General features: G+C 39.2%; 1 protein-coding gene and 1 pseudogene across 3 annotated transcripts; one reads left to right on the forward strand and one right to left on the reverse strand.

Annotated features, from left to right (window-relative positions):
• Positions 1–23911: 23911 nt before the first annotated feature.
• Positions 23912–114742, reverse strand: ACOX3 (acyl-CoA oxidase 3, pristanoyl). Of its 3 annotated transcripts, XM_036762767.1 has the most exons (18): positions 114501–114742; positions 107577–107751; positions 105840–106073; positions 104335–104409; positions 103237–103326; positions 102499–102642; positions 97637–97725; positions 75665–75761; positions 71372–71554; positions 69285–69407; positions 67773–67893; positions 56452–56574; positions 54251–54364; positions 45614–45729; positions 33699–33873; positions 32256–32323; positions 29352–29438; positions 23912–27017 (listed from the first exon to the last, which is right to left on the reverse strand). In XM_036762767.1, exons 2-18 carry the CDS (start codon positions 107736–107738, stop codon positions 26898–26900), a joined length of 2121 nt encoding a protein of 706 aa, XP_036618662.1. In that variant the 5' UTR covers positions 107739–107751; positions 114501–114742; the 3' UTR covers positions 23912–26897. The 3 variants fall into 3 exon arrangements, 2 of the variants coding, with proteins under 2 accessions (XP_036618662.1, XP_036618663.1); XR_005010646.1 differs by lacking the exon at positions 32256–32323 and having other exon boundaries at positions 114501–114626; XM_036762768.1 differs by lacking the exon at positions 54251–54364 and having other exon boundaries at positions 114501–114626.
• LOC118852988 lies at positions 70207–70932 on the forward strand (annotated as a pseudogene).
• Positions 114743–124178: the final 9436 nt, after the last annotated feature.

The following is a 124178-nucleotide window of genomic DNA, read 5'->3' on the forward strand; positions in this document are numbered from 1 at the left end:
TCTGTTTATAGTAGGGCTTTGCAAGGAGGAAGCTGAGGCTCTCCGTAGAAGACAAAACTGTTATGGCTTCCAGATGTGTTTGACCTTTATCTTGGATGAGAAACACATTTCCATAGAGACTCCTGTTTTATGGACACAGAGTTCAGGCATCTACTTTCTTAAAAAATTGTTTTTTAAAAGGAAGGCAATGGGGGTGGGAAGGTTGATAGATGTTTTCATCTAACAGCTGTATAGTAGTCTTTGACTTCTTAACATGCAGCATTTATACGGACAATCCCTTCGTATCCACAAACTTGTGTCAACCAGTCAGTCAATAAGCATTTGTTAGATGCCTACTGGGTACCAGGCACTGTGCTAAGCACTGGGGAGATGATCTTGGGACCTTGAGGATGACGCAGTGGATTCTTAAGCTTGGATAGGTCCTAACAATGTGCGTCGTCCAAGAACCAATCTCACTAAGTTTGGAGAAGCCCGTCTATCACCAGACACTCAGCTAGAAGAGAATAACTTTTTGGACCTGAGCTGCTCAGTAAGATGGCTTCTAAAGTGTGGGAGGTCTTCAGTGGCATCTTCGTACCATTGACATCCCAGATCTTTTAAAGTGCTGAGATGATGGTCGCAACAGTTGAGTTGTTTCCTCAGGATATACCTTTAAAGATTCCATTGCAGAAGGAGGCATGGTGGACGATGAGTTGAAGGGAGAATCGACTCAAAATCCTGTCTGCTGTTGAGAGATCATCAAAAGGAAAATGAACCTGGATAGCTGAATGAATGTGTGTATAGTAGCATTTTAAGGTATGCAAAGGGATTGGCATACAGTATTACTTCATTTGATCCTCACAGCAACCCTAGGAGGTAAATTCTATTTCTATTCCTATTTTACAGATGAGGAAACCGAGGCCTAGAGAGGTTAAATGACTTGTCCAGGTTCACACAGCGAGTAAGTAGCTGTGGCAGGATTCCAACTAAGGTCTCCCTGACACCAAGTCTCTACCCACTATGCCAAGATGCCTTAGAAAAGTCTAAGGGAGACTACTGGGACATTTATGTTGGCTATTCAAGAAAGTTGAATCCTAACTTGGAATGACATGCAAAGGTCATTAGAAATCTGATTGCAAGAAAAGGTGGACAGCTCTGGAACACAGTGTGTAGTATTTATTATATAGGTTTTCTTGACACGGAAATGTATGGCTGTACATTTTGAAACCTCTCTTACGTTCTGCTGTGCACACGGCAATGCTTTTTTTTTCCTTTTCTTATTTCGTATTTAAGTTTTAATTTTTAAGTTTATAAAGTTTCTTTTTCTTTTCTTATTGTGTATTTAAGTTTTAGTATTTAATTTTATAAAGCTTCTTTTTCTTTTCTTATTGTATATTTAAGGTTTAGTATTTAAGTTTATAAAGTTTCTTTCTCTTTTCTTGTAGTGTAAGTTTTAGTATTTAAGTTAAAATAAATTAATAGAAAAAGAAATCTGACTGAAGGACTATTTTTTTCCTCTGGCTCAGGACTCATAGGCTATCGTAGTTGGAAGATTCCTCAGATATCAGTGACTCCCACAACTGCGTACTGCTGGGATTCTTTTTATAGCAATCCTGGCATATGCTGGCTCAAACTCTGCTTGCAGACCTCCAGGAAGGCCCTCTCATCCCACATCTAGTATTAGCTAGGGTATGTCCTTAACTTCCTTAGGCCTGGCTCTGTCAGTTTCTCTCTTTGAGGCCTCCTTGGCCAAATCCTTGTTCTTCCTGCTCTATCATGATGCAACCATTGTGCTTTCTGCTATGAATGCAGGCGCTTACTGCTTTAATAAGCACCAATTCAATCCACCCTCCTCGCTAGGAACATTTTAAGGAGTCAATTCTTCAGTGGCCTAGCTAATAAGTCATTCTTCTGCAGTCTCCCATAGAAACCAATGGTGAACAAAGTTACGTCTGTGCAGCATCTCTGTAACAGAATCTCCTAATGGGCAACACGTGATTTGCAAAAGATCCAGTTCCATCCCGTCCAATCTAGTCCAACAAACATTCATCAAGCACTTAATACGTGTAAGCCATTGTACTAAATATCGGGGATACAAAGACAAAACAAGAAATAGTCTTTTCCTTAAGGAGCCTACATAACACTGGAGATAAACAACAACTAAGGGGATGTCTATTCTATACTTGATGGTTTGAGTGGGAAAAGAAGAGAGCAGTAACAACTAAAGGGAAGTAGAAAGACACTGGGTCATTTTTATTAGGACATATTTTTCCAAATCTTAGACTCATAGAATAATGGCAGCTCAGTGGCAGAGTAGATACAGAGCTGGGTCTGGAGGCAAGAAGATATGAGTTCAGATCCCACCTCAGACACTTTAGCTGTATGACCCTGGGCAAGTCACTTGGCTTTCTGCTTCAGTTTCCTCGTGTGTAAAATGGGAATGATCATAACATTCACACCCCACATTTGCTGTGAAGATGCAATGAGGTAGTATTTAGAAAGCACTTTGGAAACCACAAAGCACTCTGTAAGGGCTAGCCGCCGTTGTTGTGGCTATTCTGAAAAGGACCTGAGAGCGTGGACTCTCAAAACTGGAAAAGATCTTAAAAATTACCTCATCCAAAGCCCCACTTGCAGCGAGGGAAACTGAGACTCTTTCAGGCTCAGTGACTTATCATAGGCCACACAGCCAGGGTCAGGATTCAAACCCAGCTCTGCTTACTCTGAATCTGGGGTTTCTTTTTTTCTGCTATACCAGATGCCATGAAGATATCATCTATCCAGATGGGTTTTTAGGCCTCCAAGCAATAAAAAAAATACACTTGGCAGGGACTGACTCCAGCTCCTACAGGAAGTCGGCTTCCTTTTAATTGTCACTTCTCTCTTCCTCTCTTTTCCACTCAAACAATCGAATATAGACTTATCTCCTCACTTGCTTGCCTCCATTATTATGCAGACTCCTTAAGGAAAAGACTGTTTTTTGTTTTGTCTTTGTATCCCTGGTACTTAACATTGCTTAGCAAAATTGAGAATCTGGAAGAGTGTAAGGTACATGGCCCAAAAGCTGGCTGGAGACCCTGTGTTATTGGCACACACATAGCACAGGAGAACAGCAGCACCACCATTTAGAAGGGGAATGGGATTGGGAGTGTCACAGGTCACTCACAGAGGGTTAGTGACAAAGTAGGACTACAAGGCAGGTCCCTTGATTCCCAGGACAGTGCCCTTCCACTCTACTGTGCTGAGTAGTAAAAAAAAAAAATTACATATGGTGTGTGTGTGTATATATATATATATATATATATATATATATATATATATATATATATATGTACATATATAATATGTATGTGTATATACATATATACATATATATAGTGCTGAATTAGATTGCTTTATTATATTATATGTTATATGTGGAGTCTAATAATGTTTTCCATTTTGTAATATAATATGCCATTATCCCAATTACAGTATAGTATAGTAGGATACTGTGAGACATATATACATACACATACAAATATATAATTATACCATTACATGTGCACATATATAATCTATTTATACTTCCTTTTTTAAAGATGGATCACCTCATAATGGAAACAAAGCTAATTCCTTAAATGTCCTTTTGCATGTACTTCTATTCTAAAAGAATATTATCTTTTAATTCAGATCTTCTTTGACTGGGAGTATTGGCAGGTGATGGGTCATAGTCCTCCCCATGGAATAGAGTACCCGCATTGAAGACATCCTGATGTCAAAAGGTAAGTTAGCCTATAATCATTAAATGTGTTTCCTGAGACAAATTTAAGCACTATGATAATCAAAGATGTATGAAATATAAAGAAATTTCCTTTATTAAAGGTATACATGTGATCAAACTATTAGCTTCTTTAAACAAACAAGCATGAAATGGATGTGTAAATTGAAAGACAATTATCAAATTTTGTTCTTAAAGCATCAGACAACATTAGAGCTGAAAGGGACCCACAACGTTCTCTAGGTCAAACCTTAACCCCTCCTCCATCCATTTTACAGATGAAGAAACTGAGCCTTAGCCAAGGGAAATGATTTCCCCGAGATCCCACAGCATCTAAGTAGAAGATACGAGATTCATATTCAGGTGTCCTGATGCCCAATTCAGTTTTATTTCTGGCTTCTCTTGTTCTTCTATTCTATGTATGTAATAGAGGTGACTCCCCCCCCCCCCCACACACACACATTCTTCTGTCATCTCAGTGTACAGTAATATGTATGTTTGGCTCTCTTATCCTACTCAGACAATGGTACAAAGCAGCCCCTAAGTAATATGACTAGTCCCCCACCCAGTTGTTCCCAGGAGTCTGAGACACAATTGGAGAGAAATTATAGTGATTTTATGCTCATGGGAAAGATTGACAGAAATGAGAATGGGGGAAAGAATATATTAGACTATGAAGTCAGCCTCTTCCCACCTGGTATCAACCCAAGAAAAGCAGCTTAGAGATGAGAAGAACAAGATGTGTTCCTGATTCCTGTCTCCTGGATGAATTTTTGCATGAGAGTTAAAATCAGGAAAGTGTGATATAAGGGAAGGCTTCAGAGTGAATGCAACCTGCCCTGGCATCCCTGTTTTGAACTGTAATATATAGTATCCTGCCATGGAAAGAAACTCTTACGTGCTCCCTCTTAACAACACCATCCTAGGAGTAAGAATGGAGAACCCCAGACAAGAAAGGCTGTTCTCAGGAAAAGGAGGTTAGTAGCAACATCTGGGGAGAGCTAATGACAGGAGAGGTGATAATGAGGATAAACGGCCAAATGCAAGGGGCTATGGCGAGAAGTGGCAGTAGGATGTAAGCAACTAGGAGAAGCAATATCATGCTACCCAGTGCATGACTCTTGTTTTGTGTATGACTTTGTTTTGTTTTCATTGACCTACAAATAAATGTTTTGTTCCTTGAGTTTGTGAACTGTTTGCTTGTAAGGGGAGAGAGATGATGACAACATCCACACCGGGTGGGGTCAGATTGTAAAGTTCCCATATTTTGTGAATGGAGATGGGTTGGAAAAGTAAGACAAAGAGGTGGGAGACAACCAAAGGGACTCAGGTCATTCATGTTGGGTAGGTAGGGGTTCACTGGCTCTGAGAGCTGATTGTCCAAATTTCACTGTGAACATCTACATCTCAGAAATCAGCAAATACTGAATATCAGGACTTGATAAATTATCTTGTTTTGTAGAAAAGAAAGAGATGGAGAAAATATTAACAATGGTGACTTAACTTCAAAGTGTATCATGCCTACATTTGCCCCCAGAGTCAGTTGTTAAGCATTTACTAACACACTAAATAGCCAAAAGCTTAGACTCAAGAAGGCCTAAGTTCAAATCCCACTTCAGGCATTCACTAGTTATGTCACCCTGGACAAACCACTTTACACCTTCTGGAGGAGGAAGGGGAAGGGAAAGAGGGAGAAATGTAGGTATATCAAAAGAAAAGATGTCAAAAGTTCTTTTTTCTAAAATAACCTTAAAGATACATGCGATATCTCCTCAGTAGAGAAGTGGGGGACTGTGAGTATGGAATGTTGTTTGTGCTGGCAGACACAGTCAATCTGTATGCTGGTCTCACTTAACTGCTTTTCTTTGTTATGAGGAGGGTTCAGTGGGAATGGGAGAGCATATCAGAATATGATTTGTGTTTTTAAAGGCACTATAAACATTACTAAGGCAAAAAACCGTAAAAATGTGAGATCTTTGTCCAATGACCAGTGAGTTGATTTAGTAATAAAAAAATTAAATCACATCTCTGTTAAGCTTCTCCCCACATGGGAAACCACAAGTAGTCATAAAGACGTTGTAGCCAAACAGGAATACAGCTCACAGTTTCTTCTTGGAGAAGCAAATAAAAGAGTCGGTTTCACCATTAACCCAAAAGGGAATAAGACATCATCTCAGTTTCCTCGTCTGGAAAGTGGGGATAACAGTCCTCACATTTGCTTCCTCAGAAGGTCTTTGTGAGGAGTAGCCTTTGGAAACTAAATTGCGTTAGGAATAGGAGCTATCCATGAGGCAAGTTTCTAACCTTGACCCTAGGAAACAGACTAAAAACCCGACCAAAAATCCCACCCCAGCAACAACTTCAGAGTGCCAGGGGTAATGGAGGATAAAGCCAGGCTTTGAAAGAAGTGTTGAGATACTTTGCGGCTCAGAGAGCCTTCCAGTTAATTAAAACCAGGCCAGCTCCAGCTGATGGCCCACTGACATCATGAGCATTTCTGCGGGGTGACCTAGCTGGCTTCTTTTTTTTTGTCAACCATACACACTGTGGAACACAGATAAACTCTTCCTGATGCCCAGACTCAAACTTGATGGATCTGCGTGTCTCTGCTCCGGAGTCTGCCTTTCCTGCCATATCCTGCCATACCGGTCCTGTTCAACGCATTCTGTGCCCCAGCCAAACCCAAAAGATACACCTTACATTCTCCCACTTCATGCTCTGGCTGGTGGTGTTCCCGCCTCCACCCCTATCTTGTGTTGCCCAATTCCAACTGTGTTTACCCTTATTATACAATATTAGGGAAGGAAGCCCTGTGTCCGTCTATCTTATCTTCCTATTACTGGAATTACTGGAGTTCTCAACCTGGGGCCAGAACTTTAGATGGATAGATAGATAGATATAGAGAAACAGACATATACATATATATTCGTGTATACACACATATATATGTAAATATATATACATACATACACACACACACATATATATATATATATACATATACATATACACGTGTGTGTGTGTACTTTTTTTTCAGAGGATGAAACTGAGGCCCAGAAAGGCTAAGTGATTTGCCTAGGGTCACAGAGCTAGAAATTTTGTCTGAGGCAGGATTCACAAGCAGATCTTCATGACTCTAACACTCTATTCGTTATACCACCTAGCTGCTCTGATTCATAGATTTGTCTCAGTAAAAATCCTTTACATGTGGAGAGCGCATAATAAATTACAGCATTTCCATGTAAATTCAGTTTATTTTGAAAAACATTATTAAACACCGCCTGTGTACAAGATACTATACTCTGTGCTGGGGCTACAGGACAAAAATGACTATGGCCCTCAAGTAGATTTTGTTCTACTGGCGGGGTGGGGCGGGGAGGAAGGAGAAAGGAATAAGTATTTATATAGCGCTTATTTTGTGCCTGGTGTTGTGCTAAGCATTTTACAATGAATATCTCATTTGATTGTCGCAACAACTCTGAGAGGTAGGAAGTGTTATGATGCCCATTTTACAGATGAGGAAACTGAGGCACGGAGAGGCTAAATAAGTGACTCGCCTAGGGTCACACAGCTGGTAAGTGTCGGATTTGAACTTTGATGTTCCTGATGCCCAGCGCTCTGTTGCCACCTGGCTGCCTACTGGAGGAGGCTTTTATACGTATTATTTCATTTGATACAACATCAGAGTCAAGCTGCTGTAGTGGATAGAGAACTGGATTTAGAGTCAGGAAGATCTGGGTTTGAGTCTCACCTCTGGGACATATTGACTACGTGACCCTGGGCGGGTCATTTCATCACTAAGTATCATAGGAGACTCTCCGAGATTATATATTGCAGGGCAGTGTATTAGCGAGGCAATAAACACAACATAGATGATAATTGTCAATATGCCTATGTAATTCTGTATCACAAAATATAAGAGACTCTCCATATAGAAGGTAGAAGTAAACCATTTACTCAGACACCAGAGAACCAGATCCCAAAACCAATAAGCCCAATCTACCAGAGCAGCAAAGAATTCAATACACAATATCACAGCAGAGAACCACTCCATCCCATAACCTTCCCGACCCCTCCTGGGACCTTGCCACAGACACACTCACAGCACACAACACGTCTGCTCTTTCCCTCAGCTCTAACTGCTCTCTCTCTGAGCATTCCCTGTGACACACTTTCCTTTTCCTCTCAGCAAGCTCTTCCTACCACATGTGACTTAGGCTTCCTGTGATGTAAGCAGGTCACATGGCCTATTAATGGGTGGGAAAGATCTTCAAATCTAAATTGTAATTACAGGCAGGTGGTGACCCACATGGGTAGAGGAAGTTTTTCCTTACCTACGAGTTCTCTCCACCAATGAAATCACAGGCTAGATAAAACTAAATAAATAAAACACGCAAATTAGGAAATGTATGATAATTGGAGAAGGGAGAGAGTACTAAACACGAGACAGAAGAAAGGCTTCATGCAAGGGGTGATACCTGAGCTGAGCCTTGGAGGTAGGGGAGGAGGGAGTATGTGCATTTTAGGCAGGGAGGATGGCCTGGATTAAGGCATAGAACATGAGATCATGTGTCAAGTTTATTGAAAAGTAGTCCAGTTTTACTAGCATGTAGAGTATATAAAGAAGAATAATATGAAAGAAAGAAAGAAAAGATAAATTAGAGCCAGATTGAAGAAAGATAAAATCTGGATCAATACCAGAAATTTGAAATTTATCTTAAAGGTGATAGGGAGTCAGTGAAGGCTCTTAAGCAGGACAGTGATGTGATTGGGTCAGTGAATTAGGAAGGTTATTGTGGCAGCAGCAAGGAGGGTGAGGTTGGAAAAGTATGAACATGGAATTGGACAAACCACTTAGGAGACAGTTGCCATCATTCAGAAGAGAGGTGATGAGGACTTGAAGCTAGGTTGGTGGCTCTGTGAGTGGAGAGAATGGGCTAGTTATGAGACATGTCATAAAGGAAACAACGACCTACTGGACCTGGAAAATGGTAAGAATGACTACAAAGTGATGAACCTGGATAAGTGGGAAGACAGCAGCACCTTCAATAGAAAGAGGAAGTTTGGAGGTGAGACAAGTTGAAGGGCAGAAACGATGAGTTCATTTTGGTCCAGAGCTTGAGATGCTGACAAACCTTCCAGATAGAGATGCTCAACAAAGCAACTAATGATATGAGACGTCCAAGAGACAGACTAGAACTCAATATATCAATTTAGGAGTAACCTATTTATTGACCCCACAGGAGTCGATGAAATCAGTCAATCAACAAGGATTTCTTAAAGTTCCCATAAGTGTCAGATACTGTGCTAGTTGGGGTGGGGAAAAAATGGGGGCCTTGGGATGATGGATGAAGAGTCAACAAATGAGGCAAGTCAAAGCAAGCAATGCCTAGAAGACAAGAAAGGCCAGAACATCCAGAAGGCCAACAGTGCCAGGAGTTACAAAGAGACCAAGGAGGATGAGCACTAAGCAGGAGAGGGGCTATTGGATCTGGCAGTTAGGAGATTGTTGCTATCTTTGAGTGAACAATTTCAGTAGAGTGGCAGAGACAGGTTATAGGTGGGTAAGTGCATCAGGAGGAAATAGAGGTAGGAAATATTGGATAATTTTCTAAGAGCCTGGTACTGAAAAGGAGAAAAGATGGAGGGTAAAATCTTTTTTTTTTGGAGGGGAGGGGGCCAGGCAATTGGGGTTAAGTGACTTGCTCAAGGTCACACAGCTAGTACATGTCAAGTGTCTGAGGCCGTATTTGAACTCAGGTCCTCCTGACTTCAGGGCCGGTACTCTACTTACTGCATCACCTAGCTGCTCCCAGAGGGCAAAATCTTGAGGGACTGTAGGTGAGAAAATGAGGTCCTAACTCACATAGCAAGTGACAGAACCAAGCAACCTTGAACTCTGAAGCTCTTGACTTCAAATCCAGCACTTTCTGCTCTGTGATGGAGCCTTTTTCATGGCATGGGATGAAGACTTGGAGTTTATTTGCACATCAGTGGGCCAAAAGCTGTTCAGGCTATGAATAGAAAGGACCTGATTTCTGACTTCTAAAATACCTAGCACAAATGTAAAAATATCCTGGCAAAAATGCGCAAATATCTAGTCATAGACAAATATAGAATGGGAGGTTTGGTGGTGGTGGCAAAAGTTTATTTTATTTCATTGTTAAGTAATCATAAAACGTTAGAGCACAAAAGAATCTCTGAGGTCATGCTGTCTACCCTCACCCCTCATTTTACAGAAGAGGAAACAAGCAGTGAGAGGGAAAATGACTCACAGACATTTCAGGGTCTCAGTACTTTGATGGTGAGCCAAGAATTGAACCCAGGGCCCTTTGGTCCCACATTCAGCATCTTTTCCATTGTACCATATTTCAGGAGTATATCTAAGATCAATGATTTCATCCTTCACACACGATACCCTATCTACGACTTGAGAAATACGTTGTAGAAAGTTGTCCAAGGCTCAGAGAGGTTAAGAAGATTTTCCATGGCCATACAGCTAGTAAATGCCAGAAGAGGGATGTGAAACCTGGGTTTTCCTGACTCTGAATCCAGCCTTTTCTTCACTATACCAACTGTCTCTTAGATCAAGCCCATGCCAGTAGAATAATCCAACCACTCGGGGGCTGTGTTTGGAGAGTGCTCTGTGTACTAAATCCTACATGAAGAAAAAAACATGAAAGACCGTTGTGGGCTGAGGAGTGTTTCTTCTGAAGGTTTGAAATCTAAAGATTTCAAGATGATCCAAAAAGGGGGAAATGAAGTGAGCTTCTTATGTGTTTAACCGGAGATGTGCAAATGGGAGTCATCCTTTCCTTGTCCCCACCCTTCCTCTGTAACCCATAGTCATTTCTTTAGCTTTTGACTCTGAGACAATTCCATTGTCAGCTTGGCGCTCTCCAAAAAGCCAGATATTTTGAGGTTCTTTTAAGTTCCCTCCCCTCATAGGATCTTGGGCTCATGTAATCTAAAAATTGCAGCATCTCAGAGTTGAAAGGAACATTAGAGGTAACTGCTCACTTTTTCCACAGCTTCAGGATTTTTTTTAAAAAAGAATTACATATGGGGGTTACAGGCAACATGATAAGAGTAGGAAAACATCCACTCCCTACACACATACTGGATTTGGATTCAGTAGATATGGGTTTAAATCCTAGGTCTCCTCCTTCCTATATATGTAACCTTGGGCAAATTATTTAACTTCTCTGGGGCTCAGTTTCTCTTCAATAAAATGAAATAGTTGGCCAAGATGAGTTCTAAGGTACAGTGGGGAAAGTGCTGGTTTGGGGTTAGGGGAGCTAGATATAGTGTGGTTATACTGGGTAAGTCACCTTTCCTAGCCTTCCATCGTCTCATCTGTAAAATGTAGAGATTGGACTAGATGATCACTGAGATCCCTGCCAGCTCTAAATGTGTGTTCCCATGTACTCTTGTGGCTCTGAAACTATGTAGATATGAGGTCAATGACCTTAGGATGGAAGGAAGGTGATGAAGTGACTGGCCTGTGGAGTCTGTGATCCTGAAAGGAGCTGGGAAGAGACAGCCTTGGACCTGAGTTCTAGTCTCAGCTTGCCACTAACCAGTCCTGGCAACTTAGGCAAGTCACTTCACCTTTTTGTGACCCAGAGAACCGGAGACTTCAACGAAGGTGCCAATCTGCATAGGGAGAGGGAGTTTCCACTTCTGGGAGTTCCCTGTACCGTTGAAATCACAGGTACCAGCCTTCTGCTATCATTCTCTGCCCTTCTCTCTATGGTCACGGACTTCATCATTTTCCACAGATCTCGGGTCCTAGGTTAGTGTTGTTCCCATGACAACAAATAACCTCTTTATATCAGCCTCTTCATTCTAGAATGTGTATTTCTCTTCTTTCTGCTTTTCCCAATTCTTCTGTCTTCTACGGCTCAGCTCAAATCCCTGCCTCCTCCGTGAACGCCTTTCCCACTGATCAAATCTCATAATACAGTAGGTACTTAATAAGTGCTTGTCAACTGATTGACTCACTGACTGTTGAGATGTGCGTTTGTGTGTGTGTGTGTGTGTGTGTGTGTGTACATATGCGTGCGCACGCACACACCCCCACACATCCCTCTTCCCTTAGCTCATCCCAAATACACTAGCACGTGATTCTTTCCCAGCCTATCTTGATGCAGCATGAACTAAAGGAAAGGGCAGTGAACTTGGGGTCAGAAGATGTGAGCTCAAGTCCCAGGCATTTGGGAGACACATGGCCTGAGAACTCTCGAATCAACACTTCCCTGTCTGCAGCATGAAGGCTCTGCTAGGCGGGCAGCTAGCTGGTACAGTGGATAGAATGCTGGACCTAGAGTCAGGAAGACTTATTTTTTTTAAATCCAGCCTCAGATACTTGCTGTGTGACCCTGGTCAAGTCACCTCTACTTGTCTCAGTTTCCTCAGCTGTAAAATGGGGAATATAACAGCACCTACCTCCCAGGATTGTTGTGTAGATCAAATGAGGTAATGTTTTTAAAGCACTCAGTAAGTGCTAGGCACATAGTAGGTGCCATATGAATACTTATTCCCTCCTTCTCTCCTTCCTCTCCCTACTACTGAAACCATTTACTGAACAGCGTATGTGAAAGGATCACCTGAGATGAGGAGCAATAAAGTGAAGAATGCAGTAGATTTAGAGTCAGGAGGCCTGAGTTCAAATCCTACCCCTTATTCTTATTAGTTGAGTGATCTCTAAAATTTACTTCTCTCCTCTGGGCCTCAGTTTCCCCAATTTCCCCTCAATTTCATGCCAGTGAATACATGACTAGTTGTCTAGTTGATTACATAACTTTGTAATGAAAGGGTTAGACTTGATAATCTCTAAGCTCTCTTCCAGCTCTATATACCGTGATCCCATTATAATATAGTTTTAAATACCATTATATTATAAAATTTCAGTACCATGAATCCTAAAAGATTAATGCATAAACACAAATATTTATAAATGTGAGTCCTTTTTCACTGTTTTGTATGTCTCACTCGGAACTCAAAAGGCACATAAGAAATATTCACCATATTGTGTTGTCTCCCCACAAGTTGGTTTGTTGTGGGAGGACAGGGATTACCTCTTCTTCTTTGGTGTCTTCCCGAGGTAGTGGCGTAGTTCTAGGCACACGGCAGGTGCTCAGTTAACATCAGTTGACTAGGTTTGGACAAGTCCAGTTTTTCACTTGGGTTTTTGCTCACCGAATGATATGCCTAGATAGAAGCAGGTTCCTCCTTTCTGATGACCATTCCCATAACAGTCTTCACATGGACCAGAGGAATTTGAACGCTGGTCAGTTCACCTGCTTCTACCCATTATCCCTGTGATTAAAACTCACCCAGAATAAACAGGGCGCCAGATGTTATTTTTATTCAATGTCAACAAAATCTGGCTTTTATTCCATACAATTATTCACTTCTGCCAAAACTAAAAGTGCAGATGCTACAAGTTAACAACACAAGAGAACCATCTGTAGACTGCTGGAAAGGCCTTTCACAGACCAGGCAATTTTGGGAACCAGAAATGTGAGCCACATCTCATATGTAAACATATGGCCATTAAGATATTCCCAGGGCTCCTATTTCTCCTATAGAAGTTATCGTTCACAAAACATTTCCTGAGAACAATCCTGCAAGGTGGGGAATGTAAATATCACCCCATTTTACAAACAAAGAAACTAAGTTCTAGATACTTGCCCAGTGTCATGTAGTTAGTCAAGACTGGAGCCAGAATTCAAACCCAAGCCTCCTAATTTCAGGTAGAATGTTTTCTCTACTATGCCATGCCAGTGAATACATGACTAGGTGTCTAGTTGATTACATAACTTTGTAACAAGTAACTCATGACCACCTTCTAGCTCTGTTACTCACTGGGTTACCTTGGACAAGTCACTAAACCTCTCTTGGCTTCTTTTTCATCATCTGTAAAATGAAGGTGTTGGGTTTGATGATCTCTCTGTAAGACCCCTCCCCTGTAACTCAACTGCCTCCTCCCCTTGCCACTCCCTTCTCCAACTGGTAAGCTCTTCCTGGAACCTCCAATTTGGGGAGTCTCTTGACTTTACCCCCATCTTTCTTTTTGCCTGTATTTGTATCCACAGTGTTAGCGCTTTACCTGGCACAAAGAAAGTGCATTATAAATACTTATTGACTGACTGACTGGTCCTATGATCCTGTGTGGTACTGTCAACAGAAGCAGAAAAGCTAGGGGCAGCTTTGGAGAGTCTAAGAGATTTGTGCAATCCTTAATGCTGAAAAGCAAGTGATTAGAACTGTTAAAGATGGGTATTGTGGTATAATGAAAAGAGCTGAAAATCAGCAGCCTTGAGTTGGTGTTTGGAACCAATAATGAATTCAACTGAGGCAGTTAATGTGTGATCAGGCAGGTAACTGCCTCAGTTTCTTTATCTGTAGAATGAGGGCACCCAATTAGACCGAGAGCTTTGCAGGTCCTAAAAGTCTCTGATGCTATCATTCTACTTCTCTACCTGAGAAAGTAGTGAGTTTTCCAGCACTGGAGATGTTTGAGCAAAGGGTGCTCGTCAGGGATCTCAGCCTTATTGTAAGTAGAAACGCCATGTAGATAACCACTTTTCAGGGACATTGTACAGTAGATTCATGCTTCAAGTAGGGATTGGATTTGTTACTACCATTTAAGTGGCGTGTTGTTATTTTGCAAAGTGCCAACTATAAACATATGACCTGGGGTAAGTCATTTCCTCTAGATGTATCCTAGGATTTAGAGCTGGAAGGTACCTTCAAGAATACATAGTCCAACCGGTTCATCTTACAGATGAGAAAACAGAGGCCTACAGAAGGGGAGTGACTTGCTTAAAGTTGGACAGGTAACGAGTTCGAGAGCCATGATTAATATTAGCGTCTAAAAATCCAAAATGAGTTCTTCCCCTCCCCCCTCCTCCAATTCATGCTATATTCTGTCTTTCCAAACCTTTAAAAGGAGAACATTAGACTAGATGGTCCTTTAATGTTCTCTGCATCACTAACGTTCTATGATTCATTATCCTAGAAATTTGTCTTTTTCTGGGTTTTAGAGTCACATACTCCTTGAAGAAATCTAAAGTTTACAAGGTCACTTGAGGAAACCACTGGAAATTATTCTAACCAAACCCCTGGGTCTGGGCCTGCTATTTTCTTTAAAGCCTTTATTTGGAAAGCTGCAGTGGAAAAAATCCCCCACACTTGAGTTTGATTGTACAGCATTTTGCCAGAGTCACGCTGTGGGAAGACATTGAATAAACACGAACCAGACTGCAAATGAGATGCAAACAATTTGGGCAAAAAGTCACTGGGCCATCCGTGGAGAAGTGGCTTCCCACTGAAAAACACACGGCTCTTTTTTCTGCCCCATAAAGAGCCTTTGTTAAGACGCCCTCCTCCCCCTTCCCCGCCACACTCCCAAACAAGTCAGTGGTTTCACAGCTTTGAAAGCTAAGTCTCTTACCTGTTGCAAGGCCTGTCTAAATTTGGTGCCAAGTATGTTTCAGCCACAGTATATCACTTTCTGGTCTTGTTAGAATGGTCTGGTTTGCTTTTCAGCAAAAAAAAAAAAAAAAAAGTGTATCGATCCCCTTAGGCTCCCCAAATCTTTCCTTCCCTCCTGGTTCTCCACTTCTATTGACATCATAGGAGCATAGGAACACAGATTTAGAGTTGGAAGGTACCTTAGAGATCATCTAATCCAATATCTTTATTTTATAGGTGACGAAGCTGAGACCCTGAGAGCAAATGACTTACCTAAGATCATACAGTTAATAAGGAATAAAGATGGGACTTGAATTCAATCCAGAATCTGTCCACTGGGGCCTCTCAAGTTTATACATTATCATGGTATTTGAAGAGACCTTCAAGTTCATCTAAGCCTAGCCCCCTGATTTTCCCAAAGAGGAAACCAAGGCCCAGGATGTATCTTGTAATGAAAAAGGTCAGATGACCTCTTGAAGTTGGACACGCCCATTCCTTTCTGGCCTCCGTTTCCTCATCTGCAGAATGAGGGCCATAGTGAGAGAATTGCTTTCTTTCATCTCTAAAGCTGCATTCCTATCATCGACCTACCTAAGCCAACAAGCGACAAAAATCAGGACCTGAACCCCAGGCTCATCGATTCCCAGGGCATTTCAGCTGCCACTCGGTTTGCAGGCAGAATGGATGGAAGTCCATGCAGTTATCTGCTAAATGGATTTAGAGTCATCTACACATATCTGCTGGCTTAAGTTACATAGTGAATTACATTCAAGAACCCACAAAATAGAGAGGAGCCAACTGTTTGTTATAGGGGCCAGCTAAATTTTGTATACACCTTTATATGTATAGATATATACACATATAGCCACATGCATATATTGTTATATTCTGCTGCTTTTCAGTTGTGTCTGACTCTTCATGACCCCATTTGGGGTTTTCTTGGCAGAGATACTGGAGTGGTTTGCCATGGCCTTCTCTAGCTCATTTTACAGATGAGGAAACGGAGGCAAACAGGGTTAAGTGACTTGCCCAGGGTCACATAGCTAGGAAGTGTCTGAGGCCAGATTTGGACTCAGTGAGATGAATCTTCCTAACTCCAGGCTTGGCATTCCACTGGGCCACTGGGGCTAGCTGCCCCATTGTACTTGTGTGTGTGTGTGTGTGTGTGTGTGTGTGTGTGTGTGTGTGTGTGATGCATATTGTTGCCTTCATTAAAATATAGTGTGGAAACTGTTTTCCTTTTGTCTTAGAGTCTCTAGTGCCTTGCACGGTGCCAGACTGCGTAATCAATGTTTGTAGATGGATTGATCCTTTGTATCTGGTTTGTGGTTTCTATGGCCTCTTCAGGATTTATAGAAGGACATGTTTGCTTCTTATAGTTTGTGTAATCAAGGAATGCGAGTGAGTTGATATTGTTTGCTAAGGGATGCATATACACACATTTCTATTTCTGCATAGCTATATGAGTATAAATGGAGTCTTTCCCACCCCCTCTCCCACCAACACCCTTGGGATCTCTGCGTTGGATGCTTATTTCCCCTCCGTTATAGGAGGAGTTAGTAGTCCTATGTAGAATCCCAAGGGGAAAGCTATAAGCCCTTCCAAAGGAACTTTGAGCTCTCCATTGAAAATATCCCAACGCCACCTCCCCGGCAATGGTCTGGAAATTTAGAGACAGACGTTCATGGAAACAGTGATGCTCATATTAATTGGCTACTGTCCCATTTGCTATGTATTCTTATTGTTTCTACTCTCTTTTTCCTTCAGTCCTTTCTCGTCCCTCTAATTACAACATTCACAGAGAAAATTTCCGCTGGACCTAAATGTCCCATGACACATGGAGTCATGGATAAGATCTTTTCACTTCCTCGTAGTTGGCTGCCCTCAAGCAGATTGGAAAAAGGCTGGGATGGAAGGGGTGGGCTCCAGATCCCATTCTACGCTACTCCCTCAATCAGTGACAATGCTCACAAATCCCAAAGCATGTAACAGATTTAACAGATAACTCCTGGCTTCCCCTACCAATCAATTGCTTAGAACTCCCCCAAACAAGAAAGCATTCCCAGCACATGTCAGAGGTAAGACTTGTTTTGTACAGAAGAAGAGAGAGCTTGGAAAGCATCTTGGAAGCTGCCGCACCGCTCCAAGCTGGACCCAGCCTTGGGCACCTACAGCATCCCCATCCCCAGGCTCCGCTAGCTGTCCAGAATGGCCTTAAATAAATTTTGGGGAGTCTTGTCTATGGCTCACCTCCCTTCCCCTTGCTTAGCACAGTGGCAGATTTGTATAATCTGCCATTTTGGAGAGTTTATATGTTTGCATAATCTCAAGTTTATATGTTTGGAGAATTTATATGTTTGCATAATCATGCATTTGGAGAGATCTTTCCTGGCAAATGTAGGAACCGAAATAGGTGGCAGAAACTGATTATCTCCTCCTTCTTTTAGAACCAGAACTCACATCTAATCAACTAGAGGATCAGGCCACTGAACTAAAGAACTCCCCCTGCATCTTTTCATGTATTCTGGGTATCAGGAGATCACCTGGGCAGTGCATCTATTGTTATTCCTTGCCTACTTTTCATACATTTCCTAAGTAATTTTTTGAACATCAATTCTTGCATCGAAATCTAGTGCTTTAGTGAAGTAAGTCAGAAGACATGGATTGTGTCTTGGCTCTGACGCTTATTATCTGTATAATCATGGACACATCACCTCTCTTCTGTGGGTCTCAGTTTCCTCATCTGTAAAACGGGCACAATCACACTGGCAGGAAGAGATTGTTAATCCAGTGAAGTGCATTAAAATGTACCTATCGATGGAGCTCTTGGGCAGAAAGCCTTTGGAAAGTCAGAAAGGCTCACCACCCCCCTTTTGTCTTGTCTCCTATTATTTCCCTTCACATGCTTTACATTCCAGGCCAAAGGGGATCAAATGAGATCCTATACATAAAGAGCTTTGTGAACCTCAAGGAACAATAGAAACGTCAGCTATCATCACCATCCTGATCAAAATATGAGCTTACTGATCTTATTGACAGGCTGGTTGTTGTCCTTCATTCTCAAAGAGGACCAAAATAACATCACTGTGCTAGAGTCAAGTTTCACTGTGTCCGACTGTGGCTGATCAGACCGATATGAGCTTGGAATGTTCTACCACAGGTCAAGCACAAATAGCACATGTTTTTGGACATCCTGAGTTTCCTTTGAAGTGTTTCAATTCTGCTTTTCTCATAGAACACAGCACCTGCTCTGATGTGGGAACACCATGCTGAGTGGTCCTGTGCCAGTGTCTCCCACATTACACAATTAATTCCAAAGTTCTGAAGAGAGACCTTGAGAGTGTCCTTGTATCGCTTCTTCTGACCACCATGTGAATGCTTACCCTGTGTGAGTTCTCCATAAAATAGTCTTTTTGGCAAGCATAGGTTTTACATTCAAACAACATGGCCAGCCTTGACTTCTCAAGTCAAAGAGATGATAGATTTTTCATTCACTCATTTGTTTATTTGAGAAACATTTGCTGAGTATTCATTACACACTCTGCAATACAGGGAATACAAAATGTGGGGGAAATGGGGTTAGCTATGTGGCACAGATGATAAAGCTTTGCACTTGGAATGAGGAAGACCTGGGCTTGAAACCTAAGTCAGTCGCCGTGGAATCATGGACAATTTCTTAATCCTATCTGGGCCTGCTTCCCTATTCGAAAAGGGAGGTGGTCAGTCTAGATGACTTCTCAGACCACTTCTAGGTACAAGCCTAAAATAGGTCACACAACCTACCTCATAGGGTTCTGTGAGAAAAAGAAAATGAGGTAAAGCATGTCAATGTTTTAAAATTGTAAAGCCTTTTGTAAATAAATATGAATTATCATGATTTGGTCACATGGGCTTCCTCTCAACTCTTTTTTTCTTTTTAAATAGTATTTTATTTTTCCAATTATATGTAAAGACAGTTAATATTCATTCTTGCAAAATTTTGAGTTCCAAATTTTTCTCCCTCCCTCTCCTCCCTTCTTTCTAAAATGGTAGGCAATTTGATATAGGTCATATATATGCAATCATACAAAACATATTTCCATATTAGTCATATTCTGAGAGAAGAAACAGGCCAAAAGGAAAATACACACACACACACACACACACACACAAAAGAAAGAAAGTGAAGATAGCATGCTTCAATCTGAATTCAGACTCCATAGTTCTTTCTCTGGCTGTGGATAGCATTTTCCATCATGAGTCCTTTGTAATTGTCTTGGATCACTGTACTGCTGAGAACAAAGTCACTCATAGTTGATCATCACACGGTATTGCTGTTGCTATGCACAATGTTCTGGTTCTGCTCACTTCACTCAGCATCAGTTCCTGTAAGTCTTTCCAGGTTTTTCTGAAATCATCCTGCTCGTCATTTCTTACAGCACAATAGTATCCTGTTACATTCATATACCACAACTTGTTCAGCCATTCCCCCATTGACCGGAATCTCCCTCAATTTCTAATTCTTTGCCACCACAAAAAGAACTGCTATAAATCTTTTTTGTGAACTCTTCTTTTCCTGTTGACAGTACCACCATCTTTATCACTTCCCAGGCACCAGACATCCACAAGATCAAGTGACTTGAACCACTTTGAGCTTCAGTTTCCTCATCTATAAAGTGGGGATAATCATTATAGAGCAACCTCGGCGGGATGTTGTAAGGATCAAATAGGACAATATCTTCTATCATTATTATTAGCAGATTGCACTTATAAAGAGGTGGTTTCTTGAGATGATTCCTTCCTTGAGACAGTCAGTCTCCAACATACAAATTTGCCTCAATCGAGGTGCTCTTCCTATATCTTTCTAGATGAAATATCACTCCTTCCTCCAGCCCTAGTCTTAAGCTGGCTTTATGGCCTCTGTTCACAGACATAGCTCATGTCCTCCTGGCTTCTTTTGCAGCTTTCCCTCGAGTTGTTGCTTTATTGACTTCTGCCTTTGATCTCCATTAGATTAGGGGCTCCTTGAGGACAGGGACTATTTTTTCCCTTTTTAAATAAACCCACTTCTTAGCACAGTGCCTGGCACGTGGTTGGTGTTTAAATGTTTATCGATTTATTGATTGGTTGGTTGATCTCAGAATAACTTACCAGTTATTCCCTTAAATCTCAGACTCATTTACCAAAAATTGCTAATGCTTTCCAGAACTGGTAATCATACATAAATCCTTGGACTTCCTGTTTCTGTTGTTGTTCAGTCATTTAAGTTGTGTCTGACTCTTTGTGATTCCATCTGGGGTTTGCTTGGCAGAGATACTGGAGTGGTTTGTCACTTCCTTCTCCAGCTCATTTTATAGATGAGGAACTGAGGCAATCAGGGTTAAGTGACTTGCCCAGGGTCACACAGCTAATAAGTGTGTAAGACTAGATTTGAACTCAGATCTTCCTGATTCCAAGCCTAGCACTCTACGTACTGTACTTCTTAGCTGCTACTCCCTGCTTCTACACACACAATTTATCTACATACATCTCCAGGTATATTATAAACTCTACAAAGACAAGAAATGGTGTCATGCATTTTATATCTTTGTATTTAAAGTGCCAAACATAGGGGCTCCTTCCTATCCAGGAGTTTCATAAATGTTTGTTGAATTAATTCCAACTTCATTCATCTGGCCCAGCTCACTTGGTCCATCTGTGGTTAATGTGTTTTTGAAAAATCCAAACCCACAAGCTTCCCCTCAGGATTATAATAAAGGACTACATTTCTAAGCATTCATTTTGTTTGTGTAAGCTTGTTAATGAGGAGATATGAAATTTAGAGAGATCTTAAAGAACTGACAAGATTCTAGCAAAATGATTGAACAGAACTTCAAACAAAAACACACAAGGAATAAATTGAATAGTAATTCCCAAGTACTATTTTTATCCCTTAAGAATCTTGCCCTTATAAGACTATACTAGTGCTTAATTTTTTTTCTCAAAGAGGAGAAAAAAACAAAACAAAACCTAGAATGTGGATGTTTTTGAGAGAGCAGTAAGGAGTGGGATGTGTGAATACAAACCACTGTTTCAATGGTATTACCATAATCAGGAAGGCAGTAGCTACAGCCAATCCTCCTGATGAGGGCACCGATCTCTATTTTCCCTCTGAGGCTGCCTATAGTCAGCTTATACAAGCTTAATACCACCAGGTGGCTAGGAGGGTGTTACTAAGTTGGTCCTGAGGCTACAGAGCTGAGCCATCAGGGAGGACACCGAGAAGAAGGCTAGAGTGACACCCTATTGTGGGTGAAACATTATGGTCTGGTATAACCTTGGTGGTCTCTCTGTATGATTATGTTGCATTTCCCTGGGTTGTGTGTGTCCCTAGGAAAAGTCTCATGCAGTAGACTATACTATAAACTTTTCAGGAACTACCTGTCCCAAAGGTCTTAGGCAGTGATAAGTATGTCACAGGATCTCTAATAACTGCATCCTTAACACCTTCTAAGCTCCTTGTGTGTGTGTGTGTGTCTGTGTCTGTGTCTCTATCTATCTATCTATCTATCTATCTATCTATCTATCTATATATATACACACATATATATATGTACATACATACATACACACACATCACACACATACTTGCTACATGACCAGTCTTCTCTTTCCTTATGTATATTGGATGGTGTCCTTTAGGTCAGGGCTTCTTAAACTTTTTACACTCATGACTCCTTTTTGAGTTTCTGCAGCATTCATTGGTGTCGCATGGTCTGAGGGCATGTGCAATGCAAAGTGCTCATGCTTTGTGTTCAGAACCAAGGCTGCAGTGAAGTTGGGCAAGCACTGCCAAAAACACCTCAAATTCATTATGAGTTTAATTTTGAATTAATTTTTGGTTGTTGTGCATTCAGAAACCTTTTACTGTTGCCAAATTTTTCATGACCCCATGGGGTCACAACCCACAGTTTAAGAAGCGCTGCTTTATGTTGCTCCTTACATGTAGGTCATTTTGGGTAATACATGCAGCCAAATGCCCACCATGCATCTTTCCACTGCCCTTTGGTCACCTGAAATTGGGACTCTTCTGAGGTCCTAAGGTTTCGTGACTGACAACCAAATAGCAGTACCAGGAGAATAACAATGTTTAGGGCACTGTGATCAGTCTTCAGTGTCAATTCAACAAATTAAAATTTTGAAATATCAAGGGTTAATGTGCAGCGTTCCAGGTATGGGGAACAAACAGTGTAAATGCACAGTCCTTTTTGAAGAAGAGCAGAGAGGCCAGGATCACTTAATCATAGAGTACATGGGGAAGTGTAAAGAAGAAGACTGGAAAGGAGGAAAGGACCAGGTAATGAAGGGCTTTAAAAGCCATACAGGATTTTATGTTTGATCCTGGAGGTAATAGGGAGCCACGAGAGTTGAGAGTGTAGCTCTCTGAGTGCAGAGAAACTTGAGGCAGGGATAGCAAGCGGGAGTCCAGATGTGCAGGGATGAGGACCTGCCACAGGATAGGTGGCAGTGTCAGAGGAGAGAAGGCGGTCTAAAAGAGAGATGTTATGAAACCAGATAGGAGCTGATGACTAATATGGGGGGAAGGGTGGGAGGCGGAGGATTCAAGCTGACACCTGGGATGTGAGCCGGTATGGCTGTGAGGATAGTGCTTGCCCCCTCCACTTCATGACCATAATGAAGTATGTTACCTGCTCATTTTAAAATATTGACCAAAGTGAGAAAATTGACTTAATATATTATGTTTAGAAAACACAGTAATCTGGTTTGGCTGAAGCATTGGGCATTAAAAGGGAAGTAGCATAATGCCACAAAGTGAGATTAGAGCTAGATCGTGAAGGATCTCAAATGTAGTAAAATAATAATAAAAACAACAATCTGGCATTTTTATAGTGCTTTAAGGTTTGCAGTGCACTTTTAAATATTATCTAATTTTAACCTCACAATAATCCTGGGAGGTAGGTAGTAAAATTCCCATTTTACAAATGAGAAACTGAGTCAGATATTAGTGACATAAGATATTAAGCTCAGGGCCACACAGCTAGTGTCTGAGGCCAGAAACAGAATGACATTTTCTAATTACATTTTAGATAGCTTATCTGCTAAAATTCTCCTCTGATGCATCATCATGGCATCAAGTAACTCTGGATACTTTAATGGAACCTCAGCAATTTGAAAGCTCAGGCTAGACCTGCAGAGTTTGCAAGAAAATACAGCCCAATAACTGAATTATAAATCTGAGAGGCTTATCACCAGGAGGTGGGCCATTTTGCTAGTAACTCATAAAGACCATCTGCTATGGTGTAAAGGAGACTCAAATGGAAGAAGCCTCCACACTGATGAAATGATAGATCTTTGGAAATAATTAATGTAGGGAATCATACAATAGTCATTAAGAATGTCAACTGGATTTGTGTTGTTTTCTGTTTGTTTGTTTTAACTACTGCTTCTGGAATTAGATGGAAATCATTTAGATCTTAGTATAGTAGGTACAATATTGAGCTGATGAAGCCCAACCCACCACTGAACTCTGTAGGCTCTGCAATACCCTAGGAGAGGGAGAAAAATGAATGGAAATCTATGTTGAAAGCTCATCAGTGCCTGTGGGGTTACGCAAAATAGCTTTAGCCATGACGTCACAGCTAAATCCCAATGAAGATACCACTTACAAAAGTATAGGAAACCCCCGTGTTCTCTTGAATCAGAGAAGTCTTCTACAATGGAGGAATTTATTCATTTAAAATTACCATCGTTGATTTCGTTTTTGTGTGAGCATATACAATAGTGAATCTACATAAGGTGCAAAACAATGCTTTCTTGGTTTCCCATTTTAGCTGAAAGCAAGAAAATTTAAAGGAAAAACATGTCTTAAAAATCGCTAAATAATCATTAAATCTTAGAGTTGGAAGGGATTTGAGAAGGCATCAAGTCCAACCCCTACCTGAAACATTAAGAGCCTCTATAAAATCCCTGCCATGACAATCATGTTCAGTGAAGGAGAATTCACTTCTTTCAGAGGCAGTCTACTGATCCATCAAATCCCAGAAAAAGAAAGAACTTCAGAAGTCATCAGATGCACCCCACACAGAAGCAGGCGTCTCCTCCATTCCGTTTCTGATAAGTCGCCATCCAGACTGTTTGAAGAGTACCACTAGTAGAGAAATTCACCACCTAGTGAGGTAATCCCTCCCATTTTTGGACAAATGAGAAAGCTCTTCCTGGTATTGGTGTCTTAGCCATTTCTTCATGGGGAGTGGAATAGAACATGTCTAAAGAAACCAGGAGATATGTTGACAAATACAGTAAGTGTAACCACAAGGCACCAAAGTAACTGTACCATCCCAGTCAAGCATTCTCGTCTGATTTACTTTTGCCTGGTAAACTCCCAGATGCATTGGGTTTTCTTACTTGAGCAGCTTGTTTACATTTGAGTGTAAAAAGACATCTCTCCTGTGGAGCAATGGGTCACTCAAGCCCAGTATGCAGTCATCACTAAAAAGTTGGCCAAGCCCTGCTTGGGCCCATGCTCCAGAACCAGAACAAATGGGACCCTAGGTGGCTATGTCACAAACTAGTATATAGAACCTTCCTGTAGTTTTTGTTTTGGTATCAGTAAATCATAGTTAGGTGAGTCCTCTGAACATGAGTCTGTCTCTCTGCCTTGAATTCACAAATTAAACATTATACTTCTCCTCTTCCATTTATTGGTCCTAGTTCTTCCCTCTGGGGTCAGGTATAACAAATCTAATTCCTATCCCACACTATGGCCCTTCAAATCCTAGCTCATGTCTCCTGGAGCCCAGGCTTCTCCAGGCTTGACATTCCTAGTTCCTTCAGTAGATCCTCTCATGGTTTTGAGCCCTCTCACTATCCTGGTTGCCTTTCACTAAATAGTCTCAGTCTTATTAGGTCAGAGAAATCTAGACTTAAGGATATTTTATAATTTTGTTAAAAGTAGGAGATTGATTTTCAAAGAGCTTAAAAATGAAATGACTGAGCTTTGTCCACCAAGCAGTCCTAAGTGCTAAGTCCTGGCTCTGGCTTTCCCCTGCTATATCAATCTTGAATGTTCAACAACATTGTGCTCTGTAGGTTTTGGTTTCCTCTTCTATACAACTAGGGAAGTGGGCTAGATTTGTAATCTAACACATTTCACCTTAAAAAACCAAGTAATGAAGGAACAAAAATTGCAACTGCCACTTGAATAGAAGACTGAGTCTAACCTGTATCCAGAAAGGACCAGTTTGGCCCTAGTTTTAGCTGGGAACTTAATATTATTTATTACAGATACAATGATGTGCAATAGACACCTGAAATAAATACAAAAATGAATAAAATTGCAGGAACTAAAAAAATTAAAGATGTCTTTTATCTAATTAACATTTTACACTTGGCTTTGTCATTGTTCAATACTGATCAGACTCAGTAAGAATTATGTACAATCAGACTCTAATCATTCCAATTCTATTAATTCAGGATTTATAGAAAATGAACCCGGCCTGAAATTACCCTTATATTACTTATGGAAAACATGTTACTAAGCAAATGAATACTATAAACAAGATTGTAGTAGATTTATTTCACCTGATGAAGAGGAGAAACAGATTTAATCATTGAAGAGAACAAATAGATATAGTGAATGTCTCAAATTAGCAATGATCTAGCAACTGGGGTCTAGATTTCTTCTCTCTTCTTAAAAACACTTCCTCGAAGGTTATTTCCAGTTAAATGCTTAAAAGTAATGAAACCACAATGCTCCCCCAAGTCCATAATTCAGACTTTGTGTTCCCTCATTTAGTCCAGATTAATGAAATTGAATTGCAATGATTATGTAAAGGAAGATCACCTGGATTTAGAGCAGATATCAAGTGGAACAATGAAGTCCTTAGTGAAGCAAACATTCCCAGATTGATTCAAGAAATAATGGCATACAATCCCTGGAGGAGGAATGAATGTTTGCTAAGGGGCCAACTTTGGGCAAGGCACATACCCCATGCTTTCCACCTTCCAAGGCTTAGCACACATGGAATGTCCTCCTTTGCTGCCTCTACCTGTTTCCTGCTCCATTAAGTCTTCATTGAATTCCCCTACCTGGAAGTGCTATCTCCTTAATTTTATTTTATAGTATTTTGAATTCTTCTTTTCTTTGTACCATATTCTAATATGAATTATATTTATTTATATAAAAATTTAGTCAGACTCTATTAGACTATAAGCCCCTTGAAGGACTTTTTCTTCTTTAAATGTGTTATCTCCCTCAGCAATTAATATAATAAATTTCACAAAGAAGGCACTTAATAAGTGACTTTGCTCAACAGATTTAAATATGAAAATAGAGATATTCAAATATTCAAATTACCTAGTCTATTCCTTCATCAAAGTTGATATACTTTATCTTGTTTCCATTTCATGTAGGAAATCATGATAAGTATGAAAATTATAATGGTAAATTACACATTACCACTTGACCATGCAAGGGAAGCAAATACTGTTAAACAACATGAGTGCCTCTATAGCTGGAATTGATTGATAAGAGCAGATGTGCTGTCCCAGAAAATGATGGTTCTGTTCAAAATCTTCTGGAAGTAGTCAAATGGGATGCCAGAGTGATAGCCCTCTGTGCCCAAGATCTTTGTAGGTAGAAATGATGCAGATGCCCAAGGATAAATGTCCACGTGGTGCCTTGGCATTGACACTGGACCTAGAGTTTTGATTTCAAACTTCCTATGATGGGTTTATGGGTCGAAAATTCTGTCCACCATGATGGCCTCTCTAGGACTTTGCTTCCCTGAAGGACAGTAGTCCAGAGGTTTTTATACAGCTGCAAAACAGAAACAAATTGTTCAGATGGTTGAATGTATAAGTAACTCCCACCTCCCAACTCAAATTTTTGTTGAAAGCACACAAAATTGGGTACTAACAGCTTATCAGGAGAATTTTAAAGTGTTATTAATAAAAAAATCTTTGGAGTTAATAAAAACAAAGATTGAAATGAAATTTCAAAATATAGTATATGAAGACAACAATAAATGATAGGAAAGGTGTAACATTTTACTAGAAAAAACATGTGGGGTAATTTTAGTGGACCACAAACTGAAGATGTCAACAGGGTGATGCTAGCCCCCCAAAATCTTGTGATCTTCATCATAATGTTCAGAAAGAAGGAGGTGATAAGTCCTACTGTATACTACCCTGGGTGGGACATATCTGAAATATTATATGTAATTTGGGGTACAGGATATTGATAAAGTGAAGAGTGACCAGCCAAAAACATAGCCAGGATGACAAGATCTGAGATGATGCCATGTGAGAATCAAGCTTGAACTTGACAAGCAAAGACTTAAGGGGGTGTATGCTGGTTGTCTTCAAGTATCTGAAGGGAAACCATGTGAGAAAGGGCTTCACTTTGTACTGTTTGGCTCCATAGGACAGAACTTGTAGCAATAGGTGGAAATTGCAGAGAAACATATTTAGGTTTGATGTCAGGGGAAAAACTTCCTAATTATTACAACTATCCCAAAGCATAGTGGGCCACTTTCCAGATTTTCGCACAAAGTCTGGATAGCTATTTGCTGGGGACAATGCAGAGGGAATTCTTGGTTAGTTATAAGTTGGACTAGATGGCCTGTGGAGTCCCTTCTAGCGTGAAAATCTGTGATTTTGAGAGTCTGCATAATAGCAGCCCATTTTCATATAGACTCTCACAAAAGTTCAACACATTAATTCGGGTTATATCCACCTAAGAAAGGCATCCTTTGCCTAGTCCTAATTATATAGTTTTCTGGTCATGCATGTTTTCTCTATACAGCACAGACTGGGTAAGATAGTGTGCCTACAAACTCAGACATGGCTTGGCTCCATTGCTCCTGGAATCATAGGATCAGAGACTCTGGAGCTGGAAAGAGTCTGAGAGATCATTCCAAATGCCTCATTTTACAAATGAAGGAACTAAGACCCAAAGAGAGGATGAATCTATACTGGGTCTTCAATCTGTATTTTACTCATTGCACATCATTCCCAAAGGACAGCTATCAATCAGGCTAGTATGACTTGTAAAACAAGTTTCAGTGAAAACTGGGACTTACGTATTACAAGAATTACTTGATTTGCTACTAATAAATTTTCTAAAGGAAACCTCTCTTTTTTTCCTTCTAATGATCCAGAAAAGATCAATTTAAATAGTATGTTAGGCATCTGGCTGATCTAGATCAATGCTTCTTAAACTGTAGGCCACAACCCCATATGGGGTCATGAAAAATTTGGCAACAGTAAAAGGTTTCTGAGTGTGCAATGACCAAAAATTAATTAAAAATCAAAAGAGTAATGAATTCGAGGTGTTTCTGGCAGTGCTTGCCTGTTGCATCGTGTAACTTCACTGCAGCCTTGGTTCTGAATCCAAAGCATGCATACTTTGCAATGTGCATGCCTTCAGGCCATGCAATGCCAACTAATACTGTTGGAACAGGAAAAGGGGTCAGGAATGGAAAAGGTTCAAGAAGCTTTGCCACTCGCTTATAACAAACTACTACTCATATGCAGGCCTTTACCTGTTGTCTACCTTCAATGAACATCTAAGGTTCTTTCCACCCTAAATATATATTCATTGACCTCTCCTCCTGGTATGCTCCCGGCCTCCCCAGTTTTATTTTTCATTTCCTTGTACACAAGAGCTTAGTTTTTACTCTCTTCACATATCACAAACTCAATAATTTACTTCACAATCTGAAGCATTACTCTTGCTTTAATGATTCTCTAGAAAATCAGATATAGCTGGATTTGTATTTAATATGAACTCTTCACCCAAGAACACATGGTTAAATCATCAGTCTCACTACAAGTTGTTTTTTTTTCTTTTAAACTACATCCAGTAATGATTTGGTCACTGGTTGTTAGGTTGTGTTTTTTGTTATCTGCCCGGAATTGCAGAATTTGAGAGCTTCAAGGGATCCTGGAGGACACCAAGAACAGCCTCTCCTGGGCATAGGACTTCAACCACCTGTGAATGCATTGGTGTGAGCACTCTCTTCACTGATGCTGATCGCATCCCTTACACTCTCTTGGAGAACAGCTGTTGCCAACCTCGTAGGTTCTCATTTTCCTCATCCTCCCATTTCTATAAGTTATTTTTCCAAAACAAAGAAGGTTTCCTTTTTACCTCGCCATCGGCCTTGCCAATTGGTGAGTTCAGAATGAAGTCCGGAGGAGCGATGACATCTACCAGGGCAACTGCATCATCTTTCAGCTGTTTGAAAACAAAGTCCATAAACTTGGCAGCTCCTTAGGTTCACTATGGTTACCAGGGAGTCAAAGAGTTGCAGCAGAGTTGTTGCCACAACCCACCAGCAACTGAAGCAGTCACACACAGATCTATTACTCACACATTATCTTTTTATGGGCCTGGATAACAACAGATTCCTTTAGTTTGTATTTTAATATTTTTACCATGTTGTTCTTCACTTATTTTCAATTAGGCCAGGTACACTCATAAAAATGATTTCTTTGCAACTCATTAATTTTTTAAAAACTGTCTTCCTAGTCTTGTCTCTTTATTAGTCCTTGTTTTGCCAGGTTACCGTCTGTTTTAGTTAGAAAAATACATCAAAAAAAATGTAAGAGCTGTTTATGACCAACTGGTAAAGTAATAAAAAGAAATGTCCCATGATCCTCAGTAATGTTTTATTACTCAGCCATTGTATACACTATTATTCAAGATGACAAATAAAATCTATATGAGGAGGTCCCTTAGAAATTCCCTTTACATGCAAAAACATTATTTAAAATATTTTATTATATGATTAAAATGAACTTCTCTAATAGAAAAGCGGGGCCATGAATAAGTTTTTAGGTCTAGATTGTAACTGCCAACTCAGTACATAATAATTCAAAAGATTCCACAAATTACATAAGGCATAATGTAATAAATGGAATAAAATTATATATTCACATTGTTTATTTTTATACTAATATTTAAGAAGTTCACATTTTATTTTTGATGGACAGATGCTTAGACTAAAAATAACAAATAGATATTATCTTTTTCATTATAAAGAGATGCAACTGGACTTCCCCTCATCTGTTTTTCTAGCAGTAGGGATGAATTTTCACTGAGTTACACATAGCACCTTGCCTTGTCTCCTTTATCACTCACAACAGCACAGGTTTTCAAGATAGGAGGCTGGGAGTTAGAGGAACAGTCTGAGACTATGAAATATAATAAAGCTAACTGGTCCACATAAAAACAGAATCCAACAGCATGGCCTAATTAGTAATGGAATGAATTAATGAATTATCAATACAGAAGAGCGTTAAAAAATTCTAATAGAAAGCTCATATTTGTATTTGCCTTGCCTATAAATTTCTTTTTTAAAGAATTACTCTCAAGTGTGTAATATGAAAAGTGAAAATTTTCTCCCTATTTTAAGTTTCACATAAACAAAACAGTATAGGGTGTAAATCAGGATATTAGGTTACCCCAAACATAGTCTAGGATTCTAAAATGAAATTTTTTCTAAGGAAAGCAAAAACATAAGCAATAGCCAAAAAGTAATTTCATAAGATATATAAAATTGTATTATTTATTATAAAAATTGTTTTGATTTTTCCTGCAATTCAAAAATTCTTTTAAAGACATTTTCTTACTAAGAATAGGCTACCCTAAGGTGTTTTTTTAACAGTTTGAGAAAGAAATAAAGTCTATATTTGGTCAAATGGCATATTATTTATAGGCATGAGTACTACACATATTTTATTCATATCTGGGACCCAGGCATAAGAACACAAATGTAAGCACAAAGAAATCACCTTTTATTTTCATGATAACTACTTTAAAGGAATGAAAAACTTCTGTGCTGTCTTGCCAAGGAACCTTTAAAATGGCATTAAATAGTGTTGGTAGCTGTTTATTTTCAGTTTTACTCATCAGAGTAAAACAATAACACAGTAAAAACTTGTTCTAGAAATTGGATACTTTGGTTAATTGAATTTTGAAGCTAATTGAGACCCTTGTTTCAAAACTGTGTTGAAAATCTTTACACATAAATTAATACATTTTTTTCTGCCTCAATACAAAGTATAGTGAAAACAATTTAATTTTGAAAACTTTAAATAAATTGCACTGCCTGAGAGTGTATCACCAAAAGAGTAATAAATTAAATATGATTGTGGAGGGGGCAGGGCAAAGCATCTTATAGTAATAAGAACACTAAAGACAGAATCAGGATACCTGAGTTAAAACTGCATCTTTCCTTGAAATCACTGGGTCCCCATGGCTAAGTGACCTCTTCTCTCTAAGCTTTAATTCTTTCTTCTATACAAGAGAAAGTTGGGCTACATCAGAGTTGGGGAATCTGTGGCCTTGAGGCCACATGTGGCCCTCTAGGTTCTCAAGTGCAGCCCTTTGACTAAATCCAAACTTCACAGGACAAATCCCCTTAATAAAAGGATTTATTCTGTAAAACTTGGACTCAGTCAAAAGGCTGCACCCAAGGACCTAGAGGGCCACATGTGGCCTCGAGACCATAGGTTCCCTACCTCTGGGCTACACAATCTCTTAACATCTCTTCCAACCCTATCATCCTGTGATATTTCATGCAGAAGATGTAAGAGTTTGGTCTGAAAATAGTCTTGACTCCCTCACTAGCCCCCAGAGATACCTGCCTAGGGCCTGGGAGGCTTGGGCTCCCACCTCACATTCACTAACCACAGTGAATGATCCAGGGCACATCCATCTACCTCTCTGGGCCTCAGCTCCCTCATCTGTAAATGAGGAACAGTGCACTAGATGATGTCAAAGGGCCCTTTCCTCCCATTCTGAGATTCTCTGTCCTCAGTACCCTTATAAGGGCCTCCAGCCTTTGTCCAAAGGGCCTAATAGTCTACAATTGTATGGACATTCCACAAACATACATTAGCTGTATGACTCAACCACAGACTTAAGCTTGTTTTGTGTAGTTTTATTGTAGATTTCCCTTAAAAGTTAAAGGTGTCCAGAAGTTCTGGTTTGGCTGGATTTACTACATAATGATATTAATACCCAGCATTATAAGTTACTTGGACTCACCTTTGCACACAGGCCCAAAATAGCATTCTTTATCATTTTACCCACTTGTTCACCAGAAAAATATCCACCTGCAAGTATATATAGCAAACATATATATAGTAACACAAATAAGAATAGATTACATTTTAGAAACTGTCCTGGGTGCTAAATTAAGAGAGTAGTTTTTAAATATTCATGTGACCTTGAAAATAGTTTTCTAAACTATCAGGCCCACAAAAGTATTATTTATTCTGCAAAATGTTATTGGTCTGGCCCAGTTAGCAGCTTCATTTTTTCCCTAACTTAACCTGTCTTTTGTTTGTCTTTGTTTCATTAGAAACCATATCAATAATTTCTTCTATTTTTACACTGCTTCATGTTTTCATATCTGGTATTCCGTTTGAACTTCACAAACACCCTATGAAGGATGTAAGTATTTCCGTTTCTCATAGGTTGAAAAAGGTTGAGTTATGTTCGTAAGGTCCCATAGCCTGGATTAAAATCCAGGTCTCCTGCTTCCTAGGGAAGTGCTCTTTTCCAACAATATTCTTCCCTCAATGCTATGAAAATCAAAATGAGAGGTTCTTAACCTAGGGTCTATGAGCTTATTTATAGAGAGAGAGAGATAGACAGATATGCACATAGATATAGATGTCTATATACACACACATATATAAATTTATAATTAAAACAGTATTTTGATATAATTGGTTTCTTTGGTAACTCTAGGTGTTTTATTCTATGTTTTTAAAATCACATTATTCTGAGAAGGGATCAATAGGCTTCACCAGACTACCAATGGGGTCCATGACACTGAAAAGGTTAAGCAGTCTAAACACGTCATATGCATCTTATTCAGGGGTTATACTTTAAACACATATTTTGTGAAAAATAAAAAGGATTTAAGGAGAAAAATTAAAATAATAAATGGGCACTCCTTGGAAGAAGTACAAACCATGAAATCCATTTAGGATTAATCCTGCGGTTAATCTCAAATAACTTTTAATAAATTATTTTGAAGAAGGAATATATAGAGACTGTGACTGCAAAACAATGTAAGCTATTTGGGGCAATGAAATTCCAAGCTGTTTGGGCTAGACTACAAGAAAATTTTATATAGCTGTTTGAACAGGCAGACTACTAGCTAATAATTTCAATGTGCAAGAGTGTATGGTGTAAGGTGATTTTCCACTTATCTATTACATTTTAAGTCTCATTCTGATTTGTCCTCAATTCTTGCTGTTTGGTTATTTTTAGAGTACAATTATAATTTTATTATAGTTAATGCCCCATATTATCTTCAGGTCTAAGTATCAAACTTAAAGAAGGCCAAAGTGTGAGTGAGCAAAATCTGCTTAGGCAAAAATGGAGGCTGCTGGTTTACCTCTCAATGGGAACATATCTCTTTTGCAAAAACCACAAGTACTGATGCTTTCATGTCATCCGATGAAAGGAAGATCTCACCTTGATAAAGCACAGCCATGTGCCGACTTAGAGACCAGAGTCCATATAAAGCACTGAGCCGTTTCAGGACAGGCTGAAGAGGAGCTGGTGTACTGGAATGGTGTGTATAGTCATGATACCTCTGCAACACTGTGTGCTCAATGAAAACAAGAGCAAGGGGATGGCAGTAGTATGCCTAAAAATAAACATATAAGAAGGACTTCAGTAACATTCATTACCCAAATGTGTAAAGCACCTATCATGAGCAGCATGTAAGAGGCAGCACAGGAGAGGACAGAAAGTGGCCTGGAAGCCAGGGAGACCAAGGTTCAAGTGCTGCCTTTGACATATCCTGGCTGTACAACTCTAGACAAGTCACTTAACCTCTAAGTGCTTCAGGCAACTCTTTAAGATTGTAAATTGCAGAGAAGGTGCTGACCTATGTTAGTAAAGGGAGCTTCCTCCTCTGGGAATTCTCTATCCCAAAGAAATCACAGATCCAGTCCTCACTTCCTCTGCATAATTCATAGAACCTGAGATACAGAGATAAATAAGAGATGGTCCTTGTCCTCCAAGAGCATACAGTCTAGTTGGGAAGATAAAATACATACACAAATAGTTATATTACAAATTGTAACACAATAAGTGCATAAGAAGGGAAAAGATGGTCTTAGACGGGGAAGAGAATGAGAGCACACCTGATGGTATGAGATGAGCTTTCCAGAAAAAAAAGAATCTTGCAAAGACATCAAAGCCAATCATATCAAGGGAAATGACTTGGAGAAGATGACCTCTATGGACCTTTCTAAGTTTGATATCTACAAATCCATGATTCTAAGATCTTCACTCCAACTATCTGTATCATCCTCCTAAATCTTTCTTGTTATCATCCATCATTCACTAGTCACTGGCCCTCCTTTCTCAAGGAGTTCTATACTTAGCTCACACTCTTCCTCTCCTCCTCAACACATGTCCTAATACTTGGTAACTTTGACATCCTACTTTGATGTTTCTTTGACAATGGTGTCCTCCAAATTCATTCATTTTCTCAACTCCCATGACACACACCAATATTGCCATTGATAGGAGTGCTCATGTCTTAGAGACCTGCTTTTCTACCACCCCAAACCTTGTCACTTCTGTAACCTGTACTTCTGAAATTGCCCTCTCTGACCTAATCTGCACTTCCATCTCCCCTGCTGATTCATTCCTCATAAATGTTCTTTGTCCTCACAGTGACTTCTAGTCCTTCTATTCCCTCCTTGTTTTGCCACTCTCGTGTTCTTGCTCTGGCCCTAATTTCCTGTCTTCACAGATCTGACCCAATAGTTAATGAGGTAATTGATGCACTGTCCTTTACACTTAACAAATTAAGTTTATCAGACTGAGAAAGCTAACACATTTGTGATGTGCAGATGATGATAATGATGATGATGATGATGATTTTCTCCTTCAAAAAGCAGAGAAAGAAACAACAGGAACTACTATTTGGTCCTGATTCTGACCAAATTAAGAAACTAGGAACTTTCAGAGCAAGTGATCACCTTATCATCATGGAGTTCATGATAGAGAGGTTAAAGCCATACATGGCCTAATATAATATATGCTCTTGATTTGAAGAAGAGAGACTTCAAAGGGTTCAGAAAAAGAATAATTAGGATCCAATGGCTTAATATTTTGCAGAGGAAGTTGGCTTAAGAGGTACAATAAAATCTCAAAAAATGCAATTCTAAAGACAAAAGAAGAAATAATTTTGACAAAAAGGAAAGAGAAGAGATGTCTGAAAACACTAATGCAGACACACAAGGAATAGATCAACAAACTTACATTAAAAAAAACAAAACACGTATAGATGAAGGAAAAGAGCAAATAACTAAGGATGAATACAAGGCATCTGACCTTGTAACAACTGTGTTAGGAGTATTGAAGTCCAAAAGAAACTGAAATTGGTGACGAATTTTAAGGGGTTTTTGTCTTGGTTTATTTTAGCTATATTGTGGGCAAGAAGAAGATCAGAGAATGCACTGGCTTGTTAAAGGATGACCATGTGGAAGATGAAACATTGGATTCACTTCTGTTTACTTTTCTAAAGAAATTCTTCCTTGGACTAAGAAAGACAAGATTAAAAATCATTAAGAGGGAGTGGAACCCAAGATAAGTGAGGAAGTGGTCACAAAGCATCTCTCTCTTCTCACAGAACTCAAGTTACTAGGCCCAGATGAATTATATCCTAAGCATATTGAAAGAATTGGCAAATGTGACTGCTGAGTTGTTATCAGCAATTCTGAAAGATCTTAGAAAATGGGAAAACTGTTGCAAGCCTGAAAAAGAGCAATTATCCCAATTTTTTAAAGGGAAAGGGTAAAAACTGCAAATTACAAACAAGAGCTTGACTTTTATTCCTGGAAAAATTCTAGAACACATTACTAACGAGAGGGATTTTGAGCATTTAGAAAGGGAAACAGTAACCACTAAAAGGTGGTGTGGCTTCATCAAGAATAGGCCATGCCAGATAACTTTCATTTCCTTTCCTGACAGATAACTAGACTACTGGACCAATAGAATCCAATAGATATAGCTTACTGAGATTGTAGGATAGGTTGAGGAATGGTTGAGTAATAGTATAATTAGGTACACTCGGAATTTAATTACTTGAATAGCCAGAGCCAAAGAACATCCCTTAATGGAGCAATGTCAGATTGGACAAAGGTCTCTAGAAGCACATTCCAGGAATCTGTCCTTAACCTTGGGATGTTCAACGATAAAATCAATGATGTCATGCTTGTTAAATTTGCGAGTGACATGAAGCCCAGAGGATAGCTAACCTTTTGGATGACAAACTCAGTATTTAGAGCTCCAGACAGGATAGAATAATGGGATCAAACAAGATAAAATTTAATAGAGAAATAGGTAAGTTTTATACCTGAGTCCAACAAAATCAACTTTACAAATACAGGATGGGGAATCATGACTAGAAAAGAGTTCAGGTTAAAAACACCTAGCAGGGGTGGGGAATCTGCAGCCTCCAGGCCACACGTGGCCTTCTAGGTCCTTGGGTGAGGCCTTTTGACTGAGTCCAAGTTTTGCAGAACACATCTTTTTATTAAGGGGATTTGTTCTGTGAAGTTTGGATTCAAAGGGCCACACCTGCACTTGAGGACCTAGAGGGCCACGTGTGGCCTTGAGGCCACAGGTTCCCCAGCCCTGAAGGGTCTTCCTGAACATATTCAATTGGAATCATAAGTGTGATCTCAAGGCTATGGCAGCCTGATGTGAAAGATAAAGTGGTAGCCTCAGAGTCAGGAAGACCTGGGTTCAAGTCCCACCTTTGATACATACTGGCTATGTGCCCTTGGATATCATATAAATATCGTAAGTGTCCCAGGCAACTCTATTAGAATATAAATTGCAGAACATTTGCCAGTCTCCATTAGCAGAAGGTCTTTCTTTACCATAAATTCTCTATACTGATGAACATAGGTTCAGCCTTCCCCCCTCCCTTTGAATCTCAGGTCGTATGAAGTGAGGCATAGTATTCAGAAGGGGGAGGGAGAGAGAGAAAATGCTAAGAGTTCTGTCAGCTGAAATTTCAAACAATAATGGTCAGAGCGAGAAGGTTAATTGAGAGTGGGTTGGTTTAGAAGTACTTTCCAGTTTTAAGTCTGGTTTTTTGGGGGAACAGGAGAAATTTGGGAGGGAGATAGCGACAGTGATAAAGTATCAATGAAACATTTAAAAAATACCTAAGACAGAAAAGAAAGAAATGCAGAAGGGCACAAAGACAAACAGAACAGTTCTGTTACTCTGATGCTAAGTTTAATATACATCTTTCAAAAGTACCTAACAGAAGTTCACAGTTTCATATACAATTCTCTTCTGTTCTTTGCATATAAAAACATTCGTTTGTCAAGTTCACAATAAAAAGGATTTTTTTTTAAAAACTGGGATTTTGTGCATCAGTGGTAGGAAAAGGCCCACTGATGAGATCATGTATCCAGTGAAGTATCCAACTTGTTTTAATAACATTTCATTAAAGTAAAAAAAATTAGAAAAATGAAAAAAATAGCATGGAAAACAAAGGCGTCACTGTCTTCAAATATTTGAAGGACTGCTCTGTGGAGGGAATGGATTAATTCTATATGGCTCAAGAGAACAGAACTAGGGATGATTATTAGAACTTACAAAGAGGCAGAGTTAAATTCAGTAGAAGGGAAAATTTCCTAACAACCAAATCTGTCTAACAATATAATAGTATTGCTTTTGAAATAACAAATTTCATAGTAATGGCAAGGGGAGGGTTGGTGGAGGAAATCCAGCAGATGTATTTGTTATCAGAAATGTTGTTGGGGGGATTCCTATATGGGGTGGAAGGCTGTAATAGGTAGGAGCCCTCTAAGTTCCTATTCAGCTGTACAATCAGATGAGTTTAGGTAAATGGAGGAACTTGATTCCTTTGGAAGTTCATTTGAATCAATTATCTTCAAGAACAGAACTCTGAATCAACAATAGACATTTATATAAAGGCATTAAAACACAAACACTATGGAATGCCAATCAGCTTAAATGTAAGGATGTAATAAAAAGTCAGCATAATTAATGTTTGGAGAAGGAATCTCAATTTAGAAATATCTGACTTAAATGAAAAGGTATTTTAAGAATAAATATAAACAGTATTGCTTAAACATTAAGGAACTACATTCTCAGTGCTTTACAATACATTAGAATTATAATCACAGTAGTTCTAACAAACATTGCTTTGATTAGAGTTGTCTTATGAGTTAGCAGTTAACTACACAATTTAATTTTAAGGGTGCCAGGAAAGATTGCCTATCCCTCCCCTAAATTTATTCCAAACTCATCTGGCTGAAATTCCATAAAGATTCATTCCCCTGACGTAAAGATTTGCCACTTGTTAAAAAATTCTGGTAGAGGCAACATATTAACCTATCAATAATATTCTTAATGAATGTGAATGAGCTCAACAGATCCTTTCCTGGATGCCAATTTTGCTAAGATTAGGGACAAAGTAACTTAAAGGAAATGAGGAGAGATGTCACCATGGTTTGGGAGGAGGGAAGACAGAAAAAGAGGAAAGACAAACTTTTACCACTTCCCTCCAGACTCGCCTGGGATTTGAATATGTGCTAACATTCATTTAAAGCCCTAAAGAGTCAGTGATCTTTCTTTTGATTCAGTGATTCCAAAAAAGTACTTAACCAGAATCCCAAGTGAGGATATTTAAAAATCACTGGCTGGTAATGTCCACCTGAGAACGTTTAAGGAGAAAAAAAATCTACAAAACAAACCTTCAGTTGTACTGTTTTGTCATTTATAAAGGATATTTTTTTAAAAGGGGAAAAGCTCACCAACATCTTAAGGAGTGCTGCTATTTATTCTTGGCTAACACTAAATTTTCCAAATTAACTTTGGAATAACTAGTTAATATCTAGTAAATTACGTTGAATACTGACATGCTAACAACCCCCACTCACGTATAACACTTCCAGGTTTATAAAATTCTTCCCACACAATCCCCCAAGAAGTACAGTTTCATTGAATAATAATGATGATGAACATGTAGCACTTTAAAGTTTACCAAGCCCTTCATGTATATAGTCTCATGGGAGCCTCACAATAGTCCTATGAAGTGGGTATTGATTATAATACAGGTTGGCTACTAACATGTCATCTGAAAGCTGGTTGTCCAGGATCGAAGAATGCATTTTCGCATAGAAAAAAAATGATTATAAAAGTTGATTCAGTTCCCAGGCTGGCCTAAAAAATGAGTCATTCCACCCAAAACATGCCACGGATACTCCTCTAAAGTTTTGCTTCAACATCAAATCATAGTGGAGAGGGATTTCTCTGAATTTCTGAAGACTCTGTCAAATGAATACAACTCCTGGAGGCCTTATCAAACCGGAAAAGGCTCTAGGAGAGACCCAGTGAAGGACTGTACTTGGGTCCTTGGAGGATCAGCTTGGCGAAATGCGACAAGTTCATTACCAGAGACTAATCCTTAGGTGAAGAGTTTCGACAACCAGAGCGGTTTATGAACACTGTTTACTAAATAGTTCCATTCTGCTTGGGTTGAGTTTCCTATGAAGTAGGTACTACAATTATAGATATCCCTATTTACAAAGATGGAAGCTGGGGATCAGAGAGTTTAAGCGACTTGCCTAGGATCGCCCAGCACCATGTGTGCAGCAGAGCCAGAACAAAAATTCAGGACCTCTACTCCAGATAAGTGGTTGGTCTTTCTAGCAGTTTTAATTGAAGGAATATGCAAATGAAGAATTTTTTTAAAGCTAAGTCTATTTCACTTTATTCCTAGCAAAGTATATGAGTAGGGAAAGTTCTGAACAGGCAGGAAAAGAATAAGTTCCAGTTTCTTTCTTAGTTAAATTTCCAAGTGTGTTTTCATTGAGTTTGAAGTCAAGTATAATACCATTATAATGACTCTGAGGGAAGAAGATAAAATTTGCCAAATACTTAGTAATCAAACATCATGAGCAAAATATTGTTCTAGAAAAGACAGAGCTACATTAGTCCCATTGGAAAAGCTTCTAGTGTGGGTCACACAAAGGACTGTGCATGTGTCCTCTGAGGACTAGCATGGCAAAGTACAAAGAAAATCATCACCAGGAGACTGACCACCATACAAAAAACTCTATAAGTTTCCAATGGCATAGATCATAATGAAACTAAAGAGCAAGCTTAGCAAGAGTAAAGAAGTAGGAAAAGGGAAAAGATAGGAAGTGTAACAATTTTGCATGAGGATGAAGCCAAAGGCCAGTGAGGATGAAGCAGGATAGACTTTGTTACAGTTGGGACGGTTGAGAGACTGAGGCCCGTAAGTATGCTAGAAATACTGAAATCATGGAGGATGATGGTAAGGGAAGAAACAAAGAAGAAAATGAGGAGCCAGGTGACAAAGTTGCTAAAGAAGATGGGAAAATATTGATAGATGAAATTAACAAGAAAGGGCAGAGGTAGCATAATCAGATGGAGGAGAAGAGGTTATTGAAGATCATAGGAAGAAAAATGGACTAGAAATCACAATAAGGAGCAAGGACTAGTTAGTTGATGGATGGATTGAAGTAGTGTGACATTGCAAGATGAGGGGCTATGGCAAGAGATGCATCAAGAAGGAATGAAAGTGAGGAGAGTGGAGCCAAGATGGTAGAATACAGGCATCAATACAGCTGAACTCTCCCAACATTCCACTTTAAAATAACTTCTCAAATCAAATTTTGGAGCAACAGAGACCAAAAAAAAATCAGAGTGAGGCATTTTTCCAGCCTGAGACAATTTAGGGGATTGGCAAAAAAGGTCAGCGACACAAGAGTTTGGGAGCTAGGCCAGAGCACAAGTGGCCACAGCACAGGTGGTGGGCCTTGGAGGCTGCTCCAACAGTAGCAACAGCAGCAGTTTCAGGAGCTCCCAGGGCAGAGACAATAAAGGGGTCAGACAACTAGTCAGAAAGACATTACAGGGGATCTTTTGCAGGCACTGGGTGAAGCTGGCATGGATTGGCAACTCTATTGTCCATATGCAGTTCTGGATCACAGTTCTAAGGCAAAGAGGAGCCCTGGAGGGGGGACGGTCAATCACAAGGAAGTAGGGGAGTGTAGGAGTGCTAGTGCTTGTAGCTGTGGGTCTCCTTGTGGATGCAGACCAGAATATAAATTGGGATAGACCATACCTTACCCAGGATCATATCACCTTGGAAGTACTAAAAACTTGCAGACTCCCAGAACTAGCTCATTTTCAAGTAGCATGAAAAAGTCAGGTGAGCAGAATCCAGCTTTAATATAAAATTCAAAGTCAAGAAATAGGCTGCAGAAATGAGCAGCGACAACAAAAATGAAACTGAACAAAACAAGCTACTACAGTGGCAAGAAGACCAAAATATAAAGTCAGATAATAAAAATGTGAAAACCTGCTATAAGCAAAGCCTCAAAGAAAATTGGATCCAAGGCCAACAAGAATTCCGGGAAATCTTAAGGAAAGTGATAAGAATGCTAGAGGAAAAATTGGGGAAAGAAATGAGACCAATTCAAGAAAATTATGAAAAGAGAATTAACAGCTCAGTAGAAGAGGCACAAAAAATACTCAATACACCTTAAAAAACAGAATTGGCCTAATGGTAAAAGAGGCGGAAAAATTCACTGAAGAAAAGAATTCAAAAAGCAGAAGAGGCCTAATGGAAAAGGAGGTACAAAAATTCACTGAAGAATTCCTCAAAAAGCAGAACTGATCATATGGAAAAGGATGTACAAAAGATAACTGAAGAATTCCTTAAAAATTAGAACTGGGAAACTGGAAGCTAATGTCTCCATGAGAAATCAAGAACTAATAAAACAAAATTAAAAGAATGAAAAATAGAAGAAAATGTGAAATATCTCATCAGAAAAACAACTGACCAGGAAAATAAATTGAGGAGAGATCATTTAAGAATTACTGGTCTACCTGAAAGCCATGATCATAAAATGAGCCTAGACATCATATTTCAAGAAGTTATCAAAGAACACTGCTCTGATATACTAGAAACAGAGGGCAAAACAGAAATTGAAAGAATCCAGCCATCATCTCCTGAAAGAGATCTCAAAATAATAACCCCCAGGAATATTATAATCAAATTCCAGAGCTCCTGGGTAAAGCAGAAAATATTGCAAGCAGCTTAAAGAAACAATTCAAATATGATGATCTCTTTTAAAAAGAGAGAAAGAGAGAAATGATGGGGTAAGAAAAAGGGATGCACTGGGATAAGGGGGAAGGGAGAAGTAGAATGGGGAAATTTTTCTCACATAAAGGAGCTACCCAAGGAACAGCTTTTTATAATGGAGGGGGAAATGGTAGCAGGGGAAGGGTTTAGCAGGCAATGCTTGAACCTCATTCTCATCAGAACTGGCTCTAAGAAAGGAAGAGAATATGTGTGTGTGTGTGTACACACATACATATATACATATATGTAGTTATGTATGTGTATACGTATATATACATATGTACATGCACATACATACATACACACACTCAGTTGGGTATAGAAATTTATCTTACTCAATAGGGAAATAAGAAGCGAAGAGAATAAGAGAAAGGCAGGGGTTAGAAGCAAAACAGACTTTCCAGGAGGGACAGGAGAGAGAGAAGATGAAACAGAAGAAAATAGGATGGAGGGAAATACATAGTAATCACAACTGTAAATGTGAATGGGATGAACTCACCCACAAAATGGAAATGGATAGCAAAATGGATTAGAAACCAGACTCCAACAACATGTTGTTTACAAGAGACACTTAAAATAGAAAGACACAGAGGTAAAATAAAGGACTGAAGCAGAATCTATTATGCTTCAGCTGAAGTAAAAGAGGCAGGGTTAGCAATCATGATGTCAAGCCAAAGCAAAAATAGATCTAATTAAAAGAGCTAAGTAGAGAAATTACATTTTCCTAAAAGATGCCATAGACAATGAAGTATTATTAAATTTTTTACAGCAAGTTTCTCTGATAAAGGCTTCATTTCTCAAACATATAGGGAACCGAATCAAATTTATAAAAATAAGAGCTACTCCCCATGTGACATATTGTCAAAGGGTATGAACAGACACTTTCCAGAAGAAGAAATCAAAGCTATCTATAGTCACATGAAAAACTGCACTAAATCACTACTAATTAGTGAAATGCAAATTAAAAATTAAAACTCTTTGGTAGCATCTCGCACCTATTAGAAATGACAAATGCTAATGAGGGAAAACAGACACATTAATAAACTGTCGGTGAAGTTGTTAACTGGTCCAACCATTCTGGAGAACAATATGGAACTATGACCAAAGGGCTTTACAACTGTCCTTTTACCCAGCAATATCACTACTACGTATGAATCTCAAAGAGATCAAAGAAAAAAGAAAAGGACACTTATGTACAAAAATATTTATAGTAGGTCTTTTTGTAGTGGCAAAGAATTGGAAATTGAGGGGCCACTCATAAACTGAGGAATGACTGAACAAGTTGTGGCATATGATTGTGATGAAGTACTACTGTATTATAAGACATGATGAGAGGGGGTGGTTTCCAAAAACACATGGCAAGAACTACATGAACTGATGCAAAGTGGAGTGAGAAGAACTGGGAGATCACTGTGCACAGCAACAACAATGTTGTAATGATGACCAACTGTAAAAGACTTGGCTACTCTGATCAACACAATGATCCAAGCAATTCCAAAGGATTCATGATGAAAAAATCCTATCTACCTTCATAGAGACAACTGATAAACTCTGGGTGCAAATTCAAGTATAATTTTGTTTCCTTTTTTTGCAATATGGCTAACATAGAAATGATTTCATATGTATAATTAATATCATTTTGCTTTCCTTCTCAGTAGGTGGGGGAAAGATGTGAGGGAGGGAGAGAATTTGGAACTGAAAATTTAAAAAGAAAAGAATGTTAAAAATAAATAAATGATTTTTAAAAGAAGTAATGAAAAGTCCTCATCTGCCAAATGAGATTAGATTAGATCATTTCTAAGGCTCCTTCCAATTCTAAATTGTATAATCCCATTAAGTTCTGAATTATGGTGATGGCAGCAGGAATAGATAAAAGGAAAAAGATGTGAGATGACGTAAGTAGAAATTGTAGGACTGCCAAGTGACTGCATAATGGAGGAGTCAAAGGTGACAAAGGTTTAATTAACCCTTGACACTTCCTCATGACCTTATAATTTGGAGTGAAATAGAAGGTGTGTTCTGCAGCAAGAGAAGATTGCCAAGGATGTGATATCCTCATAGGAAAATGAGGTTTTAGCTAATGTGAAGAATTAAATAAAGTATTTAAGAATGTAGATCGTTTGTTGTTGTTGAGTCATTTCAGTTACGTACAACTCTTTGTGGCCCCATTTGGGGTTTTCTTGACAAAGGTACTTGAATGATTTGCCATTTCCTTCTCCAGTTCATTTTACAGATAGGTTAAGTGACTTGCCCAGGGTCACACCACTAGTAAATATCTGAAGATGGATTTGAACTCATAAAGATGAGTTTTCCTGATTCCAAACTCTATCCACTGCTCCTCCTAGGTGTCCCCTGAGAATGTAGGCAGATCTGTTTAACTCATAACAAGGTTACCAAAGGGCACAAAGATAGTGTCTAGGACAGAAAGAGTGATTTTATATATGCACACACACACACACACACACACACACACACATATGTGTGTGTATGTATATATGTATGTATATGTGTATGTGCATATATGTATATGTGTATATAAACAATACATATACACACATGTAAAATGTATTACTATATATGCAGGGCATGCCATTTGATTACAGTATGGTTAATTATGAGTTGGTAGACATACATAATTCTATTAAGAGTATGCATTTGTGTATGGGTATGCATTATTGTATATAGAAGGCACATTTGATTATAGTGAAATAAATTTTGTGTCACAGATACTTCATAGCCAAGTTTTTTGTACTATGAATTCTCAGAATTCAAGAAACATCCAGCCCCCAATAGAAGAAAATCACAACTTAAACCAAAGTAAGCTACTTTTGAATGATTCACACCACATTTTCTCCTCTATAGTACCAACAGGATTTGACTACATCCCCATTTTATAAAAGAAAAAGAAACAGTGAGGATGTGTGACCTGGAATAAGCCCCTTAATCCATGATGAGTCAGTGGCAGATCTGGGAAATGAAGACAGATTTCCTGATTCCCAGATCAAGGCTCTAACCACAAGATTACAAACTGTTAATACCCTCCAACAAACTGCCGAACTAAAGACTCATACATGAAGCTTTCCCTGCAACAGAAAATAATGAAAACTTAGTACATTATGTCAACTTATACTAATATTACGAGGAGGCATAAGCAGCTAAGGCATTGAAAAAAAGGAACCAAAAGCTTAAAAAGTTACCAGATTAGTACCTGGCAGTTGTTTCTTGCTTCAAAATCATCACTTCCAGATTTTCTTTCCTGATTTAATTTTTGATAACTCTCTTGTAGGAGGTAACAAACCAACCACTTGTATGCTGCCAGAGAAACTGAAAAACAAAAGAAATGACAGCTGTCACATGACTGTAATTTGGGAGGTCCAAGCCAGTAGAAAGCACTTACATCATGGAGTTCTAAACTTAGCCCAGGTAACTAACAGGAGCTCACATGGTGTAGCACTTCGTGGCCACTCAGCACTGTACAGACATTATCTTGTTTGATTCCCCCAACAATCTATGGGGGGTCAATTGTGCAAGCATGAGCACCTCCTCATTTTGCAGATGAGAAGACTGAGAAAAGAGCCCTTAAATGACTTGACCAAGTTTGGGAAGCCAGCAGGAGGAGGAGGTGCAATCACACAAGGTTTCTTGACACCAAAGCCACTGTTCTGTTTAACACCTCATGCTGCCTCTCTGGTGCATGAAGGGTTTAATGTTATTGTTACCAAAATAAGTACTCTAGATGAAGCTAATCTATGAAATCAACAGGCATTATTAATTACCCACTATTTGTTGGGGACTCTGCTAGGTTCTAGGTATACAAGGATAAAAAGACACAGTCCCTGTCCTCAAGGAGATTATATTCTAATTGGAAAAATGACATGCACCTACATGAACATATATATAAAATACATAAAAGGTAACCTTTATAGGGAGAGGGTAGGAGATATAACAGCAGCTGTGAGAACCAGGAAAAACAGAAGACACAGTTTCAGTTGAGTCGTGAAGGAAACCAGAGTGGTCTCCAAGAGTGGAGGAATTAGCTCATTCCTATTACAGGAATGAGGGGACAGCCAAAGCAAATGTACTGAGATAAGCAATAGAGTGTTACAAGTCTAATTTGGCTTGACTATAGAGTGCATGCAGGGAATTAATATGTAATGAAGCTAGACAGGTAGGAAGGGGCCAGCATGTAAAGAGCCTTAAATGTCAGAGAGATTTTATATTTGATGCTAAAGGTAACAAAGAGCCACTGTTAATTAATGAGTAAGGGAATAGCATGGCTAAGAACACACTTTAGGGAAATCGCTTTGACAACTGTGTGGAGGATTGATTGGAGTGAGAAAAGGCTTGAATCTGGGAGATCAATTAAGAGTCTGCTGCAATAATCTGGATGAAAGCTGATAAGAGTTTGAGATATGAGTAGAGAAACTAGGTATATGCATTGATTGATTGTTGAGGTAAATGAGAAATTGAGAATAATACCAAGGTTATAAACCTAGGTTACTGGAATGATAAGGGTGGGGTGAGGGAGGGTAGGTAAGAAAACAAGTTCTGTTTTGGATATGTTAAGTTTCAGACGCCTACAGGACACATAGTACAAAAAGTCCAATAGGCAGTTGGTGCCTGGAGCTAGGGAGACAGACTAGGGACTGGGCATATAGATCTAGGAGTCATCTACAAAAAAGATGATAGTTAAACCCATAGGAAGTGATGAAGTCACTGAGTGTAGAAAAGAGACAAGAGGAACCAGGAACAAGTGTAGTTAGAGGGAGTGATATAGACAATCCACTAAAGAAGACTTAGATGAACCAACAAAGAGCAGCGTCACAACAAGCCAGAGAAGAGAGAATATCAAAGAGGAGCTGGCCAACCGTATCAAAGGCTACTAAGAGGTCAAAAGGAAAAAGAATTGGGAAAGGGCTTTAGGCTTAAGAGATCGTGCTATGATAATTATATTTTTTTAAAGGGCATGTTTACTTTCAAAGAGCTGCTCTAGAATGCCATATATTCTCAGGCACAGAAATAAGGATTCCAAATCCTTTTAAGTAAAATTCATTTTGAACTAACTCAGTTTTACCAAGTTACTAGAATGTTTGTTATTAGAACATTTAAGAAAAAAACCTGGTGTATTTCTTGCATAGTAGTAATTTGGAGAACATTCAAACTGACTGACATTTCCACAAATTAATTTTTATATCCTTTTATATTTCATTATATTTTATAGTCTTCCTCTGATGTTCAGTTCTCATGAAGATGAACAAAAAATTGGCATCATGAAGATGGTAATATTTTCCATGATTTATTTACACAGCAATGAATCTTAAGGAATCTGCCGAAGGCACAAAACTGTTTTTGCTAATTCCTTTTTCTTAACAAATCAGAGGTAACAGCTGCACAATGACCCACTAACTGTGGGACTGTTCCATTTACACACTACAACATGTGCTGTTTCTCAAATGCTGCCCCAGAATTCTTAAATTAGAAATCATGGAATCGTAGAATGTTAGAGCTGGGAAAAAAAGAATCTAGTCCAACGCCTTCATCACTTGTTTGTTATTAAGCAACTGGTTGTGTGTGTGTGTGTCCCTTCCAGATGATTAGGTAGATAGCCACTCACTAGGGATACTGTTGAGAGGATTTTTCTTTAGACACAGGTTATACTAGATGAGCCTTGAAGTCTCTTCCAATTCTGAGATTATATGAGGCTTATGGTCTTTATGCCACTCTGTTTGACTTTTCCTATATATAAACTGGTAATATGGTTATTTGTGTACATGTCCTCTTATTAGACTGTAAATTCCTTGAGGGCAGGAGTTGTATACTGCCCCTCACTACCCAGATATGGGTACAGTATTTTTACAGTAGCTACTTAAAAATGTTTGTTGTATTGAAATGGAAAGTCATCTTACTTAAATCCAACTTCCTCATTTTCTAGATGAGGAAAAACTGAGGCCAAGAGGAAATAACTTACTGTCCATTGGTCAGAATTATTTGAATTTTCAAAGTAAATCATATGATAGTATTTACCTTAGAGTCTCTAATATTAACATTAGCATTAGCTTTGCTTTATCCTTCCAATGGCCTTTTCTAAGACTTTTTGACCTTTCTATAGCATTTGACCCTGTTGACAGCCCCCTCATTCTTGATAATTTCTTCTCACTTGGTTTCAATGACATTGCTCTTCTCTGGTTCTCCCATTTCATGTCTGCTTACTCCTCAATCCCCGATAGTTCAGCATTTTTACTCCAAACCCTGAATGTGGGTATCCTTCCCCAAGATTTCATCCTTAGTCTTCTTGTCTGTCTATATGTGCAGTTGGTGATTTCATTCAATCTATATATCCGGTCCCAATCTCTCCTGAACTTGAATAATACATTTCCAACCGTGTACTACATAATCCCTACCTAGATACCTTACCAGAACTTCAAATTCAATTAGTTCAAAACTGAAATCATATTTTCCCCCAAAACTTGTCCCTACCCCACAAATTTCTTATTTCTCCAGATTCACCAAGTCACTTTGGCATAAAAATGTGGATTCACATCTGACTTCCTTTTCCCTCATCCCCACTCTTATTTCATCAACTTCCAAGCCCTATGGATTCTACCAGCACTAAACTTCTTGAATCTCTCTCTACCACACTCTCCCCACATATTATAATCCTGGTTGAGGTCTTCATCACCTCTTACCTAGACTACTGTAGCAATGGCCGTTCTTGTCTCTGGCTCCTCCCTTCTCTAAACCCTCCTTCCGTGGTTGACAAATAATTTTCCTAATAAAAGGGTCAGACCCTAATTAAAAATTTACAGTGGTGCCCTGTTTTCTATAGGATAAACATGAACTCTTTACTCTTGCATTTAATACCTTCCACAATCTGATTCTAAACTTCATTTCTAGCCTTATTTTTTTATTCAACTGCTAGCTATTCCCTGAAATTGACCAATCTTCCCCTGCTTCTGTGAATCTGTGCAGTTTTTTCTCCATGCCTAGAATGTGTTCCCTGATTGAAGATGTCCAGTGGCTGAAATATTTGTGAAGCCTTTACTGAACTCTCAAACCACACACTAAAAATAATGCCCCACTCCTCCAATTTTCCTACAATCTTTTGGATTCTCTTGTTACACTCTACCTTGTATACTTATGTATGAGTCTTTTTCTCACTTATTAAAATCTTTGCATCCCCAATAACCTTATAGGACTTTGTACATAGTAGGCACTAAATAAATATTTTTTAGGTGGAGATGAATTGAAATTCATGCTAGTTTTGAGGAGTGCTATTCCAATTTGGTATTTTCAACCTGCAATTCAGCTTAAAACACATTCAAATATCGACACAAAACTAGACATGTTCAAATATAGTGAAAGAATTAATATACTCTCTAACAGTGAGCATAATCTTGCTGACAATTGTCTAACTTTGTTTTAATTCTCTTATTCCATTTTTCTAGACTATAGCACAAGGGTTGCATGTAGTAGTGTCAATGGCTCAGAATAGTGTGGGGGAGAAACAAGACTCATGGTCTGGTTAAGGAGGATATCCAAAATGCAGAGGAGACACAAGTGAGAAGCAAGAAGGAAAGACCCCAGGATAATACAGCACAAACAGGCCTTTCAAACGACAGGGGTTTGAATCTTAGCTCCTGGTCAGTCACTTCACCTCTGTAGGACACAGTTTCTTCAGATGTAAAATAAGGGGTCTGGACTGGACAATCTTAGTCCCTTCCAGCTCTAGCCTATGAGCATATTGTCTTTCCATGGTCCATGGCCTTTCCCTGGGTGTCATTCATTCCACTTAGGGTGGGACAAGGAAGCGTAAGTGCAGAATGCCAAGAGAGGTAAATCACAACGAGGTACATCATCCAGTTAGGTGAGGTGGATTAAGAGCCATTTGGAATCCAACACAGCAAGAACACACACAGCTGCACAGGCAAGTAGTGAGTTAATGTTCTTTTTGCTCAAGGACTGTTATGAGCCAAGTGCTTTGGCCTTCTTGCCCACACACAGCTGATAAGCATCAGCTGATGCAGACTGCAATTGTACATGAAATACATGATGAAATGAAATACAGGATGAAACAGACTGAAGAAAATAATGGATGGAATGAGAAAAATCAATCACCCAGAATGACAGATCAATTGCAAGAGTTTTGGAAGATTTATTCCAAAACGCAGTAAACAGGTCTTAAGCTAATTACTTCGTAAAACTTTCTTGACTTTATTGCTATGTGTCTCAAACAACGTTGTAAATATAGCTATGACAAGCTAGCATATAATCAGGATGAGTACAGAACTAAAAACCATGTCATGTAAGGAACAATTAAAGAAATCTGCAAAATTTTGTTTGTATAAGAAAAGACTTTTGGGGAATGGGGGAGGGGTGACAATTGCAATCTTCAGATATTTCCAGTACTGGCTTGTAGAGGACTGAGCAGATTTATTTTGCTTGGCTCCAGGAAGCAGTTGTAACTATAGGGAGGCAGAATTGGCATAACAGAATAAAGAATTTCCTAACATTTAGAACCACCTCAAAATGGAATCAGCTCCCTCAGGCACCGGTGAACTCAGTGGAGGTCTTCAAGGGGAACCTGGATGACCATTTATCAGAGATATTGTTCGAAAGGATTCACATACTATATGGCAACTGGACTAGACCTTTTCAGTGTCTTATGACTTTGGAATGCTATAATTTCATGGTGTCCTCAGCATAACCTCAATTGAGAATCACCCAGGCACTAGAGACCTTTCTCTAGGTCTCTTTAATATTTGGGGGAAGCCAGTGGCTAATTAAGCCTTATCCATTTCCTTTATGAGTCATACCATTAAATTCATCTTAAGCACCTACTATGTGCCAGGCATTGTGCTAAGTGCTGGGGATAAAAAAAGAGGTTATACCTGTCTTTGGCGATATCTGTTAGTCCAGGCAAGCTGTCATTAGAAATATATGATAATCTACTTATAGCACACCCATGATTTGCCTTTCTACTGTATTTCGTGTCATCTACAATTCTGATTTTCATGCATGGTGGTCTGTGATTCACAGGGATATACCATCACTGAGAGAATACTGAGAGGTTATGAGAATGGACCTTGGCAGCACTGAGTAGTCTGGGATCCAAATATAAAAGGGGAATACATGACTCACTTTAAAAAAGTAAATAAAATTCTTTCACATAGAGTCTATGAAGTAAATCATGTTTTCAATGCAATAAATACAAAACTAATGCATAAAACATACAAGTTAAATGTGCTTCCCCCAAAACAAAGATTTATCCCTTGATAGATTGGGTCCATAAGGTTGATCAATTTTTTAATCTAACAAACAGACTGACTTTAATTCCTGGGGAGCATCATGGTTCTACATGAAGCATAATCTTTACTACAAATCCAGATGAGACAAAACTCATTTAGTCAGTGCAAAGATTCGGGATTAAATGATCAAATTCATCTGAGGCCAAGGTTTTGGCTCAATATGTTAACTTCCTTTCCAACTCTATCCAGAGAGATGATGCCTTTTTTTTTGCAACAGCAAACAATTTTTACAAAATGAATTTCACTTGAAAAGTTTCCTGAGAAACATTTTTACAAAATGAGGGTAACTCACAGGACAAACAGATGATTCCAACTTGTTTATTAGATATACAATACTCAAAAGACTCTGCTGAATTTTGGGAAAGAGAGCATACCAAGGCATATCTGTGTTATGACCTATCAAATTAATGAAGACCTAAATGTTACAGTAGGTGACAATTCTTTAAAAAGAGTGTGGATGTTACTGTCTGTTTTACATAAATTCCCATTGTTTTATAAGATTACCAGATACCAGCTCCAGCCCTGGAGTCAAGAGGATATGAGTTCAAATCCAGCCTCAGATATTTACTGTGTGCCCCCGGGGAAATCACTTAACCCCAACTGCCTCTGCCCCAAAATTACCAAATACTAATATTTATGGAACTATTAGTTAATACATCCTTGTTTGTATCTTCTAGTGAGTTTTCAGTTTCCTTAGATTATTAACACTTTGAGAAAAGAGATAAAAATAACAGTAATGATAACACACTCCTCTTTATAGACAAAGCATGCTAAGGCTTAGGAAGCCCTTTTCCTCACAACCACCCAATGAAGTAGGTAGTGCAAATGTTATCGTAACCATTTAATAGATGAAAAAACTGAGGCTTAGTAAGACTAAGTGACTTTCCCAGAGCCACACAGCTAATAAGACTTGTAAATAGTATTTAAATCCAGATTGATATTGACTCCAAGTCCAACCTGAGGACTAAATAGTTGCCATGAAAATTGAGGCAATTACATAGTAGTCTGTAGAAAAGTTAGAAAAATTCTATGTGGTGAAAATTCAACACTCTCTACAACTCTGATGTGCAAATAAATTCCATAATCTCCTACTTTAACATTTTCTTAAAATAAAGATTGTTTGGAATATCATGGACCTCACAATTAGGATTGCTATTTTGTTTTGGGTTTTTAAAGGTTGTTTCAAATTTTTTAAAAGTGCCCCAAGTTTTCCTATTTTTGAGCATGCTTTTCTTCTCATAGATGTTTCATTTTCAATCATTCACAATTCTGCATGACTGAGTCTGTGCAAACCTTCAGGACTGAAATTTGTGTCTGGTTGATTATCTGCCACATATTCTCCCAGATGTCAAGGAGAATCCCACAAAACAATGAATGTTGGCCAATGAACTGATAACAGTGGATGGCTTTACTGCTTCAACAATTTAATCCTATGCCCACCACACTCCACCCTTATTTCGCATTATTCCCCTTTCATAAGAGGCAAGGTTTGCTGTGAGTTTGTGAGTTTGTACATCTTTGAAATGTACAGTAAACATGAAAGGGCAGGGGACAACAAAGTTGAGAGTACATGTTATATTCTCCCCATAATACCCAGGAGGACACACTGATACATCTCAAAAGAAGGTTCATACCATCTGAACTATGTCATTAGCTTCAGCTGACCTCCCTGCTTCTCTAATCTATCCTGTACATGCCACCAAACTCATCTTCCTGAGTTATCAAATCGATTCTCTTCAGTTTTCAATGGCACACTACAGCTAACAGGATAAAGCCCAAACTCCTTAGGATAAAACCCCAAATCCTTAGTGATCTCTCAATTAATTCATTTAGAGATACATAAAGGACTAGAAGAGTAGCCTGAGTAGTAGCTGGTGGTGAAATAAACTTGGGGTGCTTGAACACTCCCCTGAGTTAAAATGGCTCACTCTGAGAGACCCTGTTAGCTTTTGAGCAGGCATTTGGCCAAGAAAGGATGATTAACTATTGTTACCAAAGGGAAACCCTATGGCCAAATAAACATATTTTGTTATGTAATATTCTAAATTTTTCAGTTTTTAAAAAATCCAGACTTGTTGAGTCCTTCTTCACTGGCTTAGTTCGAATCCCCATGATGTAACTAAAAGGAAATAACACAAGTGAATAATAATAATTCCTACTTCCATAGCAATTTAAAGTTTACAAAGTGCTTTTCTTCCAACAGCTCTATGGGGCAAATAGTATATCCCTTTTACAGAATAGCAAACCGATCCTGACAGAGGATAAGGGACATTTAGGGCCACACAACTTGTAAGACTCTGAGACAGAAGGCAAACTCAGATCTTCTGATTCCAGGTCCAACACTTTGTTCAATAAAATACAAAGTTTTCGTGAAATGAAACCCTATGTTCTGAATCATGCCCTAAATTATCTACAGTTTTTTTTTTGTTATTTAAAATGCACAGTGAATTTTGTGAGCATGACAATATAAAATAAATTATAACATAATTAATATAAGAGAACAGTAATAAAGTCTCTTAAAAATAAGAGAAAATAGTTACCTGAAGAATCCATGAAATCTTCAACTCTGGATATCATAAATTTCTGACCAAGAATATCTTTAAAATCTTCAAGAAAATTCACAGATTCCAGAGGACTTTGAATACGAGTTTTATCTGATAAATATAAACATATTTACTGAAAGAATGGAACACAAGAATTAAGACTATGTAGTCTGACTGAATAAATGTCTTGACTTTAATGAGCTGTGCTCTTTCTGTAGTCAATATCCATTCAGTTATCACTTTGGAAGTCATTTAGGGGTAGTGAGGTGGCGCGGTGAGTAAAGCACCGGCCCTGGAGTCAGGAGGATCTGAGTTCAAATTTGGCCTCAGACACTTGACACACTTACTAGCTGTGTGACCTTGGGCAAGTCACTTAACCCCAATTGCCTTCCCTTCTTCCCTCCAAAATAAAAAAGCCAAACAAAAAAAAAGTCATTTATAATCATACTAAATCATAGAGCCACAGAATTTTAGAATTAGAAGGGATCTTAGAGATCATCTAGGCCAGTCCTTGACTTTCTGGATGGGGAAACTGAGGCACAAAGAGGCTAGGCAGTTTGCCTAGCAATAATGCTGGGACTAGAACCTAGGTCTCTTAGCTCCCAGTCCTCTGTCCATAGCAGCATTCAGCAACCCCTGACTTCCAGGGCCCCAAGACCTAGGTACATTCAAGGGGAGGAGGAAGACTTGGCTTAGAAGGGGCCATCCATGACCTTGTCACATAGTTATAATTGCCTTCCTTAGCTGCTGAAATACTCTCTGCCTGAGACTCAAGCAACTTACAGCATCACACAATACATAAGACTTTCTCCAAGCACTTAAACACAGAACGATGTAAATGCAGGCTTGCAGAAAAAGCTTCCCATGTCCCACACTCCAAGGCTGCACTGCTGGGCCACATGGAGGCCTCACCTGGCTCCTGCACTAAAGCTCATCTATACACTTCACTCAAGGGACCCAGAATTAGTGCCAGTGCTAGGCTGGGAATACCAGCCCGGAGGTGGCCTTTTTCTGCTTTTAAGAGCTGTTTCCAGGCAGACAGCTTCAGGGTGGAAGAGAGTCTGGCATCCTCATCCTCATAGAGCTCTTAGAACCAAATGCTGCCCACCAGCCCCCATGAGCAGCTGCTTTCCCCTGACTGGGATAACATTTCATAGCACCACACTGCCTCTATAAGTTTACACCTTTTAAAGCAGTGGTTCTCAAACCTTTTAGTCTCAGAACCCCTTTACACTTGTAAAATTTACTGAGAACCCCCAAAAGCTTTGACTTATGTGGGTTATATCTGGTAGAGTGCTGGAGCCAGCTCTTACTGGCTCACAAGAGCTGAGTAGTGAATTTTCAGTGAGAATATTTATGCCTTGGATATCAGCAAAGACTATAAATCTGGCCTTTATTGTTTTGTTGATTGTCTAGACTCGAAAAGTGATGGAGAAAATGTTAATAATGCAGATTAAACTTAAAAATGTGCTGTTCATTTTCGGGGGGCCAATTATTAAACACTTACTAGCACATCACTAGTTATAGCTGTCAATACTTACCATTTTAGAAATTAAAACTGATAAAAATGTAAAAATATTTAGTTATTAATTCATTTCAAAGTAACAATAAGTCCATTACACATTAACAAAAATAGCATAATTTTATGAAAAATAAATTATGCTTTCTAAAACAAAACTGGCTATTTTACATATCTGGCTTAATAAAAATAACTGTATTCTCATATTTTTTTCTTCATTCAATTCATTGTAATATGTTATTTTGGTTGAAGTATATGAAGAAAGTCTAGCCTCACATAGATATGTAGTTGGAAAAAGAAAGCGCATTTTAATAGGCAAATAACATCTTAGCATCATTATTCTTGTTTGCGATCAGGGCTAAATGCCTAGCCCAGGTCCCATGGCTATTGAGTGTCTGAGGTCAAATTTGAACCCAGGCCTTCATGATTCCAGGGCCAGTGTTCTATCCACTGTGACACTTAATATCATTATAAACATAGATTTGACCTCACGGAATCCAAGGGTCTACAGACCACATTTTGAGAATCACTATTTTAAATATATTCTCTTCTCTCAAATATAAGGCACATTTTAAAAGAACAAATTAAAAAGGAAAAAATTCTTACACACTCTACAAGATTAATAACTTTGGTTTACACAAGATACTCCACAATGTGCTATCCCATTAAAAACACTAACCTTGATGTCTGTCTGTAATGTAGTTCAGTAAATAGTTGCTGGTCTGTTGAAGCAGGACGTTATTATCTCCTTCATAGGTACAGTTTGGATCATTGTCATTTCTAATATCACCCAAACGATTCACTACAATAAAAGCACAGTTTTGAAGATTTATGATATGTATCAGATATGTAATACAATAAAGATGATTATAATTGATAATTTAAGAACTCCAGATTCTAATTCCAGCATAACTATTGAAGCATAGAATGTTAAAGATGGAAGAAATTATATGAAATTATCCATCTTAGTCTCTTAACTAACAGAATTACCTACTGTTTTCATGAAGAAATAGCATTCCTGGGAAGAGATTCTACAGATTCCTAGAAGGGGTAAGAAATAAGAAATGGAGTGGAAGGAAAATAGTCTATCTTGGAAAAGGACATTATAAACCAAATAAAATCACTGAAATAGAAAAATGGATGAGGCGGAGAGAAGCAGGGAAGATTAGGGCTGAACTCTTATTTGGGGTTGGAAAGTAAGGGATTAAACAAATTAAAAAGATAGTGAATAGCAAAAGTCTACAGAAGGAATTTAGGATCCAGCAAAGCAATGGTAGAAAAGGAGATCTAGGGGCAGAAGACTGGCTTTAGATTTGTATAAGCAAAAGAAATAGAAGAAACTAAATGCTGCCTTGTAAAAGAGTAGATAAATTATATAATCTATACATAGGCATAGATATATTACAATAAATAGTTAACATAAGACAACACAAATATAATTCCAACAATAAATGTAATGGATTAAACTCCTCAATAAAAATGAAAAGAACACAGAGATGGTTAAGGGAACAGAACCCCAAAATCTGATATAAACAAAAATTTAAAACATGTAGACATATAGAGAAAATGAAGGGATGGAGCAAACTCTACTCTGCTTTAGGTCTAGGGTTCTTAACTTGACATTCATGAACTTATTTAAAAAAAAATCTGATAACTGTATTTCAGTATAATTAGTTTCCTTAAACTGCCCTGATATTCTAGAACCAGAGGGTAAAACAGAAATTGAAAGAATCCACCAATCACCTCTTGAAAAAGATCCCAAAAAGAAAACTCCTGGGAATATTATAGCCAAATTCCAGAGTTCCCAGGTCAAGGAGAAAATATTGCAAGCAGCCAGAAAGAAACAATTCGAGTATTGTGAAAACACAATCAGGATAACACAAGATCTAGCAGCTTCTACACTAAGGGATCAAAGCGATTGGAATATGATATTCTGGAGGTCAAAGGAGCTAGGATTAAAACCAAGAATCACCTACCCAGCAAAACCGAGTATAATACCTCAGGGCAAAACATAGATTTTCAATGAAATAGAGGATTTTCAAGCATTCTCAATGAAAAAAACAGAACTGAATAAAAAATCTGACTTTCATATATAAGAATCAAGAGATGCATGAAAAGGCAAACAGGAAAGAGAAATCATAAGGGGCTTATGTTGAATTGTTATGTTTACATTCCTACGTGGAAAGATGGAAAGATGATATTTGTAACTCATGAGAACTTTCTCAGTATTAAGGTAGTGGAAGGGAATATACATACATACATACACACACACACACATACATACGTACGTACATACATACACATATAGACAGAGGGCACAGGGTGAGTTGAATATGAAGGGATGATATCTAAAAAATAAAATTGGGTGGTGAGAGAGGAATATATTGGGAGAAGGAGAAAGGGAGAGATTGAATGGGGTCAATTATCTCAAGTGACAAGTAAAAGCTGTTATAATGGAAGGGAAGAGGGGGTAGGTGAAAGGGAATGGGTGAACCCTGCTCTCATTGGATTTGGCTTAATGAGTGAATAACATACACACTCAATTGGGTATCTTACCCTACAGGAAAGTAGGTGGGGAAGACATAAGAGTGAGAGTGGATGATAGAAAGGAGGGCAGAATGGGGGAGGGGGTAGCCAAAAGTGAACACTTTTGAAAAGGGACAGGGTCAATGGAGAAAATTGAATAAAGGAGGACAGGATAGGATGGAGAGAAATATAACTAGTGTTTCACAACATGGCTATTATGGAAGTGTTTTACATAATGATACATGTACAACCTATACTGAACTGCTTGCCTTCTCAAGGAGGGTGGATGGGGAGGGAAGAAGGGAGAGAATTGGAACTCAAAGTTCTAAAAACAATTGTTAAAAAAATGTTTTTACGTGCAACTGGGAAATAAGATCTACAGGCAATGGGGTATAGAAATCTATCTTGCCCTACAAGAAAGTAAGAAGAAAGGGGATGGGGTGGGGGGAGTGGGGTGATAGGAGGGAAAGCAGACTGGGGAAAGGGGCAATCAGAATACATGCCATCTTGGGGTGGGGGAGGGTGGAGATGGGGAGAAAATTTGTAACTCAAACTCTTATGGAAATGAATATTGAAAACTAAAAATAAATTTTTAAAAATTAGTTTCCTTTTAATCCTATGTATTTTATGTATTTATAAACTATTAATTGTACAGGGTCCACAGGCTTCATGAGACTTCCAAAGAGGATTGTGAAATACAAATAAATTAAGAACCCCTGCTTTAGGTGATTCTAAAAATGCAGAAGTTATCACCATAATCTCAGAATACAATAATAAAAATTGATAGTCAAGAGAGTTAAATAAGTATACTGCATTTTGCTTAAAGGCAAAATAGGCAATGACACATATGTATATGTGTGTATATATATGTATATGTGTGTGTATGTGTGTGTATATATATATATATACATATATATATATACATATATATATATACACATATACATAAAATGTGCACCCAAAGGCATAGTGGCTAAGTTCTTTTAAAGAAAACTTAAATGAACTGCAAGACGACACAACAGTAATGCAATAATAGCAGAAGAATTTAATATTTGTCTCTCAGAACTAGATAAATCCAATAGAAGGGTTTTTTTTTAAAAGAAAGTAAATGCAGAATCAATATAATTGTTGGATGAACTAGACTGGATTGATCTATGGCAACTCCTTATTGGGAATACGCACATTTCTTATGATTTCAAAGTACCATTAGAAAAACTGATCATGCACTAGGGTATAAAGACATCACAAACAAATGTAAAAAGGCAGATATAATACACATATTTTTTACAGACCATAATAAAATAAAAATAGTAATGAAAGAAGGAAAGACGATTTTGACCCAGAGTCTAAATAATAACATCCTAAATAATGATTGGGTTTTTAAGAATAGACCATAGAAATAATGAGTAAGTACAAGCGATAGAAACAATGAAATAATATGTCCAAATGTTAGAGATGCAAATAAAGCAATTCTCAGAGCACAAGTTATATCTCTAAAAACATGTTAAGAAAATTTGAATAAGAGAAAACATCAGTGACTTAAGTGAACTTTAAAAGAATAAAAAATAAACAAATTAGGAATGCTAAAAAAGGGGCAAAAGAAGAAATCTCAAAAATTAGAAAAGAAATAGAAAAACTTGAACATAAAAAGGATATAGAACTGGTTAAAAAATGAAGAACTGCTGTTGCTGTTGCTGTTTCCGAGGAGACTAACAAACCTGATAAACCATTCACCATTCTGGTCAAGAAAAGGAAAATCAAATTAAAAAAATTAAAATGACCAAGATGGGGGGGGGGGTGGAGCCAAGATGGCTGCTGGTAAGCAGGGACTAGCGTGAGCTCTGTAGCGAGTCCCTCCAAAAACCTATAAAAAATGGCTCTGAACCAATTTTAGAACGGCAGAACCCACAAAACAGCAGAGGGAAGCAGGGCTCCAGCCCAGGACAGCCTGGATGGTCTCTGGGTGAGGTCTATCCCACACGGAGCTGGGAGCTGGGAATGGAGTGGAGCAGAACCTAGCCTGAACGGCGTGGACCATCCAGACCAGAAGCCAGACGGAGGGGGCCCTAGCGCCCTGAATCAGTGAGCTGCGGCAGTTACCAGACTCTTCAAACCAAAAACACCAAAGACTGCGGAGAAGGTTAGTGGGAAAAGCTGCAGGAGTAGAAGGAGTTCGCCATTCGGCTTCCAGCCCTGGGGGCAGTGGAGGTGGGGCAGCTACAGCTGTTGTTACTTCCGGCTCCAGGCCCACCTGGTGGGAGGAATTAAGTGGCGGATCAGAGCAGAAGTGTACAGCCTGCTGAAGATCTAAGCCCAGTCTGGGTTGGGGGTTGGGGAAGGAGCAGTACTGGTGTGGCAGAGCTGGCACCTCCCCCCCCAAACGTGGAACATAGAACTCTCTAGTCTACAAGCAGTCATACCCCACTGAAAAACTCAAAGGTCAAGTTAGTTGGCTGGGAATATGGCCAGGCAGCGAAAACGCACCAAGATTCAGTCTCAGACTTTGGATTCTTTCTTTGGTGACAAAGAAGACCAAAACATACAGCCTAAAGAAGTCAATAAAGTGCAAGAGCCTACACCAAAAGCCTCCAAGGAAAACATGAACTGGTCCCAGGCCATGGAAGAGCTCAAAAAGGAGTTGGAAAAGCAAGTTAGAGAAGCAGAGGAAAAATTGGGAAGAGAAATGAGAAGGATGCGAGAAAACCATGAAAAACAAGTCAATGACTTGCTAAAGGAGACCCAAAAAAATACTGAAAAATACACTGAAGAAAACAACACCTTAAAAAGCAGACTAACTCAAATGGCAAAAGAGCTCCAAAAAGCCAATGAGGAGAAGAATGCCTTGAAAGGCAGAATTAGCCAAATGGAAAAGGAGGTCCAAAAGACCACTGAAGAAAATACTACTTTAAAAATTAGATTGGAGCAAGTGGAAGCTAGTGACTTGATGAGAAATCAAGATATTATCAAAGAGAACCAAAGGAATGAAAAAATGGAAGACAATGTGAAATATCTCATTGGAAAAACCACTGACCTGGAAAATAGATCCAGGAAAGATAATTTAAAAATTATTGGACTACCTGAAAGCCATGATCAAAAAAAGAGCCTAGATATCATCTTTCAAGAAATTATCAAGGAGAACTGCCCTGATATTCTAGAGCCACAGGGCAAAATAGAAATTGAAAGAACCCATCGATCGCCTCCTCAAATAGATCCCAAAAAGAAATCTCCCAGGAATATTGTTGCCAAATTCCAGAGCTTCCAGATCAAGGAGAAAATGCTGCAAGCAGCCAGAAAGAAACAATTTGAGTATTGTGGAAACCCAATCAGAATAACCCAAGATCTGGCAGCCTCTACGTTAAGAGATCGAAGGGCTTGGAATATGATATTCTGGAGGTCAATGGAGCTAGGATTAAAACCTAGAATCACCTACCCAGCAAAACTGAGTATCATGCTCCAAGGCAAAATATGGACTTTCAATAAAATAGAGGACTTTCAAGCTTTCTCAGTGAAAAGACCAGAACTGAATAGAAAATTTGACTTTCAAACACAAGAATCAAGAGAAGCATGAAAAGGTAATCAAAAAAAAGAACAAGAAAAAGAAATTGCAAGGGACTTACTAAAAGTGAACTGTTTTGTTGACATTCCTACATGGAAAGATGACAAGTATGATTCATGAGACCTCAGTATTAGGGTAGCTGAAGGGAATATGCATACATATATGTTTATGCATATATATGGGTGAATGTGTATGTATATATCTATGTGTGTATGTATATATATATAGAGAGAGAGAGGGAGAGAGGGAGAGAGCAGACACAGGTTGAGTTGAAGATGAAGGGAAGATATCTAAAAGAAATAAAATCAAATTAAGGGATGAGAGAGGAACATACTGAGAGAGGGAGATAAGGAGAGATAGAATGGGATGGATTATCTCCCATAAAGGTGGCAGTTCTGTGGGAGGAGGGGAGAGGGCGGATGAGGGGGGAATGAGTGAATATTGCTCTCATCAGATTTGGCCTAAGGAGGGAATACCATATATATCCAATTGGGAATCTTACCCCACAGGAAAGAAGAGGGAAGAAGATAAAAAAAAATGGGGGGGATGATGGAGGGGAGGGCAGATGGGGGTGGAGGTAGTCAAAAACAAACACTTTCGAAAGGGGACAGGGTCAAGGGAGAAAATTCAATAAAGCGGGATGGGTTGGGAAGGAGCAAAATATAGTTAGTCTTTCACAACATGAGTATTGTGGAAGGGTTATACATAATGATACACATGTGGCCTATGTTGAATTGCTTGACTTCTTAGGGAGGTGGGAAGGGAAGAGGGGAGAGAATTTGGAACTCAAAGTTTTAAAAACAGATGTTCAAAAACAAACAAAAATGTTTTTGCATGCAACAAGAAAATAAGATACACAGGCAATGGGGCATAAAAATTTATCTTGCCCTACAAGAAAGGAAGGGAAAAGGGGATGGGAGGGGAGTGGGGTGACAGAGGGGAGCGCTGACTGGGGAACAGGGCAACCAGAATATACACCATCTTGGAGTGGGGGGGAGGGTAGAAATGGGGAGAAAAGTTGTAATTCAAACTCTTGTGAAAATCAATGCTGAAAACTAAATATGTTAAATAAATTTTAAAAAAATTTTAAAAAAATGACCAAGATGAATTCACAATAGAGGAAAAGTAAGTATCAAAAACTATAACTATGTGAAATTATGTGCCAGACAAATGAAAATTCAAAAGAAATTGATGAGCATCTGCAAAATATAACATTTCCAAGGTCACAAAATAAGAAATACAGATCTTAACTCAATGTCAGAAAAAGAAATCAAGTCATAAATTAATTGTTAAAAAATCTAAAGACCAGATGAATTTATAAGTGAATTCAAACAAACATTATAAAAACAATTAATTCCTGTCTTTTTAAAAATTCCAAAAAATAGAGTCAGAAAGCATTCCACCAAAACCTACTCAGGGAACAAATATAGTCCTGATTCACAAACAAGTGAGGGACAAAGAAGGGAAAGAAAGCTTCATCAATCTCATGAATAAATACTGACTCAAAAATTTAAATATAATCCTTGAAAGGAGTTTAACACACACACACACACACACACACACACGTATATATCCAGAAAATAATTTACTATGACCAAGTTAGTTTCATTCTGTAGATTCAAGGATGTTTCAACATTATAAAAGCAATTAGCATGATTAATTATATAAACAACAAAGATAATGAAGCCACATGATGACTTCAATAGAAGTAGAGAAAAACCTTTGAAATAATATAGCACTTATCAATATTAAAATCATAGTCATAGGGGTAGCTAGTTGGTGCAGTAAGTAGAATACCAGCCCTGGAGTCAGGAGGACCTGAATTCAAATCTGACCCCAGACACTTGACACATTTAGTAGCGGTGTGACCTTGGGCAAGTCACTTAACCCCAATTGCCCTGCCTTTCCCCTTCCAAAAAAAAAAATCATGGTCATGTAAGGGCTCTCCTTTAATATTTTGAAAAGCTTATTTTTAAAGCCAAGAGCTAGCATTGTTTGCAATAGAGAAACTCTAGAAGATTTCTCAGTAAAGACAGGCTTGTAAAGTAGGAATGTCCCCTCTTCTTACTTTTTATCTGACATTCTAGAAAAAGTCTATAGCAATAAGACAAGAGAAAAAAATTAAACATTTGCAAAGAAGAGATAAAAACTATTCCCTATCTGCAGATGACATGAAGGTGTAGTTAAAAAGCCACAGAGAATCAGTGAAGAAAGTATGACAATTAAGACTACAAGGTTGCTGAATAAAAAAAAAATAATAAATCCACAAAAATCATCTGTATTTCTCTATGGTACTAAAAAAACAGGAAAAACTTTTAATAGGAAATGTCATTCAAAATAATTTAAAAATCTATAAATTATCTAGGAGTTAGCCTATGAAAATATACAAGTTAAATAAATACAACTCTTTAATACACTCTTTCCAGAAATAGAAGACAAGTAACTGGAGAGATACCTACTGTTTATTGTTGGGCCTTGCCCATATAATAAAATGATAACACTAGTTAAGTTAATTTATAGATTTAGTGCTAACCAAATCAAATTATGTGGAGGATGGTGTTTTTTTTTGGGGGGGGGGACTAGGCAACATAACTATATCCACTGGAGTGACAAAAGGTCTAAAATCTCAAGAGAAATGATAAGAAAAACTACAGATGAATGGACATAGCATTATAACACTTCAAAATATTATAAAACAGTAGTTATGAAAACTATTTGTTACTGGTTAAAAATAGAAAAATCATTGGTGGAACAGATTAAATAAGCAAGATACTGAAGTGATCAAAAACATTAGGATAGTATTTGATAATCCCAAGGAACTGAATTATAGCAGTGGGGATTGGAGAAAGATTCCCTTTTCTGCTTGGAAAACAGGAAAGTAGTTTGTCAAAAAGTAGGATTACGCCAGTATCTTACATCATATGCCCCAGTAAGCTAAAACTGAAAGTTAGAAAAGAATGAAATCAGGTATTTTCACAACCATGGCTAAAGGGACATTTCTTAACAAAATGGGTAGAAGAGATCATAAAAGATAAAAAAACATTTTGGTTGCATAAAATTACAAAGTTTAAAAAAAAAACAAGACCAATAAAGACATAATTAGAAGAAAAATGGCAGAATAGAGAAAACATTTGTTACCAAATATCACTGAAAAATCCAAAGTCCAAAATATACAGGAAATTGATACAAAATGCCTAATACCAAAAGTCATTCCTCCCAAAAGATCAGAGGATATAAACTTTCTAAAAGATGATCTGTAAACTACAGGTGACCATGTAAAACATGTTCCAAACCACCAACAGTAAGAAAAATAAAATTAAAACAATGTTGAAGTTTCACCTCACTCCTTGCAAATTTGCAAGGAGGAAACAAGATGGGAACAGTCAGTGTTGACAAGGATATGGGAAGGCAGGCACAATTATGCACTGTTGGTAGAGCTATTAAATGTTCAGAAGTTCAATTTGAAATTTTGCAAGAAAAGTGACTAAACTATCCATTTCCTTTAACTTGGCAATCCCACTATTAAGTTTATAACTGAAGGAAATCAAAGATAAAAACAAATGTCTGGCATGTATACCAAAATATCCATAGCAGCATTTTTTGTGGTAGCCAAGAAATGGAAACAAAGTGGATGCCCATAGATTAGAGAACGGCAGGGGGGAAAGCCTATATTATGCTAGGTGAATATGATGCAATGTTATTATGCAATTAGAAATGATTAATATGAGAGATTCAGATTAACATGGAAGTGTCTGTATAAACTGATGCAGCATAAAATAAGCAGAACCAAGAGAACAACATACACAATCATTTTGTGGTTCAGTCATTCAGTCATATCCAACTCTTCATGACCCTATGGACCATAGCATGCCAGGTCCTTCTATCTTCCACTATCTCTTGAAGTCTGTCCCATCTCATCCTCAGCCACCCTCTTCTTTTGCTTTCAATAGTTCCCAACATCAGGGTCATTTCCAATGAATCCTATCTTCTTGTTATGTGGTTAAAGTATTTAAACTTTAGCTTCAGTATTTATCTTTCCAATGAATAGTCTGAATTAATTTCTTCAAATATTGACTGATTTGATCTCCTTGCACTCCAAGGGACTCTGAATCAAAAGTCTTCTCTAGTACCACAATTCAAGTGTCGATTCTGCAGCACTCAGTTTTCGTTATAGTCCAACTTTCACAGCTATACATTATTACTGGAAAAAAAACCATAGCTTTGAGTATACAGACTTTTATTGTTAAGGTATGGTCTCTGATTTTTAGTATACTGTCTGAATTTGTCATAGCTTTCCTTCCAAGGAGCAAGAATCTATTAATTTCATGGCTCCAGTCACCATCTGCAGTGATCTTTGAGTGTAACTCTAAAATCCTGACACTGCTTCCATTTCTTCTTTCTCTACTTGCCAGGAAGTGATGCCCAGTTGCCATGATCTCAGTTTTTTTAATGGTAAGCTTCAAGCCAGCTTTTATACTCTCCTCTTTGACCTTCATCAATAAGCTTCTTAATTCATCTTTACTTTCTGCCATAAGACTGATATCATCTGCATATCTGAGATTGCTGATATTCCTCCCAGCAACCTTAATTCCAGATTTTAATTCATTCAGCCTGGTATTTTGCATGATGTACTCTGCATATAAGTTAAATAAACAAGGTGAATACAGCCCTGTTGTATTCCTTTTCCAATCTTAAACCAATCAACTATTACACATTCAGTTCTAACCTTGCTTTTTGACCCATATACTTGCATCCAGGTTCCTCAGGACACAAAGAAGGTGATCTGGTACTCCCATCTCTTCAAGAACTTGCCACATTTTGTTGTGATCCACATAGTCAAAGGCTTTAGTGTAGTCAATGAAGCAGAAATAGATGTTTTTCTGGAACTCCCTTGCTTTCTCCATAATTCAGCAAATGTTGGCACAATCATTACAAGAAGGTATTTTTTTAAATGCCAAAAGAAAACTGAGCTCAGACAAATGGAAAAACCAGTGAAGGTCCTGAATATAGCAAGTATATTTCCTTTGTCATGGCATTAAGGGGAGCAGAAAGACAGATGACTGTCTACCTTACCTGATGGTGTTTGTTTAATTGCTTTCCTCTGTCACAGAAAGGGTTCTTTCTCTAGGGGGTTGTGGGTAATGACTGATACAAAGATAACAGCATAAAATAAGGAGGAGTATTTGACAAATTTCAAGATCTATAAAAATGTGGGTTACTGCTTTGCTGCAAAACATCACTAAGTAGAAAGGGAGGAGAGCTTTGTGTTACTGGGGCATCGAGATTCACCACTGAATGCTTTAACATTTTCTGACCATTTGAAAGGTTTGTGAGAAGAGTACAAGAGGCAGTTGACTCATCAAAACTTCTGTTAATACAAAACCTTGAAGGATAGAAAGGACTGAAACACATATTTTTCATTTCTGAAATGTTTACCAGAAAAAAATCAGTGTTTGAGTCATCAAAATAGTCTTTAAAAATGTTTTATAACATAAAGAACGTTCCTAATTGTACCAATCCTTTAACTCACAGAACATTTGTCATGTAAGGGATCTTGCCTCCTCATTTTACAGATGAGGAAGCAGGTACGTGGAGGAATTAAGTAACCAGTTCACAGTCATATTATAGTCAAGATTAGAAGTCAGGGATCCTGACTCCCACAACCCAGTGATCCTTTCACTGTTCCACATTCTCTCCCTACTGAGAGAATCCTGTCAGTGAATATTACCAAGTAGTTAAAAAGGAAGTCAGAATTCAAATTAATTGATTTGGAGTTTCTATTGAAAACTTTTATTGCTTTGCTTCTCACAGATTCTATGCAATGCATTATTATCTTCAGTTTAGAGCAAACAGTCTTTAGGCATCCAAAGTTAAGTGGTAGGGTTAAGGTCAAAAAAGACGACTATCTTCATACTTACTAGCCAAATAGCCATGTCCTCCACAAGCTTCTCGACATTCCTGAGCTCCTTGCTGGGCAGTCCAGGAAGCTAGAGGTTTGCCAGCAGATGCCAATGCATGAATTTCACGTCCAAGTTCAGCCTTAAAAAGGAGGGATTAAACATAAGATTTTTAAAACCTCAAAACCCCAAATAATATTCCAAAGGGGCTCATCTTATCAAACAACAAGCATATTTCAAATCACAGACAGGAAATTAATGATATATTAAATTATATAAAGGGTATAGCAGAATTTAGAATCAGAAAGAAACCCTGAGGTCAAGTACTTGCTCTGACACTAATCTGTGTGAGTAATGGCAAATAACTTTTTGAGCCTCAGTTTCCCCAAATGAAAAAAGAAAATAATATTTCTATTTCCTGTCTTGTGGGGTACTGCAAATTTTGCAAATTTTGGATCACTATATATGTGAGATGATATCATTATGATTATTATTGGTATTAATCTATTGTGTCTCCATTATTTATAGTTAATGGAATGGGAATGATAGATAAATCAGATTACAATCTGAGAACCACTTGTATCAGGAATAAAAAAGCCAGAGGGCTATCTAATAGCATAAATTTTTGAATTGGCAAGGGAAGACCTTGAAGATCATTCAATCTTGCCCCTTATTTTACAGAGGAAGTAATTCCTGACAGAAGTGGACACATAGCTGCCAGTGGCAGAATGAGGAATAGAACCTAGGTTTTTGTTTTTTACTGCTAATACAGTACTGTTTCTAGTATAACTTTCCAATACTCACTACTTCAACCTTATGATTTTGATAACTCAATGTTTAACTCTATGAACCAACTGCAATAGTAGAAGAACTAAACAAAATTGTAAAAATTTTTCCAAAAGGGTAAAAAAAAATAGGAACACTAATGCATTGCTGGTGGAGTTGTGAACTGGTCCAACCATTCTGGAGAACAATTTGGAACTATGTTTAAAGGGCTATAAAACTCTGCATGCTCTTTGACCGAGCAATAATGTTAGTGCCCCAATGAGATCAAAGAAAAAGGAAAAGAACCCATTTGTACAAAATATTTATAGCATCTCTTTTTTGTGGTGACAAAGAATTCAAAATTGAGAGGATACCCATCGATTGCGAGAATGGCTGAATAAGTTGAGATATGTGATTGTGACAGACTACTAATGTACTATAAAAAATCATGAAGGAGATGGTTTCAGCAAAGCATGGAAAGACTTATACGGATTGATGCAACATGACATGAACAGAACCAGGAGAACACTGTACACAGTAACAGCAATATTGTAACAGTAATCAACTGTGAAAGATTTAGCTACTCTTGTCAATACAATGATCCAGCACCACTCGACATATTTCTTAAGCACTAATTCTATGAAGAAGAGTGCTTAATTTGTTTTGAGCTAAAAGGGTATTGTGTCTCCAATGAATATAACACAGTTATTTAGCTAGCATTGCTTTAATAACTGTAAGCATGCCAACAAGTATTTGATATTATCTTACCTGCCTGATACTTTTATCATTTTGTAAAAGGCCTAGCTGAAGTTCTACCAAGTTCATGAACAAAGTTTTTGAGAAATGGTCCAAGGCATATGTAGCTGCCAAGTAAGGAATCAGGCGCCATTGCTGCAAAACAAAGAAAACTTGAATAAATATAACATACTTCATACTTAGCTCTCACCGAGTGTCCTATAAGACTTATAAGTAAAACTTACTCCAAAGATTTTTTTCTGACCCGGTTCAAACTCATATTCTTCTTAATATGCCACCAACCTAACAATAGCTTACTGATGAATTATAGTCTTACTTCATTTCATTCACATTCCTTTTTCTTTAATGAGAAATAAAAAAGGAAAACTTCCCAGCAATGAGAACTGCCAAGCAATAGAAAGAGCTGCCTCATGAAGTACTGAGTTCCTAGTTGGTGGAACCTCACCTTTCAGGGACAATGATGGTGAAAGGTTGAATTCTAAAGGTCTCTCACAGCTATGATAAATCATCATCCATCCTGCCAACTGAAAATAGGGACTTGTCTTTTATAATTTCAACAACCATTTATGACAGGCTCATAAAAAAGAAATACAGTCAATACTAACATCTACAAGTCGACTGTTTATCTTGCTAGCTCTGGGATCTCACTGATGTGGATACTCCCTTGATTGACGCATATCACATCATTTCATTGTTCATGTGGTTCTACAGATTCTTCAGAGGATCCATCAAACTTGCTATAAACCTTTCTCCAGCTCACTAACTTTTCTCCTGGAGACTTCCTAAAGGTTGGTTGGTGAGAAACTTGTGTTGCCCTCCTTTCCATTTCTTCTTAGCCCAGCAGACCCCCTCACGCCTTTATCATGCATGACTACATCTCTATCCATGTTGGCCATGCTGGTGATCAGATTGGCAATGCCTGTTTGGAGCTATACTGCCTGATGGGCAGATGCCAAGTGACAAGACCATTGGGGATGGAGATGACTCTTTCAACACCTTCTTCAGTGAAACTGGGGCTGGCAAGCATGTTCCTCGTGCTGTGTTTGTAGACTTAGAACCAACTGTTATTGATGAAGTTCGAACTGGAACCTAGTGCCAGCTCTTCCATCCTGAGCAGCTGATCACTAGCAAGGAAGATGCTGCCAATAACTATGCCCGTGGACACTATACTATTGGCAAGGAAATAATTGACATCATTCTGGACAGAATTCGGAAGCTTGCAGACCAGTGCACAGGTCTTCAAGGCTTCTTGGTTTTCCACAGCTTTGGTGGTGGGACTGGCTCTGGTTTCACCTCTTTGCTGATGGAACGTCTATCTGTTGATTATGGCAAGAAATCCAAGCTGGAGTTCTCCATTTACCTAGCCCCTCAGGTTTCCACAGCTGTAGTGGAGCCCTACAACTCCATTCTGACCACTCACACCACCCTGGAGCACTCTGATTGTTCCTTCATGGTAGACAATGAGGCCATCTATGATATCTGTTGCAGAAACTTTGACATTGAATGCCCAACCTACACTAATCTGAATTGCCTTATTATCCAGATTGTGTCCTCCATCACTGCCTCTCTCCGATTTGATGGTGCCCCGAATGTTGATCTGACAGAATTCTGGACCAATATGGTGCCCTATCCCCGTATCCATTTCCCTCTGGCCACATAGAAACCTTTCTCCAAGTCTCTTAATATTTCATAGCCCTCAGTCCAGTAATCAGGCCATGTACCCACTGCCTTCAATTCTGCTTCATGACTGCCTCACCTCTTTTCCCAGTCACTAAAATATTAAAAGCAGTACACTGACTATTATGAAAAAAAATCCCTTTAATCATTTTCCAAGCAATACTTAAAAGCAACCTTACCACCAAAAGGGTGGTAGCAATGATTAGCTGTGTGGGGTATAAGGCATTGAGTCAGTGATTAATGGTTGAATGCCTTCCTGTGTTGGAGCCACACTTCTGTTGCTTAGCTCCTACCTTAAAAGGTTTCCCTAATCTTTGATCACCTAACTGTAGTCATTTAACTCAATATATGAATAAATCCCACCACCCTCCACATATATGCATATATACATACATACAAAATCCCATTTCGTGAGCTTATACCTGCATTTGATATTCAAGGACTGGAATTTCCTCATCATCAGTTGGTCCAAACTGACGGCGAGTTGCTGAGAAACGAATTGCTATTGATAGGGCCATTTTCAAATTCACCACAGACATTCCTATAATGCAAACTCTACCAGAAGACAGAGAACCCAGTGAAGCACCAAAACGTTGTCGGACATCCTGTTGGTATAAAAGATATAAATCATTCAAGCAATCAATAAATGTGTTGGTTGCCTTTATAAATAACTTTTCAATTAATTCAACAAATATTTGTTAAATGCCTGGCTGTTTTAAGAGGTAGGGGAGATAAATGTTTAGCTAAGATTTTATCCTTTCCTATATAGTACGTTTATCAAATTCAAAGATGCTGAAAATCTAGAGATGGGAGCTAATATGCTGGACAATAAGGATCCAAAAGACTTTTGATAGTCCAAAACAAGGGTAGGGGAACCTGTGGCCTTGAGTCCACATGTGGCCCTCTAGGTCCTTGGGTGCAGCCTTTGGACTGAGTCCAAGTTTTACAGAACAAATCCTTTTATAAAGGAGATTTTTAAAGTTTGGATTCAGTCAAAGGGCCACACTTGAGGACCTGGAGGGCCACATGTGGCCTTGAGGTCACAGGTTCCCCACCTCTGACAGAATGTTGGGCCAAATGTCAGAAGATTAAATTTGAGAGAAATATACCTTGTACAGGATGGAGAAGAGCTGGCCAGAGAAGAGTGAGTGAGTGTGTGTGTGTGTTAGAAATCTGGGGTTTTTAGTGAACCATAAGTTCAAAATTAAGTTAATCGTGTGATCTGGCAGCTAAAAAAACTATAAAGCTTCTAATAATGCACTCTTGGGCAGCATTATTGAAGCACAGTATTCAGAATGATGGACACAAAAGTGCCATTGGGGTCACACCATTTCCGGAGCACTAGGTTCAGTTTGGGATGATACATTCTTTTGGGAAAACATTACAAAACCGGAATGTATCCAGAAGAAGGTAAACAATATGGTGAGAGGGCTGAGAACTATGTGATATGGAGACTGGGTGAAGGAACTAGACATATTTAACCTAGAGAAGAAAATGCTTAGAAAATGGTAGCTGACTTCAAGTACCTGAAAGGCTGCCACATAGAATAAATGAATGAGCCCTTATCAGGTGCATATCATCTGCTAGCACTAGGGACACACAGAGAAGCAAGGCAGTCTTTGCTCTTAAGAAGCTCAAGTTCCTTTAATAATGGAGACATATTGTGGATTTCAGCTTCAAGTCAAATGGAAAGGTTTAATGGTCATTAGGGTGCAATGGCGAGGCAGGTGATGATTCTTGACTCATATGACCGTGCCAGACTTTGGGAGGATCTCTCTTTTTGAGACTTCAATAGCTGTAGCTCCTCAAGGGGCCCTGGCTGTGCAATCTGCAGCAGCAGCTGAGTCACATTTCCATAGGGTGGAGGTTGGGCAGGAAGTAGGGCCCATGCTGTGGGGAGGCAGTGCTATTCCTAGGGCTCTTGGGCTGGAGGTCCTGGGCTAACTCGATGCTGGTCTGAGGAACTGGTAATCAAGTTAGTAGTAGTTTCACTTGCCTAGTACATCCCACCTCTTCCCCTCACCCCATGCTTTGTCTAAGACATGCCTGCTTGCCTACCTGCCCTGCTGGAGGCTGGTTGGCAGCTGGTAGGGACAACTGGCCCCTCCTCCAGAGGGGCTGCTCCCCAGATTGTGGTGATGTGGGCTATCCTAGAAACAGAGCAGGTGGTCTTGAATGCAGTACTATTCCAGAAGTTCTGGGGCTTATGTGCCCAATGATAGAAATTGGTTGATCGCTGGTATTAGTGGTGTCAAAAAGAATGTGTCCATTTTTCATAGGGTTTGATCATCTCAATGATGGCTACAGGAAACAGGCTGGAAAAAGGAGTGGAGTTCTGGGGAGGAGAGGAGGGCACTACCATTCTGAGGGCTTGTATATAAGGTCTTGAACTGTATCCACTCAAGTTTCAGGGGAAATGGAAATCATGGTGGTGGTGGTGGTAGTGGGGGAAGTCTGACTCCCTGGCTTCCTTCAGGGTCCCCTGCCATGTCAGCTAGGCTGGCTTACCTTTTCTGGGGCACAGAAGACAGATAAGACTTGTTCCGCTTGGCTCCAGAAAGCAGAACTGGTGATAATGAGCATAAGTTGCAAAGAAGTGGGCTTCAGTTCTATGTAAGGAAACACTCCTAACAAACAGACCTCCATAAAAGAAAAATGGGCTGCTGGAGGAGGAAGAGGGTTCCACTGTACTAGAGGATACCATGCAGAGGTTGGCTGGCTGACCTAGCACTTGTCGGAGATGCTATGCAGTGTTCCAATTTAGGTCCATAGCGGCCTAGATATTCTCTGGGGTCCAGACCCACACCGATTCAGGGCTTCACAGAGCTTGTAGTCTAGGCATAGTCTAATAATTACTGAAATGACTACCATAAATTATTGTATCAATCACAGGAAATTATTTAATATCTACTACGTGCCAAGCACTGTGCTAGACATTAGAAAAATCATTTTCAATGACAAACTTGATCTACTCTTAAAACAGTGAGTTAACCCTATTTTTATCCTTCTCTATTCCCTGGTGGCTTTCAAGTGGGGAAAAACTGTGAGCCTCTAAGTGGGGGTGGAACAGTGGGAGCCACTGCCTTATCTCCCCTCCCCGGATCTTTTGTATTTAGTCTTTTCTACTCTCAGGTCAATTAGTCTCCCTAAACAGCACAAGCCAGCTTGTGACTTGGTGAGCCCAAAGGCTGGAAGAGCCATTTGAGGTCGCCTCAGCAGCCGGAGGTGATGGCAGACTCTGGAGCTGGAGGCAGCAGTAGCTGAGGCTGGTGAAGAGCCAACCCTAAGGAGATGGCTGCTGGACCCAATCCTATGGTGCTGCAAGGAGCTAGCTCAGCTAAGCAAGAGAGTAGCCCATCCATCAGTGACACCAGACCTAGCAGCTACCTTAATGAGGCCCCTGCAAGTTGAGAACGGAATTCCCTAAGCAAGAGCTCTTGAGGTATCTGTTGGCCCAATGCGTTCCCTACATATGTGACTATTCGAGCCCACTCTCCCCAGGGGAGAGCGCGCTACTTAGTTTGGGGGATGACTTTTGTCCTTCTATTCTTGCCATACCTTTTTAGTAAACATTCCCTTGTAAAAGGTAGATATTAGCTAGCTAATCAATGTGGGGGGGGGGAGGAGTTCACTGGGGAGGGGCACAAGTGCAATGGTTTTAGAAACCTCAGGTCTTCAGGGCTGGTCACAGAATTTTGAGAGGAGTAGGAGTAGCTGCCAACCTTTGGGGATCCAGTCTGCCAGTGTGAGTTCCAGGAATGATCACGTGGGACCTCGTCTGAGATAATTTGGCACCCTTTGAATTTTCGGAGAACTGCTGGGGAGATTCTCAACCCAGTATTCTTGTTAATGGACACCCAAAGTTACAACAGCCACTATTTTAAAGTGGATAGACAGCATTTTTTTCTTTCTTTTTAGATTATAATTTTACATTAAGTTTTCTAGCATGTTTCTTTACAAGTCAGAGCAGTCTCTTTGTTATAAATTTTGCTCATTTAAATACTTATGTATTGATGTCTGGTGTATCATAGAACCCACAATGACTACTGAAGCTAATATGAGAAGCATGCATTTTGCAGTCTGAAAATGTTTGTGTCTGGCTCACAAATGCTCACTTTTAGCCCCCCCTTTTTGCTTTTAAATAGCCCTAGACTGCATGGCTTTCTGTGAGAACCTTAGGGACTGCAGGTCCATATATTAGGGTTTGCCGGTCAGCCTAGATACTCTGAATAAACGACCCCCAAATGTTTAACCCCATTTAGGAGCTACCCAAGCATCTGGAGCTTACCTGACCCTGTCTGCTTTCTCTTAAAGCAGAGCCATCTTGTCTAACAGATGAGTGAGTCTGGGATTCTATTCCTTTGCTGCCTTTGCAGCAGCAAACAACCATGGGGGAAATTTCAGATGCCCTTTAGAATTTGGAGGCCCCTTAAAGGTCTTCCAGCCCAACCAATCCCCATTTTCTAGTTGAGAAAATTGAAACCCAAAGAGACTGAATGACTTGTCCAAGTTCACATAGCTTGTAAGTAGCAGAAAACTGTGATTCAAATTCCAGTTCAGCACTTCAGGTTTGCTCCTTCCACTGCATCATACTGCCTCAAAAGGACCAAGTTTCACTTGATGGGAAAATGTCTTCAATGGATCAGCTATTCATGTGAATCTGTGCTTCTGACAGTCATCATTTCATATACAGGTTCAATATAAGAGCACTGTACCTTAAAGGAAGTGTTGTAGACTCCCTCTGGGGTAACGTCACCTGTTCGGTTTAGTAGGTTTTCCCGAGGAATCCTAACATTATGAAACATGGTGAATCTGTTCAAAGACATTAGTAAGAGAACTCAGAACTGTAAAAAAAACCCTCAGCTGGCATAACAGAAGCTTGGTTATACAAGACACTACTAATTTTGATATTTTACAAGCTAGCTGCACCATATTGCTAACAATGAATTAGATGTCAGAGCTGGCTAAAAAAAAAAAAAATCTCCTCGCTTATGTATTATCAGAAATGGAGGAAGGCTGGTTAAATAGTAAGAACAAGAATACTACCACCACATGACATGTTAAAGGACAAAGAAGAAATCCTGAAGTGTGTAGATACATCACTTATTACAAATTTATAAAAAGGAAGTGGACAAGAATGGCAAGAGCTAAGAAGGTACAGAGGGATGGCTAATTGGAATGATGGAGGCCAGTGATGAATGAGATAATGGAGCGACAAGAATGCATCCTTCAACAATCATTTATGAACTACCTAGCATGTGCCAGGCACTGTCCTATGCACAAGGTAAACAGACAAGAAAATAAAACAACCCTTGCCTTAAAAGAACTCACATTCTATTGGGAAGACATGTCCATACACAGACACACACAGAGACCAAATATATGGAAGGTGATTTTGGAGGGAGAGGACAGTAGAAGCTGGGAGAATCTGAACAGACATACTATAGAAGGTGATACTCCAGCAGAGTCTCAAGAAAGCTATGTCCCATAGGATCCCAGATTTTGCATTGGCAGGGATCTCAGAAACCAACTAGTCCAACCTTCTCATTCTACCAATAAGGAAATTGAAGCCCAAAGAGATTCAATGATTATCTAAGGTCACAAAGGTAGCCAACAGCAGGCCTGAGATTCTAAGACACAGAGGCAAGGAAGGGGTGCATTCCAGGCAAAGGGGACAGTCAGAGCAAAGTCATGGAGCCCAGAAGTGGAATATTGTGCATGAGGAAAAGTAAAGGACACTCTGGACCCTCATGGAAGGGAATAGTGTGTAACCAGACTGAAAGGACAGGTTGGGGCTAAGGTTAAATGCCAAACAGAGGAGTCCGTATTTGTTCCTAGAGGTAATAGGAAGCTACTTAATTTAAAGATGAGCTTTCATTTATTTATGCCAGACCCATAAGCCCTACCAAGCATGCCTTTCAGGATGAGCAAATCATTTTACCTCCACCCATGGAGTCTCCATGGTGGATAATAAGACTTGAACTATCTACACTTCACAGTATTGTTGTCAAGATGAATGATTTGCAAAGCTTAAATGAAAACCATTTTTATTATTATCATGGGCTTCCAGAAACTTTTTAAACCTTTCTCCTTGTGCTAACAGAATGGTGGATAGAAAATGTACTTGTATGTTATTATTACTATCATTACAAAGACTACTACTACTACTAGTGATTAAAAAAAAATAATGGTTTCATTGAACTGAGCTGATTGAATGTGGAAGAGAGCAGTTAGGGGGAAAGTGAACAGGATTTTAAATTAGCAGGCCAAGTCTCAAGCCTGTCACTTACTATTTGTGTGCTGATAGGCCAGTCAATAAACATCTCCAAGATTCAGTTCTTTTTTTCGCAAAATGGGGATAAAAGTTGCACTATCTGTCTCGCCAGGGCAGAAATCAACTTATGTAAAGCTCTTGGTAAACTGCCAAGTGCTATCTATCTAGCCCACATAAATGGGGTCTCTTACTCATGCTCTGGATTAGCCCTGGGATGAGCAGAACTACTGGTGTACCCTCTTGACACAGCAGCCATACTTGCTCCCATCCAGTCCCCATGATCGAGAGGTCTCATTTCCTGTTTTGCTAACAGGCTGACTGATACAAGAGAATAAATGCCCTTGAACAGTAAACATTCTGAGGAACAATAACATTGGCAGAAAAGAGTTACATTAGCAGAAGTCACATCTTATTCTCAACTTTTAAGTACTGACTTCCCTCCATGTCCTTGGATAACTCAGATAGCATTTGTCTCAATTTCCTGAGATATTTCTCTATGGTAAGATGAAATTATAAGGCCTGTTCATTAGAGATGTGTTGAAAAGACCCTAAAGAAAAGCATTAGAAACTCAAATCTTCAAGTATTCAGCTATTCAAAAGTAGAGACTGTGGAACCAAAAGTCTTAAAAGGGTCTGGGAAAATAATTGATTTTTTTAAAATTGACACCTTGCTAAATTTTGTAACATAACATAATGAACACTAAGCAAAAAATTAAAAAAAAATAATTATGGAAACTAAGGCAAGAAGTAAGCCCACTGACTTCAAGTATTTTAAAGACTGTCTCATGGAAGATGGATTAAATTCTCCACTTGGTTGCTGAAGGTAGAATTAGTTAAACTGGGGAAACTGCAAAAAGACACAGGCTTGAGAGAAGACAAAGCTTCTTAATCCTTTGAGTTCTCTGAAAGTAGACAAGTTGCCTCCAAAGGCAACAGGCCCCTCTTCCTCCTTTGACATCTGCAAGCAGAGGCTGGAGGATCCCTTAATCAGGAAGGCTGCAGAAAGGCTTCCTTTGAGGCATGGTCTGGACTAGGTGGCTGCTAAGGTTTCTTCTAACTCACATTTCTCTGCTATAGGTTTCAAATAGAAATGAGTATGTTTTTCTTGAACTGAAAAGTATGCTTGGAAAGATCATAGTGGGCCTAGTTTTTAAAACACTGGACAACCATATACATTTATGCAATGAAAAACTGTATTAATAATGAAAAGATGCTGTTTGCCAATTCAGAAAAATTTATTTCACAGTACTCTAGAGAGTGCACCTATTCACACTAACAGATGTTAAATAAACTGTGCTAAATGTGCTTGAAAAATATCAGTAGTTCCTATAGCAACTTATCTGACTATTATGATCATTCTCAACTTCATATGCAATGTCCTTTTATTGAACCAGCAACTAAAGAGAACTTCAGAAAACATAACTAACGTACTTTAAATCGCATTGAGGCTGGAGAAGTGGACAGATACAGAGATGACGGTTTGTGAGCACAAAGACAGGTTATTTCACCAAGAAAGGGACTACACTAGTAGAACTCAGAAGACTACCCCTCAGGACATGGAATTACTCAGATTGTTGTTGTCTATACCCTAAAACTAAATCTCTCTGACAACAATGACCTAAAGAAGTTAATGTCTACACTTTCAGGTATATCTAAGGATATATGAATCCTGGGGATTGAGGGAGAAAGGGTAAGTATGTTTGGAAAGCCCCAGATTCTTTGTAAAGTTTCTCAGCTATTTGCCCTCACAGATATGGCTGGTCGAGTGCCTGATTTGGAAGAAGAAAGGCACCCTCTCTAAATCTCCCTTGCCAAATAAAAGAATGAGGTTAACATTATTAATTCAAAAGATTCAAGTATAGAAATGATAATAACTAGCATTTTTACAGGGCTCTGAGGTTGGCTAAGTAATTTATACATTAGCTCATTTGAGTCTTACAACAACCCTGTGACGCAGGTGCTTTGTTATCTCCATCTTGCAGCTGAGGAAACTGAGATGCAAAGAAGGTAACTTGCCCAGGGACACACAGCTAGTAAGTGTCTGAGACAGGATTCTAATTCAAGATTTCTGACTCTAAGTACTATCCAGGGGTGGAGACGAGCCACATGTGGCCGTCTAGGTTCTCAAGTGCAGCCCTTTGACTGATTATGGCCACACTTCAGGACCTAGAGGGCCATATGTGGCCTTAACGCCACAGGTTCTCCCCCCCTGTATGCTCTATATAATGTATCATGTCTACTTCATGGGGACAGCATAACCTGGCAACTGTAAAGCCTTCTGACTATTCAAAACACTACTGAATATAACTGTAATAAGTTAAGAAGAATGTTGGTCAGTTCTTGCCTGATTTGAAATTATGTTATTTTAATCAAAAGTTCATCAAGAGTGTGAGAAAAACAATGAACCTGTGATGGGGATGGGTTCTTAGCACCCAAAAATGCCAGGGTACAGGGTGGGGGTCTGCCTCGAAAGAATTCAACCACTGAAGCCTTCTTTCTATCTAAATAGCAAGTTTACTAAGAAACTAGTTGGGTGGGTGAGATTCCTAGTGAGTCAGAGATATTTGTGATGCCAATACAAACCTGCCAGATTCTAAGAAGCTGAGCAATTTAATGGGGATTGGTTGGTTGTTGTTCTTCATTCTCAAAGAGGACCAAAATGACATCACTATGCTAGAGTCAAGTTTCAATGTGTCCAGCTGTGGCTGATCAGACCAATACAAGCTCAGAATGTTCTACCACAAGTTGGGCACAAATAGTCCATGGGAACATTTGGGGTGGATATTCTAAATTTTTGCATCCTGAGTTTCCTTTGTGCTGTTTCAATTCTGCTTTGCTCAGAGCACAGCACCTGCTTTGATGTGGAAACGCCATGCTGAGTGGTCCTGTCAGTGTCTCCCATGTCACACAATCAATTCCAAAATTCTTGAGAGTGTCCTTTTATCACTTCTTCTACCCACCATATGAAGGCTTGCCTTGTGTGAGTTCTCCATAAAAAAGTCTTTTTGACAAGCATATGTTTTGCATTCGAACAACACAGCCAGCCCATCAGAGTTGTGCTCTCTGAAGCAGAGTTTGAATGCTTGGCAGTTTAGTTCCAGTAAGGACCTCAGTGTCTGGTATCTCATCCTGCCAGGTGATCTTCAGAATCTTCCTAAGGCGATTCAAATGGAAGCAATTCAGTTTCCTGGAATGGCACTGGTAGAGTGTCCAGGTTTCACAGGCATACAACAATGAGGTCAGCACCACAGCTCTGTAGACCTTCAGTTTGGTAATCAGTCCAATACCTCTTCTCTCCCATACTTTCCTTCAGAGCCTCCCAAACACAGAGCTAGCTCTGGCATTGCATATATCAACCTCATTATCAATGTGTACATCCCTAGAAAGTACACTACCAAGGTAAGTGAATTTCTCCACAGCATTCAAAACTTCTCCATTTGCTGTAACTGATGGTTCCACATATGAATGGTGTGGTGGTGGCTGATGGAGCACGTGTGTTTTCTTGGTGTTGTTAGGCCAAAATTAGCGCAGGCAGAACTGAGCTTCAGAGGCTGCACTGAGTGCACAATCATCTACAAACAGAAAATCATACACCTGTAACACTTCCTCCACTTTGGTCTTGGCTTGTAGCCTTTTCAAGTTGAAGAACTTACCATCAGTACAGTAGCTGACCTTGATGCCGTGTTCATTCTCATTGAGAGCATTTGACAACATGGCTGAAAACATCAGGCAAAAAAGCATGGGAGCAAGCACACAGCCTTGTTTCACTCCATTGGTGACTGGGAAGGCAGGAGAGTATCGTCCATTATCTAGAACCTGGATCATGAAATTGACCTCCAATGCTGATGAACTTCTGCAGGCAACCATAATTTTCCATGAGCCCTCAGGACTAACAGTATCAAAGGCCTGGGTCACATCTACAGTCATTGTATACAGACCTCTGTTTTGCTCCTGGCATTTCACAGAAAGCCTGTGGGAAGATCTGGATGGGATTAAGGAGTGGCAAGTAGCCTGGGGTGGGCTGTGTGCCAGGCGCAGACAATGAGGACCACAATGAAAGGGCAGTTAAAAGGATTATACTGGGATGGGCCAGATGCCTCAGGGAAACACCAGGGACCTGGTTGCTGAAATTTGTGGGAAAGTTCAAGGGCCTTTTGGGGTCCAGGTCCCCAAATATAATTATTTCAATGAAGTAGGGAATTCCTTCCACCAACAGAGAAAATGTTTTGCAGCTTATGATCTTAGGGAGCTGCTTAGGGGATGGAGAAGTTAAATAATGCTCAAGTCCATGGAGCCAGTAGTATAAAAGGCAGGCCTTGAACTCAGGTCTCTTCCTGAATCCACAATCCACAATACTACACTTCCATTCATCAAAAATAGATTTCTTTTACAAAAAAAAAAAATTGGACCAATATGGAAAGTGAATCACAGTCCAATGAATTATTTTTTAGGCCACAGAATGTCTTTTCAAGTAGATCCGAAAAACTATCATTTTGGGAAAAAAAAGTGGCCATTTCAAAGAATGGAAAATGCTTGCCCTGTGTTGTCGTTGAACCAAAAAACAGGGATCAAACAATTATGTATACTTGTAGTGTATGTGTGTACTTGTAAACAGAACATTAATCCAACATTAACAAGGAAAGTTGGTATTTATGTTAGGGCACCATTAAATCATAGGCTATTAAGAATAAAGAATTTAGCCCTGAAAGGGAACTTAGAAACCATTCAGTTCAACACTTTCATTTTAGAGATGAGGAAACAGTCCAGAGAGAATATACATTCACTTCAAAAAACAAGGCACTGTGCTCAACTCTGGACATGAAGAAAAATCTAAATAGCTGTTATTCTCAAGGTGTATACATTTTGCTGGGGGAATACAACACATACGCAGATAAGAAAATATAAGGTAATTTGTGGCAAGTACAAACAACTGCCCTAATTCAGGCTTTCCTCAGTCTCACCAGGATTATTATAATAGCTCCCTAATTATTCTTTCTTCCACTACCTTCCCCTCTCCAGTCTCACACGACTGCCAAATTTCTGTTCCTAAAACACAGTGGTGATCATGTCACTCCCCTCAAGAAGCTTCTGTAGCTATCTGTCACCTCTGAGCTAAACAATAAACCCCTCTGTTTGGCATTTAAAGTCCTCACAATCTGGCTCCAGTTTATATTTCCAGATTTACTTCAATAGCAGCAAACGTTTATTAAGCATTTTCTTGGTGCCAGGCACTGTGCTAAATACTAGTGATACAAAGAAAGGTAAGAACCAGTTCCTACTCTTAAGGAACACGTGCTGCAATGGCAGAGACAGATAATTAACCAGGACTAAAGAAGATGATAGCACACGTGAATGTGATCTGAAAGGAGAAGAAATGGACAGCTGGGAGGCCAGAAAAGACCTCTTGTAAAAAGTCGGATTTGAGATGAATCCTGAAGGAAGCCAGGAAAACTAAGAAGCAGAAGAGAGAGGATGAGGATGGAGAACTAGGGAACAAGCATTAAGTACTTTCTATGTGCTAAGCACTTTACAAATATCAACCCATTTGATCCTCACAATAACCTTGGGGGGTGGGTGCTGTTATCATATCTGTTTTACAGAGAAGGAAACTGAGGCAGTTAAGTGATTTGCCCAGGGTCACACAGCTAGTAAATGTCTGAGGCCAGATTTGAACTCAGGTCTTTCCGAAGGGAAGAAAGGAAAGAAGGAAGGGGTCCAGTTATGAAGAACATTAAATGTCCAATAAGGCAGTTTCTAATTGACTCCCTCCCTCATGCCTCACTCCAGACAAAACTGCCTGACCTGCTGTTCCTCACAGATGACACTGTCTTTGAATTCCACACTTTTGCAAAGGTTGATCTCCAAGTCTGGAAAGCCACTTGCCTCTTGTAATGTCATCTCAGGAACTGCCTCCTCCTCTAAGAGGGCTTTTCTGCCTCAGCAGCCAGTGTTTTCCTCATCTCTCATGTTATATTGCTCCTACAGAATGTATGCTCCTTGATGGTAGGGACAATTTTGTTTTTCCTCTTTCTATATGCAACATATAATAGGCACTTAACAAGGGGGCAGTAATGGTGGTGCGATAGGTAGAGCACAGAACCTGAAGTTGGGAAGACTCATCTTCCTGAATTCAAATCTGTCTTCAGATACTTATTAGCTGTGTGACCCTGGGCAAGTCACTTAACTCTGTTTGCCTCAGTTTCCTCATCTGTAAAATAAGGTTTAAAATGAAATGGCAAAGCATCTTTACCAAGAAAACCCTAAATGAGGTTACTGAGAGGCAGGTACAACTGAAAACAGACTGAACAACAAGGTACTTAATAAATGTTTACTTAATTTAATTGAATCTTTAAATCCCTGGAAGCATTTAGTAAATTTGATGCCCTGAGGCTTGGAATCTGTGATGCATCTGATCCCCTTAAATCCAATATCACAATCATTTTATGTTATTAAAGTTATCTAGGAAACTGTATGTCATAAAATGTTGTTCAATTTGCCCAATCACAGCAGCCTGGATTAACTAGTGCTTTTAACAATGGATATTTTTGTATTGGACAATGGACAATGGTATTTTCTACCATCCCCAAATTTTAGTAACTAAACATTTTTTTCCTTTATTATTGTTGAATGGTTTGAGCACCCTCATGTGTCTTTATATTGTAATATCATTTCAGGTCTTAAAACACACTATAATTTTTCAACACAGAACCAATACAGAATGGCATTATTTTTTCTTTATATTTTCTTCAAGGGCCAGTCAAAAATGATATTACAGGAAGCACGTGGGTTATCTATCATCATGCTATGTTACATTAAAGACAATTATATTTTCTTAAACCACTGATTAGAAAATTATATTCCATTCATTTAATATTATTTAGAAGTTAAGGGAAAGTTAAGTCAAATGACTCAGTTTTTTAATTAAAATACATTGGCAACTTAATTCAATTTATTCACAAGTACCTATGCTTAAGGCCCTATTCTAGGCACCAAGATAAAAAGTTGCCCTGAAGTAGTATAAAGTCTAGACATAACTTAGGCATACAGGTAAGATAAGAGGAACCCTACTTCTGGGACTCTATAATCATATTCATATATCTACATTTATATATGAATGGGATGGATAATTGTGAAGACTTCACAGGGTATGTCTAATGGAGTAGGAGAGGTTTTGGGATTTGGCTTTGTGATTTTGGAAGGTCCAGGCCTAGAACTGTGGGCATGCCCTTCCCCCTCTCTCTCAGATGTTAGAAGATAATGAACTTCCTGTGAGCTATTTGTTCTCTGCTCCAAGAAGGTCTCTCCTTCCCTCTACCCCATTTCTTCTCCTAGACTTTCAGACCCACCCAGGCAGTTGAGTTCTGATAGGGAAAAACCTGAATAGACCGGATCAACCTTGGTCCTCTGTGTAGTTTTCGCACCTAGACTGTAAGCCCACCTTCCAGCCAATGGTGAGAAGGGATAGAGGTGGGTGGGAATCTTTTTCATTAAGAGTATAAATTAAGGCAGGTTCCCTTTTACCTCACCTCCTCCATTATGGAGGTGTGCCCAAATCTTGCAAGGTTTGTGAAATAAATTTACTTTGTTTCTCCTAAGGATGTCTCTCCTATTATTTAAAAATCCTGTCCCATACATATAAATATATATATATATATATATTTATTTATATATATATATATATAAAATCATAATCTATAATCTAATTAAAGCTTAAAATATATGTATCCATGTATACAGGCAATTATTTAATAAAGCACAAAAACTTCATAGCTGAATAAATGGGCAAAAATTTACTTATATCTGGATTATCATAATAATCAATAAGAAAGTAGGAAGAATACTTGTAAGAGTTTTCAAAAAAAAAACTCAAGTATTTTAATACAGGCAATATACAAGTTAAATTATGTGCCAATTGCTCAAAAGCTTACAAATGTATGAAATTCAAATTTCATATTAATAACAAATAAATAGACCTCCAAAAGGCATCTTTTTTTGCCTTAAAAAGTGCTACGCCCGAAATGGAAAACTTCATTAACTGACACTATCTTGGGCCCAGGATACAAGGATATTTTCCCCTATTCCCCTAAAATTCAGTAGAGATATGCTATTCCAACATAGGACAGCTAGGTGGCACAGTAGATAGAGTGCCAGGACTGGAGTCAGGAAGATGCGTCTTCCTGAGTCAAATCTGGCTTCACATACTTACTAGCTGTGTGACCTTGAGCAAGTGAGTTAACTCTGCTTGCCTCAGTTTCCTCATTGTCCTCTATCTCATTGAATTTCCATTTCTTCCCCTGAAAGATTATTCTCAGTTTTGCTGGGTAGGTGATTCTTGGTTGTAATCTTAGTTCCTTTGCCTTCTAGAATATCATATTCCAAGCCCTCTGACCCTTTAATGTAGAAGCTCTAAATCTCATAGTATCCTGCCCGTGGTTCTATGATATTTGAATTATTTCTTTCTGGCTGCTTCCAATATTTCCTCCTTGACCTGGGAGCTCTGGAATTTAGCTATAATATTCCTGAGAGGTTTTATTTTGGGATCTCTTTCAGGAGGTGATTGGTAGGTTCTTTCAATTTCTATTTTACCCACTGGTTCTAGGATATCAGGGCAATTTTTGCTGATAATTTCTTGAAATAAGATGTCTAGGCTCTTTTTTTAAATCATGGCTTTCTTAAATTTTTTCTCTTTGATCTATTTTCCATGTCGGTTGTTTTTCCAATGAGGTATTTCACATTTTCTTCTATTTTTCACAAATTCTTTTGCCTTTGTTTTGTTTTTTCCTGATGTTCTGTGGGGTCATTAGCTTTCACTTGCCCCAAACTAGGCTTTAAGCAATCATTTTCTTCAGTTAAGCTTTGCACCTCTTTTTCCATTTGGCCAATTCTGCTTTTTCTGGAGTTCTTATCTTCAATGAATTTTTGTATTTCCTTTTCCATTTTGCCTCTTCTGTTTTTTAAAATTAGTCTTTTTTTCAGTGAATTTTTCTGCTTCTTTTACCATTAGGCCAATTCTGCTTTTTCAGGTGTTATTTTCTTCAGTATCTTTGTCTCTTTTACCAAGCTTTTGATTCTTGTAATTTCTTGTTTCACTCTTATTTCTTTTCTCAATTTTTCATCTCCCACTCTTATCTCTTTCTTTAGGTCTTCTCGGAATTCTTGTTGGGGTTGTATCCAATTTGCATTTTACTTCTTTGAGGCTTTGCATGTAGCAGCTTTCACGTTGTTGATTCCTTCTGAGTTTGGGTCTTGATCTTCCCTGTCACCATAGTACATTTTTATGGTCAAGTTCTTTTTTGTTTGCCATTTTTTAAGCCTATTTCTTGATTCCGAACTTTAAGTAAAGTTGAGCTCTGTTGCTGGCGGGGGAGAGGAGGTTGGGAGGGGGAGGAGGAGAGAGAACTCTCCTACGCTTCAGGCTTTCTCATGCTGCTGTTTTCAGAGCTAATTCTGGGGGTTTGTAGGTTTTTGTTTCTTCCAAGGTAGTATGATCCAAGGAGAGGTGTGATTACTGCTCTCTTGGCCCGTGATCTGGTCCTTACCCAAGAAGGGCCCTTGTTTCTCTGAAGCCTCTCCAATCATACAGATTATAATCCATCCATGTAGGTCATTTCCAAAGTTCGTCATTCAGAGGGATGGAGGTTTCCCCTCTCTCCTTCTAACATCACCAGGGTACCACTGCAGCCCTCTGCTTATCCATTTGTCATGTGCTCTCAGCACATGATCAACCCATTTCTTTCTGACACAGAAATCTTTGATCATATTCTCGTTCTGAAGAAGTTGGAGTCCTTCGCTGATTATCTGTTACAGCCTGTCCAGACTCTCTACTGCCCACTATGTGACACTTATCTTTGTTCTTCAGCGGCAACACCAGTAAAATATCTGTATTGAAAAGCTGGGACTTCAATGTTATGAGAAGCTTAGGGTCAGTGAGAGCTTTGCAAGTTCTTCAAAGCAATGCAGCTCACTCTCTTTTTAACTGTGGGCCCAGCTGACCATCCATCTGTACTGTCTACGGACAGACATGTTGCCGGACAAGCTCTATGAGGTATCCATTCAGATGTATGTTAAAATCTGGGCAACCACCCCTCTCCATCTATCCAGTCTTTCCTGTGTGGATGGATGTGCCAAATTCTTCAGTGATTACAGATTCCTTCTAAGAGAGTCCGTGATGTCTTGAGGCTCAGTAGAGTCAGCACAGTCATCTAAAAACAAGAGTGCCTACAGGACTTTCTTTTAGCCATCCACAACGCATCCTTTCTCAGCCCGGGCCCTGCCCTGGATCTCCTCCATCACAGCAGCAAATACTTTTGGCAGGCATACCTCTCCATGTATCTCACCAGAGCGTAACTGAGCAGAATTATTTCTGGTTTCAGAGAGTGCTTGGATGATCCTGGTCTACAGATGGGAGAGCCTCGCTGTAAAAAATCCTAGGAGGTAACATTTCATTCTATCCAGTTGAACATTTTTCTTAAACCAGCAAACAATAACCCCAGCAGGGTTTCCTGTTCTCCCCATCTGTGAGATAGTAATGATGAGGCTGATTGCTATTTGTTTAGTCCATTCGTTGTATCCGACTCTTTGTGATCCCATTTGGGGTTTTCTTGGCAAAGATACTGGAGCGGTTTGCCTTTTTCTTTTCCAACTCATTTTACAGATAAGGAAACTGAGGCAAAAAGGGTTAAGTGACTTGCCCAGGGTCACACAGCTAGGCAGTATCTAAGGCTAAACTCATCTTCCTGATTCCAGGCCCAGCACTCTATGCACTGTGCCACCCAGCGGCCCAATGTTGTCGATTCTTAACTTTTATTTGTGAAAGTCTATTCCCTACTGAAATACTCAATTTCTTCATTAATAAAATGAGGCAGTTGAATGAGGCAATCTCTAAGGTATCTGCTAACATTTTATGTCCTGAAAGGTCCTTCAGCTCAGACACCTTTTGTTCAAAGGTAGCTTCTAAATCTCATAATCCATGTTCTGTATACAAAGTTGACTGAACAACATAATCTTGGACATAGTTGTTACCTTAGAGCCAACATCTAGCTTATTCCATTGTAAAACTGTGCCTTATTTATATTTGATTCTCTCCTATCACCTTAGCACAGTATACATAGCATAGTGCTTAAAACGATCTTATTGAATTAAAGAATGAATCTGTAGGTTTAAGAATAATATCCAAGATAACTGTTACCTACCTCATTAGAGGGTTATGAGAAAAGGACTTTAATCCTGGAAATAAGATCTATTAAAACATCCAATTATTAGCAATTAATTGAAGTGATTTATGACAACATACTCCTCTAATTTAATTAAATGGCATTAACTAGCTCTGTAACCTGGAGCCAATCATATAAGTTCTCTAGGTCTCAGCTTCTGAAGACTAGAAACTAATTTTTTTAAAATTTTAAATTTAAATAAGGTATTACTCTGAATGTTCTAAATTTGTAAGTGATCCCTAATGTTTTGAAATTCTATAAATTTAAATTCCAAATAATTCTGACCTCAGTATTTCAGCAATATTATTTTTTAATATTAACTCTTCCCCAAGGGGCATTGCTATGGAGATCTGGAGAATGGGAATGTTAGTATGCAGGTGTTACTTAGAGATATGCACATTTCTGGGTTTTTTGACCATGGGGGAAGGAATTTTTTTCTGCCAAGAGGCAAATAAACAAGTCACATAGTTGAGACCTGCACTGGTACTCTGTGCTTCCTGCTTTGTCAACAGATTGGGGGAAAGGGGGAGGGTGGGGAGCTTGGACCTGCCTCTATCTGACAGATAGCAGGGAAACCACAGTTGAGACCTCACAACATGGCAGAGCATATGGGAAGATGGGTAGAAATGAAATTGGATCATCCAGCATTCCAGGATTGGTAAAACTGCCAGAATCTATCCACAGCACCTACCTTCCCCTTGCTCGCCCGGACAGCTGCCTAGCAAAACCTTCCCCTTCACAGGAGAGGTTGGGGTGGTACAGCTTCCTGTCTTGCCATTAGAGGCCCTCCTCTGCTATAGGAAATTGTTAATAAAGTATATGGTCGTTCCCTAGGGTTTGTATCTACGCTTGTCAAAGCAAAGTTTGGGACTGAGAGAAGAGGAAGGCAACCTGAAGTAGACAGGGGATGTTCCTCAGCTCAGCCTGGGGTGGAGGTGAATCAAGAGAATTTTTGCCATTCTAGTTATCTCTAGGATCTCCATGTCCCTAAATTTCTTTTGAACCTGGAGGAAGATTTCATTAAAAAGTGAGAGGGTAGGGGCATCTAGGTGGCACAGTGAGTAGAGTACCAGGCCTGGAGTCAGGAGGACTTGAGTTCAAATCCAGCTTCAGACACTTGACACACTTACTATAGCTGTGTGACCTTGGGCAACTCACTTAACCCCAATTGCCCTGCCAAAAAACAAAAAAAATTTTTTTTAAAAAGTGAGAGAGTAGGAGGAAGACATGGAGATTGATCTGTTGGCTCAGTTAATCAATCATGTTGTATTCAGTTGCCACAAAATCATTTCTTTTTTGATTCCTTCTTACTAAAAACAAACCTGTTCTGAAATGATAAAAATCACTAAACTACTTTCCACAAAATCTCATCTGTGAATTAGGTGGAGAAATCAGGCAGAATAAAAGGAGAAGGGACTATCATAATTCAAGCTTAGAAGTCACACATATTCAAAACAATTGCACCCTCTGCTGGCGGCAACATGATCTTAGAGAACATCAAGCCTAACTGTTCACGGGTCCATTTCGGATTCTAATTTTTGTGGCACTGTTATCTCTAAAGAACTTTTTAATATTTCTCCCTTTCTGCATTTGATGATGCTGAGTCCTTTATGTCAATAAAATTCATGTAAATTTGTTCTGTATTAAGTTTTTTTTTTTAGTCCACAGTGAGTAGAGTTCTGAAGATGTAATAATAAACATTAAACATCAAGCCTCAGCTAGAACCTCGATTACCCAGAATTTTGCTCAGCTTTCTGCTTTTAGGGAAAGAGGCAAATGACAACAAATCAAGTAGCATGAAAGACTGACAGCCTTGGAGTCGGGGGATCTGGCTTCTCCTCTTGTCTCCTATGCTAATATTAAGTTGGAGACTAGAAGCAAGCTACTTTACCCTTATGACACTGTTACTTAAAATGTAATGCTTTATATCTCTTTCTCTGTGACTCAGTTTCCTCATCTATGAAAGAAGAGGGGACAGTGGACAAGATGACAAATGCACCCTGTACTAGGTCTATCATTCTAGGACTCAATGACTCCCAGCTCACAGGAGATATTTAAATAATGACCTCCTTCTAAGCATTGCATTATGGAAAGAGGGCTAGATTTATAATCAGAGGACCTGACTTTGAATCCTGGTCTGGTCACTTACTTTCTTGGGAGAACTTGGACAAGTCATTTAACCTCTGTGGGCCTCAGTTTCCTCATCCGTAAAACAAGGATGTCGGCTCAAAGGCCACATGGCCTTTGAGTTCCCTTCCAGCTCTTCTTGTGGCTAGCCCCTCTCTAACTGTTTCTTCCCTCTCAACCCCCTTTTTATGGCCCATTTATTCTGTTTCTACCACTAAACTGTTCCTCCAATTTTCCCTTGCCCAGTTCAAATAAAAATGAGGTTCCCTTGATACCTACACCTTCCCTTCTTCCATTTGTTTCTCTTTTGCTGTGGCACAACAGTGATAACAACTATTATGATCTTCCCTCCTCCTCCCCCAGGGACTCTGCTTTTTTGAACACACAACATGTGAGCTTGTCTCTCTGTTTTCTTGCTGACTCTTAGAGAAGCTGGGATTCTCAAGGAACAACAGTGTCCTGATCCTCCTTGATCATCATTTACCACTTTAAAATTGCCCAAACTGGTTTACCTTTGTAGCTTGTTTTTTATTGTTGTTACTTTGTTTTTTGCATTTCCCTTCCAATCAATCAACAAGCATTTATTAAGAACTTTCTATGCGGCAGGTACTGTGCTAAGGACTAAGGATAAAAAGAAATAGATTCTATTCAGGTCTTCTCTTCTCCTTTATGACTTACTGAAATATAGACACTAGGATTTCCCAGGAATCTGATGATTCTTGAATTTTATCTCTATGCCCTGTCTTCCAGGATAGATGTTATCAACAGTAAGTACATCATGTGTTCTTCCAATTTGTTCTATTTGACTGTTCCATTTCTTAATTTACTTCCTCCATTCCTTTTTTTAGAGTATACTATATTTTGCTAAAATTTCTCAACTTTTATTCTAAGCTATCTAATTCTCTTTAAAATTTTTCTTCCTCCATTCCTTCCTCTAAGCCTCTCTCCCATTCTACCTACAAAACTCAATAATCACCATAAAAGCTTTTAAACTGGTCCATTTTTCCAGCATGGGCTGGTTTGCCCATCCAGGCTGGTGACCCTCTACTCCCATGACCTTACCACACTTGTGCCAGACTAAATTCAGATGCCGAGCTAGCTTTAACCCTGTAGAACTCCCAAACTCAAAGAATCCACTGGCCTCAGCCTCCCAGAGTGGCAGGGATTATAATTTTTCATCAAAAGCTCAAATTTTATTCCTTATCTCTTTTTTTCAGTCATTATGGTCAATTGAGTCTCTTTTTCAGGGCTTTACTTGTAACTATTACAGAATTATTCTCTTTTGGAATTTTCTCCTGGTATTCTCTTAACCTATAGTATTGGTAGTTTTCCTACACTTAATCTGCTGCTGTTTTTATCTCTGTGGAGTTTTAACTTCCAAAATTTCATCTGTTGAAAGGACTGCGCTGGCTGAATGATTGCCAAGGGATTAGGCATGGATGATGAAGGTCTGACCTAGTAGCTGTGACTTCTCTTGACTACAGAGGCAGCTAGAAAGCACAGAGAATAGAGTGTTGGTAGTCAACAAGACATGTGTTCAAATCCTGCCTCAAATTCTTGGGTCAGTCACTTTATATCCCTCAGCCTCAGTTTTTCCTTCTCTAATACGGTGATAAAAAATAATACCTAGCTCCCTTCAGGGGTGCTGTGAGGATCAGATGACACAATTCAGCTAAAGTGCTTTGTAAACCTTAAAGCACCATATAAATGATCAGTAGTAGTAGTAGTAGTAGTAGTAGTAGTAGTAGTAGTAGTAGTAGTAGTAGCTGTAGTAGTAGTAGTAGCAGCAGCAGTAGCAGTACTAGTACTACTCGTAGTAATTGGTAGGGTCCTCATTGCCCTTAATGTGGAGTTCATATTAGGCGGGAGACATGGGGACCCAAGATCAGCCAAACAGAGCCCTCAGCCCTCTGGCCTTGAGTATTGGAGAGGGAATGGGTAGCTGAGAGTGTGGTCTTTTGTTGCCCCCTTCATGGAGATTACCTTTAAGAGTTTTTTGTTCCCTTATTTTTCTTTTACTTCGTTTGGTATGTTTCTGATGTTTTTGAGGTGGTGATGGAGAGAGTAGACCTTGGCCAGAACTAGTACTCAAAAAATTCCTGGAAATATCCACCAGATTTTCTCAAAGCTCGATTTAATTATGTCATTCTCAAAAATACTCAATAGCTCCCAACTCCCATGTTTTAGAAGTCCAAATTCCTGAGCTTGGCATGTAGACACCCAGGAAATTAAAGGCAGAAGGAACTTTAGAGATTTTCTGAGCTAAGCCCTTTGTTTTTCAGATGAAGAAACTGAGACTTAAAGTGGTGAATAAAAACAAAGACAAGGAGAATGTGCATGTCACAATGGAACAAACACTGGATTTGTAGTCAAAGAACTAAAGTTCAAATCCTGACTTTGCTACTGACCACTTGGGTGACCCTAGGCAAGTTAATCAAATTCCCCAGATTTTGGTTTCCTCACCTATAAAACCCAGAAGGTTGTATTGTATTATCTTTGAGGACCCTTCTGGTTCTAAATGTAAATTCAGAATTAAAATTTATATATTGTTTTCAGCTTTACAAAGTGCTTTCTTCACAATGACCCTGTGAGGTGATTATAGTTCTCTCCATTTTAGAGATAAAGAAACTGAGTATGAAAAAAGTCCTGGACCTGGGATGGGAACCTGCAGCCCAGCCTCCACCTGGCCTCAAGCCTGGAGGCCACAGGTTCCCCGCCCTGGTCCTGGCTGTCTTCCGATCCCTGGCACAGGCTTTTTCCTAACAGAACAGAGAGAAGAGGAGAATAATACAATTGTTTTTAACTGTAAGGGATCTCAGATGTCATGTTTCCCAACTCTCTAGTTTGATAGATGAAGAAACCGAGGCCCAGAGAAAAAAAATATGACTTGCCAAAGATTCCACAGGCAATGGAAAACAAAGAAAAATAACCCTGATTACTGGCCCAAGGTTCTTTCCACCACACTCTCATATACATGTAGGAAAAACCGGAGGGAAAAGCACATTGGAATTGTTCCAGGTAGGTGACAAGTCATTTAGGGAGAGTGGAGGGAGGAGTGAGAAAGGGCAGTTTGTACTATTGAAAACGGACGCTAAGTTTGGGAGGTAAGGACGTGCCTAGAAGGGAAATAGAGAAATCTGATTATGAGAAACCACAATCAGAATGAGACTGAAAGAACTGAATGCTACTTTATTTCCACATACATCATTTTACCTTGTTTCCCATTCCTAGAAGGAAAACAGCAAACTTCCTCTAATGCTTTACTACATTGCCAATAGACAACAGGGAATTAAGAAATCTGGACACGTTGAAAAGGATTTCCTTGAGGGCAGGGCCTGTATCTTATTTAACTCCAAATTTCTCCTAGTGCCTTGAAGAATTTATTTTAGTGACTAATGAAAACAGAGAAAAGAGCACTGAAATTGGAATCAGAAGGTTCTAGCTGTCCCTTAACTAGCTATGTGACCATGGATAAGTCATATAATCTCTCTGAACTTCAGTTTCTTTACCTTAATGGGGACTTGTACTACCTACCTCTCCAGGCTGTTGTGACAGAAAAGCATTGTAAAACTTAATGTTCCACAGCAATATGGTTACTTGTTGCTATGTATGTGAATTTATTTGTTGAATGAGTGTTATTTGTTGCTAACTGAATCAATAAAAAAGCAAATGACTTTAGATAATCTTATTTAGGGGTTTTGTGGAATACAAGCACAGAGAACCATCACCCACCACAGAAGGCAGTTTAATGGCAGTATGAGGAGAACCAAGCTGAATGTTTTTTAATGAAGAATCCACAAGATGTTGATTTTTTAAATACAAAAGCAAATATACAGTGTGATGTACAGTGTGAAGGAAAAAGCGCCAGATCACCATCAGGGAGCATGACTTCCAGTCTTGGCTTTGCCAATAAGTAGCTCAACAAAACTGACCAAGTCACTCCCCCACCCCTCCCCTGTGAAGTGAGGGGGCTGGACTAGATTCCTTTTGTGTTCTAATATTGATTACAGAAATAAGAACCCATTACATTTTGTAAATTTACTAGCCTTTGCTAAAGTCTCCTCCCACTAGCTTATCATGCAGTAGAAATGCCCTTGGAGTTGTCAAAAAGACCTACTAGGCAGTGAAGACTCGGAGTAAAATGAAATCAAATACCCCTGGAGGGCTGAAGTGGTTTACTACATAAATGAGCATGTCAACTTCTGAATGATAATGATAGCAACGACAATAATAATGGTAACTCACACGTACATGGCACTTAGGTTTGTAAAGTGTTGTCTCATTTGATCCTCACAACAACCCTGGAAGGGAAACAAGTGCTATCATGATCCCTCATTTACAGTAGAGGAAACAGGCTCACATAGCTGCCTAGGGTCCCACAGCTAGTAGGTGTCTGTATCCTTGGAAATAATGAAAAGCTGGAAGGCCATATAAAAAGAATAAATAAAATTTAAATCTAAGAAGAATAGTATTTGCACAATGTTAATGTCAGAGAACCTCAAACCTAACTTGGAAAGAGTATTTTATGAAGTACAGTGAGCAGAACTAAGAGAACAATGTATACAGAGACAATAACACTGTAAAAACAAAGTTGAAAGAAGAACTCTGCTTAGTATGGTGACTAATCACGATTCCCAAAGAGCGATGATGAAGTATGCTGCCCACCTCCTGACAGAGAGGAGGTACACTCAATGAACATACATTTTTGGACATGACCAATCTGGGAATTTATTTTGCTCACTTACACATATTTGTTGTAAGAGTTTTGTTTTTCTTCTTTCTCCAATGGGGGTAGGAGGGAGAGAAAATAAAATGCCTATTAATTGGCAAAAAAAAAAGTTCAGAAAAAAAACAGTATTTTGTACCTCAGCATCAAGGCCTCCCTGTCTCCATTTTACAGGTTCAAGTGGAACAAAGAGCCCTGTGAGCACTGAGGAAAGGAATCACATTCCTTTGGTCTCTATCCAAGCCTGGGCAGTCTGGCTTCGGAGAGAAAGCAAATGAAATGGGCCAATCGCTTTACACAATAGCTACTCACAGGGTGCTCCTGGGAATTCCCTTCCCCAGTGCAGATCTTAATGCCTCTCTAGTTGAGCAGACTGTCTTCTGAAGTTACTGGGATTGAAAACACTCCTTTGGCTGGTCACCAGCCTTCTGGCTATGGAGGGCCTTCTCTGCATTGAGCTCTGTTGTTCTGCCCATCATTAAACTGGTGCTTGGAACCTTCCTGTGCTCCCCAAACATGGCCTTCAAGACCTCACAATCACTTACATACCATGATGAGGCCCTGGAGGACTTCAGGGGAGCCATAAAGGAGATATATAACTGAAAGGTAGGACATAAATCAAAGTTATCATGACTTTAATCACACTTCTTTGAGGAAACCTGCTCTTTAGAGGTTCCTGTTGTGGCATGGATGTGCTGATACTCCAAGCACTGAATCACTCCTTAATTTTTCTGTCTTGTGAAATTAGATTTTTACATATTGATTCTGACAAAAAGGCAGCATATGAAGACTCAAATGGATGTGATCTTCTCAATGTGGATGTTATCCCCACCACAGAGGGTCTATCCAATTTGCTGTGGGGCTATCTTACTTTCTCCAGACACCAGTGAAGTTCAAGACAATTCACTAGTTATTTCTCAATTGACTGACTCAATCTTCTTTTTTTTAATATATGCTCCATACCAACCCATACAGGAAAATATAAGTAGATGAAGAGTGTCTGTTCCCCATATAACACAGAAGGTAACAGAGAGGTATTTGCTGAGTGTTAGCAGGCTGCATGTAAAGACAAAACATGAAGGGAGGCATATACTTCTAGCTGGTCTCCCTGCCTCAAGTCTATCTTCTACTTGGGGGTCAAATGAGTCTTCCTAAAGTACAGGTCTGACCACTTCATACCCCCACCCCTACTCCCACCCCCATTAAACAAACTCCAACAGGTCCCTATTGCTTTCAGGATCAAATACAAAATCCTCCATTTAAGCCCTTCATAACCTGCCCTTTTCTACCTTTCCAAGTCTTCTTACACCTTATTCCCTTCCGTGTACTTGACAATTCAGTGAGTGACAAGGACATCCTTGCTGTTTTTTCTTGTACAAGATACCAAAATTTCCTGTCTGCACAGTTGCTGGCTGACCTCTGATTCTGAAATGCTCTCACCCCTTATTTCTACCTCTTGGCTTCCTTCAAGTCTCAGCTAAAATCCTACATTCTGCAAGTGCCTTCCCTCCAAGATTATATCCAATTAGTCCTGTGTATACATCTTTTTTAAACATAGTTGTTGGAATGTTGTCTCCCCCAATTAGACTGTTTTTGTCTTTCTTTGTATCTCTATGGCTTAGCATAGTGCCTGGCATGCAGGAGGCACTTACATAGTGCTTGTTGACTTGATATATCTTTGATGTGACAAAGTGTGCTTATTCTGTTAGCCAAACCTCCCACACCTTTTATTTGTACTTTGCAAAATCATTTCACTCACTTACTATTCATGCTATCTATGATGTACAGAAACAGTCTCTTAGCTGTACTCCCCATCTCAAAAGTCTATCTTGTCTTTGTGTTTTTTGCATGAACTGTCTCCCATGCCTGGAAAGCACTTCCTTCTCACCTCAAATGTCTTAGACGCATAAGATTCCTTCAGAGATTAGCTCCCATGCCACTAGTTCCACAAGAACTTAGAGGGCATTGTAAGTTCTACATAGCACTTTCCACATGACAACTACAAAGCTGACAGTGCAACGAATATCCCTATTACACACAAGGAAATCAAGTCTCAGAAAAGATAAAGTGATTTATTCAAGGTCACAAAGGCCCAGCACTCTTTCCATGCTGATGAAACTGGGAATCACAAAATCTGAGTTCTAGTTCTAACTCTGCAAACAAGTCTCAGGGTGACTTTGAATAAATCACTTCTCCTCTCTGGGTTTCAGTGTTGTTTTGATTGCCAGAGGGCAGGGGGGAGCCTTAGGTTCTAGTATGAATCTAATTTATAAATAATTTTAAGCACATGATTCCAAGTAGGACCAAACTGTACTTCTCCAGTGAGAGAACTGGACTTCTCACTTACCCATTGTCCAAGCCATTCTGTCCAAGCTTCTTTCCTATGTCACCGACCATGATTCCTGGCATTGGAAGGAGTGTCTTTGGATCTCGTATCTATTTATGCCCATAAAAAGCAATGAAAAAAATGCAATGTTATAATCATGCAAAAACTAAATTCTAAAGTAAATATATAAATACCTACAACAAATGTATATAACCAGCAGATGGCAATAGGTACTTGTTGATTGTAGCTTTTCCATGACATGAAAATATGGTTCCTATTTTTGTATGAGGGGAAAAAAGAATTTGGGATCATATATATTTGAGTCCTAAGTTTCTTTCTGCAAATATTCTACAAACAGTTCTTGATAAGTATACTTACCTAAAAGGTAAACATAAAGACATTTAAAAGTAGGTATGAAGATTCAGTTCTCTCTACAAACTAACTCTTTTAAAATCAATATTAAAATGTAATTGATTTAATTAAGCTTACCATATAGTGAACTTAAAAATTCTGGTTATAAAAGCTTTAGGTTTACCTAGAATTTAATGTTCTCTGCCAAAAATATTCATATGATTAATCTCTTCAAACATAGTTGAAGAGAAGAAACATTTGGAGCACAAGTTAGGAAAAATACACTGTAGTAAGGAGGCAAATTAACAACTAGAAAGTTCAAATGTGATGGCTTACTTCTACCATGAAAGCAACTCAGAAAAAAATTCATTGGAACTTGAAAAGCTGCAATGGAAAGAAAAATGTCAGTTCAATGCAAGGTTATTGCAAATGGAAGGGGCTGGACCAAATAATCTGATCAAATCAAATGATCTCCCATTTTTAATACACTCCATTGATCTCCCCTTTCCCACCAGGATTCTATCAGCCTGAAGAGCCTTGTGCCTGTGGGGTCCATTGCCAACACTAAGACTCCTTCTCCAGGACCCCCATCCTCACTTCTCCATCACTAGGCATGAGAAAGTGGCATATTATCCCTCTTAGTGACTGGATTTGGAGGACTCCTTATTCAAGAAGCTACTGCCCTTTTGTGGAAAAAATACCTTGAGTCACTAAAATTGCTAAGAAACAATACCTAAGCCTTACTTTACTACCTAAGTGCCTTAGAGATCTCCTCACCCAGAACCTATCACCACATGTGGACTCAATGCCTGCTTTGCTCTGCTCCACTGAATTATGTGATATAACCACTGTGCATATAGACTCCAAATCTTGTACAACAAGGACCTAAGAGAGCACCAAAGCCTTGGACATGAGGACCATCAGAGTCAACTGCACATTCCACATACAGGATATCTTTTGTGCATACAGCATCCCCACTCATCTTGTGATGATACAAAGAAACTGGCAACAGTGTGAGTTCCGTTAGATCCCTGGGGTTGTGATCACTAGGTCTTTGCCTAACCCAGATACTAGTCCCAATCTGCTTTCTGACTCAATGCTTTCTTCCCTGGTGTATGGGGAAGTACAAGTCTGACCGATCCCTATAATTAAGTCTAGATCTACTGAGGCAAAAGCCCCCTTTACACTAACTCTCCTGCTCTCTTACTCCCATTGATCACAGTCTTCAACCTCAAAAGAGCTCAACATCTTCTCCTTTCCATTGTGCCTTCTGATACTCTTGCTACATTCTGAATAAACTTCCTTTCATTCTAAGCATCTTTCCATGTGATTTCAATCTTGCTGTCATGAAAGCCTTTCTCCTTCCAGAAGGATTACATTCCTGGCCACCCTCTCTGGTATAATAAGTGTCCCTCTCATGCTCCTAACACACTAGGCCAAAAGGAGAACTGGTCCTACTCTTTGCCCCTAACTGCCATTTCAAGACTATTCATTCGTCATCATCACTAGCAAGCTCTCCTCCTTCATTGACCCAGTCCAGATCCTTCTTACAGTCATCCACAGGCCATCAGATTGTTCTCCATTCTCTGTCATGCCTTCTCCATATGAGAGCCCCTGCTCTCATACTTCAACATAAATTCTGATTCCCCCAAAGCATCCTGACCATCCCATTCATTAACCTCTTCAACTCTCTTGACCTATATATACCCTCCCTCCATTTCAGCCACCCACAGAAATAGTCCTGTCTTAGATGTTACAATCACCCATAACTGTACTACCTGCATAATCCAGAATTCTAAAATTTATTTCTCTAATCATAGCTTCCTACCTTTCCATGTTCCCCCCACCATCCACTTCCTAACCCTCATCCTCTCATCCTCGACATAACCTCTGTACTTTCCACCTCTTCCTGTTCTCCTTGTCTCCTAGCCCTCCCCGGGTTTCACCTTCCTCCCTTCAGTTTCAATCCTGCAGTCCAGCTTCACACTCTTTTCTTTCCTGGAATCCCTTTTCTGCATGTCTGGGGTGGATTATTAAAGAGATGGTTAGTAAACATCTAGACAGAGAAGTGGTGATTACCAAGAACCCACACCAAGAACAGGTTAAGTCAGATTAGCTTCATTTCCTTTTTTGATTGGAATAGCAAAGGAGAGGAATGCTAGTAGAGGAGGGCAATGTTGTGGATGTAGTTCACCTAAATTTAGTAAAGCTTTTGATAAAGGATTTCATACTATTCTTATGGAGAAGATGGAAAGATATGGACAAAATGATAATACAACCAAATGGATACAGAACTGGTTGAATGGCCAGACTCAAGGACAGTTAACTGTTAATGGTGCAGTGTCAACATAGGAGGTCTCTAGCAGAGTACCCCAAGTATGTGTGACTGATTATATGTTGTTTAATATTTCTATCATTGACCTAAGTAAGAAACATAGGTGGTATGCTCAAACTTTCTGATGACACAAAACTGATAGAAATACCTGATACGCTGCATTGAAGAGTCAGATCCAAAAGGCCTTGAGCACTGGCCTTAATCTGATATGATAAAATTCAATAGAAACAAATTTAAAGTCTTGCACTTGGGTACAAAAAAATTAGGGAACATAGTTTGTAGTGGTTATTCTGAAAAAGATCTGGGGGTGGGAGTTTAATGGACTGCAAGCTCAATATGAATCAGCAGGGGAATTGGGCAGCCAAAAATGCTAATCAGATCTTGGGCGGCGAGGAGAGGCCTAAGTCAAAGGCAGGAGCAGCACCGCCATATTCGGCCTTCATCTGACCTTATTGGAGTGTGTTGTTCAGTCCGGGCACCACAGTCTCAGAAGGATATTGATTAACTGGAGAGACATCAAGATCATAAGGTGATATTGTCTTGAGTCTGTAACAGACAATACTTGCTGGAATTGGTTCAAATTGTGAATTTGCCACTTACCAATTATGTAACTCTAAGTAATGATCTTGAGACCTTTCTGAGCCTCAATTTTGTTATATGTAAAATGGGAAGTATAATACCTTTCATAACTATCTCAGAGTTAAAATCAAATGGATAACAGATATGTATTTTATAACCACAAGACTATGTAAATGTGAGATATCACCTCAGGAATTAGAGTTCTTTCCAGCTCTGAAAGTCTATGGTTTTCTAAAATTAGAGAAGTGCCCAAATAATAAACGGTAAAAGGATATGAATAACAAGTTTTCAGAGAAAAAAATCCAAGTTCTCAAGTCACATAAAAATGTTCCCAATCACTAATAATTAGAGAAATGTGAGTTAAACAACTTCAAGGTTCTATCTCACAGTCAGATTGACAAAGTGGACAAAAAAGGGAAAATGACAAATGTTAAAAGATTGTGGGGAAACAGGCACATTAATGCACTGCTGGTAGATCTGTGAACTGGTCTGACTATTGGGGAAAACAATTTGGAACTATGCCCAAAAAGTTACTAAACTAGTGATGGAATACTGTTGTTCTATAAGAAATGATGAGCAGGACAGCTTCAGAAAAACCTGGGAAGACATATATGAACTGATGCAAAGTGAAGTGAGTAGAACCAGGAGAACATTTTATATAGTGATAGCAATATTGTACGATGATCAACAGTGAAAGACTTAACTACTCTGATCAATACAATGATCTAAAAAACTTCCAAAGGACCCATGATGACAAATGTTGTCTACCCTACCTCCAGGGAGAGAATTGATGAAGTTTAAATGCAGATTGTAGCAAAATTTTTCATTTTATTTATTTTTCTTGGTTTTTTAGCACCATGGTACTAGAGGGAGAGACTTTGGAACTCAAAAATTTTTAAATGAATATTTTAAATTATTAAGTAATAAATTTGATTTTTTTCAGAAAGTTACTAAACTACATATATACATTTTGACCAGTGATACCACTACTAGATCTATATCCCAAACAAATCAAGAAAGAGTAAAAGGACCCATTTGTACAAAAATATTTATAGCAGTTCTTTCTGTGGTGGCAAAGAACTGGAAACTAAAGGATACCTCTCAATGGGGAATGGCTGAGCAAATTTTTGCATATGAACATAATGGAATGGAATGAATGGGACAGTTTCAGAGAAACCTAGAAAGACTTGTATAAATCAGATGCAAAATGAAACAAGCAGAACTAGGAGAATAATTTATATAACAACTACAACAACATAAAGACAAACTCTGAAAGACTTGAGCACTCTGATTGAGATAATGATAAACTGTGATTCCAAAGTACTGATGGTGAAGCCTGCTGCCCACCTCCTGACAGAGGGATGACAGACCTGTCAGGGTGCACACCGAGACATATATTTTTTGAATATGACCAATGTGGGAAATTAATTTTGCATGAATTTTCCACTTACCAGTTATGTAACTCTAGATAATTCTCTTGACCTTTGCATATTGTTATAAGTTTTTTGTTTGTTTGTTTGTTTGTTTTCCCCCTAAGTTGGAGGAGAAGTGAAAGGCAGGAGGGAGAGATTTTTGTTCATTGAAAAAAATTAGAAAAATTTAAATAATACATTCTTACCTGTACAACAAAGGAATGCAATCCGTGGCACTGGCCTCCTGGGGTATATAGCTGGGCATATACAACTGCATGAGTGGCGTTCTTTCCCATATTACCAATCCAAAATTTGGAAGCTTCAAAATCAGGAGAATTGATGATGAACTCCTACACAGTACCGAAAGGACTAGTAAGGAAACTGAACATATATTGTTGGGATTTTTTTCCTTTTAAATGCACTATTTCACAATGTTTTGCTGAAAAGGTCAAATGACCTAATAATACTTTTTGCAAATTTTTAAATGACTACATATTTATGATAATCTGTATAAAAGCACACACTTGGGGCCAATAACCTTATTGCTAATATAGCCCTGGCCTTGGAATAACATCTTTCTTCAACACTGAGATCTTTTGTACTTCTGCTGGCTACTGGAAAAATCTTAAAGGGAAGTTTACTTCAAAAGATAATTGGGTTGGAGGTCAACATACACTTTTTTTTGCTCCTCCAACACAAATACACCACTACTAAAAACTCCCTCTAAACCATTCGTACTTATGAACAGATTCTAATTCCCAAACATATTCTATTTCCTAATTACTTATTTCTCTTCATGATTAACTAATGCACGTATATTATTTGCATGTATATTTATTAATGTAATTTATGAACATAACTTTGACATCAAAAGCTTTCAATTAATACCCAACTAGACAGTTTTATATTATGAACCTATAGACCTATAAATACTAAATACTAACCTGAGTGGTGGGATCATATTGGGCAGTTGTTCGAATAGCCTTGGTATTGCTCCCATGACTTAGTTCAGTCAGAGCAAAACATCCAAAAATCTAAATATTCAAGCATAAGGTCAATGAAGAATGAACATATTTTCTTCTCATCTCAATTCAATACAACAAAAATGTATTGAGCTATTACTACGTTCAAGTCTCAAGGTCCCATATTGGGGATGTAAAGAAGAGGAAGACAGGGCTTCTGCTTCCTGGAGCTTACAATCTAATAGGGGGAAGTAAGGCATGAACACAAATAACTACAACATAAAATATGACATAAAAATTGTATAAAAGAAATATAGAGCACTCGTTCTCAGTTCAAAGTCGGGGGGGGGACTCTTGTAGCTTTTTTGGGTGACAATAATTAGAGAAAGTTGATATTTGAGTGGGTCCTTGAAGAACACAATCGGAATTGATCAGATGGAGCTTGGCGGGTGTAGGGAAAATCTATCACTTTCTCTTTCTCTAAGAACATCTGTCACAAGTCCAAAACACCATCCCGTTACAGCTAACCTGTAATTCATCTAAATTCTTTCCCTAGAATGAAACTGTATTCTAAGGAGCAGCCTGAAGCTGTTAATGAAACACCGATATCCAATCTCTCTGGAACAAACTGGCAAATAAAAAGAGGTGTTCTGAACATAGCAAAAACGTTGCATAGTAGCTAGAATACCACACTTGCAGCCAGGAAGACCATGGGTTGGAATCCACCTGGGAGAAGGGGTGCTCACACTGTGGATGTCACAATTCTTTCTGAGCACAACTGGAGAAAGAGGGATGATTTTAGGTCTTTCCTTCACTATGTTTTATGATAACATTCACAAAGTAGTCGCTGAGGAAGTGCTTGCTCAGAGAATACTGGAATTTTACCCTTTTAGAGCATACGTAAAGTAGCTTGAGGACCAAAATGACAGAACCAAAGTGGCAGAAAGCACTAATCAACCATTCATACAACATGTATATCACCCTTTCTGAAGACTCTCACCTACTTTCTTTCCCTTTTTAGGATTTTCAATGAAACAGAAATGAAAATGAAGTTAAGCTGTCACTTAAGTTTAAACTTACCTCCATGTTTAAGGTTTTCTGAATAAAATGCATATGTCTTTGAGACCCAGAATTCTGAATAGTAGAAGCAAAAACCTAAAAATATAATATTGACAATTAAATATGCAGTTGTTGAACTGTATCCCGGCTCTGCCACAAAGCATCCCAAGTGACCTCTGCCAAGCCTTTTCTCTCCTCTGGGCCTTAGCTTCCTCATACATAAAATGAGAAGACTAGATCAGATGATTAGAGTTGTATTTTTTCCATTTCTAAAATTCTATGGTCTTTTTCCTATGGTTCCTACATTAGCAACTACAATACTTACCTAAGAACCTGAGTACATATTAGTGATAAAACATTATCTCTCACCTAAAGAAGTTGATTTGCAAGACAGAATTCAAACTGAATTTTTAAAAACTGAAAAGGTTCATGAGTGGATAGAGGGAAAAAGCCAATAAAACAATGTAAAGATAGAATGTGTTATTTCAGAAATGAAAAGGCTTGCATGTGTTTCTATGAAATCTTTCATGCTATCAGACAAGAGAAGGAAGATGTAGACACTTTGACTTGTTTTCATTTCTTTCATTTGTGAAAATTGAAGACCGTAAGAGGCCAAACATGGGTAATAATCTTAAAGAATGGGAAACATAACTATCCTTTTAGGACCACGGCTTTTCTAGAGGTGGAATAAAAGAGTGCTGGATATATAAGGAAACACAGGTTAGAATCTCTACATGTATTAGCTAGGTGATCATGGATAAGTCCCTTAAGCTCTCAGTTGAATTTTCCTTGTCTGTAAAATAGAGACAATAATAGTTGCCCTACCTGCCTTCCAGGCCTTTTGGGAAAAAGCACTATAACCTCAAAGCATTCTATACTGCAAACAGGAATGGCTATTATTATTCCTCTGCTAAAGTTCTATCTTCCCTGATGCCCTGGGTTCTCCAAAGCCACATCAGTGGAAGACAAGTCTGATAGGTTCTATCCAACTAAAAAGGCTTTAGTGCATTCAAGGACTACCTTAACAAAGGTCATTAGAAGGTGGCCATGGAGATCCATTATCACCACCATCATCATCATCATTATCATCATCCCATATAATTAACTGATGTGTCTATATATACAAATTTAATAATGCATTTGTGTAGTATTGCATATATTAGAAGTAGGATAAATGACTTTCCTGTCAAAAGCACCAGCTCTGCTCATACTTACCAATTCTACCTCCCAGTTTCTTTTATAGTTTCTCATATTTAAAAAAAAAATTCCCCTTGAACAAAAGGTATCCATAATATATTCCCATAAGAACCTAAGTAAGTGCCCATAAAAGGCAAAGGTAGTACTTTTAATTCTATAAGACAGGTTTCTTTTTTATTTAAGAAAAAAACTTACATGTTAAAATATCTTTCAACTCTTTTAGACTTTTTATTTTAGGACCTATACCAGAGTAGTTTTTCATGATTCTCTGAAATGGAAAAGCTTATGTTATTATTCTCCCCTTTAAAAGGAAAATCAAGTGTACTTACATATGTATTTAAAAAATATTTGGCAGATAAGGACCAATCATACATCCCCAAGCAACTAATCAGCATAAAAACTTTCAGTGGATTCTTCATTATCTCCTCTATAGTAAGAAAGTCATATTCAAAGAGCCTTTTACAGCGCAGAAAGTTCAGCTCACGGTACTTCTCAAAGGGCAATTCTTCTTCAGGGTGATGAGCAAAGAGGGGATCATTTTCAAAGGCTGAGAAGATTCTTTTCTTTAAAAGGAAAAAAACAGTACTAAAGATCACAAAAATCACAGGCAAAGGAACTGAATCCCACTATTCACTTTCACGTTTGTTCAGGCCTGGAGTTTCTGACAAGCCCAGGTATAACAGGAGAGATGTTAGGACTCTGGGTTTGATCTATTGGTATACAGTGGGAAAATAAAGGCTGCTTCTGGGTCCTGGCAGTCCTGCCAAGCCCGAATAAGGGACGCGTCACTTAGAGTTCCTACAGAGCTTAGGCTCATCACTAAGTACGTGGGCAGGGGTGGGGTGGGGGTGAGGGTGGGGTGGGGGGGTAGGTAAGAGAATCACAAGAACTTTCTGATAGAAGGGCTCTCAGGCATTATAAAAACCAAAGTATCTCAGAGTTAAAAGTAACCTCAAAAGCAATCACCCATATGATCAACAATTCCCTCTACAATATCATTAACAAGAGGGAAACCTGCTACTTCCCAAGGCAACCTATTCCCCTTTTTTGATCCCTCTAATTCCTAGTTTATCTTATGATGAGCTAAAATCCACTCCCATCCCAATCTCACTCCTTCTTTCAATTGTTCTCTGGCTTTCTTCCACACAGCAGTCCTTTACATTACAGAAGCCAGCTATATCTTGTCCTCCCTATGTCCTCCCTCCTTTAGGATAAATACTTTTAGTTCCTTCACTCAATCTTCCTATGTCAAAATCTTCATGGTATTCCCCATCCTGGATGTCCCCTCTGTTTATGTCCAGGATTGTCAATGCCCTTCCAAAAATGCAATATCTCAGATGCGGCCTGGCCAGGACGGAGGACAGTGAGACTATCACCTCTTGGGAACACTTCTCACTTTCAATCAATATGATTTTTAGGCTGGTTAACTGAAAGATACTCAGAACACACTGCTATAGTTTCTAATGGCATCAAAATGGATTCTTCAGGTATTAAAAATATAGTCTTCTTTTGTTCAAATTTAAGTTGCAAAATGTCATAACATATGATCTCGAAATGTCATTAAGTCAGACTTGTGATCTCTAAATAGCCTGCCTAATTAAATATTTACTCATACTTTAAGTTAGCTACATAAATATGTAATTCAAATTCCATCATTTACAAATTGTGGTGAATTGGAAAGGGGATTTAAAACCAAATTATATCACACTGTAAATGAGTAGGTCATGCTACTTTGAGATGATGGAAACAACGCTAGATTTGACATCAAAAGACCTGAGCTTGAGCCTCCGTTCTACCACTTATTCATTAGGTAACCTTAAGCAACTTTCTTAATCTCCTTAAGTCTCAGTAAAATGGGGGTAATACTTGCACTACTCATCCCTCACAGTTTTTGTAAAGAAAAAAGGCATTAAATAAACATAAGATAGTAAGTCCACTTTCTCTAAAAAATCTAATAACTCCTTAAATGCATAAACCCCAATGTGACAAGTACTTCATCATTATACAAGTGCTTAATCAAATCAAGTGTTTAATACATTATACACAATGTCAAATAAGCATCTCACCTTTAAAATGATCATGTCTTCTCCATCTAAGAACAACAACAGTTCCTTCCAATTGAAGGATGATTTCGCTCTATACATACATAATGGTCCTTTAGGGGGATCAGGCAACAAAGCATCCTGAGAGCTTTGATTGTAATCATTTCCTTTAGAATTTGGTGCCATTTTGGAAATTATTCTGAAAAAGAAATCAGTTAATCTTGTGAGGTTTGTATCTATATAGTGCATAACCAACAAGGAAGTTTACTAGACACTTAAGCAAAAACAAACATTCCCCGAAACAACACTCCCACGAAGGCAGCTTTGAATGCGTATCAGTAGTTAACATTATATTCTGCATGCTGTAGGCGCTTACTATTCAACTGTATCCCGACACAGAAGTCACAAAGGTGAAGAAATGTTAGGAACCAGACTAGTTCTGTTTGGCCCCAGATGGCAGAACTGGGGGTGAGAGGTAGTCAAATTCAGGCTTAATTTAAGAAAAAAAAAACTTTCTCGCCATCCAAATCATCCAAGTGAGGAATGGGCTGCCCTTGGGAGGGATTCCCCCTCCTCAGTAAAAGACATCAAGCTAAGGCTAGATGACCATCTTGTCAGGGATGCCATAATGGATGGCTTCCAACTCCGAGATATCGTGACGCTGTCAAATGTGGCATGAGTTGAGCAGATGTGGAATTTTCAATAAATATCAAGAAACGATTTGTTGGCCTAAAAAAAAATTAAGCCAGAATTTCCAATAACTATGTGTACATAAAACTAATTTAAGGGATGGCTGAGTGGTACAATGGATGGAGCACTGTAGTTAGGAAGATCTAAGTTCAAATCTGGTCTCAGGTATAAGCTGTGTGACCCTGGCCAAGTCACTTAACCCCAACTGCCTCCAAAAAATGATAAAATTAAATTAATTTAAGAACTGGCTGTTTCTTTCAAGCATTGTTCTTTTTTTCTGATTCTTTAATCAGGAATAGCAAAGGCAAAGCAGTAGCCTCCACTATGCTGAATGTAAAGGAAAAGCACAAGCAGGAAAATCAGATGTACCAGCCGGGGAGGCAAAGAGCTCAGGGCTTTCCTTCCACAGCTGGTCCAAGAAAGAATTCCTTCCCACACTTCTGTTGAGGCTCTTAAAGACATGACAGATGGTATAAAAGAATCTGGATAGATCCAAGAGGTGGGGGGGTGGGGGGGGTGGAGAGGAAGCAATGATATGCTTTGTAAAAGTTTCACAATAGAATTCAACAAATTCAATAAACATTTATTGAGCATCTATTCCATGCCCAGCACTGGGGGAAAGATGTGAATATAAGCATGACAGACTCTACCTTCAAGTCATTTACCATTGAGAGGAAGAAAAAATCACACATACACACACAGAAAGGAAAACATGGAGACTTGTACAAGTGAGAAAGATAATGGTTCTCTAGAACCCTAACTGCTCTATTTCTGCTAATAGTGACACCATCTTCCAAGTCACACAGATCAGACTCTGGTGGCACTTCTTTCTCCCTCAGCCCTGGCCCATCAGTTTGACCTCTGCAATATCAGTCTCGTCCACTACCTCCTGGTGCCACACCAATGTAGGCCCTTGTCTTTTCTCACCTGGAATATTATAGTGATTCCCCAAAGCCTTGCTGCCTTTAACTTGCCTCTCCTCTGCCTTGTCCTCTGCACATCTGCCCAAGGATCCTCCTAACATACTCTTAGGCCAATGTCATTGTTTACTCAGACTTTCAGTAATTCCCCAACTTAATTTGATCACAAGTTACACTTAGAAGGATGGCTGAAAGGGGAAGCAAAAAGTGACTGCAATACTCACAGGTGACTTTAAGGAATGTCAGGGATTATGCACTGAGCTGGCATGTGTCTTGGAATGGAGTGAAAACCAGAGAAGCCATGATTAGAGTGAGAGGTGACGGTGGGAATTTGTTTCAGGAGATCATTAGAGGGCGACAAAGCTCCCCACTCTGTCTAGAGCCCACAGTGTGAGCATGAAGGCAGATAGAGATTGTGAGCAGACAATTTATCTCTCCCAGCTCCCAGTTCCTAGCACACACAGTCATGTCCTGAACACATAGATGAGAGCTGAAAGATCAGGTTTTGTTTAGTGTCACTTGTTGGTGGAGCAGGTGCTGACCTGCTTTATGGAGCTCCCTCCAACCAGTTAAAATCACAGGTCTGGTACAAAAACAACAACAACAACAACAAAAAAGACGACTTGAAGTACAGATAGCTGACTTTGCCTCTGGATTATCTTTTGAAAGAAACCTCACTGTTGCTATGTTTACACCAGTTTCTCAAAGACTCTTTTTGTCTTATTTCTTGGCTTTCTGCTATGGTTCAGATTGGTAAAGCTCCCAGTTAACTCATTTCCAGAGATGATGGAACATTATTTTAACTTCGGAATAAATGCATTTTGCCAACGAAAGTCTCTCACAGAGCCATAGCCAGAAACTGTCTCTGCCTCTAGGCACCCCCCCTTTTTTTTAAAAAACTTCTTCTACTAAGTCATTCTTTTCTTTAACAAATTTAATTGATGCCTTTTATTTTTAGTTCCTATTCATTTCCAGATAGACACCTTCCTCCTTTACCACCTTATGAACTTTCCTTTATAACAGATGGATAGGATCTGACAGTGATGTAATCCACAAGGCACCCATCTCCCCCTACTTCTCTAATGAAAGGAGTAAGGTGTATTCCCTCAACTCTTTTCCAGGGTCAAGATAGATTACTGTAATTCCATAGCATTCAGCTTCAGTTTATGGTGTTATTCATTTATATTGTTGTGGGCAGTGTGTATCTTGTTTTCCTGGTTCTACATACTTCATCAGCTCATACCAGATTTGCGTTGTTTTTCTCAGTTCCCCATATTTCTTATTTCTTAAGATACAATGATATTCTATTATGTTCATTTTTCACAATTTGTTTAGCTATTCCCCAATCCATGAGCATCCAATTTGCTTCTATTTCTTTGATTTCACAAAATTTCACAAAAAATTATTGCCATGAATACTCTACAATATATGCGAGCCTATTTTGTGTCTTTAACTTTCTTGGGGTGTATCCCTAACAGTGGGGTCTCGAGGTCAAAGAGTATAGACATTTTAGTCATTTTTATCACATAATTCCAAATTGCTTTACAAAATGGTTGGAACAATTCACAACTCCACCAACTGTTTCTTATTGTGCTTATCTTTTCAAACCCCCTTTGAGGTTGGCTATTTCCCTCTTTTGTCATCTTTGACAATCTGATGAGTGAGATGAAACACAAGGATTATTTTAATTTGCATTTGTCTTATCATTAGTGATTTGGAACAAAAATTCACATGGTTATTAGTAGTCTGCAATTCTTTTGAGAATTATTTCTATTCTTTGATCACATATAAATGTGTGTGTATATAATATAAACTCTTAACTATAAGACCTTTATCAGAGATCTATAATGCAAAGACTTTTTTCCGCATTTGAAATTTTACCTCATTCTAGCTGCATTAACTTTTTTTCTCATTCAAAAACTTTTTAATATTCCATCCATTCCCTTTTCTAAAAACTTTCACTGGCTATTCAAGGTAGTCCATGAGATGGCACCCTCCAATTTTTCCAACTTTATATAACATCCCTCCACTAAACATGCCTATATTCCAGTTACACTGCACAACTCACCATTACCCAAACATACCCTGCATTTTCCTCTCTCTTTGCCTTTTCTCCAGCCATCTCCCTCTCGCAGAATGCTCCCACCCCCTTCATTTCTGCTTGTTAAAACCAGAATTTTCATTCTGATGGTACAGGCTTCAAGAACCCAAAGTCACCTTTTCCTCAGACTGAGGCTTTGGAGAACAATTTGTACGAAGCTTAGTAATCTGTGCACAATGTAAATCCAAATTTGTAAAGTGCCTGCAACTGTTGCAAATGACGTCATGTTCTACTACAAAGTACAAGTCTGTTTATAAAAAACCTATCGTGAGGGAAAGAATCTATTCGCACAAAAATATTTATAGCATCTCTTTTTGTTGTGGCTAGGAATTGGAAACTGAGGGGATGCACATCAGTTGGGAAATGGCTAAACAAGTTGTAGTATATGATTGTGAGGGAATATTATTGTGCTATAAGAAATGATGAGCAGATGGATTTCAGGAAAAAAAAAAACAACAACCTGGAAAGACTTATATGAATTGATACAGAGTGAAGTGAGCAGAACCAGGAGAACACTGTACACAGTTACAACAATATTATATTATGAACAACTGTGAATGACTTAGCTATTCTTAGCAATACAATGATCCAAGATGATCCCAAAAGGCCCATGATGAAAAATGCTATCCGTCTCCAGACAAAGAACTGATGTAGTCTGAATACAGACCAAAGCATATGAATTTTTGCTTTCTTTTTTTTGTTTGAGTTTTCTTGTACAAAATGACTAATACAGAAATGTTATACATGAATACACACGTATAACCTTGATCAGATTGCTTACCTTCCCAGAGAAGGAGAGAAGGATAGAATTTGGAACTCAAAACTTTTTTTAAAAGAATGTTAAAAGTTGTTTTTACATGTAATTGGGGAAAATATTATCAAAAACAAAAAAGCCCCATTGTGAGCAGAGAGCCCTCTCGTAGAACTAGTAGAAACACAAAGTTTAGATCTCATGTAGTCTGACCTAAAAACCTGATGAAGTATGTGATCTCAACACCAATATAAATAGCTATAATATACAATATTACATAAGTACATTAGTTACAAATCCAAGTGGGTCAGCTACAAGTTCCCCATCTTTATTTTACTCAAATCTTTTAAAATGACTTCTCCAGGGTCTGTCTTTCATCCTAAATATCTCCAGTTTCCACAGATGACTTCCAGCTTGTGGAGTTTTTGGTTGCCTGAGGATTCAAGTCCCCTGAGTACCAGGTGTTCAGAACTATAATAAACGAAGAACTATTTATTCTTATCTTCCTTGTAGATTAGTTTTAAAGGATTCTAGCTTATTATCTAGTTCTAGCTTATTATCATGCTTTCTATACTTCTCATGATTTAACCAACTTTCATTATAATCATGATCAACTTTCATGCCTTACCTGTAAAATAGAAGAATATATCAGTTGTTAGGTCTGTTTCAATCTTCCACAAATATAGACCCACCCTGAATTCTTTTGGCAAGAGTTGTATGCTCTTCTACCAGCTGAGAATCCAGGCAAAACAAGTAATATGAGGCAACCCAGGGGATGGTAAAGGTGACTAGCCTACAGGTCGGCCACATACGGTATAGCGATTTATAAATTATTTTTATTGTTGTTATTAATGATGATGATACTCCTATTTCTATAGTGATTTAAGGGTTACAAAACATTTCCCCCACAGCCCCATGAAGTTTAAGTATCATTACTTCGAAACTGAGAGGCAAGTACAGTGACTTGCCCAAGACCACAGAGTTAGAGCTGACATTTTGTTACAAGTATCCTGATTAAGTCATTCCATTATTTCTTTGCTGGCTCTCCTCATGGAAACAGCCACAGACAGAACTAATGAGAAGGGGGGAGATATGGGGACTCAGGCATTGGGTGTCCGGAAGGCCAAAGTAGCAGAAAAGGACAGAAGATTACAAACATAGGAGGCATTGAATATCTGGGGCACAGAGACAAAGGGACATAGAGGAACACAGACAGAGAGGCACAGGGAGATATGGGACAGAGAGACACAAAGGGATCAGAACACTAGGGGACAGGGACACATAGGACAGGAATTGCAGCAGAACCAACAAATTTAGAGTTGGAAGGGGCCTCAGAAGTTATTTATCTTCTCCAGGGGTTCCTAACCTAGGGATCACTGACCCTGGATAGATTTCAGGGCATCCTTCAACTTGAGAGAAATGAAAATAAAAATACATTGTTATTGTTATTAACCTCTACCTGAAATGTAGCATTCCCTTCAAATGTTTAAAACCATTATCTGAGAAGCCCATAGGCTTCAACAGATTGTCAAAGCAGTCCATGGGACAAAAAAAAAAAAAGGTAAGAATCCCTTATCTAGTTCAACCTCCCCATTTTAGAAATGGGAAAACTGAGGCCCAAAAAGGGTAGGGAGAGATACAAAGGGGAGAATTTAGGGCCAGGCAAGGACAAGAAGACGCAGAAGGAAGCAAGGTAAAGAATTCCAGAAACCCAGAGAAATACAGAGACCTGAGGTCCTAGAAGAACAGAGTATGGAGACAACATGGATATGGGAGGGACAGGGAGGCAAAGAACCAGGGACACTCAGGTACAGAAAGACAGAATACAGAAGTACAGACTCACAAGGTCTACATAGTTAGGCATGGGAATGGAGAGGGGCAGAGACACATGGACAGTCAAACTGGGACAGAGAATCTGGGAACAGAGAGAATGGAAGACATAGACCCACAGAGATGGGGGCGGGGCAGAGCTCAAAGGCCCAGGGGGCAAAGGTACCCATCGACCATGAAACAGAGGGGGCAGAGAGAAGAGGGGGGTGGAGACACGCAAGACAGGGAAAGAAAGGAGGAGCTACAGGAATGGGGCAGAGTGCAAGGGCACAGAGGGACACAAACACAAGGTGGGGGAGGACATGGGGCAGAGAAGAGAAACAGGGGACACGCAGAAGGGGACCTGGACGCAGGAGGTCCCCAGCGCAGGGACCGGGGCAGGACAGCACAGGATGACCCGAGGACACCAGAACAGGGCACGGTGACAGGGCAGGACAGGGGGGAAATGGGCCCCGCGGGAGCAGAGGGACAAAAGACAGAGAAGTTCGGGGACACCTGACACACGGACCGGAGGCAGAGGGATGGCGCAGCGGGGGACACTGGGAGACTTGGAAAGGGGGGGCGCGAAGACCCTAGGAAGTGAAGGGACAAGGACGGACGCTGCTGTGACAGGTCTTCCACCCCAGGGGAAAGGCCCGGGCGCTCTCATCCCTTACCGGCTCCAGCTGCTGTCCAGCCTCCGAGCCTCCTGTGCTCTCCGGGACCTCCTAGACCAGCTGGGGTCCCAAGGAGACTCTGGGCTGGGTAACGTCTCTGGCTCCAGGACCTCGAGACCAGGAGAGGGGGCGGGGCTTGGGGCGGGGCTACATTGGAAGTGGGGGGCTGAGGGCGGGGCGGAAAGGAAACCGCTCTCTCCCACACCCCGCCCCCACGCGCTCGTTCCCTCCCTCCCCTCAGGACTGTCACTGGCAGACGCCCAAAGAGTGCGACGTCACCATAGGCACGGGCCTCTTGCGCGTCATCACTAGGCGACTCTAGCGATCACCTAGGAAACGCTTGGGGCGCTCCCTGTCTGCAGGATAGGCCCTGAATAGTGAAAGCACCCAAGAATTCCTAGCGAAGGAAGAGTCCCTAGCAAGCCTCCTCCAGCTTTGACCTTGATCCGAGAGAAAAGGGAAAAGCATAGATACAATTTAACCTTTCTCTTCCTCCCCGGAGGCAACAAAATTAATAATAACATAACAACAGTAATGACTAGCAGGTATATGGCGTTTTTATGTTTGCAAAGCCACTTTTACATATATTTTCTCATCTTGTCAGGAGAGCAAAACAGGACAGACAAGAGCCATGTTTCTACAGTGTGGACGAAATGTACAAAAACTGGGTGCTGCGAGTTCGGGGGAGACAGCTCCCCAGAAATAGTAACCCGGACGTCAAAGAAATGGAACCTTCAAGGTTGTACTGATGCTATCTAAAAAGCGAGGGCCTCCCACCTAGGTATTCAGATGAGTTTAAGTAGGGACCCCACCAAGATGGTATGATGAGATAAACAAACACCCCAAAGCTAACGCATTCTTCCCGCTCATCCCCAATTCACCTGTAACCTGTCTCTACTTCCAAAATAAGAACTGACTTACCAGCCTCACTGGATAGGCTCCTTTTGCAGCCTCTGCTAACGCTGCACAAAACCTTATGATAGCGTATCTCCCTTTGCTCTGCTCCCTCACCGGTCTTACATGATGGAGCGCCCTTACTCCTCACCAAAGCTAATCCCCTCTACCTCTTCAAGTGTATTCCATTTCCTCTTGTCTCCTCCAACAGATTGTCCCCTCTGTCATACCCACTCTTTCACTTTTTTCAGTCTTTCCTTCTCTACAGCCTACAAATATGTCCCTGTCTCCCCATCCTAAAGGAAAAAAAAAACCACTCAATCCTTCTGAACAGGGTTTGGGGTGAGGGGTGCTCGACACCCCAAAGTACCGACACACCAGGTCCTGCTGAAAGAATTCGACTCAAGCTTTCTCAGCCAAGGGAAAAGACAAAGTTTATTAAGAGTTAGCCAAATAGGCCTGCCCCAAGAGATCCCACCCCTTGCGACGCCTGTAAGGAAAGAGGGCCAGATCAATCTGAGCTAGATTGGATCTGACCACCCTCATGGAGGCAAGATGGAGATTATATACACAAAGATTGTGGGAGGGATTGAGGGGTGGTCTGGGGTGATGGAAATGACAGACAATAAAGGACTAGGGTAACAGAGCTAGGGTATAGATATTTTGATCTGGATTAAGGATGGGAAACAGGATTAAGGATGAGAAACAGCTGGACAATAGAGGACTGGGCAAGGTAGGCATTTGGGCTTAATGGTTATAGCCTCAGGCCAAGGCCAGATTAAGTGGGAAGATTCCAGGAGAGCTCAAGGGTTCAAGGGGTTCCCAGAGACTGTGCCCTCATCACTTCCATCCCAATATCATCCTATATCTCTTTCCTTTGTAACCAAACTCCTGGAAAAAGTATACAATAGGTGACACCACTTTCTCCCCCCTCACTCTCTTATTAACTCTTTACAAGGAGTGGGGGGTGGAGTGGGGGAGGGGGGCTGTGTTCAAGGAAAACTAGCACCTGTGGTATGAGAGTTTAGCAAGCCCTTTTCAGGTTTGCTCATCCACCTTTGATGTCTACCTGGCACTCAACTTTAACCTGTGGCTCCAAGAAGCTGTAGCATGCACAGCAGTCGCACGCCCCAGTAAACATCTCAGTAGACAGGCTAAACCAAGTTAAAGGTAACCAAGGGGCCTCAAAACCATCAGTGAGTTGAGCGGGGCTGGGTGTCTACCCCAAGCATGGGAAGACTTCCCCTAGGGGAATGGAAATGTGAGAACAATTTGTTCCAACAGCCACGAAGGCAGCTGAGGCTGGCACTGTGGAGCCCTTGGAGCTTGGTCAGACATCAAACATGTCAAGGTCATCCACTGCATCCTGAGCCACTGCCATTTTCCTGACTTTTGTCCTGCCACTGGACTTTGATGACTCTAGAAGAGAGAGTGAGGCTGATGGCTTTGTGCAGTTCTGCCTCACTTAAGTCCAATTGACCCTCATGATGTCATTGGTCCTCTTCAAAAATGAAGGACAAATAACAATCCTTTACAATCCTGGTTTCTGACCTCATTACATTGAACCTCCTCTTTCCAAAATTACTAATGATCTCTTAGTTGCCAACTCCAATGGCCTTTTCTCAATCCTCATTCTCTCTGTAGTCTTTGATACTGCTGATCACTCTCTCATCTCTAATATTCTTTTCTCTCTATGTTTTTGGGATATCACACTCTCCTGGTTCTCCTCCTACCCATCTGATTACTCCTTCTCTGTCTCCTTTGCTGGTTTCTCATCCAGGCCATGCCCTCTGACTGTAGACTTCTCACAGGATTCAGTTCTGGGCTCTCTTCTCTTCTCCCTCTGAACTACTTCACTTGGTGATCTCGTCAATTCTTGTAGATTTAATTACCCATCACTATGCAGATAATTATCAAGTCTGCCTATCCTGCCCCAAACTCTCTGCTGACCTCCAATCTTGCATCTCCAATGGCCTTTCAGACATCTTGAACTGTATACCCAATAGACATCTTAAACTCAACATGTCCAAAACAGAACTCATTATCCTTCTCCCAAACTCTCTCTAACCTCTCCCCCCATTCCCGCCCAATTCTTCCCTATTAGTGTAGAAGGCAACACTATCCTCTCAACCCCTAAGACTCTCAACCTAGCAATCATTCTGGATTTCTCATTATCTCTCATAACTACTACCCTCCATATCCAAGCTGTTGCCAAGTCTGTCAATTTCATCCTTGCATTATCTCTAGTATGCACCACCTTCTCTCTGATACTGCCACTGTTTGGGTAATAGGCCCTTATCACCTCACCCCTGGACTATAGTAATAGTCTGCTAGTGGGTCTGCCTGGCTCATGTCTCTCTCCACTCTAACCTATCCTCCATTCAGCCACTAAAGTGATTTTCCCAAAGCACAGGTCCTGCCATGACAACCCCCTCCCCCCACTCAATGAACTCTAGTAGCTTCCAATTGCCTCCAGGATCAAATACAAAATTCTCTGTTCAGCATGCAAAACCCTTTGTAATCTAGTCCCCTTTTACCTTTCCAGTCTTATACTTTACTCCCCAACACGTACTTTTCAATCTAGTGACACTAGCTGTTTAGTGAACAAGTGAAACAGTAAGGCAATAAACACAACATCAATGATAATTGTGAATATGCCTATGTAGTTCTGTATCGCAAGGTATGAGAGACTCTCCATAAAGAAGGTAAAAGAAGTATAACATTTATTCAGACACCAGAAAATCATCTCATAACCAGATGTTCAGCTCCCACAGCCCACTTTATCATAACAGCAAGGTACTTAAAACAGCATATCACAGCCTGGAAACTCACCATCCCAAAACCTCTCCCATCCCCTGCTGGGTCTTCCCAAAGACAAACTCACAGTACAGCTAAATCAGCCTGTTCACTTCTAACAATCACAAGGGTGGCCGTTAGCAGCCATTAGCAGCCATAACATCTCTCTCTCTCTCTCTCTCTCTCTCTCTCTCTCTCTCTGTCTCAGCATTTTCCGTGACATAATTTCCTTTTTCTGTCAGGAAGCTCCTCCCACCACATGTGTCTTAGGCTTCCCATGATGTAAGCAGGTAACATGGCCTATAAATGGGTGGGAAAGATCTTCAAATCCAAATTGCTACTACAAGAGACTCCATCTCTCTGCTTAGCATTTTCTTTAACTGTCCCCCATGCCTGGAATGCTCTCCCTCCGCCTTTCTACTTGTTAACCTCCCTGGCTTCCTTTAAGTTCCAGCTACAATCCCATCTTCTATAGGAAGCCTTCTCCAACTCTTATTATTTTCAATGCCTTTCCTCTTATCTCCTATTTATCTTGTATATAGCTTACTTTGTATATTTGTTTGCCTCTTGTCTCTCCCTTTAGACTGTAAGCTCCTTGAAGGTAGAGACCCCTTTTACCTCTTTGTATATTCCCTTCCCTTAGTACAGTGCTTGGCACATAATAGGCCCTTAAGAATGATTTTTGATTGATTGATTCTGCTAGGAGTTGCAAGCCACCTAAAATATTTTATCTTCTAGCTTTGTTCCTCTCTTCCCTCTCTCTGTGGAAAGAAAGCTCTAGGTGGGGGAAAGGGAGTGTGAAGTTGAGACCTGAGAGTCTCAAGTGCCAGGCAGGAGAAGAAAAAAAAACCTGACTGGCTCTAGCCAACAATAGCCACTTTCCAAAGAAGCAAAAGTTGGGGTTGCTGAGGAGGGAAGAATACATTTTTCTCTTCAGCTTTATCTCCATCAAGCAGCAAGTATCAACTTCATCCATAGTTTGTTTTAGTTTTTTCTTTTTTCAGGAACTTTATTCTAGGAGTTTAAGTAGCATTTTCTTTCTTTTTTTTTAAGCAAAATTTCCTGAATAACTGCAGTATGCTTGTACTTTAAAATTTTGTATTTTAAATTTCATTTTTATGATTTCATGTTATTTTTTTTTCCTTTACAACTTGGGGGTTAGAATTGAATATGGTTCAACATTTTGTTACTTTTTGGAAGAACATCTCTTTATTGATTTTTTTTCATGTAAAATCACTGTTTATTACATTTTTAAAGTTGCATTTAAATATATGGGTAGGTGGCATAGTGGATAAAGCACTGGATACTGAGTCGGAAGATCTGAGGTCACATCTCACCTCAGATGATTACTATCCATTAGTCAATTTACTTAACCTTCTTCAGTTTCTTCATATGTAAAATAACTATAATATTAGCACCTCCTTTTACAAGGCTATTGTGAGAATCAAATGAGATTATGTGAAAAGTGCTTGTCAAAATTTGAACCAGTGTGTAAATGTTAGTTATTTTTATTTCATTTATACCATGCATTTTGTTAAAATTGTATCTTGTTCTAGTCCCCGTGGCTATCCCCTCCCCTACTAGTCAGCATAGTAAGTAGATTTATAAGCAGACAGTATAAAGGAGCAATAAAAGGAAATAAGGTTGTAAAGGGCAACACAGAAGTCACATATAGACTGTCCCAAAGATCAAAATAGCATAATTTGTGAATTATCATATATTAACTAAAATTCACATCCTAGCAATATATGCCAAATCAGGAGAAACTATCTAGGCACTACTTGTTAAGGTTTTGGTTCTATGATATGTAAATTCCACACAAAATCCAGACCTCCACAGCTCCAGACAGACCAGCAGAATATGTAAAAAGTGCTGATAATTTTGAGATGACTTCCAAGTTTTAACTATAAGCTTGAGGAGATTTGATATGTATGTAAATTAACTATCCAAACTGGTACAGATAGGAATTGATCTCTTTCCCCCCAAAAATACTATAAAAATGAGACCTCAAACTCCTGTCTCCCCACTCCCCCACCCCAAGCATTCTTCTACCCCCAAGCCCAACAAAAATTCCTAGAAGAACTAAAACATGATTTTCAAAATCAAATAAGAGTGGTAGTGGAAAAATTAGGCAAAGAAATGAAAGCAAAAGGGCAGGGGCGGAGCCAAGATGGCAGATGGAAAGCAGGGACTTGCATGAGCTCCCTAGCAGGTCCCTCCAAAAACCTATAAAAAATGGCTCTGAACAAATTCTAGAACTGCAGAACCCACAAAATAGCAGAGGGAGGCAGGGATCCAGCCCAGGACAGCCTGGATGGTCACCGGATGATGTCTATTGTGCACGGAGTGGAAGGGAGGGGAGCTCAGCATGGGCGGCAGGACCAACGAGACTAGGAGCTAGGCAGAACAGGCCCTAGTACCCTGAATCACTGAAGTGTGGCGGTTACCAGACTTCTCAACCCACAAACACCAAAGACAACAGAGAAGGTTAGTGGGTAAAGCTGTGGGGGACAGAGTGAAAAGAGTTTGAGGTTCGGCCACTGCCCCAGGGACAGCGGGGGTGGTGCAGCTACAGAACTACAGCTGCAGTTGCTTCTGGCCCCAGGCTCACCTGGTGGGAGGAATTAAGTGGCAGATCAGAGCAGGAGTGCAGAGCCTGCTTAAGATTTGCATCAGGTCCAGGTTGGCAGTTCTTGGGGAAGGAGGAATGCTGGTGTGGCAGAGCTGGCTGTATAGAAATAGCTCTGAAATCAACAGCACATCCCCTCAAGCTTGGAACAAAGTACTCTTTGCTCTACAAGCAGTCATACCCCGCTGAAAAACTTAGGGGTCAAGTAAGTTGGCTGGGAACATGGCCAGGCAGCAAAAACACACTCAGATTCAGTCTCAGACTTTGGAATCTTTCTTTGGTGACAAAGAAGACCAAAACATACAGCCAGAAGAAGTCAACAAAGTCAAAGAACCTATATGAAAAAGGATTTGGAAAAGCAAGTTACAGAAGTAGAGGAAAAATTGGGAAGAGAAATGAGAAGGATGCGAGAAAACCATGAAAAACAAGTCAATGACTTGCTAAAGAGACCCAAAAAATACTTAAAAAAATATTGAAGAAAACAACACTTTAAAAAATAGACTAACTCAAATGGCAAAAGAGCTCCAAAAAGCCAATGAGAAGAAGAATGCCTTGAAAGGCAGAATTAGCCAAATGGAAAAGGAGGTCCAAAAGACCACTGAAGAAAAAACTACTTTAAAAATTAGATTGGAGCAAGTGGAAGCTAGTGACTTGATGAGAAATCAAGATATTATCAAAGAGAACCAAAGGAATGAAAAAATGGAAGACAATGTGAAATATCTCATTGGAAAAACCACTGACCTGGAAAATAGATCCAGGAGAGATCATTTAAAAATTATTGGACTACCTGAAAGCCATGATCAAAAAAAGAGCCTAGATATCATCTTTCAAGAAATTATCAAGGAGAACTGCTCTGATATTCTAGAGCCAGAGGGTCAAATAGAAATTGAAAGAATCCACAGATCGCCTCCTCAAATAGATCCCAAAAAGAAATCTCCTAGGAATATTGTTGCCAAATTCCAGAGCTCCCAGGTCAAGGAGAAAATACTGCAAACAGCCAGAAAGAAACAATTTGAGTATTGTGGAAAAATAGTCAGGATAACACAGGATCTAGCAGCTTCCATATTAAGAGATCCAAGGGCTTGGAATATGATATTCTGGAGGTCAATGGAGCTAGGATTAAAATCCACCCAGCAAAACTGAGTATCATGCTCATGCTCCAAGGCAAAATATGGATTTCCAATAAAATAGAGGACTTTCAAGCTTTCTCAATGAAAAGATCAGAGCTGAATAGAAAATTTGACTTTCAAACACAAGAATCAAGAGAAGCATGAAAAGGTAAACAAGAAAGAGAAATCATAAGGGACTTACTAAAGTTGAACTGTTTTGTTTACATTGCTACATGGAAAGATGATGTATATGATTCATGAGACCTCAGTATCATAGTAGGTGAAAAGAATATGTATATATATATGTGTGCGTATGTGTATATATATATATATATATATATATATATACACATTATATAAACATGTGTGTCTATGTATATATATATATGTATGTATATATATATATATATATATATATATATATATATATATATATATATATATAGACAGAGGGCACAGGATGAGTTGAATATGAAGAGATGATATCTAAAAAAATAAAATCAAATTAAGGGATTAGACAGATATATTGAGAGAGGGAGAAATTGAGAGATAGAATGGGGTAAATTATCTCGCATAGAAGTGGCAAGAAAAAGCAGTTCTGTAGGAAGGGAAGAGGGGGCAGGTGAGGAGGAATGAGTGAATCTTGCTCTCATCGGATTTGACCTGAGGAGGGAATACCATACACACTCCATTGTGTATCTTACCCCACAGGAAAGAAGGAGAAAGAAGGGAAAAAGGGGGGGACTATAGAAGGGAGGGCAGACAGGGGGAGGAGGTAATCAAAAACAAGCACTTTTGAAAAGGGACAGGATCAAGGGAGAAAATTCAATAAAGGGGGATAGGTTAGGAAGGAGCAAAACATAATCTTTCCCAACATGAGTATTGTGGAAGGGTTTTACATAATGATACACATGTGGCCTATGTTGAATTGCTTGCCTTCTTAGGGAGGGTGGGTGGGGAGGGAAGAGGGGAGAGTATTCGGAACTCAAAGTTTTAAAAACAGACATTCCAAAACAACAACAAAAAAAAGTTTTTGCATGCAACTAGGAAATAAGATACACAGGCAATGGGGCACAGAAATTTATCTTGCCCTACAAGAGAAGAAGGGAAAGGGGGATGGGAGGGGAGTGGGGTGACAGATGGGAGGGCTGACTGGGGAACAGGGCAACCAGAATATATGTCATCTTGGAGTGGGCGGGAGGGTAGAAATGCGGAGAAAATTCGTAATTCAAACTCTTGTGAAAATCAATGCTGAAAACTACATATATTAAATAAATTAAATAAAAAAAAAGAAATGAAAGCAAAGGAAGACATTTATGAAAAGGCAATTAAAAGCTTGGAAAAAGAGGCATAACAAATACTGAAGAAAATAACACTTTAAAAAACAGAATTGGCCAAATGGAAAAAGAGGTACAAATATTCACTGATGAAAGTAACTTCTTAAAAATTTTAATTGGACAACTGGAAACTAATGACTCCATGAGATATCAAGATACAATAAAGTAAAGTAAAAAATATTGAAAAAATATCCTAGAACCATAAGGTAAAATAGAAATTGAAAGAATCCATTTATTATCACCTGAAAGAGAGCTCAAAATTAAAACTCCCAGGATACAGCCAAATTCCAGACCTCTCAGATCAAAGAGAAAATATTTTAAGCAGCAAGAAAAGAACAATTCAAATATTGTATAGCCACAGTCAGGATCACACAAGATTTAACAGCTTCCATGTTAAAGGAGTGGAGGACATATGATATTCCAGAGGGCAAAAGACCTGGGATTACAATAAAAAAAAAACCTACTCAGCAAATGTGAGTATAATCCTTCAAGGAAAAAAAAATAATATTTAACAAAATAGGGGACTTTGAAGAATTTTTGATTAAACAAAGGAAAACGAAAACAAGAGCTGAAAAGAAAATGTGACTTTCAAATGCAAGATCTAAGAAAAGCATAATAAGGTAACAGTGAAAGAAATCAATAGATTCAGTAAGGTTAAACTGTGTACCTTTGATATAGGAAGATGATACATGTATCTTGAACTTTATCAATTTTAAGCAAGTTAGAAATATACTACATAGAAAGAGGATATAGAAGTGAGTTGATTATGTTGGCATGATGTAAAAAAAAACATGGATAGGTGAGAAAGGATGCCCTGGGACCCCATTTGGGGTTTTCTTGGCAAAGATACTGAAGTGGTTTGCCGTTTCCTTCTCCAGCTCATTTTACAGATAAGGAAACTGAAGCAAACAGG

This window comes from Trichosurus vulpecula, chromosome 6 (assembly GCF_011100635.1).
Source record: "Trichosurus vulpecula isolate mTriVul1 chromosome 6, mTriVul1.pri, whole genome shotgun sequence".
NCBI classification, from domain to species: Eukaryota; Metazoa; Chordata; class Mammalia; order Diprotodontia; family Phalangeridae; genus Trichosurus; species Trichosurus vulpecula.

Bases quoted from the DNA above. Each gene is read 5' to 3' on its own strand.
- ACOX3 (XM_036762767.1), bottom strand. From the start codon at position 107,738: ATGGCACCAAATTCTAAAGGAAATGATTACAATCAAAGCTCTCAGGAT. The intron at 75,762-97,636 runs GTAAGTGAGAAG...GTCTTTGAACAG, and splicing joins CAGAATGGCTTGGACAATGG to ATTCACCATGTTTCATAATG. The intron at 56,575-67,772 runs GTAAGTATGAAG...CTTTTATTGTAG, and splicing joins AGGACATGGCTATTTGGCTA to TGAATCGTTTGGGTGATATT.